This window comes from Humulus lupulus, chromosome 9 (genome assembly GCF_963169125.1).
Source record: "Humulus lupulus chromosome 9, drHumLupu1.1, whole genome shotgun sequence".
NCBI lineage: Eukaryota > Viridiplantae > Streptophyta > Magnoliopsida > Rosales > Cannabaceae > Humulus > Humulus lupulus.
The window spans coordinates 126,422,859-126,567,037 of NC_084801.1; the positions used below are offsets into that span (position 1 = coordinate 126,422,859).

The following is a 144,179-nucleotide window of genomic DNA, read 5'->3' on the forward strand; positions in this document are numbered from 1 at the left end:
TGTCTCTGTTTCGTGGCATAAATATTTTTATTTTTATTTTTTTTTATTTTTTTATTTTGTAAGTATTATAAGCGCAAATATGTAATAATGTAATAAGTATACACCAAAATGTTCCCAGGCCAATTGGAAAGGCTGCCAAGGTACCACTTTAGGCCCAAGAGCTTTTCTAGAACTCCCCGAGGTTCTTAGAAAAGATTGGAGGGTAACGCTAACACAGACCTTATTTAAGAACCAATTTTTCTAAGACAGAACAAGTTTGGTTTTTACTAATTTCCACGATTACACAAATGTTCTCAATACTTTGTTTGATTTTTATTTTTGATTTTTTTGATTTTTTTTTTTTTTTGTTTTTTTTTTTCGGAAAAAACCTAAATCTAAAATAAAAATTCTAAACTTAAAATTAAAAAAAAATGAATAAATAAAACTACTAAGGAAAAATAAAATAAAAGAGAAATTAAAAATTACACTACTTTTTTTATATATATATATATATTGAAAGAAAAAAATTAATTTACTAGGCAAACCTTTAATTGTAGAATTACCTCCCCGGCAACGGCGCCAAAAATTGATATCGCCCAATAAATTCCTAAACGGTCGCAGTAGTAATCGGGCTATGTCGTATCCACAGAGAGGTAAAGTACAAAATTAAAAGAAAGATTAGTAAATTAAAAATAATAAACTTTGGAAAAATGTGAATTTGAAAAAGAATATAAACATTAAATGAATAAAATCGAGGGATTAGAATCAGAAAGAAAGTATGGAAGGCATAAGTTTCATTCATGCAAACATATATATATTTTAATAAAATTGATTCATTATACTCAACTATAATTCTACACCATTAATTATAGTTGGAAAATATATATATTAAAGCTCACCTTAAAATATGTTCTTTAATTAAATTATACTAACTTCTAATTTTAAAACCTATCATATTATATACTTTAGAGCGACAAAATACCAATGGCAAAATGCAGTAAAAAGCATATAATATAACAAATATTCTAAATTAAATTAAAAACCTAAATTACATAAGAAGAGCATGACTAGACTTATGTAAAAGATAATAATAAATTTAGAACAAAAATTAGAAAAAAATAAATTTAATTGTAACAAATATATAGAAATGAAGAACAAAATAAAGAATCAATATATTAAAAATATAATATTAAACATGAACTCCACTCTAGCCTTTCCACAAGAAAATTTAGCCTAAAATAGGCATTGTTTTCACTCAAGAAAATGTAAAAGAAAAATAGGAAAAGTAAGTGTTTTTCTCTCCAATACTCTCTACTATTCCCTTGCACAATCTCATATGATTTTACACCATTTGGTACTCTATTTATAGTGTAAATAGGACTCAAAATCGTGTAAAACCGTGTATAAAATAGTGGGAAAGTGGCTTAAAAAGCTGATGAAAATGGGAGACACGGACTGGTCGTGGTCGGGTGCTAGGGAGCATGGGCTGATGAGTGGGACGCGTGGCGGGCTACGGTTCGCTGCTGGGCTGGAGGCGTCAGTCATGGTCGGGTCGTGGGAGACAAAGCAGGCGCGTCAGGCTGGCGTGTCAGGTGCAGTCCGTCAGAACGTGGCAGGTGGGGCAGTGGCGGCTTGGCGGCTGTGGCTTGGCGGCTGGGACAGGTGCGGCTGTCAGAGTCTCGTCAGGCTGATGGGACCCTCGGCGTCAGAATGTGTCAGCGTGGCAGGCGGCGTCAGGCATGTCAGGGAGGCTGGCGGCTGGCTGCTCGGCTTGGAGGCTCGGCTGGCTCGGCTCGGCGGCTCGGGTGGACGAATGGCAAGCTGCCATGTGGCAGCATGGGAGAGCAGAATTTTGCTTGGGCTTTGGCTGTTTTGGGCTAAATTTTCTTGTGGAAAGGCTAGAGTGGAGTTCATGTTTAATATTATATTTTTAATATATTGATTCTTTATTTTGTTCTTCATTTCTATATATTTGTTACAATTAAATTTATTTTTTTTTAATTTTTGTTCTAAATTTATTATTATCTTTTACACAAGTCTAGTCATGCTCTTCTTATGTAATTTAGGTTTTTAATTTAATTTAGAATATTTGTTATATTATATGCTTTTTACTGCATTCTGCCATTGGTATTTTGTCGCTCTAAAGTATATAATATGATAGGTTTTAAAATTAGAAGTTAGTATAATTTAATTAAAGAACATATTTTAAGGTGAGCTTTAATATATATATTTTCCAACTATAATTAATGGTGTAGAATTATAGTTGAGTATAATGAATCAATTTTATTAAAATATATATATGTTTGCATGAATGAAACTTATGCCTTCCATACTTTCTTTCTGATTCTAATCCCTCGATTTTATTCATTTAATGTTTATATTCTTTTTCAAATTCACATTTTTCCAAAGTTTATTATTTTTAATTTACTAATCTTTCTTTTAATTTTGTACTTTACCTCTCTGTGGATACTACATAGCCCGATTACTACTGCGACCGCTTAGGAATTTATTGGGCGATATCACTCGGGGTAGAGGACCGTGCTCGTGGCTTCATGGCATCGAAAACTAGTGAATTGAAAGGTAAGAAAACTGCACCCAATTGTATGATTGTGATGGGACTAAGTGCTCCCGAAAGTTATATCGTGTCAACGTTGGTATCATGCCATGGGACATGTGAAAGCAGTCTAAGAGTACCGTACGTGATTTTAGCGCACAGGGCGCGAGTTGGCCACTGGGAGCCAGGAACAGCGGGATAACAGAGGGAGCGGCCTGAGGGCGCTAGCCCTGGTTATCGTTTGTGAATTGTGTATATTATGAACTGAAATGCCTCGTATGTGGAATACTTGATTATACTGACTGATGATATATCTAGGTTTATGAGATGCAATGTGAGTTATTGATTTTTCTGTTAATTGTTCATGCTCTGTTGTTGCTGTGTTTTCTTGCTGGGCCTTGGCTCACGGGTGCTACGTGGTGCAGGTAAAGGCAAAGGCAAGCTGGACCAAGCCTGAGGTGGAGAGCCCCGAGGTGGAATGTACTTAGCCAGCTGTTTGATCACCATGGTCGAGGAGTGAGTCAGGACAGGGATTACCTAACCGCTTGTTTTGCCTTAGTATGGCTGGTTAATGTATTTGAACCTTGTAACTCTTGTAAATGGTCGTTAAACTGATATTTTTGGGATCCCGTGTAAATAAACAATGTTTTCCTTTAATGTAAATGTGGCTTTTGAGACCAAAACTCTTTTAACCTTAGTTCCTCAATAGTTTCAATAACACGATTTTATTTAAATGACTTGATTAGCAAGTCTGGCACTTTATAAACACACAGTGTAACGGTCTTGGCTATCCAGGGCGTTACAAAATCAGTGAAAACGCAATGCACTGATCTAATCTTAGGACTCGTTCTTTTGAACATATAATTACAACTATAATTCGCTGTAACATAGTCACTATAATTGTAACCATCCATATTTTCAGGATTTTATGAATGCTTGTATTAATTGAATAAACATGTAATAAAACAAGTGAACAATGCGATTGAATAAACAAAATGATTTCTACTTCTTTTATTGATAATAATAATGTGTGTCATAAGAAATATGATTTTATTAAGGACATAAAACCCAAAAAACTCACTTAATTTTCCCATTAATTTTAAAATTACCCATTGAAAATTAATCCAAAAATTAGAAATAATTTATTTATAATCAATTATTAGGTCCAACTAAAAAGATTAACCTAATACAATTAAGTCAAACTTAGGTAAATGAGCCTTAACAATTCAAGCTTGTATGGAGGAGTGTTGAGTTCAGTATGTCGGACCCACTACTAAGGCTCCCTAACTCCCATACAAAGCCCAAAAAGACAAGAATTTGAACATTTGTTTCATTAATTGTTATTCAATTGATTAGACTCAATCTAGTAATGCAAAATAAATGGGCATTCACAAGTGGATCCACCCACAAGAGATGAATTTAAACTTTACATGTTTAATTTGGCTCAAATAAAACCTAACATTTTATGAAAGTTTTATTTGAGTTTTCCCACATTTTTCAAACACAAAAATATGGTCATCATTATACTTATATTTATAGCCCAAATGCAAAAAATAACTTAATAATGATATTTGATATGTTAATAATTGGATGGACCTAACATGTTACTATATGAGCATGTATTATTAAATTATGCAAATATGCCACAATAATTTACTATTTTGCAAAAATACCATAATTAATTATCATATAATTCATCATACAAAATTCAATATAATTAATTAAACAAGTTGCAAAATATTAAATTAATTAAAATAGAATTTATCACACAAAATTTATTTTTAAATAATTAATTTAAACTAGGTTGTTAAGTTGTTAGGAATGACAATATATTTTATTTTTAAATATTTTAACCAATTTAAAATATCAAAATATCTTTTAATCAAATTTAAAATATCTAGAATTATCAAATAACAAATTTCAAATATTTTAAACAATAAAAAATATCTTGAATAATCAGATAACCAATTTTAATATTTTAATGATAACAAAATAAAAAATTATCTTAAAATATCATGATTATCAGATAACCAATTCAAAATATTTTAAAAAGCTAAAATGTCTAAAACAATCAAACAATCAATTTTAAATATTTTAAATTTATCTGCATAAAGTATCCAATTTTAAAAAATAAAAATAAAATAAATTTTTTTGTGAGAAAAAGCTCGCTGCAGGCCCCGCGCGGGGCCGTCGTACGGCCCCGAGGTCCCTACGACTTTTCATGCGTGCCCAACACACATACTGCCCAATCAGTCAAAAAAAAATTTAAAATATGTGCAGTTTTTCAATCATAAAACAAGCAAAAAAAAAAAAAAACACAACCAAATTATTGCTAAATTTACATAAAAAAATAAACATGCACCAAATAACATGTACCATCCAATTAGCATACTAACATATCAATCAATTTCATACATACTCATTCATGAAAATAAACTAGCAACCTATGTCTCTAAGGCCAGCTGTAGGAAATTGTATATAACATAATTTATGTTTATTTACATATTATTAAACAAACATGTAAACTCTTAGAACATGCTCCTGTGAAATTGATACAAAACAGGGTAAAGTACAAAAACTTACATATACGCAGCGGAATTGGAACAACTCCTTCATTCAATATCTCTAACCCTTGATTCATTCTGTAGCAGAGTATTATCAAGAGATGGAACTAGATCAGTAACATAATCTTCCTCACCAAGCATTTGATCAACCTAGTACTAGTGTGGGATGATTCTCAATACATGAGATAGAAATCTAGAAGAGAAGAAAAAAGTGAGAAGCCAAGAAATTATTAGACTGTCTAGGTTTTCACTTACCCAATGAATTAATTGAGACTAACTTATAAAAACCCTAGATATCATATTCCTTATATAGGCAACTTAATGTGCTTTATTTACTTTTAAATATAAATTAATTAAAAATAATAATAAAAAAAAAAAAGCAAAACCTAGGGCTCCCATGAATGGACTTGGGCCCAATCTCTTTGTTTTGAATTTAAATCCTAATTGGGCCTAAATTCAAAACTTTTTAATTTATTTATTTTTAATTAATTAATTAAATCCTTATTCAAATTAAATAATTATAATTTGAAACTCGATTTAATATTATTTATTTATTTTGACACAAATTTATCAATATTAATAAATTTGCCAAAAGATTATCTTTTATTATCTAAATCTCATATCTTTGTAAAATTTTCCAAAATTGACATAGTCAATATTAAAAATCCTAATTGATAATTAAATCAATTAATTGAGACATTATAGATGATTTAGTCAAAGGTGATGCAGGGACCATGGATTCATGAAATCAAGCTCCAATAAGTTACCGTGAATTTATTTACGAATAATTTTACTACCTTATTAATTCCCCGTGACTCCACTATAGACTCGGAATTGAAATTTTGAATTCATAGAATGTATTTTCCAAACCATAAATATAATACTCATTGAAATAACCATTATAGTTAGTCAATCCTCTATCGATGACTTACTAACGAGCTGGGTGCAAATTACCGTTTTACCCCTCACTAGTTTTTTATCATTAACTCCCACTAAGTTCCTTATAAATGATATTTCTGTGAACTTAATTACAGAAATAAGATATCAATCATTTAACATTTTGAACAAAGCAATTAAGGAAATCAACTTTTCACTTATCATATAGAAGTTATAGATTTCATATCTATGGATAATACTTCCACTCAATTACACTACTATATCTCCAAGATGTAAATATGGGCTAGACCGTAGGGTAAGCTGGTAACGAACAAGTCACAAGATTTAAATAATACAATTAGCATATTATTATCACTCAAAATTAAGATCGACTTGACCTATGGTCAACATTGTGGCATTGATTAGATTTGATAGCAACGATACTTATTTATCTATCAATAATCAATATCGGTCTTAGTCCAATGTACCCATATACATCTGATCTTATCTACTTGGTCAATGTCTTGGATAAGACATCACACCCCGAATGTGTAAGTAGATCATATCATAGATTACCAGATCAGTGAAAACGCAATGCACTGATCTAATCTTAGGACTCGTTCTTTTTAACATATAATTACAACTATAATCCACTGTGACCTAGTCACTATAATTGTAATCATCCACATTTTTGGGATTTTATGAATGTTTGTATTAATTGAATAACTATGTAATAAAACAAGCGAACAATGCGATTGAATAAACAAAATGATTTATACTTCTTTTATTGATAATAATAATGTGTGACATAAGAAACATAGTTTTATTAAGGGCATAAAACCCAACATTTATGTGGCTAAATTTATTCTTCTTTCTCTTTTATTAACTATTTATTTTGTTTATCCAAACATATATGTAATAGTAAATAAGACATAAATATGCATATTTACTTATTTTGGCGTTTAGATTTTTTTTTTTTTTTGTAATGAAAAATTACTTATTTTAATTGTTCTAGCCATTAATTAAATAATATATATTTATATATAAAAAACCTAATGCAACATCTTTATATATATATATACATTTATATTTTTATATGGAGCTCTAGAATGCACCATATCTTTATATATAAAAAATGTGTATCTAATGATTCTTGGTTTAATATTTTTTTATTTTTTAAAATTATCATATTATTTTTTTTTAAAACTATAGACAATGCATTGGTTTATTTTTTTTTTAATATGTTTATGTCACTCTTTTATTATATATGACATTATTTATTTATTTAAAATTCACATGACAATTAAAAAAACATAATACAAATAAATTAATATATTTTCTAAATAAAAATAAACAAAATTGAATTGCACGTTGCTTTCACCTAGTCTTTATATAGGGTTTATACTTTTTTGACCCCGTATTTTGTCTCTTTACCTGTTTGAACCCGTTGTTTTGATAAATTATTTTTTGGTCCATGTGTTTATAAAATGGTTCAAATAGAACCCTAAAACCAATTTTATTGAACAAAAAATTGAATATAACAGCACAGTTGTTAGGCAGAATTATTGTACTTTTGTTCTGAATTGTTAGTTTGGTAAATTATTTGTGATTTTAATTAGTTCAAAAACTTTGATTATAATCGGGTTTAAGAATCAATTTTAACCATTTCACAAAATACAGGGTCCAAAAAGAAATTAGTCAAAACATAGAGTCTAAACAAGTAATGAGACCAAACACAGGGTCCAAAAAGATATAAACCCCTTTATATATTAAAAATGTGAGTTAAATGAAAATTGTTATTTTCTGTTAGATTTAGGCATTTTTTTTATTGTTTTCTAACACCATTAGTTTTAATGTCATATAAATAAGGTAAATAACTTAATAAATAAATAAAATATAATTGTTGACCGCGTTTTTTGCCAACGACATGTAGACGTCAAAAACGACAAAAACCTTCAAGAGAAATAAATGACACAGACGATTTTTATAGTGGTTCAACCCCAATGTGTCGGTAATAGCCTAATCCACTTAGAGTTGTGATTATAGATCTACACTCAAGATCAGATGAACCTGAGTCAACTGAGTTTCTTCAGTGCAGATTACAAGAATACAAGAATTCTCTCAAATACAAGTACTCTCTCTCTAGAAAATTAGAATTCGAATCAAAAAGTCCCCTTTATGATGCCATAAGCCTTGTATTTATAGGCTCGGGATCGTACAGATGATGTCCCCCATAATCGGGATATTTTGTTATTCTCATTATATTTTATTTACAATAATATTCAAAATATAACAATATACTATATTCATGGGATAAACTGAGAGATTCCCGCGCAAGCCAAGACCGATTCTTGTTGAAGCCGTTTCTGGGATCCCTTGCGTAGCCCTGCTCTGTCTAGTCAATCCATATCACATTCAGGCTGGTCGGCCAAACCTTTACTGGGCGGACACGCACCTGACTAGGCAGACATGCACCTAGCTGGGTAGACATGGTCATGACTGGTAGGACATGGTCATGATTGGTCGGACATGGTCATGACTGGTCGGCCAAGGTCATGCCTGGGCAGATAAACATGTGACTGGTCGGCCAAGGTCATGCCTGGGCAGATAAACATGTGATTGGTCGGACAAGGTCATGCCTGGGCAGATAAACATGTGACTGGCCAGTCAAAATTCTTCACTGGTCTACCGGGTCACTCCTAAGCCAGATCACTCAACCATTCCTTGCCATTTGTCATTTCTATTACCACGTCATCTCTTTCAAATTTTGGGGATAACAATAATAAAGTCATCTAAATAAGGTAAATAAATTAAAAAATAATAATAAAAAGTAATAAATGAGACATAATAATTTTTCATCATATATTTTAAAACCTCATATTAAAGTATTTAAATTACTTAATCAATTATGTTTTCAAAACTAAAACTCAAAAATATTTATATGCTTAAATTTTATTTTTTTCTTTCTTTTATTGATTATTTATTTTGTCATTTAACATATTTTGTTTATCCAAACATACATGTAATGGTGAAATAATACATAAATATACATATTTTCTTAGTTTGCCGCTTAGTCTTGTATTTAATGAGAAATGACTTATTTTAATTGCACTAGCCAATAACTAAATAATATATATGTTTATATATAACTTTTGTTGGCTATAATTTTTTTAAATTAAATAATTAAAATTTGATCAAATAAACTTTGTAAATTCATAGTTTTAATTTAGAATTTTTTTAATATTTTATTATATTGAAATTCATAGGTATTTTTTTCTAAAATATTTTTTTAAATTAATTTTAAAACTAGAATGCACCATATCTTTATATATAAAAATTGCATGTCTAAGGAATTATTGGTTTAATGGTTTTTATTTTTTTTAAAAATAAAAACTATAGGCAATGTTTTAATTTATTTTTTTTAATATGTTTATGTCATTCTTTTATAATACATGACATTGTTTATTTATTTAAAAATTATACGATAATTAGAAAAACATAATTAACATAAATTAATATATTTTTCAAATAAAACTAAGCAAGCGCGCATTGCATGTTGCTTTTACCCAGTATATATTGTTGATATTGGTTAAATACATGATGGAATTGTTTACACATGAAGATGTGCTAAAAAAAATAACAATTTCACAAAAGTCAACATGTGAAAGTTGACTTTAAGTATATACATTTTTAAATCAAACTTTTGAGTCCAAAATATTTATTTGGAGTATATAAGAGTGCCCAAAAAGTTTGGAAGCATTTGGAAGTGTTATGAGACACCTCATGAAGTCGTATTATAGAGGCATTGGCGATACGTCGCCTCCTAGGAGGCGACGCGTCACCTGGGCTCTCAAAACCCTAGAGAGAGAAGCACCAGGCAACGTGTTGCCTGGTATAGGGCAATGTTTCGCTTGGTGTCAGGCGATGTGTTGCCTGGTCCATACAGTTACATGTTTTAGCTCAAAAACTTAAATTTAAATTCTCTAATCTCATTGGTTGAGTCTAATGAGGATCTTGTACTATTTAAGGTGATCTTGTTCTTGGGGCAGTTATAGTAATGGAGAGTATAAGCTCTCTCTGAAAATGAACAGTTACTGACTTGTTTTTCCACTTGTTACATTTCGATTACACTATTTATAGCCGCGGAGATGGGAAGAGTTGATGGTGGCAACTTGTTTCCTGATCAGGCTAATTTTTGGTACACTTGGATGAAGGCAAGTTTCTACCTCACCAAAAATGGTAAATGTATCATGTTCATGTTGGGGTTTTATGCTCTAATTAAAACTCAAATTCTTTGTAATCTCATTTTATTATCAATAAAAGAATAGAAATCATTTTTTGACTTGGTCAATCACTTCGCTCACATGTTTTATTTTCATGGTTATTTGTTTAATATAAACTTCTATTAAATCTCGAGCATATAACTAATCTTATTTATAGTGACGTAATCATAGTGGAATATAAATATGATTATATGTTCAAAATAAGTTAGTCCTAAGATTAGTCAGTGGACAGGATTTACACTGACTTGCCAATCTACGATATGATCTACTTACACATTACAGTGTTATGTTCTTTCCAGAACATTAGCAAAGTAGATAAGATCGGATGTATTTGTTACATCGGACATGACCGATATTGACAGTTGATAAGATAAGTAAACATACAGTTATTATCTATTCTAGTCATATCATATAGTTGACCATAGGTCAATTCAATCTCAATTTTGAGTGGTTAGTATTCTAACTGATTGTATTATTTGAGTTCTTTGACTTGTTCATTACCAGCTTACCCTACGGACTAGCCCATACTTACATCTTGGGAACTCGGTAGTATAATTGAGTGGAAGTGTTAATCATAGATATGAACATCTATAGCTTCTGATGAAGAAGTGAAACGATGGTTTCCTTTTAGTTTGGTTCAAGGTGTTAAATGATAGAGATCTCATTTCAGTAATTAAATTAGTTTACTGAAATATCATTTACAAGGAACTAAGTGTTTTAAGGATAAAATAAAATGAGGGGTAAAACGGTATTTTAGTCCTATCTCATTGTAGACCGTCTATAGAGGATTGAGTGACAATTATGGTTGTAACAATGGATAATTAATATCTTATCTATATTTGTTATAGAGTGTTCTATGAATTCAAGAGTGCAATTCCGAGTCTATAGTGGAGTCACGATGAATTAATAAGTTAGTAAATTTATTTGTTAGATTTATGATAACTTATTGGAGCTTGAATTCATAGGCCCATGGTCCCCATTGTATCTTGGATAAAATCATCTAGATAGTCTCAATTAATTGATTTAATTATCAATTAGAATTATCGAAGTTGACCAGGTCAATTTTGGATAGTTTCACAGAGTTATGTAATTTTAAGAAGAAAAGAGAAATTATGGCACTAATTAAGATAAATTGGTATCTAAATTAATAAATAAGTTTAAATCAAGGTTCAAATTATAAATAATTAATTTGATAAAGGATTTAAATAATTATTTAATTAATTAAATCAATAGAAAATAATACAGACCTTGATTTTAAGTCCAATGGGCTTATAATCAAATGGGAAATTTCACGGGCCTAAAGCCCATGATAATTTCGACCTAGGGCTTCAAATTGGCTATTATTTTATTGATTTTTTAATTAAATTAAATGGCCTAATTGAGTCTATAAAAGGAGTGCTTAGAGAGAAGTCAAAACACAAGTTCTTAAGTTCAGACTTCTGAGACGACAGATAAGTTTAATCACTGGTTTTCTGATAGTTTTTAGATTCTCTCTAAACACAAGTCCTTTTCTAAGCATCTTTGTTATTTTCTCTTCTTCTCTTTGTATCTATCTCATGTGTTGAGAATTGCCCACACTAGTCTAGGTGATTCTAAGGATACATTGGAAGATTGTGAAGAAATTAGAAGAACAGTTCAGTTTCTTGATAATACTCTGCGACAGAAAGGATACACGAGTTAGAGAAACTGAAGGAGGGACTCTTTCATTCCATTGCGTATACTGTAAGTATTCTTATCTTTGTTTCTCTTTGAATTCAATTTTAGAAACATATTCTAGGTTATCTCATATTAATTTGTTTAATATTAGATCTATATGAAAATAAATAAAGATCTTGTATAAGTTTTTCCCAACAGTTCATTTAAAGGTTGAAGACACACTCTGGTGGGGGAAAAGGCTCAGGTGGCGAGGGCCACTGGCGAGCTGCGAGTGCTCCTGGCGACTGACGAGTGTGGCGTGCTGCCCCTTTGGCACACCCACATGGGGCCATTTTGTAAGTGAGCATGCCTTGGTGCTTGATCATTAGTCAAGTCTTGCACCAAGCAACCTCATGGGGTAGGGTAGTGGCAATTTTGTAATTATGCATATGTCTCCCAGAAAAAAATCATATATGTTACTGGGAAGACCTTGTATCCCTAGAAGGCTCCTTAGGGGGAGGTGACCTGGTGACTTAGGGAAGCACCATGGCCACCTGCAGAAAGGGGCCAAAGCTGTGTACTCCCTTGCCCTATCAATGCTATATATTGATAAAACGATATTTATCCATACTTGCCCTTGTATGCTCCCTTGTTGCCTATGTGTTACTTGTTTGTTATCTTCATTGGGCCATTGCGTGCCACTTGCATTGTTGTGTGCTTTGTGTTGTGTGGACGTTCCAAGGAATGACTTGCTTTGTGCTTGCTCATACTTCGTTATTGCCCGTTGCATGTCTGAGATGTGTATGTGGCTAACCACTGAGTTTGTTTGCCTGCATGTGTGTGTTGTAAGCTGACTTGCTAGCTTGAAGTGTCTGCAAGTGCTGCACGTTCCGTCTACTTGGAATACCCAAATAGTCATCCCGTGACAACGAGCACCCTTGGCGACCAACTATGGCTTTTGGCAACTTAGCTAGGGCTTGTGGTATGTATTAGCTTGGCTAATGCGATCGACTAGGGCGTTTAGCTAGGGTCATTTCCTTCTTACGATTGGTTTCAGTGTAGCCATCTAGGGATCATAGGGCTTCACGCGATGGGAGAAGTAGGCCGACTCTTGTGAGTCCTGCCTCTTCTTAAGTGTTGGGAGAGTGACGAGGGCCACTCCTCACGGCGACTTGTGGTGATTGTTGCATCTTTCCACTTTGTCTTGACATGTCATTGCTTCGCGCGCCACCATGTGGAAGTGCCGAATTGTGATTATAACAAATATATAATATAAAAATTTGGAAATAAAAAAATAGTTACATAGAGATAAAGTGAAATAAAACAGGAAGCAATGTATAGTGGTTCGACCAAGAAGGGGGCTACATTCACTGGTTCTAAATTATTTCCCTCTTAGTAAATTGGCTTTTGCATACCACTAAGAGCAACTCCAATGGTGGCTACCCCATTAGTTGCTTAAAATGTCCAAATCATCCAAAAACATAAGTTTTTATTTTCTCTCTCATTCACATCACTTTTGGCAACTTTTTCCATAAAAATGCTCCAATGCTAAGCCTCCCCAAAAGTTGTCAACTATAGTCCCACACATTATTATTTAATATATTATTTTGTAATTATAAATATTGTCACACTAAATTTTTTAAATCCATATATTAATATAAATAAATATTACATGAAATTCAAAGGAGCTTATAAAATGACATAATCATAATTATTCAATCTAACATAATTAAAAAAATGCTAATTAAAATGATTTCCAAATTTTGACCATATGTGCTCCACCAAGTCCGCCTGAAGATTGCGATGAATGTTTCTAAAACGAATTTCAGCATTTCTTTGAAGCATTTTCGGGAAGTCAGAAATAGGTACATGCAATACTTCAACCATTGGGGTGTCGGCGGGGCCGTCGTCATAATTAAAATCAAACAAACTCTCATATGCATCTCTTTCATCCTCGACAATAATGTTGTGCAATATGATGCATGCATACATAATATCTTTGAGAACATCTCCTTGCCAAAAATGTGTCGGTCCTCATACAATAGCAAAACGAGATTGAAGTACTCTGAATGCTCGCTCAACATCTTTGCATACCGCTTCTTGGCATCAGGCAAATAATTTTCTTTTCTCTCCTTGAGGCAGTGGGATAGCTTTAACAAATGTACCCCACTCTAGATAGATACCATCTGCTAGATAGTACCCCTTGTTGTATTGTGTGTCTTTTATCATAAACTCAACCCTAGGAGCTTGCCCTTGTAAGATATCAGTGAATAATGGGGATTGATTTAACACGTTGAGATCATTATTGGATCCTGGAACACCAAAAAATGCATGCCATATCCAAAGATCTTGTGACGCAACTGCTTCGAGCATGATTGTTGGTCTGTGGTGATCACCTCACGTGAATTGGCCTTTCCATGCAACTAGGCAATTTTTCCATTCCCAGTGCATACAATCAATGCTTCCCAACATGCCTGGAAAACCACACACCTCCCCTATTTGAAGTAAGCGATGAATGTCCCCGACATTGGGCCATCTTAAATATTCGGTCCCAAAAATATCATTCACTCCCCAAACGAAATTGACTAGACATTCAATAGCAGTGGTTTCACCAATTCGAACATACTCATCAACATAATCGGCAGGCGCTCTGTATGCCAACATTCGCATAGCAGCGGTGCACTTCTGTAATGGCGAAAGCCCCCTTCTACCGACTGCATCAAACCTCATTTGGAAATACTCCGAATGATTTTCTAGAGTTTGCACTATGCGTAGGAATACGTGTCTACGCATTCTAAATCTTCTTCGAAATTGATATTCTGTATACACCGGTTCATCAGAAAAGTAGTCATCGAACAAACGTTGGTGTCGTTCTACATGACCCCTATCAATGTGGGCTCTCGTTCTTCCTTATCTTGTTGAGCTACCCCCATCCATGAGCGTTTTGAAATATTGATCATCATGATCGTCAGTACACTCTGCAATTATGATATTCTATAGACTCATATTGTCGTATGGATTCAGAGAATTTGGCTAATCCATTGTCGAACTTAGAGTATATGATATTTGGGAATGAAAGATGAATGAGAGAGTAAAATGAAGGATTGAATGGAGAGTTGAGTAAAAGGAAGATTGGAATTTGGTATTTGTAGACATGGTGACTGTTATCCCCATTTCCTGGAAGGGCTTTGGGCCTTCGCCCTGGCCCACGGTCAGAGGACCGACTCGGCATATGGGCCTAGCCCAAGGTCCCTTGGTTTGAATATCGCCCAAGGGAACTGGTACGGACCAGGGACTCTAGACTGGGCCCGTCTGGAGGGGTCCGGGACGTCCCTCCGGGTTCATCTTCAGCTTGAACGGTCCCGGCGATGTCCAGAGCGCCCGGACCGTCGCGGCCTACGCGTCCCTATCCCGGAGCCTGGTATGGTTCGGGCCCGAGGTAAATGAAGAGGGGCAAAGGTAAACGGACCTGGGTCACCTCCTCCCCAGTTGAAGGGCCAGGCGTCCAGGATCCTGAAACCGCCTCATTTCGCGTGGGCATTGTCCCCTACTTTTCGCCTGCAGAAAAGGTCGCCTCGGGATTGCCCACTGGTGTGTCAGGACTGCGCAGCCAAGTACCATGACCGGTCTTGTCTCCTGAATCAGCCTCGTGACTCGAAGTGGTCAGAGCCAAAGCGCCGTTTTGTCGGGCGAAGGCTTGTGTCTCAGGTCAACCAATTGGGCCTTAGCTGGTTTGAATTTCGTGTATTGTATACCTTTTTGTATTGGGCCTCCACTAGAAAGGCCCCTTGTACCCATTTCTCTGATGGGCTCTGGTCGGATCCGGCCTAGACCCGGCGTTCCCCTCAGCTTATAAATATAAGTTGTAGAACAACGCAAGAAAGGAAGAAAAAAGGCAGAAACTCTGTTCAGATAGAGTTAGAAAACTCCATTGTAAAAGCTTCTTATAGCTCTAATATATAGACTCGTGGACTAAGGCTAGTTAACGCCCCAACCACGTAAAAACCTCGTGCCGATCTTCTACTTTCATTATTATTATCAGTAAATATTGTTCATTAATATAGTTGCCGAAAATCTTGGTTAACAGTGACATATATAGCTATTAAAATGTAGTCGTTAAAATATAGCCTAAATAATGAAGGATAATTTATATAAATAAAATAAAATACATAATAATGCGGTTGATAAAAATACATAGCAATTACAACTTCAGGATATTATTCTTAATATAAGTACACAAGTTTTCATGATCTTTCTTTTGTTTAGGAGTCATATGCGACGTGTCCATGATGAGATAATCCATGTATTTTGTCATCCTATTGTCTTCTGTCTCTTTCTCCTTTATCGCCACCAATTTCTCCAATGCAGATGCTTTCCGTTCACTAATATCTATAAATCTAGTATGTGTGTCTTTTTTTTTTCCTTCACTTTTCTCTTTGCTGCCTTTTGGCCAGTAGGGCGCACTTCACGTACTTCATCATCACTGATATATGCATTGGAAGAAGAAGTAAATGCCCCTAATTCTAACACCTTTATTCTCTTACCACCTTTTGGTTGGTACATTGTATTCCATTTCGGCTCATCCTTTAGCAATCTCCAACAATCCACAAGCAGAAAATTTAAGTTGCTATTTTCAGATTTGTACAATTGATGTGCATTATAGAGAATTTGCTCATCAAACCAACCACTGTGATGTGCTTGTTGTACTCATTTATAACACCCATTGAAACGCACCACCTTTTATTCATCTTGTTCCAATGATCTTTGCATTGCCTTCCAGTTCTTGCTTGCTCGCCTTTTTGGTTGGTGTTGTAGTATTCTGCGATCTGGACCCAGAAATGTGTAGAAGTTTGGTCATTCCCCACAACGACATCCTTAGATGTATTAAGCCATCCACTTATCAGAAGTATAGTGGCTTCCTTGCTCCATTTGACTTTACCTTTATGCCTTGATTCATTTTCATTGTGTAGAACTACATTTTCCAACCTTTCAACACCATGTTCAGGTTGGGTTTTAGAGACAGATGTCGATGATGTTTCACAATTCAAATCAATACTAGATTTTTCCATACTTGGCCTGTAATTTCTTGAAATCATTTCGGGTTGGTGTAGGGAAGGCATGTGAAAGGCATATGATAGTGAATTTGTTGGTGTGGAAAATGGAGCTTGTTATGGCATCTCAAAAGAGCCAAAATTTTGGTAAGGGTAAGAGGACATGGAATAATTTTGAGAATTTGGAAAACTTTGGTTAAATTAAGAATATTGAAAATTTGGATTTTGAGGAATAGTAGAGGGAGTGTTTTAAAAATTTTGATTGAAATGAGAATAATGAAAATTTGGAATTTGGGGGTTGGGGGTTGGTATGTGGAGAAAATGATGAATTTTGAAAAACTTGAGAATATTGAAAATTTAGATTTTGGGAGTTGGTATTTGGAGAATTTTGGGAATCCATTGGTAAGAAAATAAATTTTGTGATATTGATAATTTGGAAGAAGAGTGTATGCAATGGTGTGAAATTTGAATGAAATAAATGAGTATTTATAGAAAAAATAATAATAAAAAAATATGTGAAAACGGTTATAAAAAAACAGTTATAAAAAAAGGGTAATAAATTTGTATATATGTGAAAGGTTACATTTATATATATTTCTATGTGTACAATTAAAATAAAATGGAGAAAATGGGAAAGCGCCGTTGCCTGACAGAGGCAATGGTGCCTTATTTTTGTTGAGGCAATCAAAGTCTCCAGTGGTAGGCGACGTTGCCTGTCAAGGTCTTAGTCAACAAGCTTTCATTTAAGCTTCACCACTATAGTTGCTCTAATAACACAAAAAAGTCTATAGTAATTGCAAACTTGGTTGACTTTTACCATGTGGTGGTGGTCGAGACTAATAATTTTTGTTGTTTTTCTTCTATGTGCATTGTACTTGCGACATGCTTTTTTGTTGCGTGTTAGGTTAATTCGGTGTGGCCTATCCTCGCTTGTTGAATCCAACTTGACAACTTCGTGATACTCCATCTCGCGACATTATGCCCTTGCAAGACGCCTCTTATGAGGAATTCTTCTTTCTTCGTGAGATCTCCTATCTCATGCGAGACGTTATCACGTGATTGTGCAGGAAGAAACTTGTCTCATGATTCCTATATTTCATATTTCTCGTTGCATGTCTCGCAAGTGTCTATTTTGCATGGATGAAATGTGAGCAGTCTTACTTTAAAAGGTTCATAACTTTTGACTTGTGTTGAATCATGAAACTCATAATATACGAAATTGAAGCTCATTTAGAGACCTACACGCTTAACAAAGTTTGTAGGTCACAACCCCGATTTAAACCCAAAAAAAATTATTGTTTGCACTTCTTTTAGAGGTTTGAAAGATTTTCTCTTAAATATTATGCTTGATGATTGTACGCCCTGGTTTTCCCACGGGCTGATTAGCAGGTCGAGCCTCAGACTAATCATGGTTAGTCCATAAATTTCCCCAGGCCGGAGCTCCTGTTTTCGAGGTCGTACCCCCTTAGCTCGAGGGATCCTCAAGGACTCGCCAAGGTTGCCCAAGACTGGGGGAAGGAGTCTGAAGGCCTCAGGTCGGGTAAGGGGAGCAGCTCGTGGTACGAGCTTCTCATGGATCTCTGACCCTTTGTAAAGTCAACACACGCAAGATAAACGTGCCTATATCTGACATCACGTGTCCGATATCTCCCCGACTTCTCAGACACGCAGCAAGAACGTGCGTATTCAGACACCCGCGGCTGGGTTGGGCCGTGCGGCCCATTATCTCCTTACCTATCGATTCGATCATACTTATATGTCAGGTTTAGGAATTAATCATGAATGTCACAGAGTTGATATGACAAATAAGAAGGTCACGAGATGACCTCCTTACCAACTTCCAGGTGCCTTCTCCTATAAATATGGAGACCCTGGGAGTTGATAAGGGTTGGAAAAAATAGTCTCTGGAGAGATATATACTTTGTAACCAAATACCCAGAATATATCAATAATATTGACTAGTGGAGTAGAAGGATTTTAACATTTGAACCACTTAAAAACGTGTCTTGAGTCACCTAGTTCATCCTCTAAGATTTCCCATCTGTGACGATTCTACTTTCAGCACTAATCCCTTTCTCTTCTTCTCTTAATTACCTGTTGGCGAAGAACCGCGTCAACAGTTTGGTGCTTTCGTTGAGAGCAAGTTCAATTAGTGCTGCCACAAACATCCAACTATGGTGACCACTCGATCCAGGCATGGCAACGAAACAGAGCAGCAGGAGGGGCAGGAGGCCCACCATATTGCCATTCCTGATGAACAAATTCCTGAAGTCCAACAGAGGCCAGGAAAGCAGTCGGCGAGCCAAGACGACACTGGTAGCTCAGCGCCCCGGCCACCTAATCCGAACCCGTGTTATTATACGGCGGTGGAGATGGAGAATGCTCAACTGAGGAGCCAGTTAGCAGCAGCTGGTCGGCAAATCCAGGATATTCTGGCCCGACTACCCCCTCTCACAACCAACGTTAACGTTGGAGAGAGGCAAGGTGAGGCTCCTAAGTCTCACCGGGGTAATCGGCCCAGGCATAGCCGTTCGGATAGACTTCCTGCAGCCAACTCCACCCCTTCATCGCACCATCAAGAGGCAAACTTCAGGGAAATGCCTGGAACCGGACAACAGCAATACAGCCGTTCGGTCAGGACGTCAACTCCTAGTTCTCAACCTTCCTCGAGAACGCCCAGGAGAGCTCGAGGAAATTCCCGAAGGAGATCCGGGGAGGGCCAGCGACGTCAGCCCGTCCCAGAAGACCGTCCTGCGCCTCGTCCAGCTCGCCCAGAGCGGGACCAGCAAGCTGGCAGGGCCGAAAGGCCCCCACCAAATTTGATCCATCCAGACGGAACTAGGATCGCCTCCCCAGTCAGGCATCCTCCTTCTCCAATCAGATATCCGTCTCCTCAGCCCGTCCGAGACATCTCAGCTTACGGGAGTAGTAGGAGAAACCCACCATCAGCAGGACCTTCCCAGCGTAGCAGGGCGCCTGAAGAAAGCTCAGGTCCTCACCACCAAAGACGCACTCCAAGCCTGTCCAGCAGGAGTCATTGGACCGGCAACCGCCGGAGTGGTCTCTCCGGAGGAGACCTGCGTCAGCGACTGAGTTCAGCACAAAGTCACCAGACCACCCAGGGAGGCGACCTTCGAGATCGCCTCAACTCTCACAGAGAGGATCGAGCTAGAGATGGTAGCCCGGCCCGCTCGACGGGAGTCCGATCCGAAGTACGTAACGGAAGGAATGTCCCAAATAACCTATCTCAAGATAGGAGGGGTAACAACCCACCTAATATGTACAATGGGTCCGGAGCTATTGAACAGCCCCGGAATAACCCAGGATCTCAGGACCAAACCCTCGAGCGCCTAACTCAGATGGAGGAACTGATGAGGAAGCTCCTATCAGAAAAAGAAAAAGATGAATATGATTCGGGTGACGAAATGGAACTCTTCGCCCCCAACATAGCAGCGACGGCATACCCATCCAGCTTCCGTATGCCTCACTTGTCAAAGTTCAATGGGGACGGAGACCCGTCGGACCATTTAGGGATGTTCAACACCCTAATGATGGCCCATAACATTGGCCCGGAGCTGCGTTGCTTGATCTTCCCTTCCACACTGACCGGACCTGCCAGGCAGTGGTTCAAGCAGAGTAAAAGGCAGTCAATCAGCTCCTGGAAGACTTTCTCAGCTGATTTCAAAAGGGCGTTCCGCACCTCCCAGGCCGCCCGAGTCCAAGCCGACTCCCTAGCTAACGTGAGGCAGCAGCCCGGTGAGACGCTGAAAGCCTACTTGAGCAAATTCGCGAATGTCGCTGCTCGAGCCAGAGACGCTGACGATAGCTCTAAGCTCATGGCCATGAGAACCGGAATCCTGGTCGGGGGAGACCTGTGGAAAGATATCCAAAGGAAAGGGGTCAGCTCGGTTAACGAATTCCTTAACAGAGCCCAAGAGTGGATAAACTTAGAAGAAGCTGAAGCTTCAGCCGCGGGGACCAGCCAGGTTCCCGAGAAGCCCGCTGGAACGGGGACAGAGATCGTGGTAGCGATTCCCGAGGTCGCACAGAACAACCAGCCCGGTGGTGGCAAAAGAAAGGGAAACGGTGAAAACAGCCAGCACGGTCAAAAGAAGAATAAGTCTGTGGATAAATTCAAGCCCGTGTTCACAACATATACCGAGCTCACCCAGTCCAGGGAAAGTATCTTCCTGGCCAACGCTGCTCGGGTCCCCTGGAAGAGGCCGGAGCCATTGAAACACCACAAGGGAAAGAGAGACACGTCAAAATTATGTCGTTTCCATAACGACGTCGGCCACAATACCGACGATTACAGGCATCTAAAAGATGAAATCGAGACTCTCATCAGAGCAGGACCCTTGGCGCAATATTCACGAAACAGGGTCCCATTGAGTCGACCTACTCCAGAAGTCCCAGCCAGTCAGCCCGGGCCTCGGGTAGATCAGGACGTCCCTCCCCCCGTGGTCGAGGGAGAGATATCCACCATCTCTGGAGGACCGCACATGGCTGGCACGAGCAGAGGCGCCCAGAAGAGGTATGTGAACGAATTAAAGGCCCACAACGGAGCGGAGTTCGTCTCGGAGCAGCGTCATTCAAAACAGCAGCAGTTAGAGAAGCAACCGATTACTTTTACGGAGGAAGACGCAGGCCATGTTCAATTCCCCCATAATGATCCCTTGGTCGTAGCAGTCCAGCTCGCCAACCGAAAAGTGAGGAGATTGTTGGTGGACAACGGAAGCTCGGTGAACCTCCTATTCTGATCCACCTTAGAAAAGATGGGTCTAACCGTCGCCGAGCTAAAGGCGACCTCCATGATGCTATATGGTTTTTCGGGAGAAGGATCGGCAGCGATAGGGAAGATCGAGCTGGTGATCACCCTAGGAGAAGAGTCTCAGACAGTCTCCAAGCTACTTGAGTTCGTGGTCATTGACTGCTCCGCTGCCTACAATGCCATTTTGGGCCGACCTACGCTCATAGCTTTCGAGGCCATCACTTCCATTCGACACCTCGCCATGAAGTTCCCTACTTCAACAGGAATCTGCACCATCAAGGGCGATCAGCTCGCTGCCAGGGAATGCTACAGCATTTCCATGAAGGGAAAGTCTAAACCCGGGCAGCTGGCAATGGCCATCCAGGGCGAGGAGGAATCTCAGGGACCCTTGGCGGCTCCTGAGATTGAAAAACCTCAGAATCCCGAAGAGGAAAAGATCGCCTTGAGTGAGGACGTTGACCCCCGAGTAGGCGAGGACAGATCCGAGCTCCAGGCTATTGAGGAGCTCGAGGAGGTGAACATTGATAAACAAAATCCGTCACAGACGGTTAAGCTTGGGAAGAACCTCTGCGACAAGAGAAAGGCGGAGCTGATGACGTTTCTGAAGAATAAAAGCGTATTCGCATGGTCCCACGAGGACATGGTGGGGATCAACCTGAGTATCATCATGCACACGCTCCATCTGGATAAAAGCGTTCCTGCCAAGTCTCAAAAGCAAAGGCGTTTAGGAACAACTCGAGCTGAAGCCCTAGAAGAAGAAGTGGCCCGGCTCAAAAAGTGTGGCTTTATCCGCGAAGCCAAATTTCCAATATGGGTCGCCAATCCCGTGCTAGTTCCAAAGCCCAACGGGAAATGGCGGACATGCATTGACTTCTCCGACCTGAATAAAGCCTGCCCCAAGGATTGCTTTCCATTACCAAGGATCGATCAGCTGGTGGATGCTACGGGCGGGGCACGAGCTCATGTCCTTCATGGACGCGTACTCAGGCTACAATCAGATCGCGATGAATCCGACAGACCAGGAGCATACCAGCTTCATGACCCCAACAAATGTCTATTGCTATAAGGTCATGCCGTTTGGCCTGAAGAATGCCGGAGCTACCTACCAGAGGCTAGTAAACAGAATGTTCGCGGACCAGATCGGAAAGAACATGGAAGTGTATGTTGATGACATGCTCGTCAAGTCAAAGACTGCCGACAACCATGTTTCCGACCTGGAAGAATGTTTTAAGATACTACGGGAATACGGCATGAGGCTCAATCCTCAGAAATGCACGTTCGGTGTCGCATCGGGGAAGTTCCTGGGGTTCATAGTCAATACCCGAGGAATCGAGGCGAACCCCGACAAAATCAGGTCACTGCTCGAGCTTCCTTCCCCCAGGTCGCGGAAAGATGTCCAAGGCCTCACAGGAAGGGTGGCAGCACTCAACCGGTTCATTTCCAAGTCAACCGACAAGTGTTTGCCCTTCTACAACCTGCTCCGGGGAAACAAGAAGTTTGAGTGGACAGTAGAGTGCGAAAGCGCATTCCTCGATCTGAAGGCGCATCTGGCTGAACCGCCCGTGCTGTCCAAGCCCAGGGTAGGAGAGCCTCTTTTCCTCTACATGGCCGTCACTGAGGATGCAGCTAGCCGCCGTGCTAGTACGAGAAGAGGACCAAGTTCAAAAGCCAGTCTACTACATCAGCAAGAGACTCCTCGGAGCAGAATCACGGTACCCACTGATGGAAAAATTGGCGTTTTGCCTAATCACAGCCTCGCGAAAGCTCAGACCGTATTTCCAGTCCCACTCGGTACACGTCATGACCGATTAGCCTCTAAGGCAGGTTTTGCAAAAGCCTGAAGCATCAAGACGTTTGTTAAAGTGGGCAGTCGAACTCAGTCAGTTCGAGATTTTCTATACTCCACGAACTGCCATAAAAAGTCAGGCATTGGCTGACTTCGTGGCAGAGTGCACGGGATTCCAGGAGGATCCATCAGAAGGCCTACTTCAAGTCACCTCGCCGCATTCGTCGTGGAAGATCTTCGTTGATGGTTCATCTAACAAGAACGGCTCCGGGGCCGGAATCATTCTAATATCCCCCGAGGGCATAGATTCCACTCGGCGCTAAGGTTCGGGTTCAAGGCGTCTAACAATGAGGCAGAGTACAAAGCTTTGTTAGCTGGGCTGAGGGTAGCTAAGGAGTTAAAGGCGAGCTCTGTCCAGTGCTTCAGTGACTCCCAGCTCGTGGTAAACCAGGTTCTGGGCGAATATCAGGCGCGGGGACCCAAGATGGCCGCCTATTTGGCAAAGGTAAAATCCGAGCTGTCTGCATTCGAGCGAGGATCGATCGAGCAAATACCTCGAGAACAGAACGCCAACGCAAATGCTCTCGCCAAACTCGCCACCTCGGGAGAGACAAAAACCCTTGGGTTGGTGCCAATAGAATTCTTGAAAGAACCAAGTATAGAAGGAGATCGGGCAGAGGTCGAGATGATTGATGCTAGGCCGACCTGGATGACTCCTGTCATTGAGTATCTCACCCAGGGCAAGTTGCCCGAGGGACGTAACGATGCGCGGCGAATCTTGTATCAAGCTCCGAGGTATACGCTGGTCGATGGTGTGTTGTACCGACGTGGATATTCCCTGCCTCTCCTCCGGTGCGTTCATCCAAGTGAGGCACAGGCCATCCTGCAGGAAATTCATGAAGGATTCTGCGGAGACCATGCTGGGGGGCAAAGCCTGGCCTTAAAGGTTCTCAGGCAAGGTTATTACTGGCCAACTCTGTCCAAAGACTCGATTTCATATGTGAAAAAGTGCGACAAGTTTCCAGCGTTTTGCTGCGGTTTCCCGAGCTCCTCCAGTCGAACTGAAAATGATCTCGGCCCCTTGGCCATTCGCCGTTTGGGGGATAGATTTAGTAGGCGCCCTGCCTACCGGAAAGGGCGGGGTTCATTACGCCGTGGTAGCCATCGACTACTTTACTAAGTGGGCCGAGGCAGAGCCGTTGGCAACAATAACATCGAAGAAGGTACTTGACTTTGTGGTTAAAAGCATCATCTGTCGGTTCGGCCTGCCGAAGAAAATTGTCTCCGACAACGGCACTCAGTTCGACAGCGACCTGTTCACCGAGTTTTGTGAAAGGCACGGAATTGTGAAAAGCTTCTCCTCTGTGGCCTATCCTCAGGCAAACGGCCAGGTCGAGGCTGTCAACAAGACTCTAAAGGCGAGCCTCAAGAAAATATTAGATGAGGCAAAGGGGGTCTGGCCAGAACAGCTCCCCCAGGTCCTTTGGGCATACCGGACCTCGCATCGGACTCCTACGGGACACACTCCTTTCTCCCTAACCTTTGGGAGTGAAGCAGTCCTCCCCGTGGAAGTTAAGGTTCTGTCGCATAGAGCCCAGTCTTACGACCAAGATAGGAACCACGAGCTCCTATGCCATTCCCTAGACATTATCGATGAAAGGCGAGAGGATTCGCAGCTCCAGCTCGCCCATTATCAGCAGAAGATCACTCGCTACTTCAACACTAAAGTCAAAAAACGTACCTTTAGCGTTGGCGACTTGGTCCTAAGGAGAGTTTTCCTAGCCGAGAAAGATCCCAAAGATGGAGTCTTGGGACCGAGCTGGGAAGGACCATACCAGGTCATTGAAGTCATCAAGGAAGGAACTTATAAGTTAGCTCGACTTGATGGATGGGCAGTCCCACGGACTTGGAACGCCATCCACTTGAAGAAATATTATCAATGATCCACTTGTAAGGCCTGGAAGGCCACCTTTTATGTATTAATAAAAATCAATTTTTTCTTTTTATTTGCAAGTTTTTCTTTTTAAAGTAACCACGAAAGACCCTTTCCCAGTTACTTGGGGGGCATATGGTACCTGGATATAACCAGGTCTCCTTAACGACTTAGATGTTGATTCTTATCTATGGATCGTTGCTCTTCTTAAAGAGCTCGAGATATGGATAAGGGTTAACGCCAACTAAGTCATATCCTGGTTTTAACCGGGTCACAAAACTTAGAAGTTAACTTAAATTTATTGATCGTGGTTCTTCTTAAAGAACTCGAGATATGGATAAAAGTTGACGCGAACTAAGTTTTCAAAATAAGCTCCTGGTTTTAACCGGGTCACAAAACTTAGAAGTTAACTTAAATTTATTGATCGTGGTTCTTCTTAAAGAACTCGAGATATGGATAAAAGTTGACGCGAACTAAGTTTTCAAAATAAGCTCCTGGTTTTAACCGGGTCATAAAACTTAGAAGTTAACTTAAATTTATTGATCGTGGTTCTTCTTAAAGAACTCGAGATATGGATAAAAGTTGACGCGAACTAAGTTTTCAAAATAAGCTCCTGGTTTTAACCGGGTCATAAAACTTAGAAGTTAACTTAAATTTATTGATCGTGGTTCTTCTTAAAGAACTCGAGATATGGATAAAAGTTGACGCGAACTAAGTTTTCAAAATAAGCTCCTGGTTTTAACCGGGTCACAAAACTTAGAAGTTAACTTAAATTCATTGATCGTGGTTCTTCTTAAAGAACTCGAGACATGGATAAAAGTTGACGCAAACTAAGTTTTCAAAATAAGCTCCTGGTTTTAACCGGGTCATAAAACTTAGAAGTTAACTTAAATTTATGGATCGTGGTTCTTCTTAAAGGGCTCGGGATATAAATAACGGTTAACACGAACTAAGTTTATCAAAAAAAAAAAAAAAGAAGTGTATTGTAGCCAAAAGCATGAAGAAATATATAAGTTAAAATTGCAAGGCAAATTGTCTCGAGGTAAAAATACCTCGTGCTAAGGATTACACAAAATACTTCAAAATAAAAAAGAGAAGAAAAAAGCGCCCTAAGCCCCGTCAGTCGGCCCCTTGGAGGTCGCGGTCTCACCCTGCTCCGCCGCACCAGAGGCTTCCCCAGTCTCCGAGGGCGGCACCTCTTTGTCAAGTGGGCTTGGAACTTCACCAACAAGCGCGCCCAGAGACTCGACGGCATGAAAGAGAAGTCAGCCTCCGGGTTGTGGGCCCAGCAACGATAGAACAGTTCCTGCATGGACTGTTCCGAGGTGGCCCGTTCGGCTTCAAGGGCGGCCTGGGCCTCGGTCTTCGCTGCCTCGAGGTCTGTTCGCGAGGTGGCAAGGGATGTCTCAAGCTCTTGGACCTTCGAGCGGGTCCTCTCTAGCTCGGCCTTCGAGGTCGCCAGCGCATCTTTCGCCTCCTGAAGGGCGGTCTGGTGCTCAGCCCTCATCTCCTCGAGCTGAGCTCTGGTCCTGGTGATGCCTCGGTGTACGGCAGCGATGCCCTGCGAGAAATGAAAGATAAATTGGCTAAGTGGAAAAATAAGGCGGTGTGTGAGGGTTAAAGCTTTAAAAGAATGGGGCGGCTTACCGTTAGGGTCATGTCCATCGAAGACTCTATTACGTGGACCGGGCTCATTGTCTCAATAGCCCGGAGCTCCTTCTCTTTGAACTTGTAGAAATGGTTGACGGCGTAGCTCGCCGACTCATACACCGTCCCCTGGAAGGCTTCTGGGATCTTCTCCAGATCCTGGGGATCGACCGAGATGCGTACGTCGGGGACCACTGCAGCCGGGGTCCCGACCTCCATTCCCACGTCCTGGGTGGCTGATGGAGATCGATGGGGCGGCGGGGGCATGTGTCCTGCTCCGGCAGCAAGAAGAATTGCCCCCTCGACCTGGGATGATGGGGTTTTTTCCTTCTCCTTTGCTGGAGATTTGGTGGAGCCCCCAGCTGTGCTCTTGGACCCTCGGAGCCTTTTCAATCTTGGCCCTGCTGGGGGATTCCCCCCGAAGTCTATGCCCCGCAGGCTATCCTCGGGCTGAGACATCTCTTCTGCCAAAAACAAAAAACATGGTTATTACAAGTTAGCAATCAGGCAAAAATAAAAGCAAAAGGTTAAAGGCAAAAAGTATACGAATACTAAGGGAGCCCTACCCCCCGAGCTGGAAGAACCTAAGACGATTATTTCCCGAACAGGCGCAAGTTCTGGGTCCGGTTCTGACTCGGGGCTAGACTCTTCTACATACTGCCTAAGCCCCGGAGCATAGATGCCCCTCTGGAGTGATGGCCACGTGCGTAAGTTGGTCCCATACTCCTAAAAAATGATCGACCTAAAGGCTAGGGTGTTATCTACTACTACGGTACCCCTAGGCCGGCTCTCTTGGTGATCCAGCACGAGCCGGTCAACACAATGGAGCAGGAGTGTGTTCAGGTCTGGGTCCCTTCGGTGACGATGGACGATCTGCCTAGGATTGAACCTAACCAGCCGGGGGTCCGCAGTGGCCCTATCTACATTCTTAAGCAAGAAAGGGTTACCTTGGCCGGAAGGACCCGCGGCTGCTCCGAATTGGATCCTCTCCTCGTCCATCCCCTGGGCGACCTCCAAGGTCCTCTTCCTATTCCTCACGAGTGGAACTTCAGCCGCCTCGTCCTCCTCGTCTTCCTCTTCCGCGGCCTCCTCAACGATGATAGGTCTGTTGTCGCGGGCTGGGGGCGGCCCCCGGGGCCTCTTCAGGTTCAGTGTCTGATTTGGGAAAATCAGTTTGCAGAACACCATCGTCTCGTCCGTCACGAGCACGCGATAGTCCTTTTCACTTGGGGGCAAGCCCGCCAGTGTTTCATATTGACCCCCGAGGGTCACAGATTTTTCGGTCCTCGCGTAGATGGCTGCAAGATTGGCTGGAATCAGAGTGGAATACGGGAGGAGCTAAAATAAAATAACACTTAAAAGGCGAGCTAAGATCAGGGTTCACTTACGAGGACGGTTGAAGTAATGGTGCTCGCAGTTCCGGAACCCAGTTGACATGAAGAACTGGTCCTTGAAGTCATTTGGATGGCTTGGCAACTCGATGACCGCCGCCGTATTAGGAAAACGGGTTAAATAGTAGAACCCGTCGCCTCGCCCCTGCTGGTCCGGGCTGGCTTTTAGGCAAAAGAAGTATAAAATATCCGCAGGAGTGGGGACCTCCCACTCCTGCTTCTTGAATAAGTACCTCAACCCTGCCAGCAGACGGTAGGAGTTGGGGGGGAGCTGAAATGGGGTCAACCCCACATAATTCAGGAAATCAGCGAAGTACTGAACCAGGGGAAGGAAGGCCCCTGCCTTGAAGTGTTCACCGCTCCAGGCCGCGAACGATTCATCGAGCAGCGTGCAGCTCCGCTCGCCCTCCGCAGCAGGTCGGGCAATGACGGAGGCTTTCCCCAGTGGAATGTTGTGGGTGAGGAAGAGTTTGTTGATCTTCGCCTGGTCGGTTATCTTTGAGACGATTCTCTCCGCCTCAAAGAATGCGTCGGGGGCCACCTCGACCTGTTTCTCCACAGCCGGCCCAAAGTGGGGGATCGGCGAGCTGGACATCACCGCCTTTCCTTTTTCCTGCTGGGAGGCCGAGCTTCCAACGTTCTTCTGAGGGAGGTTCTTTTTTGGAGCCATCTGGTCGCCTAGTGAACACAAGAAAACATTTTAGAAAAGGCGACCCAAGCAGGAGGAAGGATAATTATTATTTGCACGAGCTGAGGTAAGCCCAGCTCGCGGAAGGTGGAACCACGCGGTTCAGTGAACACGCGCGTATACTCCCAACAGATCCCAGATTACTCGAAATTTGCGTGTCAGGGGGTTCAGAGTAAAATTTTCCTTGGGAGGAAAGTTTCAGTAGGCAGAAATTGCAAAACCGCCCATGAGGCGTGTTCCCTAAGCTACCCGGTTTTACACCCAAAAATTTCCCAAAACTTCTACCTAGAAAACCCTTGCATGCGGCTACAGTAAAAAAAATTTACCTAAGCTACAGTAGCATGTTTTCAAAGTGAACAGGGTCAGGAAACTTACAGTGTATGGCTGGAAGGTTGACGAGAGTGCTGCGTTGGTAGGAGCTTCGTCGGTGAAATAGCTTCCAAAGCTTCGGAGAAACTCGTGCGCCTAAGCTTCTTGAACAATGAAAATGGCAGCAACTGAGTCGAGGGTTTCGTTCTTCTGAAAGTTAGAGAGGGAAGAAGGAAAGAGATTTGGGAAATTTTGAATGAAGGGGTGGCCCGTGCGTAGGGTGGCCACCCCCTTTTTATATACGTGAAGGATCGCGTGTAGAAGGCTCTTGGATGACCCTAGTGAGGGATCCGAGGCCTTCCACTCGAAATACGAAACGACGGCTGGGCTTAGACTAGGCCATTAAATGCGGTTCTCGTAAAACGTACCGTCACCACCCACGACGTTCCACGTATCAGACGCCTGCACAAAAAGTGGAATGTGAAGGGTTGTGGGGGAGTCTAAAAGCCCCTACTGTGGTCTTCTATATATGACGTCATATACCACGAGCAAGAGCTTGGGGGGCAGATGTACGCCCTGGTTTTCCCACGGGCTGATTAGCAAGTCGAACCTCGGACTAATCATGGTTAGTCCGTAAATTTCCCTAGGCCGGAGCTCCTGTTTTCGAGGTCGTACCCCCTTAGTTCGAGGGATCCTCAAGGACTCGCCAAGGTTGCCCAAGACTGGGGGAAGGAGTCTGAAGGCCTCAGGTCGAGTAAGGGGATCAGCTCATGGTACGAGCTTCTCATGGATCTCTGACCTTTTGTAAAGTCAACACACGCAAGATAAACGTGCCTATATCTGACATCACATGTCCGATATCTCCCTGACTTCTCGGACACGCAGCAGGAACGTGTGTATTCAGACACCCACGGTTGGGTTGGGCCGTGCGGCCCATTATCTCCTTACCTATCGATTTGACCATACTTATGTGTCAGGTTTAGGAATTAATCATGAATGTCACAGAGTTGATATGACAAATAAGAAGGTCACGGGATGACCTCCTTACCAACTTCCAGGTGCCTTCTCCTATAAATATGGAGACCCTGGGAGTTGATAAGGGTTGGAAAAAATAGTCTCTGGAGAGATATATACTTTGTAACCAAATACCCAGAATATATCAATAATATTGACTAGTGGAGTAGAAAGATTTTAACATTTGAACCACTTAAAAACGTGTCTTGAGTCACCTAGTTCATCCTCTAAGATTTCCTATCTGTGACGGTTCTACTTTCAGCACTAATCCCTTTCTCTTCTTCTCTTAATTACCTGTTGGCGAAGAACCGCGTCAACAATAATCATGTCCAAATAGTGATAGTAAAAAAAATAATAATAATGATATGTGTACCAAAATTATGCACCAAAACACTACACCAAATGACGTGATATTTTGTTATAACTAATCACATTCATTTCAAACGGAGCCTACTTTTTTAAAAAGTCATGTCACATCAGTTGTTGTAATATTTTGGTACACATATCATTATTGATAAAAAAAATTCTATTATTTTGAATAGAATAAATAGTATTTTTGCCCCCCCGAACTATGATCACTGTATGATCGTGCCCCCTGAATGATTAACCATGTTAAAAATTCTCCCCGAACTATGCACATTACCGAAATATAGGACTTATGTTAGATTTCATTTTAGGTGGCTAACGAATTGATGATGTAGCATTTTGTTTGTTGATGTGTCATGCCATGTGTAGAATAATTAGTAATGCCCCCCCCCCCCCCCCAACTTTTACCATTACCAAATTGTGTCATTTATATTAAAACTAATTTAATTTTTTTTAAATAATAATTAAATCCTTAAAAAAATTCATTTTAAAAGATTAAAAAAATTAACAATTCAAAAAGTTTCAAATTAATTAAATAAAATTTCAATTACTCAAAAATTAAATATCTAATTAATAACAAATAACTTTTTTTTACTGTTTCTTTCTTTTACAATATAAAATAAATATATCTTAAAATAAAAATTAAAAATAAATCATAAAACAAAGTTTTTTCCCCTTTGTCTTCTCTTCTTAAATTAAAAGTTTTATTTATTTATTTAAGTCCGTCGTCCTCTTCTTTAATTAAAATTTCTTCTTTGTTTTAGTCTTTATTTTAAATTTTCATTCTAAAATAGTTTTAATTAATATTCTAAAAGAAAAATAAAAAAGAGTTATTTGTTCATGATTAAAATTTTAATTTTTTTAATGATTTAGTTATTATTTTTAAGAAAAATATATTTTTTTATAAAGAGATATTATTTGATAGTGGTCAAAGTTTGGGGCAAAATTAATAATTATTCTACACATAACACTACCACATAAACAGACAAAATGTTAAATCATCAATCTATTAACGAAATCTAACAAAAGTTTCATATTTTACTAACATGCATGGAGGAAATTTTTAACATCAAAAATTATTCTAAGACACGATCATACAATAGTTGTATAATTCGGAGGACAAAAATAGTATTTATTCTTTTGAATATGAAATAATATAATTTCTTTAAGAATACGGTCGGACTATATTTATTAGTAATAATTTATTAAAAATCCCAAATTATATACTTGGCTTAAACGACGTTAAGACAGGCCCGTCAAAATAAAATCGCTTCCGTTTCCGTTTCCGTTTCCGTTTCCGTTTCCGTTTACCTTTTCCCCTACCTTCCGTCGCTTCACCGTTAAGTATATATAAAAGGATTCCGATTCAAAGCGAGTCCTACTCTCCAACTTCTAGTCTCTTCACACCACAGAGAGAATAAAACGTTGTCGTTTTCAGGCGCAGAGAGAGAGAGGAGGAGAACCATGGATTCCTTCGACGGCTACGGCGACGAGCTCAACTCTTCCGGCCGCCATTTCGACGACAACGACGTCGTCGTCGTTGAGAATTTCTCCGCCTACGATTCCTTCTCCTCCTCCACCTTCCCCGCCGATCAACACCAATCCGATGAGTATGTCTCCGTAGACCACTCCACCGCCGCCCCTTCGCCCTTCGGATTTGAAGATCCGAACCCTAACTATTCCGATTCTTCTCCGTTTGGTTCTGTTCACGTCGAGAATGGGAACGGGAACGGGAATGGAAGTCCGTTCGAGTCTTATGGCTTAGGTGACGATGGAATTGGCGATGGAGTTTTCTCTTCCGATGGTCCTGTGCTTCCGCCTCCCGGCGAGATGGAGCCTGAGGAAGGTTACGCTCTTCGTGAATGGAGGCGGTGAGTTTTCGATCTGACTGGCTTCGTTTCTTTTTCTTTAATAGCTTAGATCTGTGTATATTCGCGTGCTTACTTATTGAATTTTCTTAGATCCGTGATTTTCGAAATTGGCTGAATTGGTTTACAGTGTTTAGTGAACATAATTTTTTGGGCTTAAACTTGTTCTTGAATATAAGTTTTACTTGATGATTATCTCAGTTTTCGTTGCACTATGAGATATCGATCTCCAAAATTGAGTAGAATTGTAGCTCTTTAAGAGGTTATTGAGCTTAGATCCATAGGTATTCCTCATAATAAGAAAATAGGAGGCTATGTGAGGTTTATAAATTAGTGGTAATAAAGATCCAATCAAAGAGTGTCCCATCTCTTGAGGCCTCTAGTTTGTTATATAGGTAGTTTATAGCTTTTGTTTTTTGTGCTATTGAACCATACGATCTTTGCAAGGCTGGAAACTCTAGCATATTACTAATACTAAGGGGTAGGCTAAATTCTAAGTAGGTTTCCATGAGAACCTGAACCCAGAAGCCATAACTCATAGGAGCAAATCGTGGACCTGGAACAGCTTAAATTTTGATTCAAATACGAATTGCACAGCAAATTTTGAGTTTTCCTTTTGAATCTGTCAGTCATGAGAAATGATATACGATTGAATTATAAGGATGTGCATTTAAGTTGCACATGTTTAAGAGCAAAAAGCAAGTTCACTTAGCAGGGTCATCATGGTAGTTCATTGATCTATAGGCTGTAGTTGGAGATCTTTTGGAGAAGTTAAGACAAAGTTAATAGACCCTTAGACTGTTTATTAGACAAGTTGCGAGTTCAGTGACCTAGTATGATGATTTCTTACAAGTCAGTTGTTCATTGATCTAGAGGTTGTAGTTGGAGAAGTTTAGACAATATTAGTAGACCCTTACTGTTTATTAGACAAGTTGTGAGCTCAGTGATTCGGCATGATGATTTCTTATAAGTCAGTGGTTCATTGATCTAGAGGCTGTAGTTGGAGAAGTTTAGACAATATTAGTAGACCCTTAGACTGTTTATTAGACAAATTGTGAGTTCAGTAATTCGGCATGATGATTTCTTATAAGTCAGTTGTTTATTGATCTAGAGATTGTAGTTGGAGATTTTTTAGTAGAAGTTTAGACAATATCAGTAGGCCCTTAGACTGTTTATTAGACAAATTGTGAGCTCAGTGCTTCGGCATGACGATTTTGTGTATATATTTCACAAGGGATGAATATTGCATGTTAGTTATTGGCTTTACGGATGGCTAGGCTGTTGTTCTTCCACCCTCTGAAAAGAGAACAAAAGGAATATGTAAAGAAAGAGCCTATTTAAAAGGGTCTTAAATATAGTTAGAGTAAGTTTTCAATTACAGTAGCTGGTACAGTTGTTGGGTGCTTTCAAGATTGATGGGTAATGGTGGAATTCATTGATAATGATATAAAACCACCCCTTCCTTTAATTTAAACATTAGTTTTCAGACTTCTCAATTATATGCATATGGACCTAATGCTTGACTTGCTTTCTTTTGCTGGTAACAGTCAAAATGCCATTCTGCTTGATGAGAAGGAGAAGAAGGAAAAGGAAATGAGAAACAAAATTCTTGAAGAAGCCGAGGAATACATAATAGCTTTCTATGGGAAAAGGAAGCTTAATGTCGAGACTAACAAAACTAGCAACAGAGAAAAAGAGAAGGTAAATGTTGAACCGATTTCATCACCTACTCTCCTTCTCTCTTACACCAGTTGTGGTCTATTTAGTATTTACTAGCTCAAAATATGTTTGTATCTGGAGCAGCTATACTTGGCTAACCAAGAGAATTTCCACAAAAATGCGGACAAGCAATATTGGAAAGCAATAGCAGAGCTTATTCCTCACGAGGTTCCGAATATCGAGAAGAAGAGAGGCAAGAAAGATCAAGACAAGAGGCCATCAATCACAGTTGTCCAGGGTCCAAAGCCTGGGAAACCCACTGATCTTTCACGAATGAGGCAAATACTTGTGAAGCTGAAGCACACACCCCCACCTCACATGATTCCGCCCCCACCTGCTCCCGCTAAAGACGCCAAAGATGGCAAGGACGCTAAGGACACAAAAGACGCCAAAGATGGAAAAACTGGTAAAACTGTGCCAGCTGCAAAAGATGCCACCGCCTCTAAAGAAGAAGCACCACCTACTCCAACCATTGATCAGCCTGCTATATAAGAACGCCACCATAGTTTATTGATTCAAAACAAATCCCTCTGTCTCTCTCTCATTGTGTGGCCAATTACGTGTTTTGCTATCGATTTACTCTTATGTAATCTCTGGCTCCCATTACTTTCAGGGTTTTAGTTTGAATACCCTTTTTTTTTCTACACATTGGTTTTGGGTATGTTTTTATTGAGATGTGAAGTTATTTTAGACGAAATCAATTTTTTGGACCAATTGTGAGGTTTGAATGTCTTGCATTGTCACATCATATGAGATAGTAGATTCAAATTACATTATTTTCCCATTTGAATATTGAAGAATAAATATATTTATATAGAGAGAGAATAATACGATTTACTTTTTTGATACACAATATACCGTTCGCTCAAAATAACTCTCCTCTATAGAAAAAAACCTACGAAAAGAGAAACTAAAAATAAGCTATTCAAGATTTTCACACTAGAATTTCTGTTTTCCAGGAAAATGAATTGGTAATCTTTGTCCTCCTTTATCGAGGGGTCACCTGAGTTATAGTGACGGGGACAGAACTCATCTCTTGGCTAATTGAGCCAGTATTTTTCGAAGAAGATCCTCTAAGTTTCGAGTCTTGAAAGGAACCGGGGGCTGTAAGTTGTTTGTCGTTGATTCGGATGTTTCTTGAGAGCATGTCAACGACCTGGCTCATCAGCGGCCTTCGGTTGGCGGCTGCCTGAGTGCAAAAGAATGCTACCTTCATGTATCTGGTGACTTCTTCCTTTGGGAATTCGCTTAACTCTGCATCAACTATCTCCAAGAGTCTCCCCTCCTCATGAAGCTGCCATGCCTATTGAAGTAAACAAAATTGGGGAATGGAACTGTTATTTCTAGTGATTGATTAGGTGTTTTGTAAAGTAGCTTTTTTTTAGTCGTTTTGCATAGTAATTTTTTTTATGATTCTTGTATAATGACCTTCCAGACAGGTATCCAAAAAAAAAATGCTAATTTGCAAGATAACAATTAAAAAAACTCTACTTTCACTAATATTCCTGATTAAATGGCCAATTTCAACTAAAAAAAGTAAGTAATGGGTGAAAATAGATTTTTATTCAATGTCATTTTGAATAAATGATATTTTTTTCATAACTTCTAGACAATATCGAGTGTGTCTGGAAAGCCACTTTGCAAAGAATTAGAAAAAAGCTGAAATGGATGTTATCTATGTTTCATCTCTGTCTTCTGTTTTCACATTTAACATCGTCTATCTGTTATCATATTTTAAGGGAAAAATAGTGGCAATCTGATATGAAGAATCTGTTTATACTAGAAATAGATAACCTACATACCCATTCCACAAGAAGCTTCTGCTGAGACCCTCCCCAATTATCCTTTGAATTGCTTCTGCCACTAACTATTTCAAGTATTAGAACACCGAAACTGTAAATATCAGCCTTCAAGGTTAACTGACCACCCAATGCATATTCTGGTGCCAAATAACCTCTGCAATGAACAAATATAAAATCCATTATTACTGATGGTTTGTGAATTTGGATAAAGAAAATAGTGATGATTTGTTGTAGTTTATAATATTTGATGAGTAGTAGTAGTGGATAGAGTAATGATGGGTTAGGACATTATAGTTAATGTTCTTGAGTGGACAAGTGAAGAAATTTGGGTTTGGAGGAGTAAGGTTTATGTTTTAGAGAGTAAAGGAAAGTAGTAGAATTTTATTGATGGTCTGTAGTTTCTAGTTACACTATTTGCTACCCATGATGGGGTATTTATAGTGGCTAGCCCACTTTATATTTGTGGCTAGAATTACTTGTTCTAGATCCTTCTTTTATTAGAAAGAGTATTAGCCATACAAATTTACTTGTTTCTCAAGCATAACTAAAAAGTTTTAAACTTAAATTTTCTAGAAATGCTTATAAGAAATTCTAGAGTAATCTTGTTCTACAAATATCTAGAAAATTCTAGAGTAAAGTATTCTACAAATGTCTAGAACATTCTAGAGTATTCAAGAAATGTGTAGCAACTTCTAATACTCCTCCTTGGTACACATTTCAGTAACTCTAATCATGTCTCGTAGTAGCTCAAACTTTCCTCTTGGTAGTGCCTTTATGAATATATCTGCTAACTGTTCTTCAGTCTTGCAATGCTTGAGTTCTATTTCTTTGTTTGTTTTAGCTTCTTTGATGAAATGATACTTGATGCTTATATGCTTCGTTCTGCAGTGAAATACGAGATTTTTGGCCATTGCAATAGCTGATTTGCTATCGCAATAGATCTTTGTAGCCTCCTCTTGTGATTCTCCTATGTCTTCAAGTATTCTTTTCAGCCATATAACATGGCTTGTAGTCATTGCTGCGGCAATATACTATGCTTCAGCTGATGATTGTGCAACTGTCACTTGTTTCTTTGATGCCCAGGAAAATATCCCTGGTCCAATTGCGAAAGCATATCCTGACATACTTTACATGTCGTCAACTGATCCTGCCCAGTCACTATCTGTGTAGCCAATGAGTTTTGACTCTGGCGTGACTCCATACCATATTTCGTAGTTCTTTGTTCCTTGCAAGTATCTAAGGACTCTCTTGGTTGTTCCATAGTGAACTTGACTTGGACCATGCATGAATCTTGATAGGAGACTGACTGCATACATAATGTCTGGTCTTGTAGCTGTCAGTTAGAGTAAGCTGCCAATTAAACTTCTAAACTTCGATTCATCTGCTTTTGGTGAGCCGTCCTCTTTCTTGAGAGCTTTGTTGTTGTCTAGTGGAGTTGACACTATCTTACATCCCTCCATTTTGAACTTCTTCAATAGTGTCTTTGCATACTTCTTTTGTGAAATGAAGATCCCATCTTCTTTTTGAGTAATTTCAATCCCGAGAAAGTAGTGCATTAAGCCCAAATCAGTAATCTCGAAACTCTTCATCATGTCTTCTTTGAATTTCTTGATCATCTCCTTATTGTTGCTTGTATAGTGAGATCATCAACATATAGAGAGACAACAAGTGTGTCACTCGTACCTTGAGTCTTAATGTAGAGTGTTGGCTCTCTTTTGCTCCTCCTGAATCCTTGTTCAGTGAAGGAGCTTGTTTCAGGCCATATAAAGCCTTTTTTAATCTGAGAACTTTGTCTTCTTGTCCTTGCACCACGAACTCTTGAGGTTGCTCTACATATATTTCTTCATCAAGGTAGTTGTTAAGGAATGCCGACTTTACGTCTAGTTGAAAAATCTGCCATTTCTTTTGTGCGGCTAGAGAAATTAAGGCCCTTATTATGCCCAGTCGTGCAACTGGAGCAAATGTCTCATTGTAGTCTACTCCATGTTGTTGTGAGTATCCTTTAGCGACACACATTTCTTGAATATTCTAGAATGTTCTAGACATTTGTAGAATACTTTACTCTAGAATTTTCTAGATTTTTGTAGTTACTCTAGAATTTCTTATAAGCATTTCTAGAAAACTTAAATCTAAAACTTTCTAATTATGCTTGAGAAACAAGTAAATTTGTGTAGCAACTTCTAATAATTACAAGTAATTCAGAGTTCCAGTGATTAACATTCACAAATGATGAGCAAATTCTTGTTAGATGGATGAAGTCAAACGCGAAAAATGTGGACTTTACAAGCACATTTTTGGGTTTAACTGAATTTCACAAGGCAGAATAAGTCTCCCTACATATGTGATATAACTCAACTTTATATGAATACTTAAAACACTCCATTTGATAATCACAAACATAACAATTACAAATACATGTGCAAGTTCAGTTCTTATATTAATTTCTCTACTTATATGGGAATTTCCAGTTGATTTGCTAGCCTGAATCTTTCAAAAATAATGGAACTGCTCAACAAGCTCAGTGAAGCATTGAGAAACCTTATATTCCTTATTGCATCTTCCTTCAATATGCCAATCTCTTTTTTCTTTTTCTCTTTTTGAAGTAGTATTTTCTGTCCTGCTATTTTGATCTTTCTTGGCGGTCCACTCTGGGCTTCGTTGTTGGTCGCCCCTTTTTACAACATGGATCCCACTAGAGGTCGTTGACTTTGATACCATTTATTACAATTACTTGGGTACAACTCCCAAAAGAATAACAGATAGACACCTATGAAGGGAGAATTAATAGGATAATGATATTATAAAGGTATATGGGAAGTTGTAGTTATGTTTTGTGGGTGAGTTGATATAGTTTGTAGGGATTAGTTGGTTGGGGGTGTTAGTTTAAGGTGTATATAGTCTTTGGGTCCTTAGGGAAGTGGGATTGGGAGAGTGGAAGGTCTCTCAAAATACCTTCAAGCTTGTATCTGATTTTTACCTATTCAATACACAAACTCATTCAGCTAATACTACTTTCTCTTTCATATGTTCTCTCTTTCTCTCTGGTTTTCTCTAAGTTTCTGCACTATTTTGATAGCAAAATTTAGGGTCCTAAACTAACCTATAATCCCATACTTAGTCAACGTGAGATCCTAACAATTTCCTGCTATCATGTTCACACACCTTTGTGCATCTTGATATGAGCTATCTCGAGTGCAGAAACTTTATAGATTGGCACCCCCAAGATCCAATGAGAAAATCCACTAAAAATTACACTTGAAGACCCTTTTTTTTTATCTGTCTAGAACAGGTACCTATGTGGATAGAAACTTCAAATACAATCAAAGAAAAAAAAATCTTTCTTTTCTAGTGTGGAATAAAAGCAAGGTAGATGAAACTTCAAGGAACAAGTTAAAAGTCAACAAGAAAGACGAACTTACGTTGTTCCAGCAATTTTTGTGCTAATGTGAGTAATATTATCCGGGAAGAGTTTTGCCAACCCAAAGTCACCAATCTTCGGGTTTAGATCTTTGTCAAGGAGTATGTTGCTAGCTTTGATGTCTCTATGGACAATATGCGGCTTGAGTTCTTCATGGAGATATGCGAGACCCCTAGCAATGCCCAAGCAAATAGCAGACCTTTTACTCCAGTCTAGTTTGATGTTTGTAACCCTTGAACCTGCAATGCAAGAAGAAAGAAAGTTAATGTATGGCTCCTTTTTGTGTGTTCAAAGCAATTTATTTCAGTTCTACTCGTTAAGATTGTTAAACTTACTTAACAACGCGCGTTCAAGGCTGTTATTTTCCACATATTCGTAGACCAAAATCCGATTTCCGTCATCAACACAGCACCCTATCAACTCAACAAGATGGAAATGCCTGACGTTCGATATGGTCTTAATCTCTGTCAAAAACTCATGCACTCCCTGCTTTGACTGAGCAGAAAGTGCCTTCACCGCAACTACTACACCGCCTTTTAAGGTTCCCTACCAAAATTTTGACACTTAAAGAGTTAATGTACTGTGAGATCATATTAGGAAAAAATAGCTTAAGAGATAAGTTTGTTGTTTTAGGATTCCGATCCTGTTTCATAACTGAAATTTAACTAAACACAAGGATGATATGACTGCAAAATTCGGTACAAAAGTTGAATAGTCTGAATACCTTGTAAACAGTTCCAAAGCCTCCGCGCCCTAGTTTATTGCTCACATGAAAATTATTTGTTGCTGATTTTAACTCATTGTAGGAGAAATGTCTTATACTTTCCAGCAAATTTTCTGTTAAAGAAAACATTTACTAATTGTTAAAAGGAGAGATATGATATTATGATAGGACAAGAAAACACAAACACCTACAAGTGAAAGGAGCCATAAATTGCATAAAAAATTCCAAGTCAAGCTCATAAGAACTAGTTGTCACTTGTAACAGTGGTGATGGCACTGCATTTTAACCTCAAATTAAAGTGTACAAACTTTTAGAATACTAAATCTGACACAAGATACCTTCCGAGGTTCGTAAATCTTTCAATGAAGGTACAGAATTTAACAATGAAATGTGTCAAGACTACAAGAATCCTTATATGATAAATTAGCATAAATTTTGTTCAACTACAACTGAAGAACTAGTTCTTATACACTGAAACTCGTTAGATTTAACCAGGAACTGAAATATTGATGAAATTCGGTACAGGATAGACCATTTTGATAATCACACGATAGGAAAGGATACTGAATTTAAAGATAATGTCTCCATATAAATTGCATTGAGCTTCAGTACTTTCTAGTATGGTTAATATTAGTTTTAATTGTTTCTATAAACAAAAAGAAAGTAACTTGAAGTTCTTACCATCTATGCCGTGGTTAGCCTGACCAGAACCCTTTTTGGTCTTTGATGCTGAAGCACCAAAGCAGCTACAACTCATAATTTTCTCCAACTCCTTTCATTAAAAAAAAATAATAATAATGAAATTCAAGTTAGAAAATAAAACCCAATGAATATAATGAATACCCATATGAGACTCCATACTTTTTACACACAAAAAAAAGAAGAAAGAAAGAAAGAAGAAGATTTTTTATGTTCAGATTATCCCAAAAACATTTTCAATCATCCTCTTAAGGTTGAATTCAATCCCAAAGTCATAATCCTTTTATATTCATCTAACTTAAACCAAAATCATTAGCACAACTAGAGTACAACACAAATAGAGGAAAAAAATATATACATATGGGTCCAAATCCAAGCACTACCCAGATAAAATAACCAGAATTATGAACAAATACCACATCAATGTGATTAATTGGGTATATTGAAGCAGAAAATTATACCTGGTTAAGGTAACTGGTCAAGCATAGAAGCAGAAAATTGGAGCTGTCCAAGTTTGATGCAGAATTGCTTGTGGAAATTAGCTTGAAGACCATCAAAATATCAAAAATTTTAAAAGTATAAATAAGAGAGAGAGAGAGAGAGAGAAAAAAAATAAAAAATAAAAACCTATGATGACTGTATATTTTATTTTCTATGTAGCCAAATATTTAATGTTCTAGATGTTTTTTCTTAAAAAAATTATTTTTTGTTTTTGGGGGCTTGAAATGTTCAAATATGAGAGTGGAAAACAGAGTTTGGTCTTGGTGGGTTTGGTTCAGCTTTGATGAATAATGAATGGAGTAGAGGCTGCAGACCGGGTCGGGTCGGGTCGGGTCGGGGAATTGGTCGTAAATCTCAGCTCAACATACTAAAAACAAAGGGGAAAGTCATTGTGAGTGTGTGAGTGTGTGAGTGGGCTTTCTTTTCCTTTTCACAATTTCAGTCTTGTTCCTCACCTGATAGTTTAAACTCCGGTTTATATTAGGGAATATGTTTATTTGTTACCTTATGTTTTTGTAAAGTATCATTTTGGTATCCTCTGTTTTCAATAATGCTCATATAGTATCTTCTATTTTAAAATCATACATATTTGGTACCCTAAACTCAGATTTAATAGATAAAATTTTGTCAATTTAATCAAACTGCTGTCAATTATGTAAGTTACAAATTTAAATTTAATTATATAATTACATATAACTGATGACAATTTAATCATATTGACAAAATTTTATCTATCAAATTTGAATTTAGGGTACCAAATATGTACGATTTTAAAATATAGAGTACCATATAAGCATTATTGAAAACAGAAATACTAAAATGATACTTTGCTAAAACACAAAGTACCAAATAAGTATATTCTCTGTATATTAATTATACAAATTTTGAATATATAAATAGAATACTTTTCTTTTGGTGAAAATTTGTGTTCTTATCTCAATCATAAATATGTCAGCATCATTCAAAATTTCTGACACAGAACTGACTTCATTTATTATTACAAAGATATTTGCCCTAAAAATATTAAACTTTGAATGATAGATGTACTTAAATACAATTCTATTATTTTGGGTGATTAATATTAAATCTTTATTAATTGTTGTATTTAAGTACTAATTCTTTTTCATTTAGGTAAAAATACTAAATATTTGTTATAATAATAATTGCAGTTATGTAGTAATATTTTAAAATAATTTTTTTATTATAAATTGAAATTGATTTTACACATTTTTTAAAAATAATTTAAGAAATATTTACCGTATAATACTAAAAATTTGGTATTATTATTATAAAAAATCATAAAATAATTGATATTTAAATGCAACTATTAACAAAAATTTAGTATTTTTTCTGCAAATAGAAAATAATTTATACTTAAGTGAAACTATTAACAAGTATTTAATATTATTGCCACCAAAATAAAAAAAAAAATTATATTTAAGTGCAACTTTAAGTAAAGATTTAGTATTTTTGCCACAAATATCATTTATAAAAATAATAATTAATAAAACTTAATTACTTGGGGGACTTAATTACTTGAGTTTACTTAATATATGTTTAAGGTGCCAAATTAGCCATGCAGTAATATATTTAAACACTTAAAAAAGAAAAATGATATTTATTAGGGTTTATACTTTTTTGGACTCTGTATTTTGTCTCAATACCTACTTGGACCTTATGTTTTCATATATTACATTTTGATCCTTGTGTGTTTGTAAAATGATTCAAATAGACCCCTAAACCCGATTTTGGTCAAAGTTTTGTTTAACTAAAATCACAAATAATTCATCAAACTAACAATTCATAATAAAAGCACAATCATTCTACTAAACAATTGTGTTGTCGTATTCAAATTTTTCATTAACAAAATTAGGTTTAGGGTTCTATTTGAACCATTTTATAAAACACATAGTCCAAAAAAAATTGTCAAAACATAGAGTACAAACAGGTAATGAGACAAAACACAAGTTCAAAAAATGTATAAACTATTTTTTAATATAATATTAAAAGTTGTGTTAAATTTAGCTGATAACTCTACAAAATAGAGTTATTTTACCACATTTTATAAGTCAATTGTTGCTTAGTTCTTGAGTTTTAAATTAATTTATCAATTTTTTAAGTAATTTTGAATTTATTAGTTTTATTTTGATTTTATGTATTTTTATTTATTTTTTGTATTTATTTTGTTTAATTATGTTGTTACTAATTTATGTGTGTTTAATTTCTTTATGTAGGTGTATTTGTTGGGGCAAATGAAATGTTGATAAAATGTTGGTATAAAGAAATGAAGAAAGCAAGCCCAAAATGAAAGGCCCAATCCAATTCTTGACAATGCCATGTCATCAATCCATGTGCTTCTTTCTCCACCATTGGATTTGTAACTATAGGAAAAGATGACAATTTTGAGCATGAATCCATGTGCTTTTTTTTAGACTAATAGGAGTGTTATCCTTTACCAAAGAATTTATCTATAAATAGGAGTCTCATTTCACCATTTCAAGCACACCTTCTCTTACACCACTTCTTCCATCTCTCTATTCTCTCCATCTTTTTCTTTTCTTAGATTAGTTTTTATGTATTTTTAGAGGAATAATTTGGAGGTTCCTCCTCCAAATTTTCCTATTTATGTTGTAATTTTTATTTTTGTTTTTGATAGTTATGGGTTTCTAATCCACTTAAAATTATTAAGGTGGAGGATGAACCAAGATATAACTATATAGTGTTTATTTTATGTTGACCTCCCAAAATGAGCAATAAAGTTTATGATTTTTCTTCTTCTAAATATTTCTTTCATCTATAATATCATGTATTTTAGATTGTTATAACATATTTTACTTGGTTCTTAATTGTGCAAAAACATAGTATTCTTTGATTAAGATGTGTCATTAAATTGTTCACATCCAATGCTTAGAACAAAAATACTATATTTTGCTTTAGAAATAACATTATTTGATTTTTTTGTAGTTTCATTAAATTGATTCACAACTAATGCTTTAAAGTTATACTATTGAAGTGAAGGAAAATCTATATTTTTTGAATTAAAGAGAGCTTAAAGGAAGAATAATGTTTTGGAAAAGGTAATTAGATTAATTTCAATTATCACTAAAAATTGGGAAGTCAACATATTAATAAATATTATTATTTATATTTTGTGGATTCTAAAATCTTAATAATTTTATAAATAACTATTAAAAACAAATCTTTTTAGTTTATTTATTTTAATTTTTTTTAGTATTTTCTTTCTTTATTTTAAAACAAAACACATCAATCTTTGGAACTAGGTTAGAAATTTATTTCACTTTGGTAAAAATAGTTTTCTCTTTTGATTTAAGTCAACTCCTTTGGGTTCGACCTCGTGCTTACACGAACACTATTCTATAAATACGATTCGTGCGCTTGCGAGTATAAATATTTAAAACATACCCGTTTTGGGTCCATCAAGTTTTTGGCGCCGTTGCCGGGGAGTTGCAAAGAAGAGAAACAATTTGTGTCAAGGTGAGTAAAATTCTTCTACTAGTTATTTTATTTTTTATTGTCAAAAAAAAAAAAAAAATCTAAGTATGCTCTGTGGTTGCGGTTTCGACTGATCTTCCACATCAGAAAATGTTTCTTGTCTTTGTCATTTAATTTTATTTTTCATTTATGTTTGCTAATTTTGTTTTGTTATTTAATTGTGTTTATTTCTTGTAATTTTAATTTGCAAAAAAAAAAAAAAAAAATTTAAATCTCTTGAAATTCTAATTATGCTCTATGGTTGCAATTTCAATTGACCTTCCATATCAGAAAAGGTTTCTTGAGATTTTCACAAAAAAAATTGTCATTGAGTTATTGCCATGTTTCCTATTGGTAGCATTGGTTACATGAGCCAAAATGGATGCCCTTGGAATAGTACTAGGAATTTTAACAATGCATATCATCCTAGGGAAAGAGAAGACATCAACGCTCAAATAGAAAATTTGTCTAGAACACTAGATGTCTTACAAGCTAGGCAAACTCAAGATGACCATAGGGAGATAAATAGTGCATTTCACTCTCATCACCATGAGAATTGTAGTCATCCCTTGGAAAATCCCATTGATTTTAGTTGGAAGCCTGAGTACAACTATTATGCATCATCGCACTTTGATTATAATGAAACCAATGATGTGCATGCTTATGAGAATTCCTCAGAAATCCCATTTGATCCCACCTATAATCCAAATTCTACATGGAGTCAAAACATGTCTCCAATGAACCATGTGCATCAATTCAACACGCCTAATCTGGGTTATGCCCAACCCGATCTGTCATATCCTCCTCAACCAAAAATTAATCAATCTCTAGAGGATACCCTACAACAGTTCATGCAGTTGACCCAACAAATTTTGCATCATCAATCTCAATCCCTTTTGAAAATTGAGACACAAATGAGTCAACTTGCAATTATTATGATCGAGTCAGAAAAACAAGTTCTTCCTAGTCAACCCATTCACGACCCATTAAGTCAAAATGAGAGTGAAAAAATGAATGAAGTTGTAGGAGAACCGTTGATAAGCATCCAACCAATTCTTGAAACTAAGAAGTTGGATGAAATGATTGTTGTGGCTCATGATGAAAAAGAAAAAGATATTGTTGTATTTCATGAGCCAATAGTTGAACCAATTTACATATTCACTCAAAGTCCAAAGGAGAATAAAAAAGATGTGCAATTTTCTTACTTCATTGAAATGCCACCAAAATTGCATGTCTCTAATTATTTTGTAGGTGTGATGCTTTCAATTCTCATTTATGGCATTTGCATCAACATTATAGTTCACCCTACAAATGAAATTCTACACCATCGATTGGGTGTAGGATAAAAAAAAAAAAATAGTCGGGCTAAAGACTATAAACTAAAGCGCTTTGTGGGAGGCAACCCATAAGTTTCAAGTTCCATTTTGTATTTCCTTTTGTATTTCACGTTTGTTGTGTGTTTGTTTCATGTTTTTCAAGTTCAAATAAGTTTGAAGGAAACTTTTAGCCCAAAAACGAAGGAGCCAAATCATGAAAGCATACATTCAAGGGAGTTTTCTTAACTTTTTCAAATTTATTGCTCATTGAGGACAATGTTTTGTTTAAGTTTGGGGGTAGTGTTGTGTGTTTTTTTTTTATATAAAATGTTCAAAAAAAAAAAAATTGGTGATTTTTCATTTTTAGATGATAAATTGAATTTGAATTTAGTTCTTAGAAAAATGTGAATATTTCTTAAGCTCTATTTTTAATCTTTGGGTTAGTCTTGCTTAAATATAGATTTTTCATAAAAGAACACTTTCTATCTTTCTAAGAATTTTTGTGTAATTTAGATTAATTTATATAAGCATAAAATTTTGTAAATCTCACAAGTCCTAGAATTCGATTAATTATCTCTTGAGGCGAAATCCTAGAAAAGCACATCATTAGGGAAATGATTTAGGCTATCTTTGGAACGTTTGAGCCTTTTGACTTAATCACCGTTACGCACATTATTCCCTAGTTTACCCCATTTGAGCCAAACACGAGCCTTGTTATTGTTTTACCCATATGTGAAATCTAAAACTTCTTCATAAATTTCATTCTTTACACATGAGAAAATATCATAGAGCTATGCATCTTGATTTGTTACCAAAGTGAAAATAGGAAAGAAATTCGGAAAGCCACATCTTAAAAAAATATATATATATTGTGGCAAGCTAAAAAAAAAAATTAAAGATTCCAAATGGATGGAAAGAATTACTATGGAAATGTTATGGCGTATACTTGAAATATTGTGATGTCTAGTGAAAAGTTCGGAAATACTCATGTGTTAGGAATAAGTGATCTAAGCTTAAATTCAATATCATTTTTCTCACCTTTTTCTTTACCCGCACATTACAAGCCTATAAAGTCCTATTGATCCTTGATTTTGTGTTGTTCTACATTAGTGGAGAGAGATAAGAAAAACGAACCTATGGGACTTTGGTACAAAAAAATAATAATTCATCATTCCTTGAGATTTAATTATTTTATCTTTGCATAAATTTTTCCAAAATTCCACATGATTACTTGGTAAATAGTTTTGTGTTTCCATATTGAAAATTAGTTGTTGAAAGCAAGATTGACTATTGGATTAATTACATGAGCTTAATGTCTCTTCATAATTTTCTTTGAGCTACTTTCATTATGCAATTTTTGAGGAAAACATTTGATATCTCCAATTAAAAAAAAAAAAGTGTGTTTTTAATTTCTCTTTTGCTTGAGGACTAGCAAAACATTAAGTTTGGGGGTGTGATAACTCTACAAAATAGAGTTATTTTACCACATTTTATAAGTCAATTGTTGCTTAGTTCTTGAGTTTTAAATTAATTTATCAATTTTTTAAGTAATTTTGAATTTATTAGTTTTATTTTTGATTTTATGTATTTTTATTTATTTTTTGTATTTATTTTGTTTAATTATGTTGTTACTAATTTATGTGTGTTTAATTTCTTTATGTAGGTGTATTTGTTGGGGCAAATGAAATGTTGATAAAATGTTGGTATAAAGAAATGAAGAAAGCAAGCCCAAAATGAAAGGCCCAATCCAATTCTTGACAATGCCATGTCATCAATCCATGTGCTTCTTTCTCCACCATTGGATTTGTAACTATAGGAAAAGATGACAATTTTGAGCATGAATCCATGTGCTTTTTTTTAGACTAATAGGAGTGTTATCCTTTACCAAAGAATTTATCTATAAATAGGAGTCTCATTTCACCATTTCAAGCACACCTTCTCTTACACCACTTCTTCCATCTCTCTATTCTCTCCATCTTTTTCTTTTCTTAGATTAGTTTTTATGTATTTTTAGAGGAATAATTTGGAGGTTCCTCCTCCAAATTTTCCTATTTATGTTGTAATTTTTATTTTTGTTTTTGATAGTTATGGGTTTCTAATCCACTTAAAATTATTAAGGTGGAGGATGAACCAAGATATAACTATATAGTGTTTATTTTATGTTGACCTCCCAAAATGAGCAATAAAGTTTATGATTTTTCTTCTTCTAAATATTTCTTTCATCTATAATATCATGTATTTTAGATTGTTATAACATATTTTACTTGGTTCTTAATTGTGCAAAAACATAGTATTCTTTGATTAAGATGTGTCATTAAATTGTTCACATCCAATGCTTAGAACAAAAATACTATATTTTGCTTTAGAAATAACATTATTTGATTTTTTTGTAGTTTCATTAAATTGATTCACAACTAATGCTTTAAAGTTATACTATTGAAGTGAAGGAAAATCTATATTTTTTGAATTAAAGAGAGCTTAAAGGAAGAATAATGTTTTGGAAAAGGTAATTAGATTAATTTCAATTATCACTAAAAATTGGGAAGTCAACATATTAATAAATATTATTATTTATATTTTGTGGATTCTAAAATCTTAATAATTTTATAAATAACTATTAAAAACAAATCTTTTTAGTTTATTTATTTTAATTTTTTTTAGTATTTTCTTTCTTTATTTTAAAACAAAACACATCAATCTTTGGAACTAGGTTAGAAATTTATTTCACTTTGGTAAAAATAGTTTTCTCTTTTGATTTAAGTCAACTCCTTTGGGTTCGACCTCGTGCTTACACGAACACTATTCTATAAATACGATTCGTGCGCTTGCGAGTATAAATATTTAAAACATACCCGTTTTGGGTCCATCATTAGCACACCGTAATAGATATAACATGTGCCAAATTTGGCAATAATAAGTATTTTTTATTTACTGTTTTGCTATTAGTTATTAGGTGAATATTATTTTGGGCCAAGTGTTGTGTAAATATTATTGACCGGACCCTCTGTTTTGTTAAATGACAATTTGGACCTTGGGTTCTGCAAAATGGAACAAAATAATACCCTTGGCTCAATTTTCAAAATAATTTTAAATGTAATATATGTTTCTTTGCTCATCGGCCACCTTCTCAGAACTTATTGTATCCTTAAGAACCCAACAATTGTTCTTATATTTGAAATTACTTTGATCAAAATCGGGTTCAATATATTATTTTGTTCCATTTAGCAAAACCTAGGGTTTGAATTGTCACGTAACAAAACAGAGGGTCCGATCGATAATTTTTGCACAACATAGGAGCCAAAATGATATTTATCCATTATTATTTTCATATTTCATTTATTAATTGATAGATTTTTTTAGTTTTATTTATTTATTTAATAATCAAAAGTAATTAGAAAATTATATATATTTTTTATGTTTTCACTAAATATTAAATGAATATTAATCATAGTTTTATCTCTTTTTTGTTGTTAATTTGCATTTATATGCATTGGAACACAATTATAAATATTGTGTTGTAGCATTTATCAAATTTTTGTGTTGAATTTGGCATTATATTTGCATCATCAGTTAGAGATGGTCTAATTATATAAATGATTGTTTGCGGCGAAAATACTCAAGTTATTACATTTGTAGCACTTAAGTACCCAAGTTTTTTTTTGCGGCGAAAGTACATTCTGTTCATATTTTGGAACAGTTTGGTACAACGGTCAATTCTCACTATTAAGTTTCTTTGTGAAATGTAGGCAAAAGTACCCAATAAAAGGGATATTTGCGGCAAAAGTACACAATTTAAAAGATGTTGTAGCAAAAATACCCAATTTAAGAGATGTTTACGGTGAAAATACCAAAGTTATAAGCAAATTTCACACCATGTAGGTGGACTTAATGACGAAATAGACAGTTGCACTAAACTGTACTAAAACATGAACGGAAGGTACTTTCGCCGCCAAAAAAATAACTTGGATACTTGAGTGCTACAAACATAATAATTTAGGTACTTCCACTACAAATACCTCATTATATAAATTAAGGGTGTTTGTATTTGTGACGCTCCACATCACTATGGCTGCTTTCTGAAATGACGACTGGCCCTACAAACCAACACGAGTATTTTCAGTGTGCTTTGTCCTCACTCACATGCTTCCAAGGAAAACTTCCCAAGAGGTCACCCATCCCTAGATTACCCCAGGTCAAGCACGCTTAACTTTGGAGTTCTCAAGTGATGGGCTACCGAAAAGAAGATGCATCTTGTTGGCATAGGTAGTACCCATCAATCCATTTAAGCCATCTTCAACTGTGTAGTCTCATACCTACACAGTCTTAGAATCATCACACTTGACCTTCCCCAGGCGGTGTGGGATTGCATAGCTTTACCCGGTCTTTCCCTTTACGGATCACGGGATTCTGACGGTCACAGTATTGGCCCATCATTTTTTTTCTCTTCTCACCTTCAGCTTGATTACACCCCATAAAAAAAAAATTCACACTCTTCTTAAAATTTTGATAAGGAACAAAATTACCTATTAAATCGTTTATTTCGATAAATATATCAATCAATTCCGATTCTTTATTTTTCTATTGATTCTTTTCCGATCGAGATGTAACTACATTATAATTTATGTTTTGTATATTTTTTTTAATTACACCTTGTAGTCTTATCTTATTTGTACACACAAATATTATTTTAATAATTTTGATATATTTATTTAATTAATAACCTAGTTTTTTAAAATATTTTTGTAACACCCTACTTCCTTAGATTCGTTACTATGTGAGTTATAAATGTGTCGTTAGCTCGCTAATCGAGGTTTTAGGTCAAAAGTGTGACTAAACCGAAGTTAAACTCGTTAAATAACAAAAATTATAAATTTTGGTCATTCATTGAAATTATAGAAAGTTATACAGTTGGGATCCCCCAAAATACTGTTTAGAAAATACATTACAGCTCAAAAATACAATCGAGGTCCTCCTAAGCGACAAAACGGTTATTTACAGTGCTTTCTCCAAAATAACATTGGTCGTGGCAGCCAGGTAGGTCGAACATGTACCCATCGCTCCACGCTCTCTATACTATGGATGGTCGACCTTTTCTTTGCCCTTACCTGCACCATAGAGCACCCGTGAGCTGAAGTCCGGCAAGAAAACTCAACACAAAGCATATACCATATATATGACAATCCACAATATATAACAAACAACCAACAGGCTAAACATATAGCAGCCAACACCATCTCAGGCGCTTACCAGGCCCTGGGTTTGCGGTCTTCACCGAGAGGGTGACTCCAGCACCCTAGGAGGGTCTCGCCCTAACGGCCTACACTCAGCATGCTCAACGTTGAATCCCCGCCCCTTGCTGTACTTGGCTTCCTATCGTTCTCAACCTTCGCCGTTCCCGGCCTTCGCTGTTCACTCACAAATATGCATCACATGGCACAATATCAATAGATAATTAAACACATACTGAATATAAACATTAGGGCCACGCCCAACAATACAATCATTAGGGCTACGCCCTGCAATACAAACAATAGGGTCACGCCTTGCTCTACTGGTACAACAATTTTCTTACCTGTGTCCCGAGCTATATGAGCACCGTGATCACGAGCACAGTCCCCTAACCCGAGCTTCGTTGAAAACCTAGTCACAGCGTATTCATAATAACCATCCATCAAGTTCTAAACCAATAAATAACTTAGTAATATTAATCTAGCCTCCGGGACCTTGGATTCTACCAATTCGAGTAGTAAAATCCTTCCCGAGCCTTAACGTTTGAGTTCCCGAGCTAAAACCTTCAAATAACCATTATTTTGCATTTGAGCTGCGACCCAGCCCCTTAAGGGTCGCGGCGTGCTCAAGTCAGAGGCAAAATACCTCTCTGTTGAGGGACACTAGTTGCGGCGCACTACACCTTGCGCTGCGGCGCACCTAGGAAAACAGGGGCTTTCCAGCCTCTTTGACACACACGGGCTGCGGTGCCTGAAGAACAGGGTCGCGACTCGAGCCTCCAAACCCATAAAATCACCATTTATTCAACATATTTCTCCGAACCTAACCCATAAATTCTCACCCCAAACACCAATCAAACCCATAATTGAGCCTGGATTCCTTGTCCATACAACCTAGACATCATATCCACTTAAGAACAACTCCTTAATCTTCACTTACACTCAAAATTCAAATCAAACTCACTCTCATGCAAGCTTCCCCTCTATGGCATAATTCAATAGCAAAATTCAATAAAACAAGTTAGATTTAACCCTTACCTCTGTGGTATCTCCTCCCCTAAATTGTTTCCCTTAAGCACAACAAGTAAGATCCCTCAATTCTTCAGCCTAAGACGCTCAAGTTTCTTCAAACTCCTCAAGCACTATGAGAGGGAGAGAGAATCGTGAGATAGAGAGGGAGAGAGAGAGAGAGAGTTGGGATTCCTTCTGTTTTTCTTTTCCTTCTAACGCCCTCTTGTGCCTAGTAGTCAAAGGAGTCTAAGCCTATCCCTTTCCAAAAGTCTAAAATGCCCTTCAAGTCTATCTAAATCCTCAAGTGCTACCAAGGGCAATTTCGTCAATTTCCAAGTCCTGCTAATTCCTTGAGTGTTCCTATAAATCCCTGTTTAATCCCGACATGTACAAATCACTGCTAAATTACTATATGTTACCAGTAATTCCTGAACACATATAACATTCACAAAATACCCTTATGCTCCTCCCGAGCCGAGTATTCGACCCCGTTGTGACTATTTAATTAAACTGCTCCCTAGGACCGTCTTGGATCGTGCATCACAAATATATCACCACTCACTCGTGGTATCAATCATAATATACACAAATATTGCATTTATGCCTTCAACGGGCTAAAATTACAAATATGCCCCTAATAGCCAAATGGGGCCCACATGCATATTTAATTCACCTAAACATGCATTTATAATCACATGATCATCAAATTCATATATTAACGTAATTAAATCAATTATTGCCTTCCCGACACGCTAATCAAGGCCCTAAGCCTTATTAGCAAATTTGGGACGTTATAGAGAGGGAAACATGAGGGAGAGAAGGTGAGCTGAGAGTTCTGGTAGTTTCCTTTCCTTATAATTTCTTTCTAAACTCTCAGTACCCATAAACCATGTATATCCCTTAGCCAAAAGTCCAAAATGCCCCTTAAGTCTATCTTAACCCTCAAGTGCCACCAAGGGCAATTCCGTCATATGCCACATCCCGTTAAGTCCTCGAGTATTCCTATAAATCCCTATTTAATCGCAACATGTCCAAATCATTACTAAACTACTACCCATTACTCGGTAAATCCCGAACACCAACTGTGTTCCCAAAATACCCCTAGGCTCCTCCAAAGCCGGGTATTCGACCTCGTTGTGACTATCTAGCTAAACTGCTCCATAGGACCGTCTTGGATCGCACATCATAAGTATATCACCACTCACTCGTGGTATCAATCACAATATACACAAATATTACATTTATGCCATCAACAGGCTAAAATTACAAATATGCTCCTAATAGCCAAATAGGGCCCACATGCATATTTAATTCACCTAAATATGCATTTCTAATTACATTATTATTAAATTCACATATTAACATAATTAAATCAATTATTGCTCTCCTAACACGCTAATCAAGACCCTAAACCTTATTAGCAAATTTGTGATGATACAGTTTTTATACATTATTTATAGGTTGTGTGATAAGAAATAATGTTTATGGTTTAAAATTATATGCAAATATTTATGCTAATTTATATAAGGTTATAATTGTAAATAAATAATTAATTACACATAGTAAGGAGTGAAAAAATATTATATGCCAATAAAATCACCCATAAATAAATTAATTATTGTATTGATTATATACAAAAAGAGATATTATTATAATATTTAATTTTATTAAATGATGAGTGATAAGTTGGTAAAATTGAAATTCACATAATTATTTTTTATATGCTTGTTAATAAATTTATCAATTAGTATTAATAATTTAAATTTATTATGTGAATTATATTAATAATTTAAATTTATTAGTTTCTTTTAAAATGGTTACAACAATTTTATCTTCAATAAAAAAAGAAATAAATAAAAAACAAAGTATCCAATCCAAAATATAAATAAGAATAATGTTATGGAACATCAATAGTACTAAATATTGATGGAACATACAATTATTAGTACAATTTTATATTGGGTTGTACATATTTCATTTTTAAGTTAAAATATATAATATTTCATTGTACTCATATTATTTTTATTTTTAAGGAAGAAACGACAAAATGTGATCAAGACATCATAAGTGATTGATATCAAATATTGACTAGAATGATAAGATGGGATGTATTTTACGTTAAAATATTAATTTTTTTATTTGTTTATATATACTGTTGCTTACGTCACATATACGTATAATATTACGTCAATTGATCACATGCACTAAATTAAAGTAAAAACAAAATTCATAAATTAAATTGTTAGCCTGGACCGTGAATTCTGACTTATTGTATATTTAAATATTATAATTGCTGGGTATACCACTCATAATAATAAAAAAAAAAAATTCAAAAAAATATTGACTTTTTTCTTAATAAACTTAGTTATCACCAGAAGATAGTGATGATATATAGACATCATATTAATATATATAAAAAATTAAGTTATTGATTTATTTCTAAATTTCTATATTTTTCTCATATTAATTTCATACTATTTTTTCCTCATCTCTTTATATATTTTTTTAAAGATAATATGTATATATATATTTATGCCTAACGATAAGAAAAAAATAAATAGAAAAAGGAGTGCATAATGTTATAAATTTTATTTCATTTTAATAATAAATGAGGGTACCTTTATAAAATTTTAGATTATTAATATAATATTTCTTTTATTTTTAGATTATTAAAGGGTAAAAATGTTGTTTATAAATCGACACATGCAATAGCGAGACACTCATGACCACAAAAGGGTATTTTAGTCAAAGACATGACTTTATTACTCCATAATTATATTTTTAATTATGGTAACTCCACTTAGTCACTTAGGCTATAAAATATAAATAATTAGTGCAATGTTCAATAATTCGAAAGAAAAAAAAGTCCAATGTCAAAGAGTTTTTATTATTATTATTATTGGATATTATGTTACAAAAATTGATGTAATTAATTTTAGAATTTTTGACACATTAACTCCTAAAAAAGATGATTGGCCTATGGTGTGCTTGTGTGTCTTTGTGCAACAAAATATTTTTTCGAATTAATAGTAATTTTAACACAATGATTTCTCTAAGCGATGTCAACGAGGCAGGGAATGCACACTACAGGGTCTTTGTATATTTCCCATTTCCTATCTTCCATTTCCCATTTCCCACAAAGAGTAGTTAGGGCAAGGATTTCTCGTAGAGTCATATTTAGTTAATTGAAAACTTGTATTATTATTTTGTTTTTCTTTGATTTGTAGCAAAAAACTCCAATCTATATTGTCTTTGGCACTTAAGTCTCCAACGTCTATATTTTTGCAGCTGTTAGTATTTAACCGAGTTAGGCAAATTTTGATGTGAAATATTGCACGTGATTCTAAAGACAGGGGTAAAACATGAAAAATAAAATTAAAATTATACTTATTATGCATAGTATTACAAGAACTTTCTAATTAAAGTAGGAAGACAATGGATTGGATATATATTCATGTATAAACGCATAACTTATCCTATCTATATATATACTAGTTTGTTGTTTCGTCCCTAGGGACGAAATTCTAGTTGAAATGTTAGATCTATAATTTTTAATATCTTATCTAAAAGTGTTTATATTTTTTTGGACTATGTATTTTTTTCTATTATCTGTTTGGACCCTGTATTTTAACAAATTATTTTTTGGACCCTATATTTTGTAAAATGGTTAAAATAGAACCTTAAACTCAATTTTGATGAAGAAAAAATTAAATAGAACAAGACAGTTTTTAAGCAGAATGATTTTATTTTTGTTCTGAATTGTTAGTTTGGTAAATTATATGTGATTTTAGTTTAGAAACATTGACCAAAATTAGATTTAAGGTTCTATTTTAACTATTTTACAAAATATAGGGTCCAAAAAATAATTTATCAAAACACAGGATCCAAATAAGTAATGGAAAAAAACACAAATCCAAAAAGTTATAAACCTAAATTAAAATATCGTTTTCATCATTAAAATTAAAAAAAAATCATTTTCTTTAAACATCATTAAGCAGAGATAAAATAATACTAAAGTGCAATATAATAAAGGAAATTTACTTCAAGCGAAGTGATTTATAAATAAAAAATGTTTTTTTATAGCTTTTGTAATAAAATATATATTTCTCTTTTATGTTTGTTTTTTAAATTTTTTGTATACAAAGTATATATTTGATGTATTTTCAATATGTTTAGTATATACTTGTATCAAATTCGCATGTTTGAAAAAAAATTTATTTTTCTAATATTATAAAATTAATTAGCTTTTTTGAAGAAAAAAAATGCAAAACAAAAAAAAAATCACTTTCATCCATAATAATAAACTCTATTGAATAATATTTATACTTTGGTTTTGTTAAAAAAAACAATATTACAATTTTATCATTACATCATTCTTTTTAGTTTCAAGAATATAACAAACACAAAAATAATCAAAATTATAATTTTTTTCATATGACAAATGCATAAAATATAGGGATATTTTCATTAATACGTTTATAAGATAATTTTATTTTATTTATACGATAATTAAAGATTTATTTCATAAATATATAACTTAAAGTTTTTTTTTCTTCTAAAATTGCGGTTTGCACTTGACAATTCATAAAATTCAAGCAACAAAGAATCTCATTAGTCTACCATCATTCATTATATAAGAGAAATTTGAATTTTTATACTTAATGAGGGGTATTAAGTCAAAAAAAAAAAAAACTAGACTCTTTGATCATTTCAAAACAATGCCAAAAGTTTTGACAGTACCCAATATGCCCCTGCCACAAAAATTTCCCCCCACTTTTGATTGGGTTCTCCTCTCTCTCCACTTTCTCACTCTCACTCTCTCGGTTCAGCTCTCCCCCGCCCGAAACCCATCGAACCTAGCCCATCTCACCGCCGTCGAACCACCGTGTCTCCGTCGACCTCCCTTCAAGATCTCCGTCGAACTCCTGTTTCTCGTCTCCATCGACCTCGACCAAAACCCACGGGATTCAAGTGTACAAATGTAAGTTTTCGATGTATTTTTTATTTGATTTGTTAGTGTTAAAGTATAGGATTGTTTGTTTATGTTTTTTTTTTGGTTTTATGTATGGATTGTTGTTTGTGGTTGAGATTTTTGTTGGAATGTAGTGGGATCGTAGAATGAATTGCTGGGAATTTTTCTAGGTTTCATGAGGTTGCTCGATAGGAGTTCGATGCTGGTTCGATGGGGGACTTGGTTTAACATTTAAGGGATCCAGGTGCATGCTCGATGGTGATTCGATGCATGCTCGATATTGGTTCGATGGGGTGGCATTAAGAGTTTCCAGATGCATGGTCGATAGGGTTCGATGTATGCTTGATTTGGGTTCAATGGGGTAGGCATTTAGGGGTTCGATGGTGATTCTTAGGGTGGGCCTTAGGGGTTCCAGGTGCATGGTATGTTTGGTTCGATGCATGCTCGGTAGGCATTTAGGGGGTTCGCTGGATACTCGATGGGTCTTCGATGGGGGTGTTGTCAGCCTCTTTTCTTCTTGAATATCTACTTGCAACCAATGGGTTTGATATTCTCAGGTGGATCTTCACGAACCCAGACAGAATTGGAATACATTGATTTCATTTCTTGGTTCATGGCTTCTTGCCATTTGTCATTGTCAGAATCATTCATTGCATCTTTAAATGTCAATGGATCATCTTTGTTTGTGTCAGACACAAGCATTTGAACTTCGTGTTCATAGCGTTCGGTTTGCTTACTAACCCCCCACTATGACGAGGCTCTCTACTATTCTGACTAGAACTAGCAGTTTCCTCTTGCCGTTTTTCATTGGTTGTTGCTGGTGACTTTGCAACTTCATTCGAGACCATCTCCTCCAGTACAACCTTACTGCGAGGTTTGTGGTTATTGACATAGTCACGTTCAAGAAAAGTTGCATTTGTCGATACAAATGTTTTATTTTCTTTTGGACTATAGAGAATTCCACCTCTAGTCTCTTTGGAATATCCCACAAACATGCACACTTGAGAGCGTGATTCCAACTTCCCGGTCTTTCCTTTAAGCATGTGTGCAGGATACCTCCAAATTCGAAAATGGTGTAAACTAGGTTTACAACCATTCCATAATTCCATGGGTGTCTTCTGGATAGACTTAGATGGAACAACATTCAATATGTATAGAGCACATTGAATCGCATAGCCCCAGAATGATAGTGGTAATGATGAGAAACTCATCATTGATCTAACCATATCTAATAACGTTCTGTTTCGTCTTTCTGAAAACCATTTTTTGTGGCATTCTAGGTGCTGTGAGTTAGGATTGAATACCATGCTCACGCAGATGGTCCTCGAATTCAAAATCCAAGTACTCCCCTCCTCGATCAGATCGAAGAACTTTTAGTGATTTACCTAATTGTTTTTTAGCCTCTGCTTCAAATTCTTTGAGCTTTCCAAAAGTTTCAGATTTTCTTTGTATTAAGTATAGGTAACCATATCTTGAATAATTGTCAACGAAAGTGACAAAGTATCCATAACCACCTCTTGCTTGTACATTAAGTGGACTGCAAACATCCGTTTGTACCAGCTGAAGTGGTTCTGTAGCTCTTGAACCTTTAGTAGAGAAAGGTCTCTTGGTCATCTTGCCTTCTAGACAAGATTCACAAACAAGGAGAGATCCAATAGATAGTTCTCTTAAAGGACCATCATTTACAAGCCTATTAATTCTGTCTAGATCAATATGGCCCAATCTCAAGTACCACAGATATGTTTCACTATCAGAATCTGTCTTTTGTCATTTAATAGATCTAGGATTAGCTGTTTAAAATAATTCAGAATTATAAGCAGATTTCTCTTTAGCTTGCAGTTTATAAAGCCCATCAATAGATTTTGCATAACATATCTTAAAACCATATCTTGAAATAATAATCAAATTATTATTAAAAGAAAATTTAAAACCTTGTTCATGCAATATAGAAACAAAAATTAAGTTTCTAGAAAATCCAAGAATATAATAAATGTTCTTTAAAACAAGAAATTTATTCTTCTTAAATTCCAGACGGGTTGTTCCAACTGCTGCTGCAGAGACAATCTGACCACTGCCTACCCTCATAGTCACCTCTCCATCAGCAAGCTTCCTTGTCGAACTAAGAATCTGTAGAGAAAAACAAACATGATTAGTGGCTCCTGAATCTACTATCCAAGATGAGGAATTGTCTTCCACTAAACAAGCTTCTAACACAAGTAAATCAAATTTACCTTTCTTTTTCTCTTTTAGGTCAGCGAAATACTCTGGACAATTTCTCTTCCAGTGACCATCTACTCCACAGTGAAAACAAGTCCCTTTAGGGGTCTTCTTTTTAGAGCTTTTGGTGTTCTTGTTCTCTTTGCCTTTGGATGACTTTTTAGGCTTCTTTGAATTCTTGTCTTTTTCTTTCTCCCTGTCCTTTCCATTTCCATTTTTCCTCTTTTTGGTTTTAGCCTTTGAAGAGGATGGGTTAGAATCAACAACATTTGCTTCTCCTTCTTTCTCAGAACCTTTGTTAAAAGATTCATAAGTTTGCAATGTATTCAACAACTGTGTCATGTTATATGATAATTTGTTCATGACATAGTTGGTTATGAAACCTTTAAAAGCTGGAGAAAGCGATTGAAGTATAATGCTTACTTGAGTCCTTTCATCAATGATTGCCCCATGGATAATGACATCGTGCATTATATTGATCACGTCTAATACATGTTCTTTGACAAAAACTCATTTCTTCATTTTCTTGGTCATGTAGGATCTGGTGGCCTCATGCCTGCACTGATCTGACTACTGCCCAAACCTATCTTGAAGGGAATCCCAAATATCATAAGCATTCTCAGTGTTCTCAAACTTCTTTCTAAGCACACCGCTCATACTCGCAAGCATATAACACTTTGCTTTGTTGTTTGATAAGATCCAATTATCAAACTTTTCCCTTGCGGTTTTGGCAGTAGTAGCGGGAGGGACTTTAGGACATTCCTCAATCAAGAAAAATTTGTGGTTCTCACATATTAATACAATGTTCAAGTTTGATTTCCATTTCATGTAGTTTTCACTAGTCAACTTTTCATTTGCAAGTAAAGAAGATACATGATTTGAGCTAGACATGATTGCTGAAAATAAATAAATAAACAAAAATGAATTTATGCATAAAATAAATATCAATTATTTTCGGAATAGTAAATGTGATGAATGAATGCAACAATTAAAGAACACATAAAAAAATAATTACTAATTCCACGATTAATTAATTTGAACATTAATGGACCAGCCTTAGGGTAGGTTAGACTAATTCCAAATTAATTTTGAGACAAGTTCTCAAATTTATAAGTGAAAACTTAAATCAACATTTCTCTTTTGACTTATAAACAACCGCTTGTTTGGTCAAGAATACACTAGTCCGCTCGAAAGCCTAATGTACCTTGTGAGTGTAACCCATTATTTTAGAACAATGACTTAACTCAAGAGTGTGCCTTAGGGTCAGTCAAACTTGAAATGAATCATTAAATCCTATTCTTGAAAAAGAAGTTTGCCTTGAGAATAACATAGTTGGAAGCCTTCCTTAGAGGGACACAAGCAATGGTGTCGCGAGGCCCCCTCCATGCTACCTCAGTGCCAACTAATAATGAAGACCATGAGACTTATTGTCATAACTCCCTCTCCCATTCACTATTTTTAAGATATGTGTTTTCTCAAAACATCCTATGCTTTTTAATTGGTTTGTAAAAATACAGTGATCTATTTTTACCAAATGATATTTGTGGATACCAAAAATCCACACTAAAAGAAAAAATACATGATCCCGTATTGAAATGAGTAAGGGTCTGCGAACGTGAAAGAATTGACCCAACGAGCAACACAAGCTAAGTTATAGAGTTCAAGCTAGCCTAGAGCCTAAGGCCTAAATGCTCATATGAGGATGGGCCACACTGCGCAAAATAACCTCTATAGAAGCCAAAAGAAAACGTAACACACTCCCGAGGTAGTCCCAAGAGACCACGGATCAAATGATGGAATCTTCGATCCTCACGATAGTGGCTACATCCTAGACATGCCCATCTCGCACATATGCACTATGCTATACCATGCCTCGCGAAGCCGCCCGCGCACCTATGGGTCTCGCCCAAGCGCCATCTCGCGCAGATGCTCCAGCAGCCTCGCCCAGGCAGTGTCTCGTGCAGATGCTCCAGAAGCCTCGCCCAGGCAGCGTCTCATGCAGATGCTCTAGCAGCCTCGCCCAGGCAGCGTCTCGCACAGGTGCTCCAGCAGCCTCGCCCAGGTAGCGTCTCGTGCAGATGCTCCAGCAGCCTCGCCCAGGCAGCGTCTCGCACAGGTGCTCCAGCAGCCTCGCCTAGGCAGCGTCTCGCGCAGGTGCTCCAGCAGCCTTAGGCAGTGTCTCGCGTAGGTGCTCCAGCAGCGTCACCCAGGCAGCATCTCACGTAGGTGCTCCAGCAGCCTTGCCCAGGCAGCGTCTTGCGGAAATGCTCCAGCAGCCTCGCCCAGGCATCGTCTCACGCAAGTGCACCCGTGGCGTCGCCCATGAGCCTCACGCCAAGTGAGGTGCACCCCGCCTCGTCCATATGCCATGCACCACCATGGTCTCGTGGCTCCCATGGTCTCACACCACCATGGTCCCGTGTGACACGGGCCAGCTATTTGGGTACTCCAACTAGACGGAACGTGCGGCACTTGCAGACTCTTCAAGCTAGCAAGTCAGCCTACAACACACACCTACAGGTAAACAAACTCAGCGGTTAGCCACATGCACATCTCGGACATGCAACAGGCGATAACGAAGTATGAGCAAGCACAAAGCAAGTCATTCCTAGGAACGTCCACACAACACAAAGCACACAACAAGGAAAGTGGCACACAATGGCCCAACGAAGATAACAAACAAGTAACACATAAGCAACAAGGAAGCACACAGGGGCAAGTATGGATAAATGTTATTTCATTAATATATAGCCTTGATAGGGCAAGGGAGTACACAACTTTGGCCCCTATCTACTGATGGCCATGGTGCTTCCCTAAGTCACCAGGTCACCTCCCCCTAAGGAGCCTTCTAAGGAAATAAAGTCTTCCCAGGAACATATATGATTTTTGTCTGGGAGACATATGCAATATTACAAAACTGCCACTACCCTATCCCATGAGGTTGCTTGGTGCAAGACTTGACTAATGATCAAGCACCAAGGCATGCTCATTACAAAATGGCCCCATGTGGGTGTGCCAAAGGGGCAGCATGCCACACTCTCCCCCACTCAATCCTTCGGCGTCCTCGACGAAGTAGCTTGTAGATCTTCAATCTTCTGCGTGAGCTTCTTCAAGTCTTTCGCCCTCTCCCAGCTGATCTCGTCATCTGCGAGCCCCTTCCATTTTACCAGATATTCTTTATGCTTTTTACGGTCAGTGGTGACCGTCCTTTCCGCTAGGATTTCTTCAGGTTGACGCTTGCTCCTTGGCTGAACGATGACTCCTCCTCTGGTTGACTGGTTGCGCTCTGGATTTGCTGGATCTTCATGATACGGCTTCAAGTTGCTAACGTGAAGGATCGGGTGTATCTTCATCCAGGCTGGTAGGTCGACTTTGTAGGAAGTTAAGCCAACTTTTGAGATGATTGAGACCGGACCCTCGTACTTTAGAATGAGTCTGATGTCTTTGTCCCCTCGGAATCTCAACTGTTCGGGCCTCAGCTTGATTGACACTAAGTCACCTACTTTGAATTCCAGTGGTCTGTGCTTCTGATCAGCCCACTTCTTCATTCTTTTTTATGCTTTTTCTAAATAAGCTCGGGCAATCTCTGTCGTTTTCTTCCAGTCTTTTGTGAAGTGAAAGGTTCGCGGGTTTCGACCGCGATATTCATCCACTGTGTGGGGTAACAGTGGCTGCTGTCCATTAACAACTTCAAAAGGGCTCTTATTCGATGAAGAACTCTTTTTGAGAGTTGAAGCAAAATTGAGCTACATCAAGTAGTTGCGGCCAATTCTTCTGATTGGCATTGACAAAGTGGCGCAAGTACTCCTCCAACATCCTGTTGAATCTTTCTATCTGCCCATCTGTCTGCGGATGGTAGCTCGAGGAAATGTTCAATTGTGACCCCAAGAGATTGAACAGTTTGGACCAAAAGGTCCCAGTGAATCTTCCATCTCGGTCACTAACAATGTTCTGGGGCACTCCCCAATATTTGACAATGTGCTTGAAAAATTGTCTGGCTGTCTCTTCTGCCGAACAGTACTTCGACACTGGGATGAATGTTGCATACTTCGAGAATCTATCCACGACCACCAAGATCGCACTTAAATCTCTTGTCTTCAGAAGACTGGTGATAAAGTCAAGCGACACACTCTCCCATGGTCGGCTTGGGACTCGCAAGGGCTCCAATAACCCAGGTGTCTTGTTCCTATCGACCTTGTCTTGCTGGCAGACGAGACAGGTCTTTGTGTACTCCACTACATCGTCTCGCATTTGTGGCCAGTAGTATCCCTGCTTCAAGAGGGCATGGGTTCTCTACCACCCTGGATGACCTACCCACAGAGTGTCATGACACTCGCTTAGTAATGTCCTTCGAAAATCTCCAGCTTTTGGAACATACAAGCGCCCCCCTTTAGCCCACAGAAGATCATCCTCCACCCAGAACTGGCGAGTCTTGCCTTCTTTTACGAGCTTCAGGATGGTCCTGACAACTGGATCTTTCTCCAGGTTTTCTTTGATGCGTTCCTTGAGTGGAGTGTTCACCACGCTAGCCGAAAAACTAGCCATGATCTTTAGAGTCGCCAACTCCGCTTTGCGACTCAAGGCGTCAGCTGCCTGGTTCAAGCGTCCTGCCCTGTGCTCAAAATGGAAGTCGAATTCCGCCACAAACTCCTGCCATCGTGCCTGCTTAGGGGTTAGCTTCGGCTGAGTAAGGAAATGACTCACAGCTGCATTATCCGTCTTCACCACGAACTTTGACCCCAGCAAGTAATGCCTCCACACTCGCAAGCAATGTATAACTGCGAGGAGCTCCTTCTCCTGGGCAGTATACCTCCTCTCAGCTTCAGACATCTTGCGGCTCTCATATGTGACCGGGTGGTCCTCTTGTACTAGTACCCCTCCCAGAGCATAATCTAATGCATCCGTCTGTACTTCGAAGGGCTTGTTAATAGTTGGCAAGGCAAGAACATGATCCTTCATCATGGCTTCTTTCAAACTCCTGAACGTTTCAACACACTTGTCAGTCCACGGCCAAATCACACCCTTTTTCAGAAGCTCGGTCAAGGGTGTCGCCCTTCTTGAGTAGCCGTCCACAAATCGTCTATAGTAGTTGGCTAAACCCAAGAAGGAGCGGAGTTCTTTCACGTTTGTGGGGGCTTTCCATTCCTGGATTGCCCTCACCTTCTCCAGATCCATACGAATTCGGCCACGTTCCACAACGTGGCCTAAGAACTTGATGCTCTCCTGTGCAAACGAGCATTTCTCGCGCTTCACATATAGCTTGTTCTCTCTCAACTTCTGAAACACTTGAGCCAAGTGTTCTTGATGCTCTTCAATCATGGTGCTATAAACCACGATATCATCCAAGTACACCACCACGAACTTATCTAGATACTCATGGAATACTTGGTTCATTAGTGTACAGAAGGTAGCAGGTGCATTTATCAACCCAAACGGCATTACTCGAAACTCAAATGCTCCGCATCGAGTAACACACGTAGTCTTTGGTTCATCCCCATCTACAATCCTCACCTGATAGTAGCCCGATCTCAAGTCCAACTTTGTGAAGTATTTGGCTCCACTTAGCTGGTCGAACAAATTAGCGATCAGAGGGATGGGGTAGGTGTTGCAAACTGTCACCTTATTGAGAGCCCTATAGTCGATGCACAATCTCAAGCTCCCATCGTGCTTCTTCTGGAATAGCACCGGTGCACCAAATGGCACCTTCGACGGTCTGATGAAGCCTGCCTCCAATAGCTCTTTTAATTGCTTCCTCAATTCTTCTAGCTCAGGGGGTGCCATTCTGTATGGCGCTTTTGTTGGAGGTTTCGCTCCGGGCACCAGCTCTATCTGGTGATCAATCCCCCTCTTTGGTGGCAAGGCTTTGGGGAGTTTATCTGGCATCACATCCCCATACATCTTTAAGACCCTCGTAATTTCTAGTGGAACAATTTCTTCCATTACTTCTTCGAACACGGTGGGTACAGCTACATAAGTGGGCTCCTGCTTCTTCACACCCTTCTTGAACTGTAAAGTTGATAGAAGCTTCACACCAGGGGGTGGTTTCACCTTTGCAGGTACCATGGAATGAGTCTCTCCCATTATGAGTAAGCTTCCAGTGGCAGGAATTGGAATGGCACCTTTCTCGGTTAGAAAGTCCATTCCCAAAACTACATCGAAGTCGTCCATATGGACGACCACCAAGTCAGTCTGCCCCTCCCACGTGTCGATTTTCACTTTTACCCCTTTAGCCACGCCAGTTGTGGCCAAGGCTTTGCAGTTGACCGCTTTCATGCGGCGTGCATCTTTCTCCAGCTTCAGTCCCAGTCGCTTTGCTTCAAGTTCAGAGATGAAGTTGTGGGTGGCGCCAATATCAATCATCACGCTTTTGGCAGGCTTGCCATTGATAGCGGCATCCACGAACATTAGCCCTTTCCCCAGGGTCTTCTTCCCTTTCTCGCCATGCTTCTTGAGAGCGTTCAACAGGCGGACAACGCCCATGTGCGCATACTCTTCTTCTTCCTCTTCTCCTTCGCCCTGTTGTTCTTGGCCGATGAGGGCATTTAGCTTGCCCCGGAAAGGGCAAACTGCCGACTTATGTGGGCCTTTGCAAATCCAACACGCTAGCGGATTCTTCCCTGCAGCAGCATCTGTCCCACTGGAAGAATTGGACTCAGTTGTCCTCTTCTCTCCCCCACTCTTACCTTGCCAGGACTTCCCAGACTTCTTACTCCCGGCGCTACTTGAGTCGGTTGGAGGAGTAGCCCTTTTCGGCAGGCTGCTCTCCGGAGTGTAGTCTGTTAAGCGTTCGGCAGCAGCTTGAGCGGTGGCCAGATTAGACACCCGCTGTCTTTGAAGTTCTTGCTTGGCCCACGTTTTCAATCCCTCGAGGAAGCAGAAGAGCCTGTCCACTTCGGACATGTCTTTTATATCGAGCATCAGTCCCGAAAATCTCTTTACATATTCTCGGACTGTCCCGACTTGTTTAAGCTCTCTTAACTGGCGACGAGCTATGTAAGCTACATTTTCTGGCAGAAATTGCGTCTTTAATTCCCTCTTCATGTCCGCCCAAGATGTGATGGTACACATGCCATTCTCTATGTCATCATACTTGGTCCTCCACCACACCTTGGCATCCCCAGACAAGTACATGGTTGCCATGGCGACCTTTCCGTCTTCCAAATCGGCCCGCACGGCTCTAAAGTAATGTTCCATGTCGAAGAGGAAATTCTCCAAATCCTTTGCATCTCTGGCCCCATTATAGGGCCTCGGCTCGAGTACTTTCGCTCGGCCATACTCCATACCTATTGGCCCTGTTGCAGGGGAATTCCCAACCGCTCGCATGGTCAGGTTTACCTTGGCGGATAGCTCAGCCATTTCTTCTCTAAGCACGCCAACTGCCTCTCTGCAGTCTTCCGTCGTGTCATTTATGGAGACTTCTAGTTCCTTCAGCATGTGCTCCACTTCCGCGATGCGCTCTTCCCACCGAGGGGAAACATAAGTACTTGTTGGAGTGTTTCTTTTCTCCAACGCGATTATTCTGGATAGGAGAACATCATTCTCCTTTTCCAGCGCAGCTATGCGATTGTTTGCATTAGACGATCCTGAGTCCTGACTTGCAGAGGAAAGATCCCTGACCCTCTCGTCCAGGCCATCTAGTTCCCCTACTCGCTTCTCAAGAGCTTTGATCCTCTGAGTGTTGCTCACCATAGTGTGTTTTTGCCAAGCGCTTTCTAACTTGGCTTTGATACCAACTGTCACGGGCTGGCTATTTGAGTACTCCAACTAGACGGAACGTGCGGCACTTGCAGACTCTTCAAGCTAGCAAGTCAGCCTACAACACACACCTACAGGTAAACAAACTCAGCGGTTAGCCACATGCACATCTCGGACATGCAACGGGCGATAACGAAGTATGAGTAAGCACAAAGCAAGTCATTCCTAGGAACGTCCACACAACACAAAGCACACAACAAGGCAAGTGGCACACAATGGCCCAACGAAGATAACAAACAAGTAACACATAAGCAACAAGGAAGCACACAGGGGCAAGTATGGATAAATGTTATTTCATTAATATATAGCCTTGATAGGGCAAGGGAGTACACAGCTTTGGCCCCTATCTGCTGATGGCCATGGTGCTTCCCTAAGTCACCAGGTCACCTCCCCCTAAGGAGCCTTCTAGGGAAATAAAGTCTTCCCAGGAACATATATGATTTTTGTCTGGGATACATATGCAATATTACAAAACTGCCACTACCCTATCCCATGAGGTTGCTTGGTGCAAGACTTGACTAATGATCAAGCACCAAGGCATGCTCATTACAAAATGGCCCCATGTGGGTGTGCTAAAGGGGCAGCACGCCACACCGTGGACCCCCAAGGTGCCTCGTACCACCATGGTCTTGCGCTCCCGTGGCCCCGCATCACCATGGTCTTGCAGCTCCCGTGACCTCGCACCACTATGGTCTCGCGCCTCGCGTACTCGTATGGGGTCTAAGACCTCTAGAAGGAGCGTACGAGGAGCAATAGGAGAGACCCAAGAACTATTTTGTATCAAGCCAATAGTGGTGTAGATGACTGAGTATATCGTTCATGTTAACACGCAAGCTTTCCTACACTTAGTAGAACGTGGGATAGCTTTGAGCAGATACATGCCTTGGAGATGCGAGAATAACCATCAGGTACAAAGCACCCGTACGTGTATGGGTGCAGGACGTACGACCATGAGGAGGACAGAAGCGTGACCCTGACATCTGTATAACACAAGTAGTGGAGGTATAGATTTGTATAGAGAGTGGAAGCACTACATGCATGCCTCTGACTATGTACCAGGCCGACACCATGACCTTTTGCTCCACCACGACCTGTGCCACTACCCTGACAATATACCTATGTACAATCTTGTCCCCTGGGACCACAATGTATGAGGAGCCATTAGAGCTCCAATATAAATAGATCATCACCCCTCCAAAAAAGGGGTTGCAAAATTCATTGTATGCTGAAGCTATTAAGCAATATATAGTTTTTACTCCATTGTTGATCCGTGTTTATCCTTCCATAAGTTCATTCTAAGTTCTTATCTAAAGATCACCATAATTACCTTTGAGTTTTCCGATCTAATTTCGTTGACAAGATTTCACCGTCAACAGTTTGGCGCCGTCTGTGGGAAGAATAAGCATCAAGCCAACGTTCTTTCATCACTTCCAACAAAGAAAGATGCTAAGACGTTCAAAACGCCTACGAAAAATACAAGATGATGAGGTTCGCTGGGACGGAGTAGAGCGGAGGGATTCCAAGGGAGACCCCCCTCCACCTAAGCATGGAGGTAGACTGGAGTAACCTCTTCCCCCAAGGGAGGAGAAGGAAGCATCGTCCCCGGCTATTTGGCCCGACAGAGGTCATTCAGAGTCGCCAGTGCACCCACTTCACCGACCCCCAATGGCACCACGCTCAGAACACCAAGACCCAGGTCCATCGACGCACGAGCCAGGCAAGGATCCCAGGGTACGCTCGGTAAGTTCCAGATCAAGGACTCGCTTCTACAAAGATGAGATTCACGAGTTACATAAAAAGACTCGAAGGCTGGAAACCACGATAGAGAACATGTAGGAGGTCTTAAATGACCTACTGCAAAGAAAGTCGAGCATACCCCTTCCTAAGCATAAAAAAAGGGAAAACACTGTCCCCGTAGACGATGGGAGAACCCAAATTTCCACCAGTAAAACTCCCTAGAGGAAGACAACCAAAGCAAGGGTTCAGTCTGAGGACTCGTGAGACCCCTCAAGCAAAAAGAGGAGGGGACTAGACACCAAAATGCGAAGCCCTCGAGGCAAGATTACCACTGCACTTGGGGGACACGAAGATGACGAATAATTTGATCGTGATTCGCCCTTCACAAGGGAGATCCAGGCTGAGCAAATGCCCACCAACCTCAGAGAGCCTCGCATGACTCCATACGAGGGTACTACAGACCCAAAGTATCACTTAGACTACTTCAATAACTTGATGAGGTTAAGAGGGGTCAACAGCAGAGAAAAATGTCATTTCTTTGCTGTTACACTTAAAGTTGTTGCATACAAGTGGTTCAGGAGGTTAAGGCCAGGAATAATCAAATCATGGCAGCAATTCTCTGATGAATTTCTTCAGCAGCACCATGCGGTCAGCGATTACATTATGCCGATTACCAGCCTCGCTAACATAAAACAAGGCGAAAATGAGAGTCTGAAGAACTATATCCATAGGTATAATATGGAGGCAACAAAGATGGGAAGTCTGACCAAAGCAGAGCTCAAGATGGCTATTACAGCTGGAGTTTGTCCAGGAAGCAAGTTATGGGGTAACATGCTCAAAAGAGAAGTTTCGAATTTAGATGATTTCTTCGAAAGAGCACAGAAGTACATACGTGTGGAAGAGGGCCATAAGAACTCGTATGTTGAAGAAAGCGAACCTTCCTCCAGTCGCCCCACTACCAATACGTCTGAAGATTCCATATAGAAGGTGACATCGTGCTATAAGGGTCGCTGACCAAGTTTAAAGTTGGACGAGGACCATCTAGCCATAAAAGTCCCAACCCGAGAGGAGAGCATCTCTAAAATCATAAAAAGGTCTCAAAGTAGACGCTTGCAAAAAGGGTCTCAAAGTAGACGCTCGCAAAAGGGGTCTCAAAGTAGACGCTTGCCAAAAAGGGTCTCAACAAAGACGCTTGCAAAAAGGGTCTCAAAGAAGACGCTTGCAAAAAGGGTCTCAAAGAAGATGCTTGCAAAAATAGTACTATGCCTAATGACAAGAAGGACACTTCTCGCAAGAAATATTAAGTGCGCGCGAAAATATATAAAAGGATAACTAGAACCCAATGGGTCAACATATCCTTATAGATACAATTAAGGTGTACAAAGAGAGACCTATCGAACCCCTTCGCGTGGGCTTAAAAGGACCTCGAGCATAATAATAATGAAAAAAAGAAGAAAGAGAAGAGTCTACAAGAACGCCTAAAGGCCTCCCTATAGACTGGGGGGCAAGTGTGGATACCAAAAATCCACACTAAAAGAAAAAATACATGATCCCATATTGAAATGAGTAAGGCTTTGCGAACGTGAAAGAATTGACCCAACGAGCAACACAAGCTAAGTTATAGAGTTCGGGCTAGCCTAGAGCCTAAGACCTAAATGCTCATATGAGGATGGGCCACATTGCACAAAATAACCTCTATAGAAGCCAAAAGAAAACGTAACACACTCCCGAGGTAGTCCTAAGAGACCACAGATCAAATGATGGAATCTTCGATCCTCATGATAGTGGCTACATCCTAGACATGCCCATCTCGCACATATGCACCATGCTGCACCACGCCTCACGAGGCCGCCCGCGCACCTATGGGTCTCGCCCAAGCGCCATCTCGCGCAGATGCTTCAGCAGCCTCGCCCAGGCAGCGTCTCGCGCAGGTGCTCCAGCAGCCTCGCCCAGGCAGCGTCTCGCGCAGGTGCTCCATATGCCACGCACTACCATGATCTCGCGCTCCCATGGCCCCGCACCACCATGGTCTTGCGGCTCCCATTACCTTGCACCACTATGGTCTCGCACCTCGCGTACTCGTATGGGGTCTAAGACCTCTAGAATGAGCATACGAGGAGCAATAGAAGAGACCCAAGAACTATTTGGTATCAAGCCAATAGTGGTGTAGATGACTGAGTATATCGTTCATGTTAACACGCAAGCTTTCCTACACTTAGTAGAACGTGGGATAGCTTTGAGCAGATACATGCCTTGGAGATGCGAGAATAACCATTAGGTACAAAGCACCCGTATGTGTACGGGTGCAGGACGTACGACCATGAGGAGGACAGAAGCATGACCCTGACATCTGTATAACACAAGTAGTGGAGGTATAGATTTGTATAGAGAGTGGAAGCACTACATGCATGCCTCTGACTGTGTACCAGGCCGACACCATGACCTTCTGCTCCACCACGACCTGTGCCACTACCCTGACAATATACCTATGTACAATCTTGTCCCCTGGGACCACAGTGTATGAGGAGCCATTAGAGCTCCAATATAAATAGATCATCACCCCTCCAGAAAAGTGGTTGAAAAATTCATTGTATGCTGAAGCTATTAAGCAATATATAGTTTTTACTCCATTGTTGAACCGTGTTTATCCTTCCATAAGTTTATTATAAGTTCTTATCTAAAGATCACCATAATTACCTTCGAGTTTTTCGATCTAATTTCGTTGATGAGATTTCACCGTCAACAATATTCTAATAATTACTAATCAAATTAAGCAAAATTAAAATTATAGAACTATGCCCAAATAATTCAATTTTAATTTACTATAATTACTAGGAATATCATTTATTGTTTAATAATTTTTTTATTAAATACTAGAAATTAAACAACTTTTAAAATCTATTTCCGCTCTTGAACTAGCTAAAACTAAATTTATTATTATATGGTTCATCACATAAAGCATATAATCACAAAGGACAATCCTAAGGCATGTTTCTACTCATTTGAGATGCATGCATAATTTAAAATACTGTGTGGGTAACATATATGGCATGTCAAAAATGCATGATAAAGTATTAAACAATTCAATCACATTCAAACATTTAAATAAATAAATAAATGCAGGCCGGGTGTCTTGGGTATTTCTAGAAAAATTACAACACTTGCAAAAATATACACAAAAATGTAAGAGACTAAATAAAACCTAAAGAGATCTCTATCTTCAACTTTGGGCCTTCACAAGTAGTCTTGATCCATTAAGTCATTTATCCATTTAATTTTGAATGAAAATAACTTTTAATTATCTTAAACAAATTTTAAGAATAATTAACCTGGGCTTTAATGCCCAATAAGTTATTAGGCCCAATTTTGAATTTGGGCTCAAACAATTAATTCAAAATAAACCAATTTTTAATTATGGGCTAAAATTAATTAGGCCCATAATTTAAATGGATAACTTAGATGCAAGCTCTAGGGTTTAGAAACCCTAGGGGCGGCTGCATGAGGCTTGGCATGGGGCGCGTGGGGTAGGCAGGCGCAGGGGCGCGGGTGCACGCGGCAGCTGGGTGCGCAGGGGCGTGGGTGCACGCGGTAGCAGCATGCGCAGGGGCGCAGGTGTGCGCGGCAATTGGGTGCGCTCAACAGCAGCAGGCGCAGGGGCGCGGGTGTGCGCGGCGGCTGGGCTTAGGCTCGGGCTTCGGGGCACGAAACCCGGGGCTCGGGCCTTACATAATTTTTTCAATAATTTAATGCAGAAAATTAAATTACAAAAATTCATATGCCCCAAAAATAGCTTACATTTTTCATCTAGAAAATTTAAGAACAATTCCTAAACCCAAAACACCATATAATTAACGACCCTTAAGAATAAACTTTAATCATACATACATCCATCCATTCACATATATTACAATAACATAAGAATGCATATTATGCCCACACAGTAATTAATGTATGCAGAGATTAATGACCGCTCAGGTACCAAATTTTAGGAATGAGTTTCCTAATACGCAGTGGAATGGTGGTGGGTTGGCCCAGTGTACAACAAAATTTTTGTAACATATTTAAACTAACTTTAAATATGCGGATCCATTAATATACATACATTAATCATAAGCAAGAAAAGAATAGAAAACATACCTCTTGATGCCTATCAAGTGTCATTGCTATCTTTTCGTAATTTGAACGAACTTCCTACCCAAGCTGCTCCCAGGTACTCACACCAAGGTCTTCCACAATGTTCTCTACACCTCAAGAAGTGTGTGGGCACTTAGAGAATAAATGATAGTTAATTTCTAATTCTACTTGAGATCAAGAGAATAGGTTCTTTATCTTTTTCAGGGAGAGATAGAAAAATATCGTTCTTTTCTTTAGAGCGAATAACAGAGTGTCTTCTTATTTTCTGATAAGTCTAACTTAAATAGAAACTATTTAATTTTAAAAAATAAATCTGTAACCAATTTACAATTTATCTTTTAATTAATTAATTATCTCATTAATAAAAATATCCAAAAACTAATTTTTGAATTTTCCATTAATTAATTAATCAAATAAATAAAATTGAAAAATCTATCCCTGAAAAATGTGTAGTACACGACACACACATAGTCCATGGACTGTGTGTGTCATGTACCACCCTATATTTTAGGATTATTTGATTTTTTCATAATTATTTATTCAAACTATCTTATCACATAAAATCCAACACCTTGATAATTATTTCAAATTTGAATTAATTATCTTTTTAACTAATTATCAAATATTATTTGAATAAATATCAATCTTTTAAATTCAAGTCTAATTTGAACTTATCATATTATTATCTCTCACTCAAATAAAGATATTTAATTAATTCTACCAATTAATTAAAACTAATTTAAATTAAGTAATAATTTCGAAATTAAATATTTAATTTGTTATAATTTCGAAAATTATAATTAATTAATTATTTAATATAATTTCAAAAATAAATTTATTTATTTAATATAATTTTGAAAATTACATAATAATTATATATTAATTAATTTTGTTAATTACAATAATTTGTAATTAATTAATTAATTAATCACTATTATCACATAATTGCATATTTGGCCCGAAGAACAAATTTCTTTTTAAATATGTATTTCAACCATTTTTCCCTTTATATCAATTCTTGCCTTGAATAGTGTTGATAGAGCCACTGTGAGGACCTATGGACCTATAATTCCAAGCTCCAATAAATTTGAGATTATTAATTAAACTCTTTAATTAAATAATCTTAGTTTATTAATCTCATGATTACTCCACTATAAATATGAGACTGCACTATTGTAATTATAGACATTTCATTTACTGAGTACTTTATAAAATAAGCGTCCATTGATATAATCATTACATACAAATTAACCCTCTAATAATGGTTCATAATTAACCTGGAATAAAATTACCGTTTTACCTTTTTACTTATATCTTGTTTCCTTCAGTACCATTGACTCTTCTAGTGAATGTTAATTCATAACTAAATTATGAATTTGAGCTCAATAACCTTTCAGTCCCAAAAGTCAACCCTTAAGAGAACCATTATTCAATCTCTTATGAGAAGATATAGATTCCATATCTGTATACTACGTCCCCAACCATTTACATTAATGAATTCCCAAAACAAAAGTTTCTAGCCTAATCATTCTAACAGACCCTAACGAGTGAATCAAAGAACTCATATAACATAAACAGGAGTTCATAGTAACTTCAGGATTAAGATCTATTTGTATATGATCATCAGTTGATATATTTAATTAATACTTCGAAACCGTATTTAACTAAGTATTAATAAACATATCTGGTCCAATTCTATATATTCTTTAATATATAAAGTACCTCCACTAAATTGTCCTACTACACTAGTAATCCAGATCTAGATCACATGTATTCATAATACTAGTGGACTGTACTTGCAACAATTAATCTAAAGATTCCTTAACTTTATTTTACTGCAAACTATTCAAGTTCATTTATCTCAAACACAATCCTCTCGTACCAATACGTGTTTGAGATCACATATATGAACTTAGGAATTTTTATGATATTTACATAATATTATCATAGAATAATATAGTCCATAAAATATATGCATAACAAATTCAATTTATTTATTTATTTCTTAAAATAATGTCTACTACATATGCTTTCAGGGCACAATTTCCAACAGTCAATTCCCTCATGGGTCAACCACCGCTGGGGTTTCCATCATGGGCCGAGCTCCTCTAGGGCTTCCTTTGCATTTCCCTTGCCTTATGCGATTTCCAGGGATGTCAATTCCCTCATGGGCCGACCACCCCACCCTACCCTTGGGCGACTTCCAGGGGTTTAGGGTGGTCGGCCCAAGCATAATCTGGCCACTTGGGATCCTCAGAAATTTTTTTCTCTTCCTTTAATGATCTCTTTGGGGTCGTCCTTGTACTGTACAATTTATTGGAGATTTGAACTTTAGTCCTTTGGCATTTTTCTGAGATTTGCATCCCTAGGGCGGTCGGCCTAAGGTGGTAGGCCAACCACCTATGCCCCTACTTTCATGTTTTGTAATCTTAGGGACTCAGGGTGGTCGACCCAGGCTTAGTTCCACTAGGCCGACCCCCCTTTAAGACTTCGATCAATTTTTCCAAATCTAGGGGAGTCCTATGGTGGTTGGTCTGAGCTTAGTCTCACTAGGCCGACCCTCTATATAGGTTTTTTCCCTTGATTTCTTCATTTTGCTCCTTAGTTCATGGATATGCCCCCAGCTATTGGCTTTATTATGTTCACTTACTAACTTTACTCTTTATTTTTCCTTTGTTGCAGATGTCCAGCTCCTCTTCGTCAGACAAGTCAGTAAGCGAATGTACTCACCAGAAGTTCTTGGAAAGGGTGAAAAGGATTTTCCCTCGCTCCGCTTTATATTTGTTCAGTGAGGAAGACTTCTTGAAAAGGTATAGCCCAATGGCGAGAGTAAAACAAACAACTCAGCAACCTTCCGAAGATGATCCTCATATTGCCAGGCACATCACTAAGGCTCTTCGCCTGGCTCTTCTCATATCTCTTCTCAGCATAGTACGCCCCTCGGCTCTCAAGGTACATCTCAGCGAAGTCATTCTTCTCAGCAGGATATGTCAGGTCAGTGAGACTCACTACAATGCCCTTTGCACTGGGATACCAGTCAGGTTCCCCATCACTCTTCTTCTCAGTGAGAACATACTGAGGGCTCTCACCAACTGCGTAGCAGAAGAAGAGATGACAAAAAGAATTCCATGTATTAGATTCTGGGGCCACCTTGGCCAGTGAGATCATATGGAAACCAATTGAGAAGCCTCACCCTGCTGATTACGAGGATGTGTGGTTCAAGGGGGCGGCCTTTGACATGACTGAAGATAAGGTAAAGAACTTAAGGAAGACCTTTGACCTTTCTTGCGTGTCTATTACTATCCATGGTTTAAATGGCAGAGCTGAGGACCCCCTTTGGGTATGTGCGCTTGGACATGTTCTGCCATCAAGTCTGGCGCCCTACTTCCTCTTCATCCGTACTTCCTATCGTTGCAGATTATTTTGGTATTAGTCCTTCTCAACTGGCTCCCAATGTGATCTTGGTGTTATCTACGTTGTACATTGTCTATCACCGCAGAAAATGGGCTGCTCCAATGCCTCACGAGATCCATTACTTATTTGACCTGAAGACGAACCCTTCTCAGCGCAACTCGAGATATTTCCATTTCCACCATTATATGAGCGAGGGTACCAACACCTTCTTGGAAGAGATCTCTAGAAATAACAAGGCGTTTAGATATACCGACAACTATTTCTTCACTAAGGACGCAGAGGCCAACTACTCCAAGTTTAAGCATGTTGGGCCTTTTTATAGACTGCTCATGACCCAAGCTATGAAAGTTAGGGCCAAGGCATTGATTTCCATGACCCTTGAGGAGAAGAATGTCAAGATCCTCGTTACTTCAGAGAACCTTAGGAAGATCAGGTTGTTTCATCCTACTATAGTTGGTGTTCCAGATGACAATTGTCCCGAGCCCGTGAACGTCATAGACTCCCCGGGACCTATTCATGTCGAGGAGGTACCCTCATTGCCTATGCTAGATTAACAGGAGGATGATGAGGTGGGTGCATCTGTCGTGTATTTATCGCTTACTTCAAATGAATTTGATGAGACTACGTTCAAGCCCGAGTCTCATTCAGAAGGTTTGACACTTTATCACCTTTATTTTATGATTCACCTGTGCTTAATATCTTTCTAACATTTGATCTTCTTTAGCAAGCTTAGACATATGCAGCAAAGGTCAGCTCCCACTGAGGCCAATCCTTCTGTCTGAACGGCTAAAAGAGCTAGGGTTGAGGTTGAGTCGATAATGGAGGTTCCTCCTGAGGTGCCTCCTCTGACTCCTTTGGCGTCTAGTCCTATCATAGAGGTAGATCCATCTTTGTCTACACCGATTCCTCCCATCTTCACTGATGCGGGTGCCTCCTGTTTTGCGCCCACTCCCTTATCTGAGCCACACCAGTCTGCTATACGGAACCTAGTTGCCATCATGGACCGAGCGTCTCATCTGGAGTAGAAGACAACGATTTTTAATGGGATTAAGAATGAGGAATTGAGCACCATCCTAACAAAGTCACTCCTTAACATTCAGAGTGTGAGTCCTTTATAGTTCTCCTCTTGTCTCGTTAGCTTGTGTGCTGACATTTATCTAACACTTGTATGTTTTTTGCAGGCACTGATGTTGGTCTCTCATGTCCATGATTGGTCTGTAAAGTACACCTCTACGTTCTCCAACCTTCGTTCTGAGCTTGAAGCTGTCCGCCAGGAGGTGCTGGACCTTAGGCGTGTTCATGGCTCTAGGGATGCTGACATTGTTTCGAAGGATGGAGAGATCGACACCCTCCGTAGTTCCATGGAACTCAAATAGCAGGATAACCCAGATGGAGGGGAAACTTGCCGATCAGCTCCAATGGTCTGAAGCTGATAAAGAGAAGCTAATTACTGACATGGACCAATTGCGGAAGGATGTAATTGTAGAGAAGGAGCAAGAGGTCAAGGCTGTCCGGGACAAGGCTCAAGAGGAGTATTCAGAGACAGCTCTCTCTTGCTTCCACTTGATCTGGAAATCCAACAAAGATCTAAACTTGGATTTCCTTCCCGAGAAGATGAGAGCAATGGAGCTTAGGAAATGTCTGGCTCGTGAGGCTTCTGAGGTTTAGGGTGGTCTTTCAGATGATACTCCTCGCCCTAGTTAGTCTTCGCTTGGTCTTTTATTAAGTCTTTCCTTTCATGCCATTGGTGGGGCACCTTGTACTTGACAGTTTTTACATATGACATTTTATGCCTTTATGCTTTTTTTGTTATGAGTACTCAGTGTATTGATTTAAAGTTTTTATTTCCAATGCTTACTAAGTATATCAACTCACAACTCTCATTGGTTCAGGTATCAGTATACTCTAAACACATGTATTTCACGTGCCATACTAAACTTACTCTTTTATGTTTTTCATGCTAACAACCATGGTAATGTGAGTAGTATGATACTTCACCAAGTACCATGAATAAAATAGGTCAGGTCGACCACCCCATGGGTGATAGGCTGACCACCCTATAGGTTGATGGATTGGCCGACCACCCTATAAGGGACATGGCTAGGAGTTTCCTCACCAATGCCTTTTTTGTTTTTGTTTTTTGCATTTTCGGAACATATGTTGAACAAATGTCCTAGAAAAACTTGAGCTTGCTTAGTACTTAAGGTCACGTCCTCATTGCTTGTGTATACCCCGATTGGTATGTACTATATGCCCCCAAGTGATCATGGGTTTTGAAAGCCTTGGTCACTTGCTACTTGACCATGCCTTGCTTTGAGCGTTTAGACACATAGTACTATCCTTTTCACCCAATGATGAAAGCAGCAAATGCTTGTCCCTCATTGGTAGTTGGGTGATGGTTTCATACTCAGTAGTAATGATACCTATACATAGATGCATATTGTGTAGCAAGTGTCGATCACAATCTACATAATCTCTCGTGTACTCATTATAATGATTGTAGACAGAAGTGTCTAAGTTGGACCAACCGGATCTAGATGGGCTAATCGAGCCTGTAACGAGTCTTAGATCAAGTTATCGATCGATCCCTCAAGGACTATATTCGATTATGATCCGATGATGGCAACTGGTCTTCGGACCAGTCTATTTTTTGATCGTATGGGTCGATAGGTTCCTCAAGAACCAGGATTGAACATGATCAAATATGGCGACTGGTCCTAGGACCAGTCTCTTTTGTTGATTGTATAGGTCGATAGGTTCCTCAAGAACCAAGATCGAACATGATCAAATAAATTGGCGACAATGTCCTTGGACCAGCCTCTTGTTTGGATCGTGTGGGTCGATAGGCTCCTCAAGAACCAAGATCGAACATGATCCATAATTTGACGACAAGGTCCTAGGACCTGTCTCTCTTGTTGATCATGTGGGTTGATAGGTTCCTCAAGAACCAGGATTGAACATGATCAAATAATTTGGCGACAAGGTCCTAGGACCAGTCTCTTTTTTGGATTGTATGGGTCGATAGGTCCCTCAAGGACCAGAATCGAACATGATCCATAATTTTGGCACCTCAGACCAGTCTCTTGTTTGGATCGTGTGGGTCGATAGGCTGCTCAAGAACCAAGGTCGAACATGATCCATAATTTGACAACAAGGTCCTAGGACCTGTCTCTCTTATTGATCGTGTGGGTCGATAGGTTCCTCAAGAACTAGGATCGAACATGATCAAATAATTTGACGACAAGGTCCTAGGACCAGTCTCTTTTTTGGATTGTGTGGGTCGATAGACTCCTCAAGAACCAAGATCGAACATGATCCATAATTTGATGACAAGGTCCTAGGACTTGTCTTTCTTGTTGATCGTGTGGGTCGATAGGTTCCTTAAGAACCATGATCGAACATGATCAAATAATTTGGCGACAAGGTCCTAGGACCAGTCTCTTTTTTAGATCGTATGGATCGATAGGTCCCTCAAGGACCAGAATCGAACATGATCCATAATTTTGGCAGCAAGGTCCTAGGACCTGTCTCTCTTTTGGATCGTATGGGTCGATAGGCTCCTCAAGAACCAAGATCAAACATGGTCCGATAATTTGACGACAAGGTCCTAAGACATGTCTCTCTTTTGGATCGTATAGGTCGATAGGTCCCTCAAGGACCAAAATCGAAAATGATCCGATACGGTTGACATGTATAAAGTGACCATTCCCTCGTTGAAAGAAATTTAAAGAATTAAGTGAAACTCAAGAAATTAAATTCATTCATTCATTGAAGCACCATGGCTATTACATAGATAATTAAAAAATAATACATTTGCAAATTAAAACTTGTCTTGCTGCTGAACAACTTCATTAATAGTATCGGCGGAGGTGTTTGCCATTCCAGTAGTTTTTTATTAGTTCTCCATTCAGTCGAGCTATCTTGTACGTCCCTGGTGGGATCACCTCCTCTACAAGGTATGGCCCTTCCCAATTAGGTCCTAGTACCCCTGTTGTAGTGTCCTTAGTGTTTAGGAACACCCTCACGAGTACTAAGTCTCCTACTTGGAATTTTCGATCTTTCACTCTGGAGTTGAAGTATCTGGCCACTTTTTGTTGATGTGCTACTACTCTGAGACTTGCCTTTTCTCATCTTTCTTCGATTAAATCGAGCGACTCTTCTATTAATTGATGGTTCCTCCCTTGATTGTATGTCTCTCGTCTATGTGATGGGGGAGTGAGTTCAACTAGCAACATGGCTTCATGACCAAACGCCAAAGAGAATGGGGTATGGCCTGTCGCCGTTCGAGCCATCGTTCGATGTGACCATAGGACCTCCGAAAGTAATTCTGGCCAGGCTCCTTTGGCTTGTTTAAGGCGTTTCTTCAGAGTGTCTTTGATAGTCTTGTTCACTGCTTCGACTTGACCATTAGCTTGGGGGTGTGCTAGCGAGGAAAAGCTCTTTGTGATTCCATGCCTCATACAAAAGTCGGTAAACATATCACTGTCGAATTGAGTCCCATTGTCCGAGACTATCTTCTTTGGTAGACCAAATCGACATATGATATTCTTCACCACAAAGTCTAAGACTTTCTTTGAGGTTATGGTGGCGAGCGGTTATGCTTCAGTTCATTTAGTGAAGTAGACCACGACTACAACAAAAAATTGGACTCCTCCCCTTCCTGTAGGTAGATTTCTGATCAGGTCGATCCCCCATATAGCGAAGGGCCAAGGGCTTTGCATTTGTGTTAATTCGTTAGGTACCGCGTGGGATATCTCGGAGAATATCTGAAATTTGTGGCATCTTCTGACATACTCCATCGAGTCTTCATTCATCGTCGGCCAAAAGTATCCTTGTCTTAGGTTTTCTTTGATAGGCTCTGCTCCCCAGTGTGATCTCCACCAAACCCTTTGTGTACCTCAATCATTAACAGCTTTGACTGGTTAGGTGTAACACACCTTAGCAGTGGTAGGGAATATCCTCGTCAGTACAAGACCCTTTTGACTATTGTATATCGTGCAGCTTGTCTCACCAGCTTCCTTGCTTTGTTTCGATCACTGGGTACTACTCCTTGGTTGAGATAGTTAATAATAAGGGTCATCCATGTATCTCCTATCTCAACAGGTAGTGCCTCCTTCTCGGTTATGCTTCTTTTTGCCAAGTATTCGACAAGAACGAAATTCAGGGTGTTTGCATCTCTAGTACTAGCAAGCTTGGCTAAGGCATCAACATTGGCATTTTGCTCCCTCAGTACATGTATAATTGAGTATTTCTTGAACTGCGCCAAAAGCCCTTCACCTTGTTCAGGTACTGCACCATCCTAAGACCCTTCGCGTGATACTCCCCCAGTACCTGGTACACTACTAGCTGGGAGTCGCCGAATATCTCCAGGGACTATGCATGCATATCCCGAGACAAGCATAATCCTACTTGTTGACCCTGATTTTGGCCAACTGACACGGAGTCAAATGTGCTTGATGTGGACAAACACGTTGAAATGAATGTGATGACAAAAACAATAAAGAACACAAGAGTTTATAGTGGTTTGGCCCCAGAATCTGGTAATAACCTACGTCCACTTGAATTGTTATTGATATAGGATTCAAAGGAGTGATCAAAGAACTAGGGTTCAGTGAGTTTCACCAACCTCTGAAGAACAAGACAATATATCAAATATAAGAATTCTAATCTCAGATAATCAGAAAGCAAAAAGTCCCTTCCCTTGAGCTATCTTTCTCTATTTATAGGCTCAAGGAGGATTTACATTAATTTGTTACAGATATTATTTCCTAAATAATCGGATACTCAGGAAATCATGGGAGATAATTTTGGATTCTATCATAACTGCATAAGATTCTCTCCATGTATAGCATGCGCACGACCAGGCTGGTCGTATATAAAGATCGAACGTTGTGACAATAAATGTCTTCCTGGTCAATAGTCGAGCACTAATTCTGCCAGATGTCAGCCACGTGTATTAAACGTTCGCCACGTCATCCACGCCTGTCTTTTGGATAACAATATTAAATGTAATATCTCCTATATACATGGAAACGCCCCATAAGAATAAGGAGCGGATAACAGACTAAATGATATCCCTTAAATATTGGGATTATACAACAATAAATATGTTCATATGTAACGGGCTATCCCAGGTGACTCATCGGGTCTTCGAGATCAGCGATCGACCTTGTGGCTGTCAAGACCTATGGTACTGCTATGAGCTTGCCACCCTACTTCAGGACATGCTCGGAGTAGATAGACACTGTCGAAGCTATCACACTCGAGCTTGCACTTCCCAAGCTCGGACTGTTTAATCTGAAAACAATCGATAACGGATGTATCCCAACGTCGTGCCATTTCAAACTCAGAAAGCATCCTGAGGTTACACTTCTTCGAGGTCGTTATTTTACTTCAGAGATTTTACAATTGGACCATACAACATTTTCATACATTTTGAGCTCACACTTGACGAGTCCAGTTTTCGAGGTCATAACATCTGGTCTCGAAATCTGGGTGTAACAGTTTGCCCTCTCAAAAGTATCAGTTCGAATCCTATGAGAAGGAACTTTTGAACTGCTCCTCTTGGAAATTGTACCTTCAAAACACTTGAGTGTGGACACACGTCAACTGGGTATTGGTCAATCAAAGTACTTGAGTACCTTGGAAACCTGCCCACGTTCATAAACCTGCCAATCTTTATGCTACTATCATGTCACAGGTCCCTGACCGTCGGATCTGATACGGAATCTGGCCAATGGCTCAGATTAATTTGGCTTTATACATTCACATGGGTCTATAAATACTTCTTCACTCGTCTTCCCCGTTTTAATTTCATGTTCAAGCTTTCGCAGAGAGAAAAGAAGAAGAAACCATAAAATTTTCCTCAGTTTTTGCATGTTCTCCAAGCCCAGAAAACAGAGCAACGTTGGCCTCTTCGACTCCGTGAGATCGTTTTTGCAACCTCTTACTCGGTCATCAATCTCCCTGTTTTCACCAATTGCATTGTGTAAGTCTCTGTTCATAGCTTCGTATGCCTGTATATTTTTCATGCATGTTTGTATTGTTGTAATGTTAATCCCTTCACTAGTTTTGCACATTAGAGTATTTTAGTAAATATTAGTCTTGTTCTGATATCACGGGTTCTAAACACAGATCATGTGTAGAAGGCCTAAAAATGGTTCCTTTACTGAATTTTTGAATTTCGGATGACATATCTTGCACACCAAGATATTGGGTAGAGAATTAGGGTTTTATAAATTGCACGTTTCCCAAAAATATCACTTTTTGAGTAACCACCAACTTTTTTCCCTAAAATATCGGGATCTTCAAAAATAAATCCACCTTCCTTTCTTTTTGTGGAATATACGCTCCGAGACTGGCCTCGTCTTTTAGACCGAGTTTTCCTTGTAGCCTCGATTATTCGAGCTTAGGTCATTCTGATTTTCATTCTTAACTGCTTGTTCGTCTGGCCCTCACCCTTTTTCTCTTGCTAGATGCCGCAGAACTCGAAAAAGCGGTGGGGGTCAAAGCTCGCAATTCCTTATTCACCGAGGGCTCCGAGCCCAGAATCACCTTTCACCCGGAACCAGTGTCTAATTCGGGAGCACCAACTAAGGCGTGAGCAAGAAGACACCCGAGATCACTTTCGGCGCCAAATCGACGAGGTCGAGGAGGGAAAAAGGAAGAGACTTAGGGTTGCCGTGTATTCGGATCCAGACTCTGAGCCTATGCCAATTCCCATCGATCCCACTCTTAGAGTGACAATTTCCTTCAAGCCGGGGGACCTTAAATTTTCACTAATGGGAGAACCATCAAACCCCCCTTCTACCTCGCATCCAACCTCCATTCCCACCTCGAAGAGAGAGTTCTTTGAGGCCGAGCACTACTGGAGCTCGATCTCTTCATTAGGGCAGATCTTCGACATCTTGGCCCTTCACAACATTGGATTAGTGTCGAGCTCTGTCATCCCATGAATGAAGTTGCCGTGCCCCGGGAGATGGGAACCCTGACAACAAGCTGAAGTATGCGGCCTGGAGCCAGGAACATATGAGGGCAGGGGCTTTACTGCCCTTAAAGTTCTTTTTCAAGAATTTCTTGGACTTCATTGGGCTCGCCCCTTTCCAGCTCAACACTAATTCGTCCAGGGTTTTGTCCGCCCTGAGGTCACTTTACCACGAGCTAAAGTGGGAAGGACCTTCACCAAAGGAGATCCTGTATCTCTTTTGTTTGAAAAGCAATCCCTCCTGAACTCGGGGAGGGGACGGCTTCCACTACCTCTCAAGCTATCCCAAAGAGAAGAAAATCTTTGAGGATCTACCCAACCATCCCCCAGACTTCAAGAAGGCTTTCTTTTGGATGGATGGCTTGGCTCCTTCCAAACACTACTCGTTCAGGCGAATTCGTAAGTACCTAACAAATTTCTTCTTTTTGTGCTCGAGTTTTGTTTAAGCTCGTGCTTAGTCATAATATGTTCATTTTTCTAGCTAACTACCATCGTCCCACTCCCACCAAGGAGATGAAAGAGCACAAAGAGGCTTTGCTCCAACTTCCTTACTGTAGGAGGTCCCTCTCCTATCTCCTTCACGAAGACAAGCTCCGAGCCTGCGGCCTCCTGGAGAAGGATCAATCCACATTTGATTGGTCCAACAAAAAATATACCAAGTGGGAGCTTGTGCCTCTCCCAACTGGTAGCCTTCCTCTGAGGCAAAATGCTAAGCTGCCATCCCCAGCTCGACGTCGCAGGAGCCCGCAATCCGGGAACGAGGCCAATGATGAAGCCTCGAGCTCGAGCTCGAGTGACAGAGGTACGGTCATCCTTAGCTCGAATTTATGGTCTCCCTTACTACTTAAGCATAAGCTCGAAAGATTAGTGTTGTGTAAGGATGATAGGGACCATTTTTATGTATGGTCTTGGGTAGATGAGAGGGTTCATAGGTTCGATAGTTGGCTCGGGAAGTATGACACTATGTATAGTCTGAACGAGGTATGGAACGAAATAGCCGTTCAATATGGGACAAACGACTATAGAGACCTTTCGAGGTTGACTTCCATTTATAAGGAAGGTACTCCCCCCACCTCCTCTGAAGATGGGAGAATTACGTGGTCGTCGAGCATGAGCTCGGGGGAGAGTTGCAGTTAGGTTTCTCTCTACTTGTCTTTTTATTCTTTGCATGTCTGCATCATGCTAACTTTTTTGTTTTGGAAAATCTCATAATGTGGTGTAACTGTGTAGGTGATATGGATTCCGATCTCGACACTGTGCTCGCTAGTGGCGAGGGAGCCCAGAGAAGTAAGCGCCTGAGGGGCTCGCGAAAGTCTGACCGACTCACCAAGGTCCTCAAAAGGACTGAGAAGACACCTCCTCCACCAGCTCTAGCTTCAACGAGCCCGGCTATGGATCTGACTCCTCAGGTTGAAGCATCCTCTACGGTCATTCCTCCCGTGCCTCCTCCGATCCTGGTCCACTCCACGCTTGGTCCACCTCCGAAAAAGCCCTCGGCCTCCAAAATGCATCTGCTATTAATTTCTGCTCACATCGATGAGTATGTAATCGAAAATGCTGCCGGATCCCATGGGGCTACACTTGGCTCAAACATTTTGTCTCGAGTGGACCAGAGTTTTGGCGGCTTTGACGCCCCTCATTGTCAATTTTTGAACAATGCTCGAGACTGCAACACACTTTATGAGAAGAGTATCGAGCTCACTGCTGTGGTAACTTCCCTCATCTTGTTATTAGTTGTATTTATACTTAGTTCATGTTCTAATTTGATTTCTTTGTGTGTCAGACTCTTGCTGTCTCTGCTCAACTTAATTATAAGTTGAATAATGAGGTCCATTCGAACCAGTCTTATGCCCAGGAGGCAAAGGATCTCCAACTCAATCTTAGTGACGAGCTCAAGGCCACAAAGGCAAAGATGGAGGCTGAAGCTGAACAACTAAAGGCCAAGACAGCCGAGCTCGAGAAGGTGAATGCCCGGCTTGTGGAGCTTGAGAAGATTAATGCCAAGCTTGAGGAGGAGAATGCATCCACTTTTGAGATTATGGAGGGCAAAAAGGCTCGTCTCCTTGTAGAGTTTAAGGAGAAGAAGGATCGAGCGGTTGACTTGTCCATGTATAGGATTTGGGCCAGTAATGCCGATCTCGATACTAGCTTCTTAGGCTCTTTCGAGGAAGAACTTATGGCCAAGTGGCAGGCTCGGTTCGACGAGGAGGAGGCTGCTCGGGAGGAGACAGAGAGAGCCAAGGAGGAAGCTGATAAGGCTAAGGAGGATGCTCCTCCCTCCTAAGTCTCTACCTGGGGCTGTGTCCTTTCAAATTTTTTTGTAATAGTTTTTTATCTTCTACTTTTTATGCCCCTGGGGCTAAGACAATTTATGGCTCGTGATAGAGCTATTTTCTTATGACATTTATAATACCGTATTTGACTTTACTTTAATATTTTTGCTTTACATTTCTTAGGTTGAAATACTTCACGCACTTTATATTAAAGTGTCCTTATGTCTGTTTATTCATACAAACACGCGGTGGATTTTTAAGCTCGAGCTTCAATGCATTCATGCATAGTTTGCACGGTATATCTGTATCCGATCTCGTTATTTTTCAAGGTCGAAAGTTACTTTTACCATGCACTCGAAAGTACTTCTATGGCATGTAACGTAGGTGGTTTAGTTATATCTTGCTTTTTTTAGTTACTTTTCCTCGTCCTTGGGTAGCTCCCCAAGGTTGTGAGGTCGAAACTATCTTTTTGCAGGGTATTCCAGCCTCGATCTCGACTTATCTTAAAGTAGATTGTGTTCCAACTTACTGTCGATTAGTTTTAGGTGGTTCATTCCAAATCTATTCAGGTCATGTTTTGTTTGTAATCCATACACTTATATTCTTGATCTAGTTATATCTAGATTGTGTATTTGGTTATATCCAACTTATCTTGGCTCGCGCATTTGGTTATATCCAAACACTTTTATTTTTTAATAATTTGGTCATGTACAAACCCTCTTAGCTCGCGTATTTGGTTATATCCAAACACTTTTAATTTTTAATAATTTGGTTATCTCCAAACTATCTTAGCTCGCGTATTTGGTTATATCCAAACACTTTATTTTTTAATAATTTGGTTATGTCCAAACTATCTTAGCTCGTGTATTTGGTTGTATCCAAACACTTATATGCTTTTCGTATATGCTATTTTATTTTTTCAAGTCAACGGTATATATATACCACTAATGCCCTTTAATATCCTATGAGTTTGACCATAGGTTATTAAATCAAGAGAGTTTGCAAAAAATATAGCATAATAAAACAAAAACGAGATTTATTCGAAATTGAACAATTTATTAACAAAAACATAGCAAAGGAAAACAAGCAGGGTTACAGGTATCACTGTTCCTATACTATTGATAGTAAGGTCGCAAATGTTTGCCATTCCATGCTCGTGGGACCAAACTTCCATTTAGTCTTGCCAATTTGTAGACGCCAGGTCGGATAACTGATTCGATCTGATAAGGTCCTTCCCAATTAGGCCCGAGCACGCCAGCAGCTGGGTCCCGTGTTGCCAAGAACACACACCTAAGCACCAAATATCCTACCCTGAATTTCCTATCTCGAACCCTTTTATTGAAATACCAGGTAGCTCGCTGTTGGTATGCAGCATTATTTAGCTGTGCCTCGTCCCTTCTTTCTTCAATCAGGTCCAGACTTACTTCGAGCTGGGATTGGTTCGAGGCTTGGTCATAAGCGTGGGTTTGAATGGTGGGTATTTCGACGTCAATTGGCAGCATAGACTCGCATCCATATGCCAGAGAAAAAGAGGTATGTCCCATTGAGGTACGAGCTGTGGTTCGATATGCCCACAAAACTTGGGGCAATTCTTCGGGCCATTTCCCTTTAGCTTCTTCCAACTTTTTCTTCAGAGAACTCTTCAGGGTTTTGTTTATAGCCTCGACCTGGCCATTCACTTGGGGATGGGCCACGGAGGAGAAACTTTTTATTATCCCATTTTTCTTGCAAAAGTTGGTAAACAGGTCGCTAACAAATTGAGTACCGTTATCGGACACTATCTTCCTTGGCATCCCATATTGGCAGATGATATTTTTTACCACGAAGTCCAAGAATTTTTTCGAGGTAATTGTTGCCAGGGGCTCGGCCTCGGTCCACTTCATAAAGTAATCTACTGTGACTACTGCGTATTTGACTTCGCCTTTGCCAGTTGGCAACGAGCCTATGAGGTTGATTCCCCAGACTGCGAATGGCCATGGGGAGGTCATCATAGTTAGCTCAGAAGGTGGAGCTCGAGGGATTTTGGCGAATCGTTGGTACTTGTCGCATTTCTTGACGTAATCAAACGAATCTGCTTTGATGGTAGGCCAGAAGTATCCTTGGCGTATGATTTTCTTGGATAGGCTATGCCCCCCAGTGTGGTCTCCACAGAATCCTTCATGAATTTCTTCCATGATCTTCTTAGCCTCGGGTGGAGTCACACATCGAAGTAATGGCATAGAGTATCCTCTTCTATATAGCCTTCCATCCACAATGGTGTACTTGGGGATTTGATACATTAGTTTTCGAGCCTTGGTCCGTTCTTTTGGGAGAATGCCGGTTTCAAGGTACCTAATTATCAGGGTCATCCAGGTTGGCTTGGAGTTTATCATGCATACATCCTCCTGTTCAGGCTCAGTTATACTGGGTGTCGATAGATGTTCGATTGGCATGACCTTCAACTTGTCGACCTCGGTGGACGTGGCGAGCTTGGCTAAGGCGTCTGCAGTCGAATTTTTCTCACGGGGAACCTTTTCTATCATGTAAAATTCGAAATGCTCGAGTGCTGCCTTTGCTTTTTCTAAATATACAGCCATTCTCGTCCCGCGAACCTGGTATTCCCCTAAGATTTGGTTGACCACCAACTAGGAGTTGCTATAGCAATATATTGCCTTAGCCTTGAGCTCTTTGGCTATTCGAAGTCCTGCCATTCGAAGTCCTACCAACAAGTGAGCTCTTTGGCTATTCGAAGTCCTGCCAGTAGAGCTTCGTATTCAGCCTCGTTATTTGATGCTTCGTAGTCAAATCTCAAAGCGGAGAGAAATCGAATTCCTGCTGGGGTGATCAGTATTATTCCTGCCCCCAACCCATTTTCATTGGAAGACCCATCAACATAAAGTTTCCACAGCTCGTGGGCTGGGGTTATAACTTCATCGTTGGTCACTCTAGTGAATTCCACTATGAAGTCTGCCAGGGCCTGTCCTCTTATGGTTGTCCTCGGATGGTAGGTGATCTCAAATTGTTAGAGTTCAACGACCCATTTTAATAATCGGCACGAGGCTTCTGGCTTGGACAATACTTGTCTTAGTGGTTGATCGGTCAGCACATGAATGGGGTGCACTTGGAAATAGGGTCGGAGCTTTCGAGATGAGTGAATTAGGCTGAGAGCCAACTTCTCCATTAAGGGGTATCTCGATTCTGCCCCCAGTAACCTTTTGTTGACATAGTATATCGGCTTTTGTACCTTCTGTTCTACTCGGACAAGCACGACGCTAATGGCGTGCTCGGTCGTAGCAAGATATAAGTACAAAACTTCCCCCTTGATGGGTTTCGACAATATGGGAGGCTCCGCGAGGTGCTTCTTGAGCTCCTGAAAAGCTAACTCGCATTCTTCTGTTCACTCAAATTTTTTTCCTCCCCTCAAAAGGTTGAAAAATGGAAGACAACGATCTGTAGATTTCGAGATAAACCTACTTAGTGCCACCATTCGCCCAGTCAAACTTTGGACATCCTTATGCTTTCAAGGTGAGGGCATATCAATTAAAGCCTGGATCTTGTCCAGATTAGCTTCTATTCCCCGGGCGTTTATATGAAGCCTAGGAACTTTCCTGACGATACTCCAAAAGAGCACTTCTGGGGGTTGAGCTTCATGTCATACCTCCGTAACACGGCAAAGCACTCTTCAAGGTCGTCCACATGGTTACTGTTATATTTAGATTTAACTAACATATCATCAACATAAACTTCCATGTTATTACCTATCTGTTCGGAGAACATCATGTTTACGAGCCATTGGTAAGTGGCTCCAACATTCTTTAGTCCGAATGGCATGACATTGTAGCAATAGATCCCTTTGTCTGTCACAAAACTCGTATGCTCTTGGTCTGGGGCATGCATGGAGATCTGGTTATATCCAGAATAAGCTTCCATGAATGACATAAGTCCATGCTCAGTTGGGTATCTACGAGCTGGTCGATCCGAGGTAGGGGGAGGCAGTCCTTAGGGCAGGCCTTATTGAGGTCTGAATAATTAATACAGGTCCACCATGTCCAGTTAGGTTTCGAAACTAGCACCGGGTTGGTGACCCAATCAGGGTAAAAGGCATCTCGAATGAATCGGTTTGCCTTCAACTTGTCGACCTCTTCCTTTAGGGCCTTATTCCTGTCGTCATCCAGGAGTCTTCACTTTTGCTACTTTGGGGGGAAGCTCTTGTCAATATTTTGAGCGTGGATTACCACATTCAGTTTATTCCTACCATATTCGAATGTGACCATGAAAAAACATCCTGGTTCTTTTTCAAAAAGCAAATTAATTGCTATTTCGTTTCTTCTGGAAGGTTTTTCCCTACCTTCACTGTCTTCGGGGGGTCTACTTCTTCGAGCCTGACCTCTTCGAGCTCTTCTAATGGCTCGAGGTCAGCTCTTTCCTCTATTCTTGGATCAATTTCTTCGTCTATCTCAAAGACTATTCCGTCCTTATTCTGAATTATGATAAGTCTTTTTGCACTTGTTTGTTTCTTTCCTCTAATGGAAATGCTATAACATTCCCTCTCTGAGAGCCGGTCTCCTTTCAGCGTCCCGATGCCACTAGAAGTCGGGAACTTGATGGCCAAGTGCCTTACAGACGAGACTTCCCCCAGCCCTACTAGGGCGGGTCTCCCGAGCAGTACATTGTAGGCCGATGGTAGATCCACTACAACGAATTCCATCATCGTGGTTGTCGAGACTGGGTAGTCTCCCAAGGTTACAGGGAGTTTGATGGATCCCATACAGGCAATCCCTTCTCCTGAAAAGCCGTATAATGTCGTTGCACAGGCCTTTAGGTCACGAAGCATGAGTCCTATCTTTTCTAAGGTGGCCTTATAGAGGATATTCACTGAGCTCCCGTTATCAATCAGGACTCGGTGAACCCTCTTATTCGCGAGCTGAAGGGTAATGACCAGCGGGTCGTTGTGAGGAAACTGCACATGAGATGCGTCATCCTCAGTAATAGTTATAGGTTGAGATTCAACCCTTTGGTGTTTCGGAGCCCTGGGTTCGAGTTCGTAATGGGACCCGTCACCAGTTTTTAGCTCATTCACGTATCATTTTTAGGCGTCCTTGCCCGATCCTGCGAAATGAGGTCCCCCCGAGATGGTTACAACATCTTCTTCATCAATCGGAGGGGGTCGCTCATCCTCCCTTGCTCGGGAGTTATTGTTTTGGGCAGGCAGTGGTGCAGCTGCCCTCTGACTAGTAGAAGCCTGATTGGGATTTTGGTTTTTTACATATTGCCTAAAATATCCTCTTGAGACCAGGCCTTCAATCTCGTCTTTTAGTTGCCTGCATTCATCGGTTGTATGTCCGATATCTCTATGGAATCTGCAGTATTTACTAGAGTCTCTCTTTGCTTTCTGGTTCCTCATGGGGTCTGGACGCCTGAAAGGGACCTAGTTTTCATTAGCCAGGTAGATATTCTCCCGAGACTCATTCAGCTCGGTATACACTTTGTACACGGAGAAATATCTCTCCCCTTTCTTCTTCTTTCCCCCTTCCACCTCTGGATTATTCCATTCATTCTTCTTTCTTTTAGAAGGGTTATCCACAGGGGGTTTTGAGGTCGTAGGATCCGCCGAGGTCGAAGCAGAGTTTACGTTTGTTGTTGTAGTTACGGGCTGAGAAGCCATATTTAATGCTGACCTCGCCTCTTATACATTAACAAACCTCTAAGCTCGTCGATTGAACTCAGTTAAGGACCTTACAGGTTTCCTCTGCATATCTTCCCAAAGAGGACTTCCAGGCATTACCCCGGCTCGGACAGCCATCAGATGACCGCTGTCATCTACGTCACGAGCTCGGGCGACTTCCAAATTGAACCTTGTAAGGTAACTTTTCACTGTTTCATTCGGCTGCTGTCGGACATTGGTCAAGGCAGACGTCTCGGGCCTTATTCCGAAAATGGCTCTGAATTGCTTCTTGAAATCTCTAGATAATTGATCCCAAGAAGCAATTGAATGCCTGTTATATTTTTCAAACCAGTTTTTTGCTGGTCCTGTGAGCGAGGCTAGAAATAGCATGCATCTGAGCTCGTAGCCCACGTTACTCGCTCTCATCATTGTATTGAACGTACTCAAGTGACTATATGGATCGGAATTCCCATCAAATGGTGGGACATGAGGAATTCAGAATCCTTGAGGAAACGTGGTGTTGGAAATATGGGGGGCGAAGGGCTCAAGTTCCTTGTCGAAATCTTCATCCCGATCCTGACCTCGTTCATTTTGTAAGAGCCTGAACGCTCTTTCCAGTTGTTCGATCCTTTCTTGGACTGGATCCACGGGGTATCTGACTTGAAACTAGTTATCGTTGATTACAATTCCAGCTTCGCGCCTCCGCATAGGATTCTTGCGTCCATTGAGGTGATCCTTTAGGTTTGGGTTTGTGGGGTAATCATTACCCCGATTCTGGTTCAGGTGTTCCCGTAAATCTGGGTGATCCCTTTGATTCCCAGTATTTTTGCGTCCCTGGACATACATACTGACCGATCTAGTATCTCCTGAGCCTTCACTGATATGGCTCGTCGCACGGTTGTTTTGAGATGGATTCCTTTCTGGTTGTCTCGTCTCAATAGTGTGAGACTGAGGCATTTAGCTTCTCATGGGTTAGGTACCTCTATGCTCCCTAGCGATCTCCCCATTCCTATGTTTTCCCCCAACTCACCTTTCCCTATCACCCTGAGTCGGTTGCGTGTTTCTCCGAGTTGGTGAGGGATACCTTATCGGCGACGATGGGTGCCTTATGGGTGATGGTGGCTGCCATCCATTACGGGGCCTAGAAGGTCCCGAGTTTGCCTGTGCTGGTTCAGGAACATTCTGCGTGTTACCAGGATTTTGGGTCTGAGCTTCCGTGGGGGCTCGGTTATTCCCAATCTCGACCGGTACCTCAGCAGTTGAATTGGTAGGAGCTCCAGCCTGGGTACTTCTCCGGGGTTTTGAGGGAGTAGGCTGTTCTGTAGGTGGCGGAGGTTGCTCCATTCTTCGTGTGACAGCGTTTTTGCGAGGTCGCCCACGAGGCCTGCGTGGTGGAACATGAACATCTCATGGAGGTGGAGCTTGGGCCTAAGGCAGAGGCGGGGGCTGAGCTGCCTGCGCCTTGGCAGCCAGTCTGGCTAGCTCCTCGTTACGTTTCTTGGCCTCTGCCAACTGGTTTCGCAGCTGAAGGTTTTCAAGCTCCACAATAGGGACATACCGTTCAGGGTTGTAGTACATGTCCTCGTCGTCCCTGGGGGCCAGTGGTGCTGGTGGTCCTCGAGAGTCAGAGGAACTACTTCTCTCATCAGGGTCCGAATTCATCATAGGCTGCTTCCTAGGGCACCGGGGGTAGTCAGCTTCTTCTAAGATTTCCTCCCCAGGAACATTGGGATCATTCGCAGCCATAGTTGATTCAGGGAGGCTTCTTCGACTGAATAGACTCATGTACGCACTGCTTAAAGCTCTCAACGAAAGCACCAAACTGTTGACGCCATTTTTCGTCAGCTTAAATCGTAGAGCAATTAAACAACGTAGACTATGAAGCGAATGAATAATGAAGAAAGACAAGAGGGTTTTTACGTGGTTCAGCAGTTAATTCTGCCTAGTCCACGAGTCTATGTTATTAAGACTTAGAGATTTCTGGGAATTCTTCAAAGATGAATTACTTAGAGCTTTAACTTTCTCTCAAGTCAAAAGAAATCGATCCTTTACAAGTGGTCATTCCTCCTCTATTTATAGGGGAGGTTACAGAGTTCATTCCCACATATTTCAGGAAGATATTTTGTATATCAATTTAAATAATGACATTAAATGCAATATCTCCTATATACATGGAAACTTCCCATAAGAATTGGGAATGGATAACAGACTAAATGATATCCCTTAAATATTGGGATTGTACAACAATAAATATGTTCATACGTAACTAGCTATCCCAGGTGACTCATCGGGTCTTCGAGATCAGCGATTGAACTTGTGGCTGTCAAGAGTTATGGTACTGATACGAGCTTGCCACCATACTTTAGGACATGCTCAGAGTAGATAGACATTGTCGAAGCTATCACACTCGAGCTTGCACTTCCCAAGCTCGGACTGTTTAATCTAAAAACAATCGATAACGGATGTATCCCAACGTCGTGCCATTTCGAACTCAGAAAGCATCCCGAGGTTACACATCTTCGAGGTCGTTATTTTACTTCAGAGATTTTACAGCTGGACCATACAACATTTTCATACATTTCGAGCGCACACTTGACGAGTCCAGTTTTCGAGGTCATAACATCTGGTCTTGAAATCTGGGTGTAACACTAGCCATCCATGATATTGAATCTCCAAAACTAAAGTCATTAGTCTCATTATTCTAAGAGACCTTAATAAGTGAATCAAAAGATCCAATAAACATAAACATGAGTTCATGAATACTCAGGATTTAGACTGATCTACAAATGATCATTTATTATGATAAGAATTAAATATTTACGTAAAATAGCAAGTTTATAAAGATAATTAATTCTCATCGGTCCTGTCATATAAATCTCTATTATATACAACACCTTTACTAAGATGTTTATCCACATCAGTAATCTGAATCTACATTAATTGCATCTTGTATGCTTAGTGAACTGTACTAGTAACCACTCATTAAAGATTCCTTACTTTAATATGTTACTAACTATTTTGTTCATTATATATGATCTTAATTCTCTCGTACTAATACAAGATCATATTCTCATGAATGAATAAAGAATTTTCTTGATATTATTATATAATTAATTCAAACAATAATTATAACATTCAAATATAATAAAATTGTACTTTTATTTAAAACCAATAAAATGTCTTTACATGATTTTAGGGCATTAATCCTAACACGTACCCCTAGACCGAGTGATGTCTTTCAACTCTAAATGGTTCTGCCAATATGGCACCAACATGAGTTATGAGGTCGGAAATAGGATAAGACACCCTCACTGCCTACACCGAGGCTCAACTCACGGTGGGCCTCCGAGTAACTTATGTTATTGCATTACTTTATTGTGGAGAAATACATTAACTGTCTGATTTGTTCTTGCAACTCACATGGGATTAGCTGATATTTCCCAGTCGGCCTCAAGGCTGGGAGCACCCCTAAACTTTTCGGCGGGAGAGGGGTCATCACGCCCTCAGGAGTATCTATAACCTTCTCCTTCAGCCAAGAGACAGAGAGTTCCTACTCCCCTTGTGGAAATTCATGTGGTGGACTTGCCCCCGATCGTGGGGGTCCCATCTTCACCTGGGCCAGAAGAGGCGGTCCAAGACTCAAAACAAGAGGCCATGCAACCCTAGGTCTGTCTTCTGGTGTACCCCAAGAAGTACGAGGTGGCCCTGCTGAAGCAATGGGAGAAAATGCTTCAACTTTTTGAAGCAAGGCTGGAGGAAGGAAACAAGGCTCTCCACGAGACAGCTGAGGCCCTTCGCCAACTTAAGCCACCCTGAGAGAGGCCAGCCATTCCTCCAATAGGCCGGGCCGAGCTGGAGACTTTATTCTTCACCAATCTAAGGGAGATCATTGCCCCTCTTGCCATCGAGCTCTTTCAGGGGGTCAGTTCCACTATGTGCGAGTTGACCGATCGAAGTTTCGCCCAACGAGGCTTCTCTCGTGGCCTTGTGTCGGTACACTTATATCTGGGTAATTCATTCATTCTCACGTTCTAATTCAATTCAGCAATGCTTTGGGCTAACCTTTTCCTTTTTTACAGTCCGCCTTGGCTTGCCAACGCTTGGGAGACATCATTATGGAGAAGTCATACGAACTCCATAGGTTCCGGGAAAAGATAACCTCCCTCAAGGAGAAACGACAAGGCCCCCAAGAAGAGGTTGCCAGGTTTAGGCTGCCTTAGAAACCGAGCAAAAATGCTCTCGAGAGCTTGAAGAGGCTGCTCAAAAGGCCACCGAGGACATGCAGCGTGTTGGGAATTGTGCCCTTAAAGCAATTGTAGAAGATAATGGTTTTAATGAAATATATAAATGGTTTGAAATATTGTATATATATAGCTTATGTACTATAGTAATTCTAATAATATTAAGTAAATATTAGAAAATTCCCAAGTTCATCAATGTGGTCTTAATCTCATATTGGTATGAGAGGATTGAGATTGAGATAATGAACTTAAATAATTCACAGTAAAATAAAGTTATGGAATCTTTAGATTAATTACTGCTAGTACAATCCACTAGTATTATGAATACATGTGACCTAGATCCAAGATACTAGTGTAGTAGGACACTTTAGTGGAGGTACTTTGCATGCTGAGAGTATGTAGAACTGGACCAGATGTGTTTTAATGATACTTGTTTAAATATGGTTTCATAGTATTATAAAACACATCAACTGAAGGTCATATACAAACTGATCTTAATCCTGAAGTTACTATGAACTCCTATACATATCACTTGATCCTTTGATTCATGCGTTACGGTTTATCAAAATGATCAGGCTAAGAACTATTGTTTTGGGGACTCAATGATGTCTATGGCTGGGGACATAACTTAACAGATATGGAATCTATACATTCTTCTAGATTGAATGATGATTCCCTATTGGGTTGGCTTTTGGAACTGAAAAGGTTATTGACGTCAAATTCATAATCAGATTATGAATTAACCTTCACTAGTAAAGTCAATGGTACACTAGGAATCAAGATATAATTAAAAGGGTAAAACAATTATTTTTGTTCCCATTTAATTATGAATCATTAATTCAAATGTAATGATTATATCAATGGACACTTTATGGTTACAATAAAGTACTCAGTAAATATGTCTCTAATTCTCAAGAGTTCAGTCTCATATTTATAGTCGAATAATCATGAGATTAATAAATATGATTATTGAATCAAAGAGTTTTGGTTAATAATCTTTTATTTATTGGAGCTTGGAATTATTGGTCCATAGGTCCCCAGAGTGACTCTATCAACACTAATCAAGGTACGAGTTGATATAATGGTTAAACTGTGAATGGGCTATTTGAGATAATATTTATTCTTTGGGATAAATGTGCAATTATGTGATAATTGAAGTTGCACAATTTATTATTGCATTTGTGCAATTTCTAAATTGTGTAGAAATAAAAGAAATTTATATTAATCAATCATTTTATTTAAGTGTGAATAAATAAATATGGATAGTCAAAATTTGTTTTGATTATTATATTTATTTAATTAATAATAAGATGATAATGGAAATTCAAATTTTGAATTTTAAAATTTAAGTTGTTATCTTTTCCTTAAAAAGATGATACCTTATTTGGATATCTAATTATTAATTAATTAAAATAAAAACACATGAAAAATTAAAATCTCATTTTTCAAGGATAGGGCACACGCATAGGGCTTGGACTGCTCTATGCGTGTGGCACATCTGATGTTATCAGATATTGGTTTTTTATTTTTATTTTTAATTAGTTAATTAAACATTTTAATAGGGGTTTTAAAATGGAATGTTATATTTTTGTCTATTATTATTATTATTATAAAAGATGATTGATTTTCTTTATTATTATTATTATGGTAATAATGCCTATATATTATATATGATAGAAAATAGAAATAACAAGTGTGAAGAAAAAGTTTTTGACAGAGAAGAAAAATTATCATCTTTTTAACAAAAGCAAAACCTATTCTCTCTAGCCTATAATCAAAAGTCTCATGTGTTGAGAATAATTTTGATTCACAAAATTGATCATTGTTCTATATGTGCCCACCCACATCTTGAGGTGTAGAGAACGTCTTGGAAGATCTAGGTGTAAGTACTTTAGCAAGGATAGGAAGATCGAAACATATACGAAAAGATTCAATGATTCTTGATTGGCTACAATAGGTAAATTGTTTCGTATTATTTTTCATATTCATAGTATATATTGATTAACATATTGCATATTCAAGGATCCTCATATAAAGATTGTTTATATGAAATTTTTTGTTGTATACCATTACCGCAATTTCCGCTATGCACTAGGAACCGTTCCTAACAATAGGTACCAGAGCCATCTTTAATCCCTGCATATGTTAATTACTGTGTGGGTATCATATGCATTTTTATATTATGTGTAATATATGAATGGATGGATGTTTGTGTATGAATAGTTCATGTTCTTAAGGGTTAGTTTTCATGGTGTTTTTGGGTTAGGAAATGTTCTTATTTTTTTTCTAGATATACACAAATTGTAAGCCATTTTGGGGCATAGGAACTTTGTAATTTATTTTTTCTAAATTCTGGAAAAATTCTTAAATGGCTCAAGCCCCGAGCACAAACCCCGAGGCCCGAGTCGCTGCCCTTACAGCCCAGCGCACGTATGCGCGCCTCAGCGCCCCTGCGTCTGTAGCCCAGCGCACGCCTGCGTGCCTTAGCGCCCCAGCGCCTACAGCCCAGCGCACGCCTCAGCGCCCCTGCGCCTGCAAGCCTAGCGCACGCTTGCGTGCCCCTGCCACCTCCAGCCGCCGACCACCATTGACACACCCATTAGGGTTTGTGTCTTGCAAACCCTAATGGATGTGTAATTATCCATTTGAGCATGTTTAAGCCCAAGATAATTAAAAGTGTTTTAATTATAAATTTTGAGTTAATTGTGGTGAGTCCATATTCCAATTAGGCCTCAATAACTTGTTGGGTATTAAAACCCAAAGTTTTATTATTTTAAATTGTTTAAAATAATTAAAAGGTTATTCAATTCAAAATGGTAATGACCCAAAGACTAAAAGAGAAAGTCCAAGATCAAAGGAGTTTCACTTTATTAGGCCTTAGTTAGTTTAATTATTTTTGTGTATTTTTCGCAAGTGTTGTAATTTTCTAGAATACTCAAAACACCCAACCCACATTTATGTATTCATTTTCTTGACCCTGATTAAATTGTTTAATACTTTATCATGCATAATAACATGCCATATATATTACCCACACAATACATATTAAGCTTGCATTTTTTTTAGAAACATACTCAGGATTGATTATAAGTTTTTTATTTGATAACTCATATAATTAATTTAGTCTTAATTAGTTAAGATGGTAAAAGAATTTAAAGTTGTTTATTTTCTTATTTAATAAAATTATTTTATTAAATAAAATGGCACTCTATTTAAAAAGGAAAAATAAAATCTAGGGCACGATTATTTATTTTGCATAGTTGGATTAGTATTTTTTAGAATATCATTTGGTAAAATTAATTTAATTTGTTTTACAACCTAATTGAAAAATATTGAATTTGAAGAAAACACAATTTTTAAAATAGTGAGTGGGAGAGGGAATTATGACAATAATTCTCATGGTTTCCATTATTGGTTGAACACCGAGAGGCATAGGAAGGGCCTCATGTTGCCTCCGTTTGTGGCCTCCCTAAGGAAAAACTTCCGAACATGTTTATTTTATCTCAAGCTTGACTTCTCATATGAGAATAAGATTATTGATGTATTTCAAGATTGACTGACCCTAAGACACACTCTTGAATTAAGTCATTGATCGAAAAATAATGGGTTACACTCTGAAGGTGTATCTAGGATTTCGAGCATGACTAGTGCATCTTGACCAAACTAACGATACTTCAAAAGTCAAAAGAGAAAAATGAGTTTTTAAGTTTTCACTTGCGGGGTTGAGATCTTGTCTTAGGGTTAATTTGTGATTAGTCTGACCTACCCTAAGGCGGTCCATTAATTTTCAAATTAATCTATCGTGGACTAGTAATTGATTTTTTATGTGTTGCATTCATGCATCATATTTACTATTCCAAATATAAACTGATATTTATTATATGCATTAATTCATTATATTTTATTTATTTAATTTTCAGCAATATGTCCAATCCAAACCCTGTAACTGCTTTACTTACTAATGAGATATTTACTGGTGATAACTACATGAAATAGAAATCAAACATGAACATTGTTTTGATATGTGAAAACCATATGTTTGTCCTTAATGAGGAATGTCCTGAGGTTCCTGCTCTCACTGTTGCCAAAACTGTTAGAGAGAAATATGACAATTGGATCTTATCTAACAATAAGGCCAAATGTTATATGCTTGCTAGTATGAGCGATGTGCTCAGAAAGAAGTTTGAAACCGTTGAAATAGCCTATGAGATTTGAGAATATCTACAAGGCATGTTTGGCCAACAATTTGATAAGTGCAGACATGATGCTACTAGAAGCTTCATGAATATGAAAATGAAGAATTTTTTTTTCTGTCAGAGAACATGTCCTAGACATGATCAACATATTGCACGATGCAGAAATCAATGGTGCGACCATTGATGAGAGAACTCTCAAGTATGTGTGATACTTGAATCTCTCACACCAGCTTTTGCATGAACAAGATTTTAATGTTTATTTTAATAATAATTCTATTCTTATTTCAAAATATGGTTTTGATATTTTTTCTGAAAAGTATGAAGGTGGACTTTACAAGTTAGAGTCCAACGTCGAGCATGTTTATAATTCTGAATTATTTAAAACTGCAAATCTGAGATCTATTAAAAGACAAAAGAAAGATTCTGATAGTGAAACATATCCGTGGCATTTGAGATTGGGACATATTGGTCTAGTCAGAATTAACAAACTAACAAAGGATGGTCCTTTAAGAGAACTATCTATTGGTTCTCTCTCAGTCTGTGAATCCTCCCTAGAAGGCAAAATGACCAAGACACCTTTCTCTGCTAAAGGTTCAAGAGCCACAAAACCACTTCAACTTGTACATATGGATGTTTGTGGTCCACCAAATGTCCAAGCTAGATGAGGTTATGAATATTTCATCACTTTCATTGATGATTATTTATGATATGGTTACCTATACTTAATGCAAAGGAAATCTGAAACCTATGATAAGTTTAGGGAATTCCGAGCAGAAGCTGAAAAGAAATTAGGTAAATCACTAAAAGTACTTCGATCAGATTGGGGTGGAGAGTACTTATATTATGAATTTGAGGACCATTTGTGTGAGCATGGAATTCAATCCCAAATCACTGCACCTGGAACACCACAACAAAATGGTGTTTCAGAAAGATGGAACATAACCTTATTAGATATGGTTAGATCGATGATTAGTTTTTCATCACTGCCTTTGACATTCTGGGGTTATGCAATAAAATGTGCTCTATACATACTAAATGTTGTTCCATCTAAGTCTATTCAGAAAACACTATTGGAATTATGGAATGATACTAAACCTAGTTTATGCCATTTCCGTATATGGGGTTGTCTTGCACATGTGCTTAAAGGAAAGACTGGTAAGTTGGAATCACGCACTGAAGTGTGCATATTTGTAGGATATTCCAAATAAAAAAAAGGTGGTATATTTTATAGTCCTAAAGACAACAAAACGTTTGTATCTACGAATGCTACTTTTCTGGAGCATGACTATATAAATATCCATAAACCTCAAAGTAAAGTCGTACTTGAGGAAATGATCTCAAGTAAACAAGACCAAACACCAGCAATGGCAAGAGAAAAATGGCCTGAGGATATTGCTAGTTCTAGTCAGAACAATATAGAGCTTCGTCATAGTGGGAGGGTTGGTAAACAACCAGTACGCTATGAACATGAAGTTCAAATGCTTATGTCTGACACAAACAAAGATGATCCATTGACATATAGAGATGTAATGGAAGATTCTGACAAAAAAAAGGGCTAAACGCCATGGACCTTGAAATGGAATCGATGAATTCTAATTTTGTTTGTACTCTTGAAGATTCACCTGAAAATGTTAAACCTATTGGTTACAAATGGATATTCAAGAAGAAAAGAGGAGCAAATGGGAAAGTAGAGACTTTCGAAGCAAGACTAGTAGCAAAGGGCTACACATAGAAAGAAGGAGTTGATTATGAAGAAATTTTTTCACTTGTGGCCATGCTAAAATCTATCTGCATACTGTTATCCATAACTGCATGCATGGATTATGAGATTTGGCAAATGGACGTCAAAACAACTTTTCTGAATGGTTATCTTGATGAAACTATTTACATGTCTCAACCAGAAGGGTTCGAAGTTAATGATCAATAGCAAAAGGTTTGCAAGCTTTTTAAGTCTATTTATGGACTTAAACAAGCTTCAAGATCTTGAAATCTTAGATTTGATGAAACAATCAAAACGTTTAGTTTTGAACAAAACGTTGATGAACCTTGTGTTTATAAATAAATCAAAGATAAGATTGTGGTATTCCTTGTTCTCTACGTTGATGATATTCTACTCATTGGGAATGACATAGAAACATTATCAAAAGTAAAGAAATGGTTAGCTGAGCAATTCCAAATGAAGGATTTGGGAGAAGCCAAACATGGTTTGGGAATTCAGATTTGTAGAGATCGAAAGAACAAAATTTTGGCACTGTCTCAAGCAACTTATATTGATAAAGTGCTAGAACGCTTTGGCATGCAAAACTCCATGAAGGGCACTATGCCTACCCGGTCAGAAGTTAAATTGTCTAAAGAACAATGTCCACAAACACCTCAGGAAGAGGAGGACATTAGACAATGTCCCTATGCCTCTGTAGTAGGCAGTCTAATGTATGCAATGTTATGCACTAGACCTGACATCTGTTATGCAGTAGGGATAGTAAGTCATTATCAATCCAATCCTGGATTGAGTCATTGGACAGTAGTGAAGAATATTCTCAAGTATCTTAGACATACTAGAGATTACATGCTTGTGTATTCAGGTGGAAACCTGAACCCCACTGAATATACTGATTCTGATTTTCAATCAGACAAAGATAGTCGAAATTTGACATGTGGATTAGTTTTCACACTTGGAGGAGGTGATGTAGTTTGGAGAAGTATTAAACAATCCAGTATTGTAGACTCCACCATGGAAGCCGAATACATAGCAGCTTGTGAAGCAGCTAAAGAGGCCGTGTGGCTCAAGAAGTTCTATATTGATCTGGAAGTTGTTCCAGGTATGGATCAGCCACTTGTTTTGTACTGTGATAACAGTGGGGCAATAGCCAATTCAAAGGAACCTAGAAGTCACAAGATGGGAAAGCACATCGGGAGGAAATATCACTTGATCCAATAGATAGTCAACCGAGGAGATGTTGCTGTCTTGAAGAATGCCTCTGAAGATAATCTTACAGACCCGTTCACAAAGACTTTATCCATTAAATATTTTCAGGGTCATGTAAGAAGCATGGGGTTAAGGGAAATGCCTCATTTGCTTTAGGGCAAGTGGGAGATTGTTGGGAATTGTGCCCTTAAAGCAATTTTAGTAGACAGTGGTCTTAATGAAATAAATAAATGAATTGAATTATTTTATATATGTAGCTTATGTACTATATTATTGATAATAATATTAAGTAAATATCATAAAAATCCCAAGTTTATCTATGTGGTCTCAATCTCATATTGGTATGAGAGGATCGAGATTGAGATAATGAACTTAAATAGTTCGCAGTAAAATAAAGTTATGGAATCATTAGATTAATTACTGCTAGTACGGTCCACTAGTATTATGAATACATGTGACCTAGATCCGGGTTACTAGTGTAGTAGGACACTTTAGTGGAGGTACTTTGCATGCTGAGAGTATGTAGAATTGGACCAAATGTGATTTAATGATACTTGTTCAAATACCGTTTTGTAGTATTATAAAACACATCAACTGATGATCATATACTCAGTAAATATATGTCTTTAGTTCTCAAGAGTTCAGCTCATATTTATAGTGGAATAATCATGAGATTAATAAATATGATTATTGAATCAAAGAGGTTTGGTTAATAATATTTTATTTATTGGAGCTTAGAATTATTGGTCCATAGGTCCCAGGGTAGCTCTATCAACACTAATCAAGGTAAGAGTTGATAAAATTGTTTAATTGTGACTAAGCTATTTGAGAGAATATTTATTCTTTGGGATAAATGTGCAATTATGTGATAATTGAAGTTGTACAATTTATTATTGCATTTGTGCGATTTCGAAATTGTGTAGAAATTAAAGAAATTGATTTTAATCAATTATTTTATTTAAGTGTGAATAAATAAATATGGATAGTCAAAATTAGTTTTGATTATTATATTTATTTAATTAATAATAAGATGGTAATGGAAATTCAAATTTTGAATTTTGAATTTTGAACTTTGAAATTTAAGTTGTTATCTTTTCCTTAAAAAAATGATACATTATTTGGATATCTAATTATTAATTAATTAAAATAAAAACACATGAAAAATTAAAATATCATTTTTCAGGGATTGGCCACACGCATAGGGCTTGGACTGCTCTATGCATGTGGCACATCTGATGTTATCAAATATTAGTTTTTTAATTTTATTTTTAATTAATTAATTAAACATTTTAAAAGGGGTTTTAAAATGGAATGTTATATTTTTGTCTTTTATTATTATTATTATTATAAAAGATGATTAATTTTCTTTATTATTATTATTATGGTAATAATGCCTATATATTTTATATGATAGAAAATAGAAATAACAAGTCTGACGAAAAAGTTTTTGACAGAGAAGAAAAACTATCATCTTTTTCACAAAAGCAAAACCTATTCTCTCTAGCCTATAATCAAAAGTCTCATGTGTTGAGAATACTTTTGATTCACAAAATTGATCCTTGTTCTCTATGTGCCCACCCACATCTTGAGGTGTAGAGAACGTCTCGGAAGATCTAGGTGTGAGTACTCTAGCAAGGATAGGAAGATCGAAACATATACGAAAAGATTCGAGGATTCTTGATAGGCTACAAGAGGTAAATCATTTCGTATTATTTTTCATATTCATATTATATATTGATTAACATATTGCATATTAAAGGATCCTCATATAAAGATTGTTGATAAGAAATTTTTTTTTTGTATACCATTACCGCAATTTCCATTGCGCACTAGGAACCGATCCTAAAATAGCGGGCCCAAGAGGAAGCGAAGACGACCACAGAGGGTATGCAACAAGCCCAAGAAGAGGCAAAGAAGGCCATAGGCGAGGTCGCCCAAAGGGTACTTGAAAACTCCCAACTTCAAGAGCAGGCTAAGGAGGCCATCGACCGAGCTACACTAGGGGAGAGAAAATCCCTCCAAGCCATGGAGATGCATAGGTCCTCTCGGTGTCAGGTGGACAAGCTAAAGAAATAATTTGAGCCAATTATTGAGGATGCCTTCTATGTGGTCTGGTACCACAACCAAGACATTAGCTTGGATTTCACTGGGGAGCCCAAGAAGTATAGACTCCTCTTCGAAGGGCGTCTCCAAGCGACCTTGTAACGCTCTACTACCCAGGGACCGTTACGATGTGCATTTAAACAGTGCTATACTTGCTAATCAAGTCATTTGACCATAATCGTGTAACTAAGTATGATTAATGGTTTTGGATTAAAATTTTTGGTTAAGATACAACGTTTCACTAAAATGTTTACTATATACATTGGAATCCCAAAAATATATTTTAAAGGTTAATTACATAAAATATTTACAACCAGCCGACCTAAGCGACAAAATAGGGTTTATCTTTAAACCCTAGTTCCTCTTTAGACCCTTGACTGTGGCGGTCGAGCAGCTGCATATGTACACATCGTCACCTAAGCTCTCCAACTCAAGGATGGTCCAGCTTTCTTTTGCCTTTACCTGCACCACATAGCACCCGTGCACCGAAGCTCAGCAAGAAAACTCAATATGATCATGAACAAGTAATAACATGTTAGTAAATCATAATAGGCATGCCTAGCAGTAATAACCCTACTCATGCATGCAAGCAGATACAAATAAATGTTTGTGGAGTCCTGCGCTCTGAGTAGATGACTAATAAGTCTCTCGCTCTGAGGTAGATGACTAATAAGTCTCTCTGAATTAAACGACTAATAAGTCTCTCTCTGAGATAGGTGACTAATGATCACACTCTGAATAGGTGATTAATGAGTCACACTTTGTATAGGTGACTAATGAGTCACACTCTGGATATGTGACTAATGAGTCACACTTTGTATAGGTGACTAATGAGTCACACTCTGGATATGTGACTAATGAGTCACACTTTGTATAGGTGACTAATGAGTCACTTTCAAAATAGATGACTAATAAGCCTCTCTAAGGTAGATGACTAATAAGTCTCTCTGTATTAATGACTAATAAGTCTTTCCCTGTGTAGATGACTGATAAATCTATCTCTGTGTAGATGACTGAAAGTCTATCTTTGCATAGATGACTTATAAGTCTATCTTTGTGTAGATGACTAATAAGTCTATCCCTAAGGTCCCATACCCTCCTAGCCATGTGACGTGTAGGTCACCTTAGCCTTTTGGCTCTTGCTCTAAATAACTAGCATTTAGACTAGATAAGCGCTTTTGTTTTTCATCGAACTTATGGTCGGTCAAGCATTTCATGCTTCTGATGATAATGCTTATGTCGATTAGATCTAATCTTTTTGGCTTGCGTTAAACACGCTAATACCGTTCTTGGCTCATAAGCCAATACCATATGACCAATGCTCAGTACTACTGCTGATCTTGACTGATGAGTCACAACTTCACAATCAATACTGACACCAATGTCGATTCCTGACTAATAAGTCAGTCCTTCCTCAATGAGGTAATGCAAACAGACATATCGTATGTTAAATATTCAGATATAAGGCATTTAGCATGCTTAATCAATAATCAGAAGCATAATTATAATCATGCACAAATACAAAGACTCAAGCTCTGATCAAACTCATATTCAACATTCATGCCATGCCCTAATCTCATGTATCTTATGCATTGCATGCATCACATATTGGGTGTAGTTTTCTTACCTTTGGTCCAAGCACAGGTTACCAATAAATGAGCCACAAGCACGATCCTGATTCTAAACCCCTAGCGATAACCTAGTCACAACCATAAACGATGTTTCAATGAGTTCAAGTTCCAAAACCCAATCCCGGGACCAATCCCGTACTCTTGGGACCTCCAATTCCACCAAACACGGTGGTGGAATCATCCCCCAAGCTCTCGGGTCAAAACCCCAAAAAGTACCAAAAACCACATTCTGAATTCTGTGTAGCGCTACAGCGCTACAAACAGACCCAACTCCCCCAAATCCAAGCACCTAGCGCTGTAGCGCTACCACCCTAGTGCTACAGCGCCCAACCCAGAAATTCTGGGTTTTAACTTCGTGTTCTTCGAGCTTCAAAGCTCCAAAACTGACCCCAACCTATCCAAATCTCAAAACTAAAGTTCCCAAACATCCTAATCTCCCAAAACCAATAAAACCCAAGCTTCAATTCATCCAAAAACTCATAAAAACAAAAAATCCAATCCAAGCTTAAAATCTTTAAAAATTAAGAACTTAAAACTTGGGTTACCTCCTATTATGTTGTTTCCCAGCTAAATTCTCCGACTAATAAGCTTCTAATCTTCCATAGAATCACTATGCCTCGATCCTCGCTTTAATCTGAGTTCTAGAACTCAAGTTCCCTTCGAAAGTGTGATTGGGTGACAAAAAGGGAACGGGAGGAAGATAGAACGTTCTAAACATTCTTTTATGATTCTAACAGGTTACTTCAAGCATAAGTAGCCTCAAGCAAATCCTAATGCTCTGGGTCCCGAAAATGCCCCTGGGGGTAAAATAGTCAAAATTCCTAGAATTTCCCCCTGATCTCACTAACTCCCAATTTACCATCAAATATTTATTCCCATTACCCAATATCTCAGTAATGTGTTAAATACCCCTTGACTCACTTCGAGTTAAGTATAAATCTCGTTGTGACTTTCCCACTAGCTTATCTCCTAGGATCGTCTCGTGGTGAGTAACCTTAGCATAACCAAATAATAATGAAGCACCACACACATGCCACGTATATGCCAAATATACCCGAAATGGCCAAAATATGAAAATCACCCAATTAATCATAAATGGGTTCACATGCATATTTAATACACCTAAACATGCATATCAAGTCATATTATGATGTAACTCACATAATCACATAATGATACCCATAAATATCACATAATTCCAAGATTTTCCATCTTGGCGCCCTAATCAAGGCCCTAAGCCTTATGAGGAAATTTGGGTCGTTACAGACCCAGACTGCGGAAATGACTTTAGCTGCCGAGGTGAACTAAGTGGTTCAAATGGCTGAGGTGACCCAGTCTATCGAGGCCATCTAGTCAACTGAGGTGACTCATGCAACCGAGGTAACTTCGGCTACTAAAGCGGCCCAAGTTTGGTCCACCCGGCAAAGGATGCCCCCAGAAAGGACTCGATCATTGACCTGGTGGAGGAGGTCCCCAAGGGTCATTCATAATATTTAAACTTAGACTATGTGCCATAACTTATTGGGGTATAGACAAACAACACTCGAGCCCCCGAGCACAGTTGTAATTACTTTCCCATTTAACTATGCCGCTTGCCTTACTTTTTTATTTGGTTTGGTTCTATGAATTCAACGTAACCTAATTGCCACAAGAATAAGCACTCACGCCACTTTAAACACTTCATGACTGCCACGAGAACAAGAACTCAAATCATTTTAAACACTTGGTTCTATAAATTCAACGTAACATAATTGCCACGAGAACAAGAATTCAACTCGTTTTAAACACTTGGTTCTATAAATTCAACGTAACATGACTGCCACGAGAACAAGAACTAAAACCACTTTAAACACCTGGTTTTATAAATTCAACGTAACATGACTGCCATGAGAACAAGAACAAGAACTCAAACAGTTTTAAAGGTGATTCCAGGGTTTAGTGTCTCTTGTAGGCTCATAGTCCTAGAGGTAAATTTAACGCGAAATTTACCATTGGTCCTAACTCGACGTCTTGTGTCCCCGCAATCTAATGATTCAGGCTTTCAAAAGTCCTTGCACATGAAATTGCCTGCCCCCTGAGTACACATTACTCGGGAAGTCAGCCAGGGGCTTCAACACTGCTCTCTAAGTACACATGAAATCGTCGCTTCCAAGACCATCTCACACCTCCTCGAGCTCGACGTCCTCGGGACGTGATGTTAATGAGGTGTCCAAGAACAAATGGTTTGGGCATCCGTCCTTATCTCAGAGATTAGGATTCATTTATTACTCCTCGGGCATGTACTGTCCTCGGGAGGTAACCTAAATCTCTAAGTTTACGTTACTAGATTTTTACACTGGGTTTTCTCTAAGTTTTCTAGCTATGGGATATAATGGCACTAGGGGTGCTTCGCTCGTTGACTAGCCAAGCTCCCCATGTCATAGATTTACCGGGGCCAAGTACAGGGTACTCGGCCTTTCGTTCACATCTAGAGATCAAAAGACTTGGTCAGAGCTCCTCAGGCTCAGTATCCACAGGAGGTGACAAAAGTCTATTCTCGTGCTACTAAGACTATCTAGCTCCTAGGTGCTAAGCTCTTTTATGCCTGGAACAAGATTAGTCTTCTAGGTTAGACTTGACTAATTTCCTAGGATTTTCTATTCTTGGGGTGGTGACGCTAGGCTTACTCCTCTTGACAAGCTTAGTTTCCTAGGCCATTCCCTGTGAGTGTAATGCTGCCCTAACTCCATGCCCCCAAGTGATCAGAGACTAGTCTGCGATCACTTGTCCAGGCGAGCGGGTGCTTTTACATAGCATTTATAGAATAAAGGAAACCAAAAATAAAATAAAATAAGTAGACAATAAATTTCTTACCGTGTTTTACATATACGATTTCCATTAAATCTTCCCGAAGGCTATAAGGGGTATTACATAAATAGATAATGTTTTCTGCTCATATCACTGGTAATATTGGCGAAGATTCTTGGCATTCCAGACGTGAGGAATCAGCTCCCCACTTAGTTAGGCTAACTTGTATGTTCCCGGACACACAACGCTCTCAACTTGGTATGGGCCTTCCCAGTTAGGTCCTAGCACTCCTGCAACGGGGTCTTAGGTGGCTAAGAAGTCTTTTCGCAACATCTTTGACCCCAAAATTTCTATCCTTCACTTTGGAGTTAAAATACCTGGCTAACTTTTGCTAGTAAGACGCTACTCGAAGTTGAGAAGCTTCCCGTAGCTCCTCCATAAGGTCCAGGGATTCCCGTTGTAAAGCATGGTTCATGGTCGGGTCATACGTATCCCGTCGGTGTGTGGAGATTGCTACCTCAACTAGGAGCATAACCTCATACCCGTAGGCCATCAAGAAGGGTGAATGGCCGATGGAGGTCCTAGCAGTGGTGCGGTAGCTCCACAATGCCCTAGGCAGCTCCTCGGGCCAGGCTCCATTTGCTTGCTCCACCCTTTTCTTCAAAGTGGACTTAAGTGTCTTGTTAACTACTTCCACTTGGCCATTGGCCTGCGGATGGGCAGAGGAGAATCTCTTGATAACTCCATGCCATTGAAAGAAGTCCGTGAATACTTCGTTGTCGAACTGTAATCAATTTTCGGAGACTATCTTCCTCTCAAGCACGTACTGGCAAACGATGTTCTTGATGACAAAGTCCAAGGACTTTTTAGAGGAGATCGTAGCAAGTGGCTCAGCCTCATCTCACTTCATGAAGCAGTCAATGGCCACTATGGTATCTTTCACTCCTCCCTTCCCTGTAGGTAGGGACCTGATGAGGTTGATACCCTAGACAACAAAAGGCCATGGGATAGTCATCTGTGTAAGCTCATTTGGAGGCGCTCGGAGGATGTTGGAAAAGCGCTGGCACTTGTTGCATTTCTTGACATGATCCATTGCGTCTCCATTAATGGTGGGCCAAAAGTATCCTTGCCTTAATATCTTTTTAAAAAGGCTCTACCCCCAGCATGATCTCCGCAAAAACTCTCGTGTACTTCTCGAAGTATCAGACTGGCTTCTTGCTTGGACACACACCGAAGCAATGGCAAAGAGTAACCTCACCAATAAAGCCTATTGTCCATGATTATGAACCTCGGTACTTGATAAAGCAACTTCCGAGCTGCCTTTTTATCTTGGGGCAGCTCCCCGGAGATGAGATATTTAACTATTGGATCCATCCACCTCATCTGGAGCTGAGATACTCAGAGACTCCAAGTAATCAATGGGGACCACATTGATCAACTCAACATCTTTGGTTGTGGCCAACTTAGCCAGGGCGTCAACATTGGAATTCTACTCTCGCAACACCTGATGAATAGTGAATCTTCAGAAGTTTATAGCATTTCTTGGGCCTTTGCCAGGTACGCTGCCATCTTTGTTCCACGGGCCTGGTACTCTACGAGAACCCGGTTCACAAGGAGTTGGGAATTGTTAAAAATCTTGAGGCCCTCGGCCTTAAGCTCCAGTGCCTCACAGAGCCCATTGATTAAGACTTCGTACTTCGCTTCATTGTTAGAGGCGCTAAACCCGAAGCGGAGGGCGCTGTGAACTCTGTACCCCTTGGGGGAAACCAAAATAAGTCCAGCCCCGGCACCATTTTCATTCAAAGACCCATCAACAAACAGTTTCCAGGCTGGTCCGACCGCTAGGGTATCATCAGTCTTCTCCTGATTCCCTGTGCACTCGCTGAAGAAATCAATGAGTGTTTGACCTTTTATGGTAGTCCTCGGATGGTAGGTGATATTGAACTAACTTAACTCCACTTACCACTTCAAGAGTCTTCCCGACGACTCTGGTTTTTGAAGGACTTGTCTTAGGGTATGGTTTGTGAGGACCTTAATCAGATGCGCCTGGAAGTAGGGTCTTAGCTTTTGAGAGGCCATCATTAAGAAAAATGTTAACTTCTCCATTAGCGGGTACCTAGACTCTACCCTGATGAGTCTTTTGCTAACATAATAGATGGGGTGCTGAACATGGCTTTCTTCCTGCACCAATGCAGCACTGATGGCATCCTCCGAGACAACCATATAAAGCAGGATAGACTCTCCATTGACTAGCTTAGAAAGAATTGGAGGATTTTCCATGTGCACCTTGAGCTATTGGAACGCCTGTTCACACTCTTTCGACCACTCAAATCTCTGACTTCCTCAGAGAACATTAAAGAAAGGGATGCACTTGTCTGTAGCCTTGGAGACAAAACGACTCAAAGCTGTGATCCTCCCTGTCAGGCTTTGAATGTATTTATGCTTTCGAATAGATAGTTTCTTGATTAGGACCTTGATCTTCTCGGGGTTTGCCTCAATTCCTCGAGCACTAATAATGAAGCCTAGGAACTTACCGGAGGCAACTCCAAATGTGTACTTTGGGGGTTTAATTTCATTCCAAATCGGCGGAGCACTGTGAAAAACATAGTTAAGTCGCCCACATGGTCAGGGGAGGTCCTAGAATTGACCAGCATGTCGTCCACATAAACCTCCATGTTTTGCCCCCAACTGGTTCTTGAACATCTTGTCAACCAGCCTCTGGTAGATGGCACTAGTATTTTTCACTCCAAAAGGCATCACGATGTAACAGTAGACACCCTTATCGGTTTGAAAGCTAGTATGTTCCTGATTCGCGATGTGCATGGATATTTGGTTATATCCCGAGTATGTGTCCATGAATGACAACAACTCATAGGCAGAGGTGGCGTCGACCATCTGGTCTATCTTGGGAAGTGGAAAGCAGTCCTTTGGACAAGCCTTGTTAAGGTCCAAGAAATCAATTCATGTTCTCCAAGTGTCATTTGGCTTGGGCATGAGAACAGGATTGGACAACCACCTAGGGTATTGAGCTTCTCAGATAAATCCGTTGGAGAGGAGCTTGTCCACTTCGGCCTTGAGAGCCTCTTTCCGAGTTTGATCAAACAACCGTTGCCTCTGTTGGACAGGAGCAAAGTTAGGATCGATATTCAAGGCATGGCATATGATGTTTGGATCAATACCAGTCATGTCGGAATGTGACCATGTGAACACGTCTTGGTTTTCTTGGAGGAAGCCCACCAATGCCTCTCGGACTTCCATTTCCAAGCTTCCCCCAACTTTTATTTTTCTACCGGGGGTGGAGGTATCAAGAACTACCTCCTCCACCTCCTCTATTGGTTCAATGGACCTCTCTTCTTAAACCCTCGGGTACAACTCGTCGGGCCCGGTCTCTTGGATAGCTTGTACCTTCGATTCCTCAGGCTTCTCAGGGCCTTCTTCCTCCACCACCATCACAGGAGTATTGAGGGAGACATTGTAACATTGTCTCACCTCTTTCTGGTCTCCTCAGACAGTGCCAATTCCTACCTCTGTGGGGAACTTCATGCATAGATGGCGGATGGAAGTGATGGCTTCGAACTCCACCAGTGCAGGTCATCCCAAGATGGTGTTGTACGCCGATGAACAGTCTACCACCACAAAGGTGCAGTATTTGAAGGCCTGGAGAGGCACCTCTTCTAGTGTTACATGGAGCTTTATCTGCCCCATCGGGATGAGGGCCTCTCCTGAGAATCCGTAGAGAGTCCAGGCGCACGAGGACAAGTCTGTCATGGTTAGCCCTATTTTCTCGAAGGTTGACTTAAACATGATGTTCACCAAACTCCCATTGTCTACCAAAATCTGCAACACCATTTTGTTGGACATTTGGCTCTCAATTACCAAAAGTTTGTGGTGCGGGAAATGCACTCTTCGAGCATCATCTTTGGAGAATTTTATGACTTGGTCAGTCATTCGGGGCATTTGGGTAGGCAACTGAGCCAAATCCATCGCCTCATCATTGTGATTCAAAGCTCGCGCATACCTGTTATGTGAGCTTCGGGAGGCACCACCCAAGTGGGGCCCTCCTGAGATGGTTCCTACTCACCCATTCACCAGAGGAGGCCTTTGTGCCATTGGATGTTGTGGGACTGCGGGAGCAACTGCTGGAACCTATAGAATAATAGGTGGCACAAGCGGTCCTGTCGCGGGGGATTGTGCCTGACGCGCTCCACCCTTAGCTTATTGGTGGAGATGTCCCAACTTGATGAGATTCTCGATCTCATCCTTGAGTTGGCGACACTCAGTGGTGTGGTGCCCTATGTCATTGTGGAAATGAAAAAATTTGCCAGGGTCCCGCCTTTCCCTGTCTCTCTGGATGGGGTGCGGCTTCCTATAGTGAACGTGTTGCGTCGTGGCCACGAAGATATTTTCTCGGGAGTCTACCAAGTCGGTGTACTTGGAATACTGTGAGACATACTTGTTGCCAAAGGTAGCTCCCTGCTCAGCCTGTGCGATTTCACTTCCCTTAGTCATTCGGACCTTGCCCTTCCCTCCGCGTCTACTACTGCCGAGAGCTCGACTGGATTCGGCAGGCTGAGATGGAGCGGTAACTCCAGCACTGAATGCAGGCTAAAAAAACATTGTATCAAGTGGACGGCGCCCCATATCCTACCAGAGCCATACTGAATCAAGGAGTGGGCATGGTGCTATAACCGGAAGGCAGAACATTTTTGGCTGGGTTGGACTCCCTCCAAGCCCGGTTGGACGGGAGTGAAAGTGGAATATTGGATTCCCAAAGCCAGGGGGCCAGGCGTGGCTGAAGTAGGGAAAGCGGTGGGAAATCATAATGCCCCAATTTGGAAATCCTCCCAGTTGATATATTCTTGTGCTCAACGAATGAAGTTGTCAAGTCATCGGCATCCCCTCCGTTGGAGGTCGTCCCAAAGTGGGGACCCCGTGCAGATGCCAGCTTGTAATGCCATCAATTGCTGGCCATCATCTACTATTTTGGTTCTCATCGATTCCTCCTTGAAGCATTTGATGTATGCCTTGAGAGTCTCGAAGGGCCTTATTTTATGTTGGCCGAGGCATTGACCTCATAGCTTACCTTCCGAACTCCTATGAATTGTCTTCAGAAGGCAGATGATAACTGATGCATGATCGAATAGATCCTGGTTGGAGCTTTTTGAACCATTCATCTGCTGGTCCTATCAGGGTGATTGTGAACACAAGACACTTAGCGTCATCAGAGACGCAACGCACCGACATTAATCTGTTGAACTTAGACAGGTGGTATGTGGGGTCCCAGCCACCATCATAGGGCAGTATGGCTGGAATTTTGAAGCCTTGTGGTAGAGGAGCCTCAACAATGTGAGGAGCATATGGCTCCACTTCTTCATCTTTCGAGTCAAATTTGTGGCCTTTCCGCCTGGCCATTCTGAGCATGATCCGCTTCAGGATTTCTAACTCCGTGCGGAGCAGGTCACGATCTCGGTTGGTGCTTTGAGTTGGGTTATCTCTTCCCCGGGCATTGAGATTGTCCTGGGGATCTGATAGACCTCCCCCGGCAGGCTCATGCCCATTGCCTTATTGCACCTTCGGGCATTAAGGTTGTCCCGTAGGTCAGCCTGACCTCGAAACACATTGTTATCCTCAAAAAAAGCCACCTCATTTTCAGTGTCAGACTCGATGTTCTCATTTACTGAGACACTAATGCCATGCTCTCAATTCAGTGAGACATTCCTAGGATGATTTCCCGGACAATTATTCCTACGAAGTTGGCGAGGTCCCGAAAAAAACACTGTTAGATTAGCTTATACAGGATCTTTATTTATTTTCTTGTATATCTAATATTAAACAAATTAATATGAGATAGCCTAAAACATGTTTCTAAAATTGAATTCAAAGAGAAAAAATGAATATAATACTTACATTATACGTAGTGGAATTAAAGAGTCCTTCCTTCAGTTTCTCTAACTATCGTATCCTCTCTGTCGCAGAGTATTATCAAGAAATTGAACCGATCTTCTATTTTCTTCACAATCTTCCAATGTATCCTTAGAACCACCTAGACTAGTGTGGGAAATTCTCAACACATGAGATAGATATAGAGAGAAGAAGAGAAAATAACAAAGAGGCTTAGAAAAGGACTTGTGTTTAGAGAGAATCTAAAACTATCAGAAAATCTGACTTGTGACTTATCTGTTGTCTCAGAAATCTTAACTGATGACTTCTCTCTAAGCACTCCTTTTATAGACTCAATTAGGCCATTTAATTTAATTAAAAAAAATCAATAAAATAATAGCTATTTTGAAGCCCTAGGTCAAAATTATCATGGGCTTTAGGCCCGTGAAATTTCCCATTTAATTATAAGCCCATTGGACTTAAAATCAAGGCCTGTATTATTTTCTATTGATTAAATTAATTAAATAATTATTTAAATTCTTTATCAAATTAATTATTTATAATTTGAACCTTGATTTAAACTTATTTATTAATTTAGATATCAATTTATCTTAATTAATAAATCTGCCATAATTTTTCTTTTCTTCTCAAAATTACATAACTCGGTGAAACTATCCAAAATTGACCTGGTCAACTTTGATAATTCTAATTGATAATTAAATCAATTAATTGAGACTATCTAGATGATTTTATCCAATGTACAATGGGGACCATGGGCCTATGAAATCAAGCTCCAATAAGTTATCATAAATCTAACAAATAAATTTACTAACTTACTAATTCCTCGTGACTCCACTATAGACTCAGAATTGCACTCTTGTATTCATAGAACGCTCTATAAAAAATATAGATACGCTATTAATTATCCATTGTTACAACCATAATTGTCACTCAATCCTCTATAGACGGTCTACAATGAGATACGATTAAAATACCATTTTACCCCTCATTGTATTTTATCCTTAAAACACTTAGTTCCTTGTAAATGATATTTCAGTAAACTAATTTAATTACTAAAATGAGATCTCTATCATTTAACACCTTGAACCAAACTAAAAGGAAACCATCGTTTCACTTCTTCATTAGAAGCTATAGATGTTCATATCTATGATTAACACTCCCACTCAATTATACTAGCGAGTTCCCAAGATGTAAGTATGGGCTAGTCCGTAGGGTAAGCTGGTAACGAACAAGTCAAAGAACTCAAATAATACAATTAGTTAGAATACTAACCACTCAGAATTGAGATTGAATTGACCTATGGTCAACTATATGATATGACTAGAATAGATAATAACGGTATGTTTACTTCTCTTATAAACTGTCAATATCGGTCATGTCCGATGTAACAAATACATCCGATCTTATCTACTTTGCTAATGTTCTGGAAAGAACATAACACTGTAATGTGTAAGTAGATCATAACGTAGATTGGCAAGTCAGTGTAAATCCTGTTCACTGACTAATCTTAGGACTAACTTATTTTGAACATATAATCATATTTATATTCCACTGTGATTACGTCACTAAAAATAAGATTAGCTATATGCTCGGGATTTAATAGAATTTTATATTAAACAAATAATCATGAAAATAAAACATGTGAGCAAAATTGATTAACCAAGTCAAAAAATGATTTCTATTCTTTTATTGATAATAAAATAAGATTACAAAGAATTTGGGTTTTAATTAGGGCATAAAACCCCAACAAACACCACCTCCAGGCCTCGCGCTATCCATATGGGTGCATCAGGGTGGGATGCCTCGAGCTCCATGGGCGCTGATAACCTAGCGGTATCCTCAAGCACCTGGGCCACTATCTTTACCTACTTGCTTTGGAATCTAGTGGTCCTCGGGATCTTGAAGATCCTTCTTCTTCCTTGGAGTAGGATTCTCGTCAACTTTCCCTTTGCCACATTCCTGTGGTTGCATCGGGGTTCCAACTCCTGCTGGGTGCTTGATGGGCACTCTAGCTGGCGGGTCTCGCACCTCTGTAGCCGGGTGCTCGGGAGGCACTCCAGCTGTATTGACAGATGGTACTCCAATATGTTGCACTGGTGGCATGCCAGTTGGGTGCCCAACTGGTACGTTGTTGTTGGGGTCCACTCACAACCCCTGGGCTGCAAGAGTGGCATTCATGGCAAGTACCATCTCCCTTAGGGTAGCGATGTTTCCCTCTTGAGCATCGATCTATTGTTATTGGGTGGCCACCTGCTCACGGAGCACCACCTCTGCGTCCATGGGCTGAGGATATTCTTCCTCATAATATCCCTGGTTGACACCATCATCTTCGTCGTCGTATACGGCGTCTTCGTCGTAGTCCTCCATCATCTCAGGCACGTCCTGAGGTGGCTGTCTATTGGGTTCCTGTAGCGTCCCAAATTTTCTAATAAGGCTTAGGGCCTTGATTAGCGTGCCGAGAGGGCAATAATAAATTTAATTATGCTAATATGTGAATTTAATGAATAAGTGATTATAACTGCATGTTTAGGTGAATTAAATATGCATGTGGGCTTAATTTGGTTATTAGGGGCATATTTGTAATTTTAGCCCGTTGAGGGCATAAATGCAATATATTTGTATGTTGTGCTTGATACCACAAGAGTGTGGTGATATATTTATGAAGAGTGATCCGAGATGGTCCTAGGGAGCGAATTAGCTAAATAGTCACAACGTGGTCGAATACCCGGCTCGGGAGGAGCCTAGGGGAACATTGTTGGTGTTTGGGATTTACCGGGTAGCGGGTAGTAATTTAGAAATTATTGGGGCATGTCGGGATTAAATGGGGATTTGTAGGAACACTCAAGGATTTAGTAGGATGTTGCAATTGACGGAATTTCCCTTGGCACTATAGGATTAAGATGGACTTAAGGGGTATTTTAGACATTTTGGAGGCTGGGGGATAAGTTTGAACTTTGACATTAGGTAGCTGAGACTCTAGAATCACTTAGAAGAAAAACAGAAGTCTCATAGCTATCTCACTTTCTCTCTCTTGGTTTCCTCACCCTCTCTTTGGTACTTGGAAATTTGAGGAATTCTTGAGGACTCTAGGCTAGGGAATTGGAGGATTAGACTTGTTAAGCTTGGGTGTTAGCCCAAGGTTGAAGAAATCTCTGAGGTAAGGGTTTAAATTTGAGTTGTTTTGTGTTTAATTCTGTTGAGAATTGGTAGTTTGCATGGGAGTTGGGTTTTGATTTGGTTTTGAATGTTTGGTAAGGGTATGTAATTGTTTCTGAATTGTTGTGATGTTTAGGTTATGTGGATGAGGATTCTAGACTTGATTCTAGGTTTGTGTTTGGAGTGTGAATTATTGATTTAGGCTTGGGGAAAATGCAGTAGAAAGCATGGTTTTTGGGTTTCAGGGGCTCGCTCCGTGACCCTGTTCATCAAGTGCTGCGACTCGCTTGAATTTCGAGGCTTTGGAGTCTCAGGTTTTTGCCCAGGCATCATGGCACATAGCATAGCACGTCGCGACCCATGTCCTTCAGCAGAGAGAGCTTTGCTCTCTAACTTGAGCACGCTGTGACCCTTAAGGGCTGGGCTGCGACTCAAATGGGAAATATTGGCTGTTTGAGGGTTTTAAAGCTTGGGAACCCAAATGTTAAGGCTCGGGAAGGATTCTACTACCCGGGTTAGTAGAATTCAAGGTCCCGGAGGCTAGAGTAATATTTCAAAGTTATTATTTGGTTTAGAGCTTGATGGATTGTTATTAAGGATGCATTGTGACTTGGTTCTCATCAAAGCTCAGATTAGGGGATCGTGCTCGGGATCGCGGTAGTTAATCAGCTCGGGACACAGGAAAGAAAACTGTTGTACTCGTAGAGCAGGGCATGGCCCTATTGTTTATGTTTAATATATGTGTGAATATCTGTGAATGTTATGTTGTATTATGCATATTTATGAATGAACTGCGAGGGCTGAGAACGGCGAAGGCCAAGAATTGCGAAGGTTGGGTAAAACAAAAGGCCGGGATTGGCATTGAGCACACTGAGTGCAAGCTGCTAGGGTGAGACCCTCCAAGGGTGCGGTATCCACCCGCTTGGTGAAGACCACAAACCCAGGGCCTGGTAAAGCACTTGGGTCGGCGTAGGCCGCTATGTGTTTAGTTTGTTGAATGCTTGTGTTATTATTATTGAATTGGATTATGCTTTGTGTGCATTGAGTTTTCTTGCTAGGCTTTGGCTCACGGGTGCTCTATGGTGCAAGTAAGGGCAAAGGAAAGGTCGACCGACCATGAGTACGGAAGCGTGGAGCGACGGGTACATGTTCGGCCTACCTGGCTGTCATGGCCAAGGTTATTTTGGGAAATGTACTATATTGGTTTGTTTTCTCGCATAGGTCGACCGTATTTATATTTTGAGTTGTAATACATTTTCTAAATAATATTTTGGGATCCCAAATGTATAACTTCTTATGATTTCAATGAATGTCCAAATCTTTATAATTAATGTCGTTAAACGAGTTTTCTTTCAATTTAGTCACACTTTTAACCTAAAACCTCGAATAGCGAGCTAATGGAACATTTATAATGTCATGGTAATGACTCTAAGGTAGTAGGGTGTTACAACTTGGTATTAGAGCATGCCAATGTTTATAGATCGACCGAACATGTACTCTCGCTGCCAATGCAAAGCTCGACTCAGGGTTGGTTGGTATTTGATGAACTATATGCTTAATTGCTTATTTAAGTTGCTCTGTTTGCCTGAATGTATAGATAGAGCATGATGAATATGTTGATATATGCATGATGCTAGGGCATGACCCCTTGACTGTTATATTCTATGTGTGATATGTGGATTTATTGATTGTGGCTGATTGATGATATTGGTAGGTGGTTTTGGATGTTGTTATCATGCCCGATGTGTGGCGTTATTGATTGCAGGCATATTACAGTAGTGCCTCGGCAATCAATCAGACTTTGCGACATTAGGGCCAAATATGATAACGTGGGTCCAGACCCTTCACCTGCCCCACCAAACTGGCAATAGAGGTTTGCTGAAATGGAAGCTAGACTTCATCAAATAGAAGAGGAGCTTCGTGAGTTGAGGTAGCAGGCCCTTCCTCGGGGTATTGGGTTACAGGTTCCATAGGCTGTGGCACCAGTGTCAGCCCAACTTTCGATGGAAAATAGGTGGGAACCCTTGTACGAGAGGTTTAGGAAGCATCATCTTCCCACCTTTGAGGGTGGTCCAAACCCACTAAGGGCAGAGCAGGGGATGAACATGATTTCTTCCATCCTGGATTTCATGAGGGTGGAAGGAAATGAGAAAGTGGCATGCGCCAGCTATATGTTAAGAGAAGATGTCCACATCGCACTGGACTTGGTGCCTACTGATATGGCACGAAGGGATCGGTTTGTACGAGGATTGAATGTCATGATAGCCCGTGACGTCAAGATAACTTTGGATCCGAGAGCTACCACCTACGCACAAGTAATGGAGAAGGCCCTTACTACTGAGGGGGCCGAGGATCAGATTTGGAGAGAGGGCACCACTAGACGCGATGCTCGGAGGACGGTGCCTTCTTTTACTGGATCTAGCCGGGGTAGTGGCCCTAGTGAGCAAAAGAGAAAGGCCCCATATTCTTTTGTTCCTCCTGAATTAGATAAAAGGGCACGGGGTGCTTTCAGTGGCCGTCGGGAAGGGGGAAACAACTAGAGGAGTTTCCTAGTGTGTCCCCGGTGCAGGCGACGACATCAGGGAGAGTACAGAATCAGAGTCTGCTTTACTTATGGGAGTATTAGTCATCTGAGGGAGGACTTCCCACAATCCAGGAAAGAAGAACTGAAGAAGAGCAACAACCTCACTCCCGTCAGAGTATTTACCTTGGCCCAGACTAAGGCTGAGGCTAGCCCCTCGGTCATGACAGGTCAAATTTCTAGTGTCAGTTCTTCATTTACTCCATTGAATTATTCAGTGGCTACTCATTCATTTGTATCTGCTAGAGTGATAGATCAGTTGTGTAGACCTAGTGATTTGTATGCTAAGGAATTCAAGACTTTGTTGCCGACCGAGGATCTGGTAGTCTCTAGGAGATGGGTTAAAACATTGCCAGCAGAGAGTTATCTGTGGACCTGATTGAGTTAGCGATTGATGACTTTGATATGATCCTAGGGATGGATTGATTATCAAAGTACGAGGTGACGATTGACTGCAAGCACAAGATGGTGACCTTTGAACCAGAAGGGGAGGTACCCTTTGTATTTGTGGGGACAGTGAGTGGACCAAGAGTACCTATGATTTCAGCACTGAAGGCTAGAGACCTAATGCAAGAGGGTTGCATAGGATTCCTAACGAACATTGTGAATACTTCTAGGGTTGTTTCGATTGGACCAGATGGGACCAGATTAGTATGTGAGTTTCCTGATGTGTTCCCAGCAGACTTGCCAGGGTTGCCACCATACTGAGAGATCGAGTTCATCATAGAGTTGGTGCTAGGGGCAGAGCCAGTATCTAGGACACCTTATAGAATGGCTCCGGCAGAGTTGAAGGAACTGAAGATTCAATTGCAAGAGTAACTGGATTTGTGTAATGCCCCAAAATCCCTAATATGGTTTAATGGTTGGATTAGAAGGCTGGGATGGCCATAATTGATTTATTATGCCATTAAATGATTATATGCATGATTATGTGAGTTATATTATTATATGATGATAAATGCATGCATGTGAATCCACTTTTCATTATAAGGGCATTTTGGTAATTTGGCCCGTTGATGGCATATTAGTATATTTTCATGCATGTGGGTGAATTATGGATGAGGCCACATTATAATGTGGATTTTTTGAGCTATTCGGCATGAGACTATCTTTGAATACAAGTTAGCGGTTTGGTCAAAATGGGGTTATTTTCCGGGCTCGGGGTGAGTCTCGGGGTAATCTGATGATTAGTACATTACCGGGAATTATAGGGTAATGGGATATGATTTATTACTATTTGATAATATTGGGAATAATGGGAATTGGAGAACGTTAATTATAATTAACGAGATAGATGGGAAAGGACGATTTTGCCCTTGTTAGCCTTGAAAGGAAATTATTTAACCTAGGGGCATTTTGGTCATTTGACCTTAGGTTATATGTGAACTAGAAGGTTGTGGAAGGATTAAACTGAACCAAAAATAGAGCCTCTTCTCCTTCTTCCTCCCAATCATTTTTCTTCTTCTTTTTCCTTTGAAATTTTGAAGCTCCAAATGAGGATTCAAGCTAAGGAAGCAAGGCTTGAGGGTTTAGGATTGTGTTCAGCCATTGAAGGGGGTTTAATCCTGAGTTTGAGGTAAGAAATTCAGCCATGAAATCTCTAGTTTATGCCCTATTTTTTAGTAAGTTTTCAGTTGAGATTTTGGATTTGATAGTTGGGAATTCAATGAGGTTTCTGGGAAAGTTTGATTGGGTTTTGACGCCTAAGACTTGTAGGATTGGTTTTTGGGTTCATTTGTGGGTTTGGTTGAGGTTTGGAAATATTTTTTGGGATTTGGAATTTGGAGAACTCAAAGAGGAAAAACCAGAGCTGGAATACCCTGGTTCTGGCGCTACAGCGCCCAGGGTTGAGCGCTATAGCGCTGTCCAGGGCTTGGCAGCTCTGCTTGTAGCGCCATATCGCCTGGGGGGCAGTGCTGTAGCGCTACCCTATTTTCCCAGGGCATTCTTTTGGGCACTTTTTAGTGTTTTTGACTCGAGGTTTCAATTCTTAAGGCTCGAGATCAAATTAATTAACCGTGTTAGTAGGACTCGAGGTCCCGGGAGCGAGGTTTAGATCATGAACCTTTTATTATTGATGGAATTCCATATTTGGTTATGACTAGGTGACCGCTAAAGGATCAAGGAATTGATCATTCTTAAGGATCGTATTTAACTTATTTCTCCCTCGTACCAGAGGTAAGAAAACTGCACCCAGTATGTGACATGCATGGTTATTGATGAGGCATGTTGAGTGCTCTATATGTGGACATTGATTGCATATTAAATGCTTAGCAGTCTTGCTTACTTGTGAGTGGTACTGACTTATTAGTCAGAATCGGCAATGGTGTTAGTATTGACTGTAAAGCTATGACTCATTAGTCAAGTTCGGTAGTAGTACTGAGCACTGGTCGTACGGTATTGAATTATGAGTGAAGAATGGTATTAGCGTGTTTAACACAAGCCGAAAAGATTAGATCTAATCGACATAAGCATTATCATCATAGGCATGAAATGCTTAACCGACCTTAAGTTCGATGAAAACAAAAGCGCTTGTCTAGTCTAAAGGCTAGTTACTTAGAGCCAGGGCCAAAAGGCTCAGGTGACTACATCGTCACATGGCTAAGGGTGCAGAGCCCAAGTTCGTGACTTACTCATTAATCACCTATACAGAGTGTGACTCATTAGTCACATATATAGAGTGTGACTCATTAGTCACCTATACAGAGTGTGACTCATTAGTCACCTACCCAGAGAGTGACTCATTAGTCTCTTATCTGATTAGGGCTATAAGCCCCAGTATGATTATCATAATCATCAATTGATATTGTATACATGCAGTAATGGGTTTTCTTGCTGAGTCTTGGCTCACGGGTGCTATGTGGTGCAGGTAAAGGGAAAGAATAGCTCACCCTGCCTTGAGTGGAGAGCTGAGGTGGTGATGTGTACATATGCAGCCGTTTGACCACACGGCCAAGGTGTTTCTTAGAGGAACTAGGGGTTAACCCTATTTTTGCCGCTTAGGTCAGCGGGTTGTAACTTTTACACTGTAATGACCATTTTGGATTGTAAATAACTTTGTAAACGCTTTTATGGGCCCATGTACAGTTTTATGTTTTAAATAAAATATATCCATTCCTTTTGATCGAGATTTTTCACCTTAGCCTATTAATATCACCTAGATGCACGTTTATAACCTAATGACTCATTTAGCGAGTTAAGCACTGTTTAAAGTTCACAGTAACAGTCTTGTAGTAACCAGGGCGTTACAATTTGGGATTCATCAGACCGAGTTTTTCTCCATGGGGTGCCCCAGTGTTGTTTGTCAAGAAGAAGGGTGGATCCTTAAGGATGTGCATTGCCTACAGAGAGTTGAACAAGTTGACCATCAAGAATAAGTACCCACTACCCAAGATCGATGACTTGTTTGACCAGTTACAGGGGAAGACGGTGTTCTCCAAGATTGACCTTAGCTCAGGCTACCACCAGTTAAGGATTAAAAAGGAGGACATACCAAAGACCGCATTCCGCACAAGGTATGGACACTATGAATTCCTGCTCATGTCCTTTGGATTAACCAATGTCGCAGCATCCTTTGTGGACTTGATGAATAGGGTATTCTGGGATTATTTGGACAAGTTTTTTATCGTATTCATCGATGATATACTGTTGTACTCCCAGTCAGAGACAGAGCACGAGCATCATCTTTATTTTGTACTACCGCGATTGAGGGAGTATAGGCTATATGCTAAGTTCAGAAAATGTGAGTTTTGGTTACCCCAAGTAACCTTTTTGGGCCATATTGTCAGTAAGGAGGGGATTCTGGTAGACACTAGTAAGATTGAAGTAGTGAGAGATTGGCCCAGGCCGAGCAATGTACTAGAGGTTAGGAGTTTCTTGGGATTGGCAGGGTAATATCGGCGGTTCTTTGAGGGATTCTCCAGAATAGCAACACCGTTGACTGAACTGACACGTAAGAAGACTAAGTATGTGTGGAAAAATAGGTGTGAGAACAATTTCAAGGAGTTTAGCGACGACTGATCACCGCTCCAGTATTGAGTATATCATCAGACAATAAGAAGTTTGTAGTCTACTACGATGCTTCCAGGTAGGGTTTGGGGTGTGTATTTATGCAATCTGGAAAGGTGATAGCCTATGCGTCGGGAAAGCTGAAGGAGTATGAGCAAAGGTATCCCAATCACGATCTAGAATTGGCAGCGGTGGTATTTGCACTAAGGGTTTGCAGGCAGTATTTGTATGGTGAGAAGTGCGAAATATACACTGACCATAAGAGTTTGAAGTACTTCTTCACTCAGAAGGATCTGAATATGCGCCAAAGGCGTTGGCTGGAATTGGTAAAGGATTACGACTGCGATATTCTATACCATCCTGGGAAGGCCAATGTGGTGGCCGAGGCGTTGAGTCAGAAGGGCCCAGGATAGTAATTCAGTTCAAGGAAGATATCAGATAGGTTACTTGAAGAGATAACTAGAGCAAGTATTGAATTGGTAGTTGGTCAGCTATCCAATATCACTCTTTAGTCCACACTCCTTGAGAGGATCAAGGAAGCACATGGGGAGTATCCTCGTTGAGGGAGCACATAGAGAACGTCTTAGCCGGAGCGACTAAGGACTTTTCTATTTAAGAGGTGGGTTTATTGAGGTATAAAGGTCAAATTTGTATTCCAATGGATTTCGGTATCCGACAAGAGATTTTGGATGAATCTCATACCACTCCCTATTCCTTACATCCGGGTACAATGAAGATGCACCAAGATTTGAGAACCTTGTATTGGTGGCCGAGAATGAAGAGGGGTGTAATGAGTTATGTGACCAAGTGTTTGACTTGCCAGCAGGTAAAGGCTGAACATCAGAGGCCAGTAGGGTTGCTGCAGCCTTTAGGGATTCTGGAGTGAAAGTGGGAGGATATCACCATGGATTTCATGGTTGGATTACCGAAGATTGTGGGACAGTATGATTCAGTGTGGGTGATTGTGGGTAGGTACACCAAATCAACCCACTTTTTGCCTGTTAGGACAACTTATACAGTGGCGCATTATGTTGAATTGTATGTGAAGAAAATTGTACGACTACATGGGGCCCCGATATCAATAGTATCCAACAGCGACCACACGTGCTGAGTTATGAGAACTTGGAATTGGATCAAGATTTGTCTTATGAGGAGAAGCTGGTTCAAATTCTAGACCGAAAGGATAAAGTCTTTTAGAACAAGACCTTCGCCTTAGTGAAAGTGGTGTGGAGGAACAACAAAGTGGAAGAGGAAACTTGGGAGCTTGAGTTTGATATGCAGGATTAATATCCTAAGTTATTCAGGTAAATTTCAAGGACAAAATTTTTGTAAGGAGGGGATAGTTGTAACGTCCCAAATTTTCTAATAAGGATTAGGGCCTTGATTAGAGTGACATGAGGGCAATAATTGATCTAATTATGCTAATATGTGAATTTAATAATTATGTGATTAGAAATGCATGTTTAGGTGAATTAAATATTCATGTGGGCCCAATTTGGTTATTAGGGGCATATTTGTAATTTTAGCCCATTGAGGGCATAAATGCAATATATTTGTATGTTGTGCTTGATACCACAAGAGTGTGGTGATATATTTATGAAGTGTGATCTAAGATGGTCCTAGGGAGCGAATTAGCTAAATAGTCACAATGGGGTCGAATACCAGCTCGGGAGGAGCCTAGGAGTATTTTGGGAACATTGTTGGTGTTCGTGATTTACCGGGTAGCAGGTAGTAATTTAGCGAATATTTGGGCATGTCGGGATTAAATGGGGATTTGTAGGAATGCTCGAGGATTTAGCGGGTTGTGGCAATTGACAGAATTTCCCTTGGTGGCATTATAGGATTAAGATGGACTTAAGGGATATTTTAGACATTTTGGAGGCTAGGGGATAAGCTTGAACTTAGACATTAGGCAACTGAGACTCTAGAATCTCTTAGAAGACAAACAAAATTCTCATAGCTATCTCACTTTCTCTCTCTCGGTTTCCTCTCCCTCTCTTTGGTGCTTAGAAATTTGAGGAATGCTTGAGGACTCTTGGCTAAGGAATTGGAGGATTGAACTTGCTAAGCTTGGGGATTAGCCCAAGGTTGAAGATATCTCTGAGGTAAGGGTTTAAATTTGAGTTGTTTTCTGTTTAATTCTGTTGAAAATTGAAAGTTTGCATGGGAGTTGGGTTTTGATTTGGTTTTAACTGTTTGGTACGGGTATGTAATTTTTTTCTGAATTGCTGTGATGTTTAGGCTATGTGGATGAGGATTCTAGACTTGATTCTAGGTTTAAATGGTGTTTGGGGTGTGAATTATTGATTTAGGCTCAGGGAAAATGCAGTAGAAAACTTGGTTTCTGGGTTTCAGGAGCTCGTGCCGCGGCCCTATTCATCAGGGACCCACTTGAATTTCGAGGCTTGGGAGCCTCAGGTTTTAGCCTAGGCATCGTGGTGCAGGGCATAGCACGTCCATGCCCATGTCCTTCAGCAGAGAGAGCTTTGCTCTCTAACTTAAGCACATCGCGGCCCTTAGGGGCTGGGCCACGGTCAAATGGGAAATATTTGTTGTTTGAGGGTTTTAAGCTCGAGAATCCAAATGTTAAGGCTCGGGAAGGATTCTACTACCTGGTTTAGTAGAATTGAAGGTCCCAGAGGCTAGCGTAATATTTCAAAGTTATTATTTGGTTTAGAGCTTGATTGATTGTTATTATGGATGCATTGTGACTAGGTTTTTGTAACATCCCAAATTACCTAATAAGGCTTAGGGCCTTGATTAGGGGGCTAGGATGGAAAATTATGGAAAATATGTGATTATATGATATATATGTGTATCATTATATGATTATGTGAGTTATATTACAATATGACTTGATATGCATGTTTAGGTGTATTAAATATGCATGTGGGCCCATTTATGATTAAAAAGGTAATTTTCGTAATTTGGCCTGTTATGGGTATATTTGACATATATGTGATATATGTGTGAGACCACATTGTTATGTGGATATATTTGGGTTACTCGGTAAGAGATGATCCTAGGGAGCAAGTTAGTGGGAAAGTCACAATGGGACCCATATTTGACTCGGTGTGAGTCAAGGGGTATATTGGGTATTTAGTACATTACCGGGTTATTGGGTAATGAGAATGAATATTTGATGATATATTTGAAGTTAGTGCGATTAGGAGGGAATTATGGGGATTTTGACTATTTGGCCCACGGGGACATTTTTGGGCACCCCTTGCATTTGGATTTGCTTGAGGTTACTTAAGCTTGAAGTAACCTGATAGAATGAATAAGAAGAACGTTCGGTTCTTTCTCTCTCTCGTTCTCTCATTTGGTGTTCGATAGTATTTTCGAAGGAAACTCGAGTTTTAGGACTCGGATTCAAGCAAGGTTAGAGTCATAACGATTCTAAGAAAGATTATAAGCTTGTTAGTCAAAGGATTTAGCTGGGAAACGACTTAATCAGAGGAAATCCAAGCTTACGTTTACATTTTTTGAGTTTTTAAGCTTTGATTGGATTTTACGTTTTGATGAGTTTTTGAATTGTTTCAGACATGAGTTTTGATGGTTTTGGTTGATGATATATTTGAAGTTAGTGAGATTAGGAGGGAATTATGGGGATTTTGACTATTGGGCCCACGGGGACATTTTTGGGCACCCCTTGCATTTGGATTTGCTTGAGGTTACTTAAGCTTGAAGTAACCTGATAGAATGAATAAGAAGAACGTTCGGTTCTTTCTCTCTCTCGTTCTCTCATTTGGAGTTCGATAGCATTTTCGAAGGAAACTCGAGTTTTAGGACTCGAATTCAAGCAAGGTTAGAGTCATAACGATTCTAAGAAAGATCACAAGCTTGTTAGCCAGAGGATTTAGCTGGGAAACGACTTAATCAGAGGAAATCCAAGCTTAAGTTAAATTTTTTTGAGTTTTTAAGCTTTGATTGGATTTTACGTTTTGATGAGTTTTTGAATTGTTTCAGACATGAGTTTTGATGGTTTTGGGCCATGGAGTTGATTGGGAACTTTGTTTTTGGGATTTGGATATGTTTGGATAGGTTTATGGAGGGTTTTGAAATGGGAAAATGGAGAAAATAGCTGCGTTCGAGGTCAGGTCGCGGCCTTGTTTGGGCGCCGCAACCTGTGTGAACCCAGGACCAGGAGGGGTTTCTGCCTGGGGGGCGTGCCGCGACTCTAAGGGGCAAGTCGTGGCCCGTGTCCTAAATTTTGGTTTTTATAGATCAAATCAGAGATTATACGCAGCGGAATAACAGTCAAACTTGTTAATTTAACCCCACATGATTTCTAGATCTACTTCTTCACATACATATATATATTAAATCAAAGATATGAACAGAAAATTACCTCAAGTCCTTCCTTGCTGCTATCTTTTTGTATGGAAAAAATCCTTGAGATCACACACCATGATCTTCCAAAATGTTCTCAGCACACAAAGAACGAGTGTGGGCTCACTATACAAAATAATAGGCAAAATCTATTTATCAGATGTTCTCAACACATGAGATCTGATAAAGTTTGGACCTAAGTTTGTAAAGAATAGTGACCTATGCTTGTATCACTGTTCTCTTTCTCTCAAAGAGATTTCACGATATATTTTCTATCCCTGTAAAGTATCGTTCTAAAAAACTGATATCTTATATTTAATATATCCAATATATTAAAAATAAAATATTAGTTATTTTAAACAATTTGAATAACTAATTAGTTATCAGATTTTGATTAAATAATAATATTTTAATCATATTACAATATCTCATTATTTATTTAATATTTAAATAACTAAAATTGTGGAACCAAGAAACTACCAACAGCTTCTTATGCGTGTAGCACAGTGACTGAGCACTGTGCTACACATGTACCACATGCCAAGGAAGGCATGTGATTTTTCCCAATTTTTTCTTATTATTTAAATACCAAAAATCCCAAAAATAAATTAATTCTAAATTAATTATATTTTTGTTAAATCAAATAATTAATTAATCCTCAATTACTTAATTACACATAATTATACAATAATTATGTTTAGTGCATGGAGAAATATTACTTATCAAATAAGTCATTTTGCCCATTTTTGTATTTATCTTTGTCAATGTTTGTTTGAGTCATTTCGGAGACCATGGACCCATAACATTAAGCTTCAATAAATTGTAACTAAATAATTAAACTCTTTAATTATAATAGTTAATTTATTAATTCTGATATTTCTCCACTATAAATTCATAATTGCACTATTTATGTTATAGATATACTTTTACAGAAATCTTATTCTAAGTTGTCCATTGATATAACCATCTTACAATAGTTCAACCCTCTAATTAATTAGTTCATAAATTATAATGGAACAATTATCATTTTACCTTTCTAATTTACTTCTTATTCCTTAAGTACCATTAATTCACTAGTGAATAATTAATCTATAATCTAATTATAGATTTGAGCTCAAAATCATTCAGTTCCAGAATTAACCCTTAAGGGAACTAATATACAATATGTTAGGAAATATTAGATTCCCTATTGTTGATACATGTTCCCATCCATCCATGATATTAAATCTCCAAAACAAAAGTCATTAGCCTCATTCTGTGAAGAGACCTTAACGAATGAATCAAAATATTTAATAAACTTGAACATGAGTTCATGAACACTCAGGATTTAGGTTGATCTATAAATGATCATCAGTTATGATATGAATTACAAGTCTTTATTATTAAATGGTTTTTGGATAAAGACTTTTATTCATATCGGTCCATGTCATATATAATCATATTATATAAAGCACCTTTACCGAGATGTCTTGCCACATCAATAATTTGAATCTAGATTATTTGTATCAACATGATACTCATCAAACCGTACTTACAACCCCAATTAAAGAATTCCACAACTTCAATTTGTTGTTGTTGATTCTCTCGTACTAATACAAGATCACATCCTTAATAATGAATATGGAATTTTTCTGATATTTACAAAATTATTCAAACAATAATTTAATAATCTAAATATAACAATAATAAACCATTGTATTTATTAATTCATCGAAATAATAAATGTCTTTTACATGCTTTTAAGATATACTCCTAACAATCTTCTACTTGTACTTAAAGTAAGTAGGGCATTTCTCTCAATCCCATATTACGAACATGACCCTCGAATTGCTTTGCAGGAAGCGTCTTCGTGAACGGGCCTGCTAGGTTGTGTTCTGATGCGATAATCAGAATGGACACCTCTCCTCTATGTATGATTTCTCTGACCAAGTGGTATTTGCGCTCTATATGCTTTCCCCTCTTGTGGCTTCTTGGTTCTTTAGAATTAGCCACTGCTCCACTGTTGTCACAGTAAAGAACAAGTGGTTTCTCCACTTCTGGAACAACTTTCAGACCGGAGTAGAACTTTTTGAGCCACAGAGCCTCCTTAGCTGCTTCACAAGCCGCTATGTACTTAGCTTCCATGGTGGAGTCTGCAATGCTGGTTTGCTTAGTGCTTCTCCAGACTAATGCTCCTACTCCATCAATAAACACTGATCCATAAGTCGATTTCCGACTATCTCTGTCTGATTTAAAATCAGAATCAGTGTAACCAATGGGGTTCCGGTCTCCACCTGAATATACAAGCATATAATCTCTAGTATTTCTATGTTACTTAAGAATATTCTTCACTGCAATCCAATGACTCAATCCAGGATTGGATTGATAACGGCTGACTATCCCTACTGCATAACAAATGTCAGGTCTAGTACACACATGGCGTACATCAGACTGCTTACTGCTGAGGCATAGGGATACTGTCTCATGTCTTCCTCTTCCTGAGGTGTTTTGGGACACTGCTCCTTGGATAGGAATACTCCAGAATGGGTTGGCATATCACCCTTTGTGAAGTTTTGCTTATAAAAGCGTTCTAGCACCTTATCAATATAAGTTGCTTGAGACAGTGCCAAAGTGTAACGCCCTGGATAGCCAAGACCGTTACACTGTGTGTTTATAAAGGTGTCAGACTTGCTAATCAAGTCATTTAATTAAAATGTGTTACTAAAACTATAATGGAACTAGGGTTAAAAGATTTTGGTCTCAAAAGCCGCATTTCTTATAAATAAACCTTTTCTGTTTACACGGGATCCCAAAAATAACAAGATTAGAACCATTTACAAAGACTCAAGATTTAAATACAATAAATAACCACTCTAAGGAAAAACAGACTGTTAGGCATTCCTTGTCCTGATCCACACCTCGGCCATGGCGGCTGAACAGCTGACTATGTACATTCAGCCCCGCAGCTCTCCATCTCAGGATTAGTCCAACTTGCCTTTGCCTTTACCTGCACCACGTAGCACCCGTGAGCCAAGGCCCAGCAAGAAAACACAATAACAGAGCATAAACAATCAACAGACAATTCGACATCTCATATCACATAAACATGATCTCATCAGTCTAAGCATCCATGATAATAAAACATTCAACATACCAAACATATCACTTCATATCAATAATCAATTTACAAATGATAACTAGGGTTAGCGCCCTTAGGCCGTACCCTCTGTTTATCCCACTGACTCCAACCCGCTTAAACCGAGCTCAATGAATATTAAGCTGTCCTCGGCTACCAGTGGCCAAGCAGCGCCCTGTGCGCAAATATTGTATACGACACCCTTAGGCCATTTACCACATGTCCCATGGCATAATACCATCTTTGACATTATACAGATATCGGGAGCACTTAGTCCCATCACAAACACATAACCGGGTGCAGTATTCTTACCTTTAAATTCACTAGCTTCATTCACTTTGATCCTTGAGCACGATCCCCCTTGAGCCCTAGCGCACACCTAGTCACAACCATAGATCAGAATCATCACCAACCTCAAGTCCAAAACCTAACCTCGGGTCCAATCCCGAGCCCTCGGGAAGCCCCAATTCCACCAAACGGGGTGGTGGAATCGAACCCTCGGGCAAAAACCCTTGAAAATAACTCAAAAACCCCTTTCTGGAAACAGGGTAGCACTATAGCGCTACAAAAAGAGCCCAAAATCATCCCAGGGTATATGGCCTAGCGCTATAGCGCCCAAAGGCTAGCGCTGTAGCGCTAGTCATAGAACAACAAATGCTGTTTTTCCCTCCTTCGATCTTCCCCAAGCCAAACCTTACCAAAACTTCTCCAAACTTCCACCAAACTTAGAATCAAGCTTACTAACATGTCTAACTCATCCCAAGCATCCCAACCATACAAAACTTAAACACATGCACCCCTAATCCAACATTTCACCATAGCGTGACCTAGAATTCAAAAACTCAGCAAAATAGCCACAGAAACCACAAAGTTCAAACTAGAATCCCTTACCTTTGCTGGATAAATTTAGCGTAGGTCGTCCTCCTCACAAGCTTGGCCTTCACCTCCTCAAAGCTCAGCTCCAATTTCCCTAGAATTCCCCACCAAATTCAGCTTAGAAATCTTAGTTCAACATCAAAACTAGAAACCAAAGAAAACCTCAAAGTCTTACCTCAACTGGATGGATTGCTCTACCAATTCCTCAAGTTAGTACAGGGAGCCTAGCCTCTAGCTCTTACCCAAACTCCTCCTGAGTTTTTGGTCTAAAGGAACCCAAGAAATGGTGAAGAAATCCCAAACCGACCTTGGAAATGCCCAGATTTTCTTTCCCTTATTTTTCTTTCTTTATTTCTTTCAGCATTCCAGCCCCTTCTACAAATTCCACTAAGTATAAAGCCTGATAATACTTACCCATTATAAGCTAAATGAACATAATACCCTCCCCTTTAATTCTAAATCTTTTAATCCACCTAGGGGCGTTTTGGTCATTTCACCCAATTCCCGCTAATTCCTCGAATGTCTCTATTATTTTCCGCTTACTTCCTGATACCTAATTATTCACCAATTATATTCCTCAATGTCAAAATTGACCCCAATATATTCTCTAAATTCCCATTTATACCCCTAGGCTCACCCCGAGCCGGGTATAAATCCCTGCCGTGACTTTTTCGCTAACCCGCTCACTAGGATCGTCTCGAATCACAGATCACAGATATATCCACATAATAATGTGGTCTCAACAATTTATCACATATATATACAGTTATGCCCTCAGCGGGCCAAAATTACGATTATGCCCTTCTAACCTAGTCAGGGCCTACATGCATACTAATACACATAGTCATGCATCTCAGATATTCAAATGGTCATTTGCCATACTTTTAATCATTACATCACATATATTCCACTTATGCCCTCCCGGCACACTAATCAAGGCCCTTAAGCCTTATTAGTAAATTTGGGTCGTTACAACTATCCCCTCCTAATGAGAATTTCGTCCTCGAAATTTACCTGAATAACTCGGGATATTGATCCCGCATTGCTGTCTCAAGCTCCCAGGTCGCCTCCTTGACCCTACTATTCTTCCACAACACTTTAACAAGAGGAATCGTCTTATTCCGCAATACTTTATCTTTCCGATCCAATATCTGAACCGATTGCTCTTCATAAGCCAGATCTGTTTGTAACTCCAAATATTCATACCTCAATACATGGGTCGCATCTGAAACATACTTCTAGAGCATAGAAACATGGAATACGTCATGAACTCCAGACAAATGGTGGCAAAGCTAATTTGTAAGCCACCTTACCAATCCTTTCCAAGATCTCAAAAGGTCCAATGAATCTAGGGCTTAGCTTGCCCTTCTTTCCAAACCTCCTCACCCCTCGCAAAGGTGAAACTCAAAGGAACACGTGGTCCCCAACCTAGAACTCCATGTCCCTACGCTTAGGATCAGCGTAGCTTTTCTGTCTGCTCTGAGAAGTGAGCATTCTAGCTCGGATCTTCTCTATAGCTTCACTTGTCCTCTGTACCATATCTGGCCCCAAATACTTCCTCTCACCCATCTCATCCCAATGAATGGGTGATCTACACTTCCTCCCGTACAACAACTCATAGGGAGCCACTCCAATTGTTGATTGGTAACTATTGTTATATGAAAATTCAATCAACGGAAGATACTTACTCCATGAACCCTCAAAGTCAATCACACACGCTCTGAGCATATCCTCCAACAATTGAATCGTCCTCTCAGACTGTCCGTCAGTCTAAGGATGAAAGGCTGTACTGAACTTTAACTGAGTCCCCAAATCCTTCTGCAAACCACTCCAAAACTTGGAAGTAAAGATAGGATCTCGGTCTAACACTATAGACTTAGGAACCCCATGGAGACTTACGATCTCCCTCGCATACAATTCAGCATACTGATCCACAATATATGTCGATCTTACAGGAAGAAAATGGGCTGACTTGGTGTATCTGTCCACTATCACCCACACCGAGTCATGAAGCCCCACTGTTCTGGGTAAACCTCCCACAAAATCCATAGTAATGCCCTCCTATTTCCACTCGGGAATACCCAAAGGCTGAAGCGACCCTGCTGGTCGCTGATGCTCGACATTCACCTTCTAACAGGTTAAACATCTGGCTACGTACTCCACTACATCCTTCTTCATCCTGGGCCACCAATACAACATCCATAGATCTTGGTACATCTTCGTGGTACCCGGATGAAGTGAGTATGGCATCGTATGAGACTCATCCAGTATCTCTCGTCCGATCCCCTCATCAGCTGGAACACAAATTCGCCCTTGATACCGAAGCAAACCAACCTCAGAAATAGAATAGTCCTTAGCCACTCCCGCTAAGACATTCTTTCTAACCTCCTGTAACTGAGCGTCTACCAACTGTCCCTCTCTGATCCGCTTTAGCAGGGTCGAATGTAGAGTAATATTGGCCAACCGAACTACCACCAATTCTATCCCTGCTCTGACCATCTCATCAGCTAGCTCTCTTGAGATCTAGGTGGAACTATATAACTGACCTGGGCCTCTCCGGCTCAATGCATCTGCCACCACATTGGCTTTCCTTGGATGGTAAAGAATATCACAATCATAGTCCTTTACCAACTCCAGCCAACGCCTCTGTCTCATGTTCATGTCCTTCTGTGTAAATAAATACTTCAGACTCTTATGGTCAGTGTACACCTCACACTTCTCCCCATACAAGTAATATCGCCAAATCTTCAGTGCAAATGCCACTGCTGCTAGCTCCAAATCATGGGTAGGATACCGCTGTTCATACTCCTTCAACTGTCATGATGCATAAGCTATAACCTTCTCATTCTGCATCAATACACAGCCTAAACCCAACCTTGATGCATCGCAGTAGATCACAAACTTCCCTTCCCCCGAAGGAAGACTCAACACAGGCACAGAAATAAGTCGCCGCTTTAGCTCTTGGAAACTGTCTTCACACTTGTCTGACCAGATAAACTTCAAATTCTTCCGTGTCAATTCTGTCATCGGTGCCGCTATCTTCGAGAAGCCCTCTACAAACCGTCTGTAATAACCCGCCAAACCAAGAAAACTCCGCACCTCCGAGGCATTCCTTGGCCTCGGCCAATCCCTAACTGCCTCTACCTTAGATGGATCCACCTTAATCCCATCTGCACCCACGTATGTCCAAGGAATGTCACTTCTGGTAACCAAAATTCACATTTCTTAAACTTGGCATACAACTGATGCTCCCTCAACCTCTGAAAACCTGTCGAAGATGAAGCTCGTGCTCTGCCTCTAAATTGGAATACACTAAGATGTCGTCGATGAAGACAATTACGAAATGATCCAGAAAATCCTTGAACACCCTGTTCATTAGGTCCATAAAGGCTGCTGGGGCATTGGTTAAACCAAATGACATGACCAGAAACTCATAGTGCCCATACCTCGTTCGGAAGGCCGTCTTCGGTATATCCTCATCCTTGATGCTCAGCTGGTGATAACCAGATCGAAGATCAATATTTGAGAACACTATTTTACCCTGCAGCTGATCGAACAAGTCATCAATCCTTGATGGTCAACTTGTTCAATTCTCTACAAGTCTATGCACATTCTCAAGGTCCCGTCCTTCTTCTTCACAAATAAAACTAGAGCACCCCATGGCGAGTAACTAGGCCTGATGAATCCCAAATCCAGAAGCTCCTGAAACTGTATCTTCAATTTTTTTTAGTTCTGCCGGTGCCATCCTATATGGTGCCCTTGACACTGGCTCTGTCCCCGGCGCCAACTCAATGACAAACTGAATCTCCCTACGTGGCGGCAATCCAGGCAAATCCTCAAGAAACACATGCAAGAACTCCCAAACCAATATGGTCTCCTCCGATCCTACTGGTGAAACCCTGGTGGTATCTACCACACTAGCCAGAGAGCCTATACATCCACCCTGTAACAAGTCTCTGGCTCTCAACGCCGATATCCTGGGGACGCGGGGTTCGTGCACCACTCCCACAAAAACAAAGGGATCCTCGCCCTCTGGCTCAAAAGTCACCATCTTCTTCATGCAGTAAATGGTAGCTCCATATCTAACTAGCCAATCCATACCTAGAATCATATCAAAGTCCTCCATACTCAACTCAATCAAGTCTACTGATAACTCCCTACCATCAACTATCACTGGCAGTGCTCTAATCCACCTCCTAGACGCTACCAGTTCCCCTGTAGGCAAAATAGTCCCAAACCCTGAAGTACAATACTCACTAGGTCTACACAATCTATCAATCACCCTACTAGAAACAAACGAATGTGTAGCACCAGAGTCAATCAACACAGTAAAAGGAGTGCCAGCGCTAGAAAGCTGACTTGTCACTACCGAGGGGCTAGCCTCGGCCTCCGCCTGCGTCAGGGTGAACACTCGAGCTGGAGTCAAGCTGTACACCTTCCCCGCATCTCCCTTCTTCACTGTCGGGCAATATTTCTTGAGGTGTCCCACCACCCCACACACATAACAAGCCTTACCTCGACACTCTCCCGGATGGCGTCTTCTGCACCTTTTGCACTCAGGATACGTCCTCCATGCATCACCGCCTCCCTAACAGCCACCCTGAGTACCTCAACCTCTCCTATTAGGACCAGGAGTGATCGAAGCCTCAGGAGTCTTCCTCTTCATATCACTGGGGCCTCCGCCCCTACTAGAACAAAAATATGGAGGCACCGCCCTGCGGCCCTCCCGCCTCACTGCACTCTCTCTCTCTATATCTTATTTTCCACTTCCTCAGCGATAAGAGCTTTCTCTACAGCCTGGGCATAAGTTTTCCCTCTAGGAACTGTTGTAATCCTCACATCTCAGGCAATCATAGCATTAAGCCCTCTAATAAACCTGTCCTGCCTAGCTGCATCAGTAGGCACAAGATCTGGTGCGAACTTCGCATGTTTGTCAAACTTCAGGGCATATTTTGTAACTGTCATACTGCCCTGAACCAGCCCCATGAACTCATTTACTTTCGCTACCCTGATGGCAACATTATAATACTTTTGACTGAATAGGTCCATGAATCCTTCCCAAGTCAAAGCAGTAACATCCCTGGTCTGTGATGCCACCTCCCACCAGATTCGAGCATCCTCTCTCAGCATATATGTGGCACAAGCCACTCTGTCATGTCCTTCTACCCTCATAAAGTCCAGAATGGTAGCAATCATGGTCATCCACTGTTCAACCTTCAGTGGATCAGGTCCTCCCTCAAAGATCGGGGCCTGTTGTTTTCTTAACCGCTCATACAACGGTTCCCACTTATTCCCAACCTCAACTGGTTGTACAACAGGTACCACTGCAGGTGGCACAATGGGGGCAACACTCCCTGATGGAGCCTGTTGCTGCAGAATTCAGATTTGTTCATCTTGGCTCTGTAGCCGAGCCTGCATATCTGCCATAAGCTGCTGCCAGTTCTCAGGGACTGGCGGAGGGGTCTGGCCCTGATCATCATCTCTTGTCTCAGACCTGCCGGCTAGTCGCGTAGATTTTCTTGGACGCATAATTATCCAAATCAATCTGCAATCAATGACTCGGCAATCAGACTATGATGACAGGGTGATAATCCTTTCATGATCCATTACTAGAACTCCAATCATTCACATGCAATCAAGATATAACAATTTATCAAAATATTCATCCATATATCATTCACACGCATATCAGTGATGATAAGCACGCCTCAACAACATCATGCAATAGTCAAGGGCCAGGCCCTATTAGTATCTCATGCTCCCTATTGATCAAATAGATATCAACAGTCATATCTCACTCAAATCATTTAAGCACCTAATCATGTGTACACAATTACCAAACCCTGAGTCGAGCTTGTCTCTCGCGGCGAATGTACATGTCCAGCTAGTCTTCAGGAACCAATAAACCTAGGACGCTCTAATACCAAGTTGTAACGCCATAGATAGCCAAGACCGTTACACTGTGTGTTTATAAAGGTGTCAGACTTGCTAATCAAGTCATTTAATTAAAACATGTTACTAAAACTATAGTGGAACTAGGGTTAAAAGATTTTGGTCTCAAAAGCCGCATTTCTTATAAATAAACCTTTTCTGTTTACACGGGATCCCAAAAATAACAAGATTAGAACCATTTACAAAGATTCCAGATTTAAATACAATAAATAGCCACTCTAAGGCAAAACAGACTATTAGGCATTCCTTGTCCTAATCCACACCTCGGCCATGGCGGCCGAACAGCTGACTATGTACATTCAGCCCCGCAGCTCTCCATCTCAGGATTGGTCCAACTTGCCTTTGCCTTTACCTGCACCACGTAGCACCCGTGAGCCAAGGCCCAGCAAGAAAACACAATAACAGAGCATAAACAATCAATAGACAATCCAACATCTCCTATCACATAAGCATGATCTCATCAGTCTAAGCATCCATGATAATCAAACATTCAGCATACCAAACATATCACTTCATATCAATAATCAATTCACAAATGATAACTAGAGTTAGCGCCCTTAGGCCGCACCCTCTATTTATCCCACTGACTTCGGCCCGCTTAAACCGAGCTCAGTGAATATTAAGCTGTCCTCGACTACCAGTTGACAAGCCGCGCCCTGTGCGCAAATATTGTATACGGCACCCTTAGGCCATTTACCACATGTCCCATGGCATAATACCATCTTTGACATTATACAGATATTGGGAGCACTTAGTCCCATCACAAACACATAACCGGGTGCAGTATTCTTACCTTTAAATTTGCTAGCTTCGTTCACTTTGATCCTTGAGCACGATCCCCCTTGAGCCCTAGCCCACACCTAGTCACAACCATAGATCAGAATCATCACCAACCTCAAGTCCAAAACCTAACCTCGGGAAGCCCCAATTCCACCAAACGGGGTGGTGGAATCGAACCCCGAACCCTCAGGCAAAAACCCTTGAAAATAACTCAAAAACCCCTTTCTGGAGACAGGGTAGCGCTACAGCGCTCTAAGGAGGGTGCTACACGTCCAAAGGCTAGCGCTGTAGCGCTAGTCATAGAACAACAAATGCTGTTTTTCCCTCCTTCGATCTTCCCCGAGCCAAACCTTACCAAAACTTCTCCAAACTTCCACCAAACTTAGAATCAAGCTTACTAACATGTCTAACTCATCCCAAGCATCCCAACCATACAAAACTTAAACACATACACCCCTAATCCAACATTTCACCATAGCGTGACCTAGAATTCAAAAACTCAGCAAAATAGCCACAGAAACCACAAAGTTCAAGCTGGAATCCCTTACCTTTGCTGGATAAATTTAGCGTAGGTCGTCCTCCTCACAAGCTTGGCCTTCACCTCCTCAAAGCTCAGCTCCAATTTCCCTAGAATTCCCCACCAAATTCAGCTTAGAAATCTTAGTTCAACATCAAAACTAGAAACCAAAGAAAACCTCAAAGTCTTACCTCAACTGGATGGATTGCTCTACCAATTCCTCAAGTTAGTACAGGGAGCCTAGCCTCTAGCTCTTACCCAAACTCCTCCTGAGTTTTTGGTCTAAAGGAACCCAAGAAATGGTGAAGAAATCCCAAACCGACCTTGGAAATGCCCAGATTTTCTTTCCCTTATTTTTCTTTCTTTATTTCTTTCAGCATTCCAGCCCCTTCTACAAATTCCACTAAGTATAAAGCCTGATAATACTTACCCATTATAAGCTAAATGAACATAATACCCTCCCCTTTAATTCTAAATCTTTTAATCCACCTAGGGGCGTTTTGGTCATTTCACCCAATTCCCGCTAATTCCTCGAATGTCTCTATTATTTTCCGCTTACTTCCCGATAGCTAATTATTCACCAATTATATTCCTCAATGTCAAAATTGACCCCAATATATTCTCTAAATTCCCATTTATACCCCAAGGCTCACCCCGAGCCGGGTATAAATCCCCGCCGTGACTTTTTCGCTAACCCGCTCATTAGGATCGTCTCGAATCACAGATCACAGATATATCCACATAATAATGTGGTCTCGACAATTTATCACATATATATACAGTTATGCCCTCAGCGGGCCAAAATTACGATTATGCCCTTCTAACCTAGTCAGGGCCTACATGCATACTAATACACATAGTCATGCATCTCAGATATTCAAATAGTCATATAACATACTTTTAATCATTAAATCACATATATTTCAATTATGCCCTCTCGGCACACTAATCAAGGCCCTTAAGCCTTATTAGTAAATTTGGGTCGTTACACAAAGTTTTTGTTCTGTCTATCTTTAAGAATCTTAATGCCCAGAACATACTTGGCTTATCCCAAATCTTACATTTGGAATTGTCAGCCAACCATTTCTTTACCCTTGATAATGATGTTACTTCATTTCCAATCAGTAATATATCATCAACGTAAAGAATGAGGAATACTACTATACCATCTTCGATTTGTTTATAGACACAAGATTCGTCAACATTTTGTTCAAAAACCAAATGTTTTACTTGTGTCATCAAATCTAAGATTCCAAGATCTAGAAGCTTGTTTGAGTCCATGAATGGACTTAAGAAGCTTGCAAGCCTTTTGCTCTTGACCTTTTTAATTTTGAACCCTTCTGGTTGAGACATGTAAATGGCTTCGTCAAGGTAGCCATTCAGAAAAGTTGTTTTGACATCCATTTGCCAGATCTCGTAATCCATGCACGCAGCTTTGGACAAGAGTATACGAATGGATTTTATCATGGCTACAGGAGAAAAGGTTTCTTCATAGTCAACCCCTTCTTTCTGTGTGTAACCTTTGGCTACAGGCCTTGCTTTGAAAGTCTCTTCTTTCCCATCCGCTTCTTTTTTCTTCTTAAATATCCACTTGAAACCAATGGGTTTGATATTCTCAGGTGGATCTTCACGAACCCAGACAGAATTGGAATACACCCATTCCATTTCTTGGTTCATGGCTTCTTGCCATTTTTCCTTGTCAGAATCATTCATTGCATCTTTAAATGTCAATGGATCGTCTTTGTTTGTGTCAGACACAAGCATTTGAACTTTGTGTTCATAGTGCGTGGGTTGCTTACTAACCCTCCCACTACGACGAAGTTCTCTACTATTCTGACTAGAACTAATAGTTTCCTCTTGTCATTTTTCATTGGTTATTGCTGGTGACTTTGCAACTTCATTCGAGATCATCTCCTCCAGAACAGCCTTTCTGTGAGGTTTGTGGTTATTAACATAGTCATATTCAAGAAAAGTTGCATTTGTCAATACAAATGTTTTATTTTCTTTTGGACTATAGAAAATTCCACCTCTAGTCTCTTTGGAATATCCCACAAACATGCACACTTCAGAGCGTGTTTCCAACTACCCGGTCTTTCCTTTAAGCATGTGTGCAGGACACCCCCAAATTCGAAAATTGTGTAAACTAGGTTTACAACCATTCCATAATTCTATGGGTGTCTTTTGGATAGACTTAGATGGAACATCATTCAATATGTATAGAACACATTGAATCGCATAGCCCCAGAATGACAGTGGCAATGATGAGAAACTCATCATTGATCTAACCATATCTAATAACGTTCTATTCCGTCTTTCTGAAAC

At 39.6% G+C, this 144,179-nt stretch overlaps 3 protein-coding genes and 1 long non-coding RNA gene across 4 annotated transcripts; 2 read left to right on the plus strand and 2 right to left on the minus strand.

Moving 5' to 3' along the window:
- Nucleotides 1–26,257: 26,257 nt before the first annotated feature.
- Nucleotides 26,258–28,047, minus strand: LOC133801748 (uncharacterized). Its single transcript, XM_062239999.1, has 2 exons — nucleotides 27,080–28,047; nucleotides 26,258–26,993 (listed from the first exon to the last, which is right to left on the minus strand). The coding sequence occupies exons 1-2, from the start codon at nucleotides 27,536–27,538 to the stop codon at nucleotides 26,391–26,393; spliced, it is 1,062 nt and encodes a 353-aa protein (XP_062095983.1). The 5' UTR covers nucleotides 27,539–28,047; the 3' UTR covers nucleotides 26,258–26,390.
- Nucleotides 28,048–32,220: 4,173 nt separating this feature from the next.
- LOC133802360 (clathrin light chain 1-like) lies at nucleotides 32,221–35,158 on the plus strand. Its single transcript, XM_062240661.1, has 3 exons — nucleotides 32,221–32,718; nucleotides 34,263–34,416; nucleotides 34,519–35,158. The coding sequence occupies exons 1-3, from the start codon at nucleotides 32,312–32,314 to the stop codon at nucleotides 34,924–34,926; spliced, it is 969 nt and encodes a 322-aa protein (XP_062096645.1). The 5' UTR covers nucleotides 32,221–32,311; the 3' UTR covers nucleotides 34,927–35,158.
- A 60-nt stretch (nucleotides 35,159–35,218) lies between these two features.
- On the minus strand, nucleotides 35,219–41,825 carry LOC133802359 (putative serine/threonine-protein kinase). The gene is made up of 7 exons (XM_062240660.1): nucleotides 41,539–41,825; nucleotides 41,060–41,150; nucleotides 40,379–40,491; nucleotides 39,990–40,200; nucleotides 39,656–39,893; nucleotides 36,237–36,390; nucleotides 35,219–35,737 (listed from the first exon to the last, which is right to left on the minus strand). Exons 1-7 carry the CDS (start codon nucleotides 41,629–41,631, stop codon nucleotides 35,423–35,425), a joined length of 1,215 nt encoding a protein of 404 aa, XP_062096644.1. The 5' UTR covers nucleotides 41,632–41,825; the 3' UTR covers nucleotides 35,219–35,422.
- A 1,527-nt stretch (nucleotides 41,826–43,352) lies between these two features.
- Nucleotides 43,353–49,113, plus strand: LOC133802361 (uncharacterized). Its single transcript, XR_009877275.1, has 2 exons — nucleotides 43,353–45,073; nucleotides 48,050–49,113. It is a non-coding gene; the product is annotated as an uncharacterized LOC133802361 (long non-coding RNA).
- The last annotated feature ends 95,066 nt before the right edge of the window (nucleotides 49,114–144,179 follow it).

What these genes read in the sequence shown, in the direction of transcription:
- LOC133801748 (XM_062239999.1), bottom strand. Translation starts at nt 27,538, where the DNA reads ATGTCTCAGCCCGAGGATAGCCTGCGGGGCATAGACTTCGGGGGGAAT. An exon ending in CGATGGACATGACCCTAACG is followed by an intron (nt 26,994 to 27,079) that starts GTAAGCCGCCCC and finishes CATTTCTCGCAG; the next exon opens with GGCATCGCTGCCGTACACCG.
- LOC133802360 (XM_062240661.1), top strand. Translation starts at nt 32,312, where the DNA reads ATGGATTCCTTCGACGGCTACGGCGACGAGCTCAACTCTTCCGGCCGC. An exon ending in GCTCTTCGTGAATGGAGGCG is followed by an intron (nt 32,719 to 34,262) that starts GTGAGTTTTCGA and finishes TGCTGGTAACAG; the next exon opens with TCAAAATGCCATTCTGCTTG. An exon ending in GCAACAGAGAAAAAGAGAAG is followed by an intron (nt 34,417 to 34,518) that starts GTAAATGTTGAA and finishes TATCTGGAGCAG; the next exon opens with CTATACTTGGCTAACCAAGA.
- LOC133802359 (XM_062240660.1), bottom strand. Translation starts at nt 41,631, where the DNA reads ATGGTCTTCAAGCTAATTTCCACAAGCAATTCTGCATCAAACTTGGAC. An exon ending in TGACCAGTTACCTTAACCAG is followed by an intron (nt 41,151 to 41,538) that starts GTATAATTTTCT and finishes TTTTAATGAAAG; the next exon opens with GAGTTGGAGAAAATTATGAG. An exon ending in GCTTTGGAACTGTTTACAAG is followed by an intron (nt 40,201 to 40,378) that starts GTATTCAGACTA and finishes AAATTTTGGTAG; the next exon opens with GGAACCTTAAAAGGCGGTGT.